The sequence below is a fragment of the Stenella coeruleoalba genome (genome assembly GCF_951394435.1).
Source record: "Stenella coeruleoalba genome assembly, chromosome: 18".
Lineage (NCBI taxonomy): Eukaryota > Metazoa > Chordata > Mammalia > Artiodactyla > Delphinidae > Stenella > Stenella coeruleoalba.
The window spans coordinates 7459785-7560711 of NC_137164.1; the positions used below are offsets into that span (position 1 = coordinate 7459785).

The 100927-nt window shown below is 47.9% G+C and overlaps 1 protein-coding gene across 3 annotated transcripts; it reads left to right on the forward strand.

Annotated features, from left to right (window-relative positions):
• The first annotated feature begins 1116 nt into the window (after positions 1–1116).
• On the forward strand, positions 1117–97387 carry MEDAG (mesenteric estrogen dependent adipogenesis). 3 transcript variants are annotated; one of them, XM_079902996.1, is made up of 6 exons: positions 1117–1566; positions 64857–64944; positions 83480–83589; positions 86329–86441; positions 92734–93019; positions 94887–97387. In XM_079902996.1, exons 3-6 carry the CDS (start codon positions 83544–83546, stop codon positions 95009–95011), a joined length of 570 nt encoding a protein of 189 aa, XP_079759122.1. In that variant the 5' UTR covers positions 1117–1566; positions 64857–64944; positions 83480–83543; the 3' UTR covers positions 95012–97387. The 3 variants fall into 3 exon arrangements, with proteins under 3 accessions (XP_079759122.1, XP_079759123.1, XP_079759121.1); XM_079902997.1 differs by lacking the exons at positions 1117–1566; positions 64857–64944 and adding an exon at positions 71474–71499; XM_079902995.1 differs by lacking the exons at positions 1117–1566; positions 64857–64944 and adding an exon at positions 73203–73792.
• Positions 97388–100927: the final 3540 nt, after the last annotated feature.

Genomic DNA, 100927 nt, shown 5'->3' on the forward strand with positions numbered 1-100927 from the left:
TGTGGGAAAGCGGAGGGGGAGAGGGGAGATCTCTCCCTCAGAGCCAAAGGGAGGAGAAGGGTGGGTTACAGGCTGAGCAGGGTAAAGGTCAGGGCTTGGAAAGCGAGGAGGATGGAGAAGGGGAGCCAGACGCATTCCCGGCAGGGGGGCAGCACGTGCAAAGGCCCTGAGGCTGCGGCTGTACATGCTTGAGCAGCTGAGTAAAGACCACTGTGAGACCAGGTCGGGGTGAGGGAAGGTGGCATGAAATGAGAGACAGAGAGGCTGGATTAAACAGGGCCTGGGCCGTGGTGAGAATTTTGACTTTTATTCTCATTTCAGTCTCTCACTGCTTCCTGGCCTTTCTGTTTCAAAGGGCCCACCTCCTACAAACTATTAGGTAGAAAATAAACTGCAAAGATCTATTGTACAACACGGAGACTACAGCCAGTATTTTATAATAACCATAAATGGAATATAACCTTTAGAAATTGTGAATCATTATTGTACCCCTGTAACTTATATAATATTGTACATCAACCATACTTCAATAAAGAAATAAAGAGATTAAAAAATTAATAAGTAAAAGGGCCCACCTCCACCTTCATCCAGGCACTCTGGAAGTTTTACAGAGAACCTCTTTCCAGCCTCTTCTGAGTGGGTGGCCATCTGCTCCAGACTGAGTTCAGCCCAGCGGGGGCTTCATTTTCTCCACCTCCTCTAACTCTAGCACCAGACACAGGGCATGGCTTCCGGCCACATGAAAGGCAGGACCCGGGCTTGTGGGGACCTGGACCTGGTCATCGCTGCTGGAGGTTTCCATCCTGTCTCTGAGGAGCCAGGTCAGCCTGTTGCTGCCAGGAAGCTTCACACCCTGTGCTTTTGGGATCAGGGGAAACACACACACACACAGCACCACCCTCCCAGGGGCCTGGCCTGAAGCCAGCATCAGAGGGGACTAAGCTACAGAGAAAACCGATCAGGGACCGCCCTGGGTGCACCGAGGGGCGGGGCTGAAACTGCCTGCCCCGCGGCGGGCGTGGTTCCGGTGAGCGGCCCCGCGCGGGGTGATGAGGTCAACGCCGAGGCATGACGGGAGCTTGCCTGACACGCTCTCTGACACCAGCCGCAGTGGCCAAGCTCTGCCTTGAGGACTCCTCACACAGTTTCCAAACCAGCCCTTGTCACACAAGCCACACTGTTTCTGACAGGCAGCTGCAGCGGGGCAGGCGCCGGCCGCGGCGCAGGTGTGGAGCCTCCATGCTCAGGCTCCTTCCACCATCCTCCTTCCCGCCCAGTTAACTCCCCAGAGACCCGGCCTGAGGGCTGATTTGTCATGAGGACGGACAACACAAGGGTCTGTAGAGCATGCTGCCCGGAGCCGAGGCTGGAATCCCAGGCGCTCTTTCCTGGCGGGTCCTCTGCTCAGGTGGCCTGATTTCAGCAGAAATCCACAGCGGGGGCCCAGAGCTGCACCAGCACCTGCACTGCAGAATTCAGAATCACAAGTAATGGGTCTCAATGGGCAGCCTTTCATGAAAGTCCTACCAGCCTTCAAGGGTTCAGCTGCCACGGGTCACGTAAAACGTACGTACCTTTAATATACAGTTTCATTTGCTTGACTAGCAGCCTGGGTGCAAGTCATCAAAGAATGGCTTGGGCTGGACAATTTCCAGCCAGAGCTGCCGAGCCATATATGTGTCAGTGTTGCAATTTCCACCCTGCACTTCAGGTCAAGATTAACTCAGTGAAAAATATTATTTCACAATGCAGTAGACACCTTCTGAGTTGGAGAGCAGGAGGGATCCAGGGGCATAGATAAGGCATGGGGTATGTTTTGCCAAATGGTGAAAGCGGGGAAGTCTTTGAGAGAGGGTTCCAGGGAGAGCAATATTTTTCTTTGCCTCAACTACTCAACTCGCTGTCATAGCAGACGGTACATAAATGATGTCGCTGTGTTCTAGTAGAATTTTATTTGTGGACACTAACATTTGAGTTTCACATGTAATGAAATAATCTTTTCGTCTTTTTCTACCATTTAAAAATGTAAAGGTAACTCTTAGTTCACGAGCAGTGCAAAACTAGTTGGTGGGCTAGATTTGGCCCCCAGACCTTAGTTTTCTGACCCTTGAGATGGTTAAGGGTTCTCTCTACCCATCACTCAGTTTCAGCAAAAATCAGCTTATGGTCCATCTTATTTCATCTCGTCCCCTATTCTTTCCCCTCCCATTGGATTCTTGGAAGCAAACGCTAATCAACAAATTATTTCATTCATATTTTATTTCAGTATTGATCGCCAAAAGAGGCTCTAATTTTAAGTATAAAACTACAACACCATGATCACATCTAAAAATATTAACAATAATGTCTTAATATCATAAAATATCCAATTTGTATTCAGTTTTTCCAACTGTCTCATCAATGTTTATTATTGCATGTTTTGAGGGTTTTTTTCGCCCAGTTTGTTTGTTTGACTCGGGATCTAAAGAAGGTCCCCATATTGTAATTGCTTGATAGGTCGCCGAAGTCTCTTCAATCTATGAGTTCCCTTTCTATCTTTTTTATTTCTCTTTACAAATTATTTGTTAAAGAACTTGTAATTTTGTTCTGCAGTGTTCACAATAGTCTGTGTTTTGCTGGTTGCATCCCTGAGTTGTGGTTGGACATACTGCTTTGTTCTGCATATTTTCTACAATGCGATGGTATTTTCTGCCGATTGGAAGTTAGAGCTAAAGGTTTGATGGGATTCAAGTTTTCTTTTGTTTTCGATTTGCTCTGTGGCACCATTATTCTGTGGGTGGTATTCTGTTCTTCCATCAGGAGGCACATAACCTGCAGTTGTTTTGCTGTTTGTACATTAGCAGCCGTTGATGACTGTTGCCTAGATCAATTCCTTTTTAAAAGAATAAATAGAGTTAATATTTTTAGGAGCAGTTTTAGATTTACAAAGAAATTGAGCAGACATTACAGAGAGTTCCCACAGACTCTCACGCTGCCACCCACAATGTCCCCTATTAGTAACATCCTGCACTAGTGTGTACCTTTGTTACAACTGATGAACCAATATTGATACATTCTTATTTAATCCGTAGTTTGCATTAAGGCTCACTCGTTGTTTTGTACAATTCTATGGTTTTGACAAATGTGTAATGACATGTATCCACCACACACGATCATGCAGAATAGTTTTACTGCCCTAAAAATACGCTGCGCTCCACCCATTCATCCACCCCTGCATCTCTAAGTCCCTGGCAACCAGTGATCCTTGTACGGGCTCCATAGTTTTGCCTTTTCCAGAATTTCAGGTAGTTGGAATCATACAGTCTGTAGCCTTTCAGCTCGGCTTCTTTTACTTAACAACATGCATTTAAGTTTCCTCTATATCTTTTGGTGGTTTGAGAGCTCAGTTCTTTTTATTTCTTTTATTTACGTGCTGCATAGTATTCCACTCTATAGATGTACCACAGTTTGTTGATCCATTCATCTACGAAAGGTTCCAGTTTGGGGCAATTACAGGTAAAACTGCTATAAACGTTCAGGTACAAATTTTTGTGTGGGCATAAGTACTTAACTCGGGCAAATACCAAGGAGCACGATTACTGTAACGTAAGGTAAGAATATGTTTAGCTTTTAAGAAACTGCCCGACTGTCCTCCAAAGTGGCTGCACCATTTTTACCTTCCTACCAGCAGTGAATGGGAGTCCCTGCGGTTCCACATCCTTGCCAGTTTTTGAGATGACCACTTCTTTGGATTTTGGTCATTCTCACAGGTGTGCGTTGGAATCTCGTTTGAATTTGCAGCTCCCCAGTGGCATGATGTGGAGCATCTTTTCAGCTCCTTGTTTGCCATCTGTGTATCTTCTTTGGTGAGGTGTCTTTGCCGATTTATAAATTGTTTTTTTTACTGTTGAGCTTTAAGAGTTCTTTAGACACAAGTCCGTTATCAGCTTTGCGTTTTGCAAACATTTCCTCCAAGTCTATCGTTTGTCTTAATAATGTCTTTCACAGAACAAAAGTTTTTAATTTAATAAAGCCCAGATTTGGATTATTTTCTTTCTTGAGCCATGTTTTTGGTGTTGTATCTAAAAACTCATTACCAAACTCAAGGTCATTTAGATTTTTTTCCTTTGCTACCTTTTGAAATGTTTTATATTGATATTTGGCATTTTACATTTAGGTCTGTCGTCCATTTTGAGCCAGTTTTGTGAAGGGTGTAAGGTCCGTGTCCAGATTCATTTTATGCCATGTGGATGTCCAGTTGTTCCAGCACCATTTGTTGAAAAGACTATATTTTCTCCCTTGTATTGCTTTGCTGCTTTGTCAAAGATGGATTGACTGTATTTGTGAGGGTCTATTTCTGGGCTCTCTATTCTATTGCATGGACCTGTTTGTCTGTTTTCTCACCAATACCACACTGCCTTGATTACTGTAGCTTTATAATAAGTCTTTTTTTTTCTTTTGGCTGTGTTGGGTCTTCGTTGCCGCGCACGGGCTTTCTCTCGTTGCGGCAAGCGGGGGCTACTCTTCGTTGTGGTGCTCAGCCTTCTCATTGTGGTGGCTCCTCTTGTTGTGGAGCACGGGCTCTAGGCACGTGAGCTTCAGTAGTTGCAGCACGTGGGCTCAGTAGGTGTGGCACGCAGGCTTTAGAGCACAGGCGCAGTAGTTGTGGCGCATGGGCTTAGTTGCTTCGCAGCATGTGGGATCTTCCCTGACCAGAGATACAACCTGTGTCCCCTGCATTGGCAGGTGGATTCTTAACCACTGCACCACCAAGGAGGTCCCTATAATAAGTCTTGACATCAGGTAGTATCAGTCCTCGAACTTTGTTCTCCTTCAGTACTTTGTTGGCTGTCCTGGGTCTTTTGCCTTTCCATAAAAACTTGAGAATCAGTTTTTTTGATATCCACAAAATAACTTGCTGGAATTTTGACTGAGATAGCACTGAGTCTACAGATCCAGTTGGGAAGAACTGACTTAATAATATTGTCTTCTTATCCATGAACATGAAATCTCTCTCCTTCTATTTAGATTTTCTTTGATTTCTTTCATCACAATTTTCTAGCTCTCTTCATATGGCTCTTGTGCATATTATTTTGGATTTACTTGAGTATCACATTTTTGGATGTGTAACGTAAATGGTATTGTGTTTTTTTAATCTCAAATTCAAATTTTCATGCTAGTGCAGATCCACTCTTTTTAAGGAGGCACAGAATAGTGACATGCTATCATCCCTTCTTCATTTATTAGCTGACAAACTTCTATATTAAAAAATTCCCCTCATCAACTCTTTGGTTATTCAGAAGAATGGATCCTTTAGGGAAAAAAGTATCTTTATGTGATACTTTCTTTAATTATCATTATGAAAAATATTTTATATATTTTAGTATCCTATTGTATTTAGTTTCCTTATTGGTGCTCAAAGTGTCCCCTTAGCACTGGGGGACCTTTTCAATTGACATCTGACATGCCCCGCGGCTTCTGATAGTTTCTTTCTTTCCTTATGTGACAAGGTGGTCCAGGCTCATCTTATACGTGTCCTTTCTCTGACCTGTAACCAGCCATTTATCCAAGGAGTCCAAGTCCCTTTTAGTAGGAAACGGTGTTTAGAAGCCACTGAAATACACGTGTCTGTCTTTCCAGTGGTCAGAGCTGGGAATTGTACATTTCATTTGTTTAAGATAAAGTATATCATGAATTTATACTGATATACTCAATTTAGAACAGTGAGGTTTTCACTTAGTCCCATTGGTTTTGTAATGTTTTCCTTTCTTCCATCTTGGAATTGCTTTATTCTACAGTACACATACAATAGTCTCAGAATATAATACCACTGTTACCACCAACAATATATTTATGGAAAACAGTTTAGGTTGTTTTTTTCTCTTTTCTAGTCCTTGTGCTTAGGGTATATCGCATTAGAGATATACAACAGAACATGGTGTTTTAAAGTTTTCTGGTGTCGTTCCTGTTTGTGTGGTTATGCCACCAAGAGGTTATAGAGTGAAGTTTGTTTCAATTTGGTTTTGCTTTTTAAAAACTTAGGCATTTAAAAATTGCTACGTGCGTTTGTCTTTTCATATTTCTTTTTCTATTTTTGCCAGTTTATCTTTGGAATGAATTCTTAGAACTGGAATTGCTGCTTCAAAGGGCAAATACATATGTAATTTTGCTAGGTACTGCCAAATTCCCCTCAGCAGGGGTTGTACCATTTTACATTTTACTGGCAAAAAGAACCTGATTCCCCATCTTAAAGGTTCATCCCTTACATTTGTAAAGCGTGTTAGGGCGTGCTAAGTGTTTTCTTACAACATATTTTATTTTATCCTGGCAACAGCCCTAGGACTTAGGTATCATTCTCACGCTAACTTTGTAGATGGAAAAACTGAGGCCCAAGAGAGCTGAAGTGTCCTGAGCACAATAGGACATGAGCTGACCGTAGCCTGGGACCCACACTCAGGATGCCTTGGCACACTTGGGCAAGACAGCATCTGTCTGTTGTGTCCAAGTGGCTCTGCCCGCCAGCCTCCACGTTTTCTTTGAGCTTATGGAAATTTGCCAGGTGTGTTCCACAGCAGATCAGAAGTATGGGCTCGTTAACGTGCCCTGGGGTGTCCTCCAGCCACAGAGAACGGGAGCCCCGCATCCTTCAGAGGCATGGCTCTGAGACCCATTATTCCTCAGGGCGCCTCCAGTGAGATGGAGCCCGTTGTCACAGCCGTAACCTGCTCAATAGCTCACCTTTCACTGGTTTTCCCTTCCTTCCTGACTCCCTCCCTCCTTCTTCCCGGGATCACCTTCCAAATAAACACACCAGACCCAAGTCCCCAGTGTGGCCTTTGTTTCGGGGAAACCTGAACTAGACAAACGGTAACAGCATCTGCTTGGCTCTGAGCTGAGCTGGGCTTCAGGCACCTTGAGGTCCCAGCTGGGTGGACTGTAGCTCCAGCTCCCCAGGGACAAAGCAGCCCGACTCCTACGGGGCCACCTCATAGCTGGTCCCTGGCCCTCTCCCCTATAACCATGGGCACAACACACTTTTGGAACAGATGCGCTGGGAAGTACGGTTCTATCAAGGCTCTCCCTGCAGTGTTTGCCCCTCACCCTCGGTGGCCCCAGACCATTGGTTTGTGCGAGCTTTGCCTGAAGTTGGACCATCACTCGTATAGAGGGAGGGATACAGCTGTGGCCCTGCGCTGGCTTCAGCATTCTTTGGTTTAGAAGACATTTGCTTCCAACACTCTGGTCTTTCCTCGGTGTCTGGAAGGGGGTGATTGGACACAGGGTCTTCTAGATACAAAACCTGGGAAAGGGAAGAAGATGCCAGTGCCTGCTGGCAATGGCAATGCAGTTGCCTAGGTGGCCTTGATGGGCTAGATGTTTCTGCAAAGGTCGTGTGACCCATGAGGTGTGTACTTGGAGTTGTCCAGCAGAACGGAGGTTGCTTGTTTCAGGGAGGGGCCCATTCTTCAAGGTTCAGTCACACACTCATCTTCCGTGGCCTGGCCTGGTGGTTCCTGTTGGGACTGCATACCCCAGGCCCTTCACACTCCTGGGACAACTCCTCATGTGGGCCTCACGGAGAGTTTTTTCATCCTCCCACCCCCATCCCATGTAAACCATTCCTGCAAACCGAAGTGCCCCTCTGGACGGCTCCAAACTCAGCCCCCTCCACCCTCTCGGTAAGAAAAGCAGAGAGGTAGATTAGATGAGGTTCAGGATTTGCAGTCAGGAAACAACTCTTGGTGTTTCCTTGTCTTGTTTTCAGCTGGATTCTCCCCTCCCCCTCAGAGTCTGGAGGGTGAGGGCATGGCCCCAGCAGGGTCCCTTGGCTATTTAATTCCTTCCTTCATTTATTTAAGAAAAGGCACTAGGCAAGAGGCACATACCAGGGAAGGTGAGCGCTCACTCAGAGCTCTCTGTCTGGAGAGGGTACATGTGTGTAAGTCTGCCTCTGCTGTGGAGGAAACCTGGGGAATTGAGGAAACTGCAAAGATTTCCGAAGGACTGTAAATAGTAGCGTGTCTGGTTATAGAATTGCTGGTAGGTTCCTTAGAAGTCCCACAGGAGTGTCCGGCTTACCGGGTTTTGGAAATCCAAGTCTGTGACGTGATCGTGAATATCTCAGGTCCCGCCACCTTCCTGTGCCTGCTGTCACCGCCCCAAAGCTTCCGCCATTAGGCAGAAATGACTGTTTCTCAGGGGTCTTCTCATGTCTCCCCCACCCAGCCTGGTGGGAGCCACTGTGGACCAAAATCTGCTGGTGACTGGTGTACCAGGAAATTCTGAACGCTAGCCTACCAGCGAAAGGCAACATAAAAATATGCAGATTAGACAGCAATTGGATTATAGAAAACTGTGTCTGGGAAGAGAGAGAAAGGAAGAAATGTTTTTCGCGTGTTTACAAGTCTGAATTTGCCTTTGTTTACTAGAACAAAAAGTTGGTTGGTGAGTTAAGGGACTGAGAATTACACTGAACCTTGATCAACATGTTCTTGTGGGGGGGGGCTGATAAATAAAAATAAAGGTCTTTGCCCCAGGATCAAATATATCCTTGACCTGCTTGATAGAGGTTAACAAAAGTAGTGAGATTAATGAGCAGTGATCCTGGGGCAAACTTCCTTGATTTTGTATGGGCGAACCCCCAAAATAAAACTTCGGGGCCCACAGTAGACACTGAACCTGCCCCCAACTCCACTGCATCAACCTGGTCTCTCCAAACCATCCAGGGCACATGTAGGTACATTTGACTGAAACATTGTGATACATGACTTTTTAAACATCGGAAACCCTAAGGTCTCTCCTGTGTAGAGAGAACAGTGATCCTTTAAGCTAGCTGTTAATGGGTTCCCTAGAACAATGAATCAGTGTGGATATGAAATTCAGGAAGTTGGATGTGAAGTTATGTCACTCAGATAATTTCTGCACTTCAGAATCATTTTCCAGAAACCCGAGGTCTGTTCTTTTCTCTCTCGTCTCATTCATGCCCAAGACAGCCATGACCATCTAGACAATGATAAATTAATTCCCAGTTTGTATCTCTAGCCCTTATGTCTTATCTGCATGTCTCCCAATGGCTGCTCGGTTGTTTCACTGCCACCCCATCCTGCAAATCTGTCCAGTTCTGGTGGGTGAGACCACATTCTTCAAGATACGTAAACCGAAAGTGTAGGAATCCTTACTGACACGCCCCTCCCCCTTGTTCCTGGAGATCTGTTTATTCCCAATGCCTATGTATTTTATCTCCTGTATGACACTTGCGTCCATCTCCTTGTTTCCATCTGTCTTCCACCCACTTTCCTAGTCTCAATACCAACCACTCAAGGCTAACTAGCTTCCTAACTAGTCTCCCTGACTTCCTCTGCTTTTGCATCTCTCCAATCCAACTTCTGCATTGCCACCTAAACATTATTTCTCTGTGTGCACCCCTTCTTAAAACCTCTGATAGGTTCCAGTTGCCTTTAGAATGAAGGCCAGTTCTTCTTCCTTGTTTTTTAAAAAATCTTTATTTATTTATTTGGCTGCGCCGGGTCTTAGTTGCTGCACGCGGGGTCTTTAGTTGCGGCATGCGAACTCTTAGTTGCTGTATGTGGGATTCTAGTTCCCTGACCAGGGATCGAATCCGGGCCCGCTGTATTGGGAGCAAGGAGTCTCAGCCACTGGACCACCAGGGAAGTCCCGAAGACCAGGTTCTTGGACTCCTGGCTCCATTGGGTCAGGTCCCGTCTGCACCTCCCCTGGCTCTTGCTGCTCAGGCCACACCTGTGTCCTTCACTGTGCATCACAGGCCGCATCCCTACCCCACCCTCTCCTCAACACGCTGCCCCTGTGGCCTTCCGGACCCCGAGCATCCCTCACGTCTCAGCTCAGACGTCCCTTTCTCGGCCACACCTGCCCTGACCTTCAGCTTAGACCAGGTGTGTGGTCATCTGCTCTCAGAGAGCTGCTCCACCTGTGCTAACATGCAGCCCAGCCTGGGATTATACACTGTACGTGCCCTCACCCCATGTCCTGTGTCTGCCTCGCCAGCCCAGGGCTTCATCAGACCAAGAACCGTGTCTGTTTTTACCATTGGACCCTCAGCTACTTGCACGGTGCCTGGCACAATGTCCCTGCCCAGTCCACGCTCATGGGGGGGTGAATAAAGCAACTGAATCGCCTCCAGGAAGGGCCTTTGATGCCTGTGCCAACTCACCAGAATAATCTAAAATAAGCAGCTCTGGAAAAAAGTACTGTATACATTTGATGCCGCAAAGTAGAATTCTAACAGAAAAGCATGCCCTGAACCTTCTAAGGCACTTATACTGGGGAGATGGGGTCTAGAATGAATAGCTTGTCAGCTTAATAATGAGTTTGATGTTTTCTTTCCTGTAGGATTATGACTAATGTAACATGACTGTAGGTATAATTAGCCCTGGTGTTTGTACCTTACCTTTTGCACCTATCAGTTTTCATGGAAGTAAATCTTGACTCCTAAGCTGTCATTGAAGTGGATGCTGAAATTGCAATGACATCATGGTGATAATGATGTGGAATATTTACGACTGAGCTCTTTGATGTGCGCACTTGTGATGTCCCTTCTGTTCAGCGTTACTGTATCTCCATGATAATTATTAGGCTGATTATTTGTTAAAACAACCCAGCCCCACATTCCAGAAGAGAATTCGGTGCCATTGCGTGACAACCTGCTCTAAGCAGAGAATGATGAAAACATGGAGATTTGCTCCCAGCGATGCAGAACTAATCCTGAATGAATAATAAACTAGGTCATATAGTTAGGTCTGCGGAGAATAAGTACATCCTCTGAGCGATTAAGGCCTCGGAAACCAGTACAGCTTCCAAATGGGAGAAACTAGTTAATTTCCACATACTGTGATGACCTCAGGGGAACCTCAGTCAGATTTTAGAAATGTCACAAATAAATTTAACGCTGGTATCCTGGATTAAGCAAGGGTCAAGAACACAGCGGGATGAGAAGGAACATGTGTGTTATGTGTGTATGTGTGTTGGCCAGGAAATAATTTGCAGGTGTATATATATGTATATTTTTGTTTGTTTGTTTGTTTTGTTTTGTTTTGCGGTACTTGGGCCTCTCACTGCTGCGGCCTCTCCCATTGCGGAGCACAAGCTCCGGACGCGCAGGCTCAGCGGCCATGGCTCACGGGCCCAGCCGCTCCACGGCATGTGGGATCCTCCCGGACCGGGGCACGAACCCGTGTCCCCTGCATCGGCAGGCGGACTCTCAACCACTGCGCCACCAGGGAAGCCCTGCAGGTGTATTTTAAGCCTTCAGTTTGAGCACATAACTCCCATTGACAGTAATAGGAATTGAACATCCAGACAAAGAGAACAAAATGCAAACCAATCCCCAGGGCACAGTGTAAATTAGCTACGTAAAAGAAAATGGAACCAGCGATTCACTATGTGAGTCTAAGAGGAGGAAGACATCTTGAAACCTTAATAAGCATCGCCTGTTAAAAACTGGTCCAAAACCGTCCTCTCAATCCTCTTAATGCTGATGGATGTGGCCTTACTCTCCGAGCAGTGTGTGTGACCAAGGAAATATACTGTTCCTGATTTTTATGCTTGGACCATCTTACACACAAGTGGACATTTTTCAGGAATAGGATGCATGAACTGACATAGCTAAATAAGGAAAGTCAGTACCTTAATCTTGTTTAACTCCAATTCACTGAAAGCTTCAGCTTCCTACTAGTCTAAATAAAAAGAAAATCTCTTATGTTCATTCATCAGGCTGTGCCTATGCCATAAAGGCAAAATTTAATTCATTTTGGCCAAATTTTGACCCATTTAGGAGGTCTGGGAAGTAGAAGGTGTTAGGTTGATTCCTTTCCCCTGTGAGTTCTCCAAGTCTCCTGTTAGAGGGATTTGTAGCCAGAAATCATACCTACTTCCTCAATTATTATATGCCTACCCTTTCATCCTAATTGCAGAAAGGGGATGTCTTTGAAATAAATCTAAGAGAGTAGTTCCCAAACCAATCTGATTAACAGAGTCCCCTGGGGAGCTTTAAAAACATACAGATTCCCGGATCCCATCACAGATCTACTGAATCAGAGACTCTGGTGGTGGGGACAGGAACAGAGGTCCCCAGGAGATTCTGATGCAGTCAGCCTGGGCCAACAATTAGAAGAAGCCCCAGCCTTTATTCCAAGAGAAGAAGGAAGAAAATAATCGCGGGGTGGAGTTTTAGAGGAAGGAAAGTAGCCTTTGTGGCAGCAGCTGAGTTGTAGCTCTGAGTCCAGCTCAGACCCTTCTAAGTCCTTAGAACATTTCCAGGCTCTTTACTTGGGGGTGATTCTGGTCCAGTGTGTACCTGGGCATCCAAGGCCTCAATTTTCCTTGGGTGGCTCTGGGTAGCTGCCTCCTGGAAGGAACATTCTACTCTGTCCACTCTGCACTGCTTTCCCAAATCCAGAGCATCTTCAAGGCCCAGCCGGAGATCCACCTCTTCCATGAAAACGACATTGCATACATTAGCTTCTTCTCCCCCTGGGCTAGTCAGAGGCATATAATTTAACACTTAATTGTTTTCTAATTGCTTCCGATCTGTTCTGTTCCCTCACCCTATTATAAGCAGCTCAAGGGCGGAGTCCGCGGTGGTTTTAACAAGGCTGCTAGCCTGCCTGGCTCACCATCGTGGCCCCAGAGCTCCAGACTGGCTTGGAGCTGGTGCTCTGTGAATATCTGTTGAATTAATGAATTTGGTGATGGAATGCCCATTGGAACATTTAGTCAGAAAACCACAGCCTGGAAACAAATTACCCATAACATGCTCCATTCTGTTCCAGTCAGTCAGCATCTAGTAGATATGAGCCAACCAACAACCTCCTGTGGACCAGGCACTGTCCTAGGTGCTGGGGGTACAGCAGTGAATGTCCCTCATTGTCTACTAAGTGCTAACTCTTGAAGGAGGGTAAATTTGAAGCTTCTGAAATTGCTTCTACAGGTCCTGTAAAATATGAAAAACAGGACAGAGATCAGTTCAATAAGAACCATTATCTCCGAGAAACATAGATGACAATCCAGTGCCTGTAATTGGATTTTGCAGTATTATTGTGCGAAGTAGCCCAGTGACAGCTGGATTTCTTCCCTTTCAAAGCCCTCCCCATCACTTTTCCGGAGTGATAAAGGCCTGTACAAAAAAGGCACCGTTACTCATTTTCGGTTTTTGGTATTTTTTATGTTAAGAGTTTCGCTCTTTGGCAGTATGCGCAGAACAGGGCCGAGTCTCGCCCATTGGCCATTGGTGTCCTCTGATGTCGTCTCTTTGTGTGTGAAGAATTCTAGAGCCGAGATGTCAAGACTTCACTGTGGGCAAGTTGATCTGAAAGCATCCGAGACTTGGGGATTTGGGTCTAAAGGGATAACGGTGTTAGTTTTGCGGAAACAAATTCTCTTTTTCTGTTCGAGGTGATTTTGGTTTTGAAAACGTGGTGAATCTGTGTCTCCTGCTCTGCGTTTCCGCTGTAAGCGTTGTCCTTCTGTGCACACATGGGCGTCAGCAGCCCCAGAATCTCAGCCTGACCCGCTGCCCCTCCCCAGCACGTGGCTCCACTGCTCTGGCTCGTGGTAATTACCGAGTGAACTGATCGGGGGAGAAGCAGCCCACAGAGATTTCTACTGCCAGGCAATTAGGGCCAGAGAAGTTCCATAGACCATTAGTGTCACTTTGGGGAACAGGATTTTACAGACATCGTGGCAGGCACTTGATCCGAAGTCCTGTGTCTTTTCAAGTAGGAATGAATGTCAGAAAAAGAGAGGAAGGGACGGAGACGTGAATGAGAAAACAGAGGGAGAGAAATTCATCCAAATAGGGATGAGGGGGAAAGGTAGAGAGACAGAGAGAGAGGCTTAGGCTGGGGCAGTTTTCTATTTATCAAAGAAGACAGCCAGGGTATTCACGTAAAGGATCAAGGAGTTGTTTTGACCCTGTAGCTGTCTCTGAGCAAGTTGCTATCCAAATGACACCAGCGATGTGTCTCTCCCATTGGCTTCCCTAGATTGGGGGCCATTTGCTCTCAGGCTGCCCCTGAGTCCCTGGCACCTGGTGCTTTATCTCATTTCCTTTGCCAGGAGTCCAAGTCATTCTTCCCAGCAAAGGTAGCTTGGTGAAGTTTTGGTAGTTACTTTGAGGCATTAGTAAAATGGATTTGGTTTCAATAAATGGTCTATCTCATGAGGTAGGAGTGAGGTCAGGCTCAGAGAGGCAGGGAAGTGACTTGTTTTCTCCTATCAAGCTCAAAATACGTTTGAATATATCGGTTTTCTGGTTTCCTTGAATAGAGGTGGCACCACATAGCACCAAGGCAGGAGTCAGACCCGTCCCCGCGCAGTGTCCAGCATGGAGCTCCGATTTGATGTTATTCTGATTTCTGTACACCTGATTTCCTGACTTGATGTCATTGAACATCTTCAGTAAGAGCAATTATTATATGACAAAATAAACAGGACCTCATTTATTTATTTATTTTTGGCTGTGTCGGGTCTTTGTTGCCGCGCGTGGGCTTTCTCTAGTTGCGGCGAGCAGGGGCTACTCTTTGTTGTGGTGTGCGGGCTTCTCATCGCGGTGGCTTCTCTTGTTGCAGAGCATGTGCTCTAGGCATGGGGGCTTCAGTAGTCGTGGCACGAGGGCTCAGTAGTTGTGGCTCGTGGGCTCTAGAGCGCAGGCTCAGTAGTTGTGGCTCACAGGCCCAGCCGCTCCGTGGCATGTGGGGTCTTCCCGGACCAGGGCTCGAAGCCGTGTCCCCTGCATTGGCAGGTGGATTCTTAACCACTGTGCCACCAGGGAAGCCCAAGACTTCGTTTTTAAACCTTTGTAAAACCTGATGATAAAACAAATCAGAAAAGTAAAATGATGGCAGTCTGTGCAGAAAATTTTTATTTTAAAAACTGGGTCACTCTAGGAGACACCAGAAATCTTGGGCTACATACCCCCAACTTGGCTATCTATCTATCTCTATCTAATCTATCAATCACCTATCTATCATGTACCTATATCTATATCTTATCTATCTATCTATCTAGTATTTATCTATCTATTTCTCTAGCACTTGCCTCACAGCAAGCTGTGTCCCTGAGTTCCGGGCAATTCTTCATACTGTCCTCATATCACATCTCAGAGTCTAGCATTCGCCTGGATTCTTAAGGTAATGCCTCCATACTATGGGCTTGTTCCTTGTCTTTAGGCTTCCCGAACACTCTGAAAGCTGAGGGCCCAGCCAATCAACACCTCAGTGGGGACTGTGCGAGAATTGCATCTGCTGGATGTGGTCACTCTAATTTGTCTGAGGAACAACCTGTTAGTCCCCCAGCTTGAAAACAGTTCTGCTTGTGACGTTCTCGCCGACGGGCTGTTCTCTAGCCTGGTGCCGACAGCAGCCAGCAGACGACATCCAGGCCCTGCGCTGCTGACATGCACGCTCTGCGTCCACCTGGGCAGCTCTGCCTGTGTCCAGAGCCCAGCTCTCCCGTCACCTTTCCTATGAAGCCTCCTCCAGCCACTTCCTGATGCTTCCCTGCCTCTCCCCGTGGTGCTCTGGATTTGTGTCTCCAGTTGTACTTGTGTGGCAACTCTGCATCCACATGCCAGGAGCCCCACCAGACAGACCGTGGCCCCCCGGGATGGAAGCTGTGTTAATTCATCCTTGTTTTTTGAAGACAAGTACCGCGCTCAGGTCTGGGCTGCAGGTGCTATGTGGCACGTGGGATCTTAGTTCCCCGACCAGGGATCAAACCCACGCCCCCTGCATTGGAAGCGCAGAGTCTTAACCACTGTACCGCCAGGGAAGTCCCGGGTTTTGTTTGTTTTTAACTGCTCAGTCTAAATATTTATCACTGATTGGCTGGGCCTCTGCTCTGTGTTGCCCTCTTTCTGGGGCCCAAGTGATGGAGAAGCTTCCATCTGCGTTGTTATTGGTCGATGGGACACAGGTGAAAATACTGCAGTGAATCACTCACTGGCTCTTGAGATTTTCTTGCAGAAGTGACACCATCACTGTTCACATTTCATTGTTCAAATCAAGTCACACAGTCGCACATAATTTCAAGGGGGCTAGAAAATGCAATTCAGCTGTGTGACTAGCGGGAGAACCGAAAATGTTTGGCAAAAGGTACTGATGACGACCAAAGCCCAAGAGAGGATATGTGTATGTATGTGTGCATGTGTATGTGGGTGTATGTGCATATATACGTGTGTGATGTGCGTGTGTGCATGGATGTGTACAGAGAGAGGGAGAGAATGAGATTTATGGCCACACCTCTGCTTTGCTGAGCCCATTTTACTAAGCTGGGGGCTTCTTTTCTCCAGGTATACTCCCCCCTTTAATACCTCCTGTTACAAAAGGAACCCCCAAATGAAGGCGACACCTGGGCTTCTCCGTATATTCTGACCCAATATCCAGACCGACCCTGAGAACCGCCTTCCATGACGGCCTTACTCTATCAGTTCCATTTGTCACCCCCACCCCCAGGTCTGGGGTGGTGATGGACGTGGGGACAAGGAAGTGTCAACAGCCTTGTGGGAAGGCAAGCAGGGGGTGCTGCGGCTCCACCAGGCCAGTTAGGACTTGAAGCCTCAGGCTCTCTCCACAAACGCCCTGCTGCTCTGTCCCCTCCGTGAGCCGAAGCCTCAGCCTTCTCCCCTATTTGCCTCTGTCTCCCTGACTGCATCCTCTCCGCGTGGGTCTCCTGTGTTCTGAATCTTATTGTGACCGCGGAGTGGGGAGGGGACCCTGTTCTCCTGGGTGTAGGGCAAGTCCTTCCCTAATGTCCCTCCGCAAAGTAGAAACCAGGTTGGAGCAGAGTCCACAGGGCTTGAGAAGGTCCAGGGATACATGGAAGGGAAGCACGGCACAGAGAATGTGATCCTTACAGATCCAGACCCCAGGCACCTCTAACTGGGCAGGCCTCCTGCTTTCTTCCAAACTTGGCTCCAAGGGCATCATAAACGTCCCTGCATCTCTGTGCCTCGGTGTTAGGGCCACCACGGATGTCTGGCTGCAGGAAAGGACATTTCCTGCACCGCAGCCTCCTTTCTGTCCCAGGTGGGCTGCTCCCAGCATGACAAGCTGTGGGAACGTTAATTCCTTTCTAGGGACAGTCCGCTTCCAGCCTTGGTCAGGTCAGGTCTTCCAAAGAGCAGACAAGGGCACAGGATGAGATGCACTAGAGGCGTGTTGGGGGAAGTGCAGGTGAGACACAAGGGGGAGGGACTATAGGAGAAGGTGCGAAGGGGTGGGGTGGGCTGCAGTCAGGGGGCGGAGCTGTCGCTGCAGAAGGACACCGAGGAAAGCGGGTGCGAAGAGTCTCCGTCTGCTTCAGTTGAGAGGGTCTCCACCAGGCTTTGGGGTTGACCTCGACCAAAGGGTTCCTGTAGCAGGAGGCCGGTGTGTAGCCATTGGCCGGATGCATCCCGGGGGCGGGGAGTGAGCTCAGTGGAGGCCCGGGGGGATCTGGAAGTGCTGGAGGCCGCAGCAGGACCCTCAAAGGGGAGCTGAACACCACACTCCATGGCCGCCACCGTCCACCCTTGCGCCAGACCGATTTGCTCCTGCAAGCAGGTTTGGGGAATACGGTCCCTTGGGCCTTTCTTCCTAAGAGGAGACTTAGGTGAGGGAGGGGGTGGGAAGAACACCTCCCCTGTCACCACAGGTGGTCTTGCGACGCCACAACTGGTATCCGTTGCCTTGTTTCTTGGCTCTGCCTTTTTTTTTTTAATAGTTTATTGAAAACCCAAGAACTTCTTACCTACTAATTTTTCATCACTGTGGATTTTTTTAAATTTATTTATTTATTTATTTTTGGCTGTGTTGGGTCTTCGTTTCTGTGCGAGGGCTTTCTCTAGTGTGGCAAGCGGGGGCCACTCTTCATCGCGGTGCGCGGGCCTCTCACTATCGTGACCTCTCTTGTTGCGGAGCACAGGCTCCAGACGCGCAGGCTCAGTAGTTGTGGCTCACGGGCCCAGTTGCTCCGCGGCATGTGGGATCTTCCTGGACCGGGGCTCGAACCCGTGTCCCCTGCATTGGCAGGCGGACTCTCAACCACTGCGCCACCAGGGAAGCCTTGGCTCTGCCTTTTAAATCCCCCTCTCCCTCGGCTGTCACCTAGGCAGGTCTTGGTGGTGTGGCCCGTACCCTGATTCCTGAGCTTCTGAGCTCTTGGTGATGTGCCCTTCTCAGGCCAGGATGGGTGCTGCACTGTGTTCGTTTACAGTTGTAATAGGGCCAGGAAGGACCAAGAGACACCTACGGGGTCACCTGGATTCCAAACATACTCCCGCCTGAGCAGCCCCATCTTCTCCTGCAGATCAGAATCAACTACCTCTGCCAAGGTGCGAATCCCCCTCCTGCCTACTGGTCAGTGGACACAAGCTGTAACCCCCAAGCTGGGACCCTCCCTGTGGTGTCCCCTGGCGAGAGGGCGTCCCCTTTGGGGACCGGGATCTCTAACCCCGCAGAGCCCAGAATTGTAGGAACTGGAGCACAAAGTTCCGGCTATGGTTTGAATGTTCAAAATTCGTATGTTGAAGTCTGCTAGGGAAAAAAGCCCTACTGTGTGTTGCCTCTACTTTCAACACACTACGTTGATAGTACTGCATATCTGACACCAGATGTGTGGGTTTTCCACACGCCAAGCAGTTCTTTTTTTTCCTTTTTTAATAAATTTATTTTTTATTTATTATTTTTGGCTGCATTGGATCTCGCCCACACCTTGGTAAACAAACCCTTTTTGTTTACCTGAAATGAAAATGCAAGCCTGCTCCCCCCTCCACCCCTCCCCGCCACCCCGAATAAGCCATTCCTTCAGTCTTTGCTCCGCCACCTGGCCGCGCTTGGCAATCGCCAAGCGAGACACAGATCTGTAAGGCACAGGTGCCGGGGCCCAGCCCAGAGGCTCTGTTTAATGGACCAGTGGGGCCCAGGCAGCTGCATGTCTGGATCCTCGTGTGCAGCCAGGGCCTCCTGAGAGCCGTGAGCCTGAAACCTTCATCGGTTGAGTCTGTGTGCCCAGAGCCATCTATGAGCAAAGCTGGTGCCAGGTGCAGGCCGACGGTAGATTGCGGGGGGAAACCGGGGGTCGGGGAGTGGCTAAAGACCTTCATAGTTTTGTCCAGTGCTGGCCATGCTGGGGTAGAGAAGATTCGGGGACCTCCAGCAGGTCTTGTTGTGGTCCAGCTGGCCTGGGACGTGGGCTCAGGAGATGCCCATCTGCTGGGAGGAAGGCAGTTGGGAAACTGTGCATCCGAGGTGCACGTTGTGCCGCCAGGGAGCGAACCAGTCTCTGGAGCGGGACGGTCCAGGGCGAGCTGAGGGAGGACTCGCCCTCAGGTCCCACAGATACAGGCTGCATCTTGTCTTTCGTTCTGTGTTAAGATTCGGTTCATCATGGATGTTTTGCATTAATTTCGGTTTTTTAAATATTGCATTCAAACGTTGTTTATTGTCATTGAGTTTTTGGTGCTCGGTTCCATTTTGCACCGGAAGCCAGTAAGACTCACCTCACCCTCCTCCTGGCCCTGCTCTGGGGAAGGGAAGTGGCATTTACTGCCACCCTCCTGGGTGCAGCTTACAGTTATGGAACAGGCTTTGTGGTGGGATGGACTTACATTTGGATCTCAGCCTCAGCTGTGTGACCTTGGACAGGTCACTAACCTCTCTGAGCCTTAGTTTCATTCACCGTCACCTGGGGATACTAATCCAAGCCCTATTAGGAGGGTTTGCTGTGGCGCAAAGTTAACCAATAGGGTGTAAATGCAGTGGGTAACGCAGGGCCTGGCACAGGGTGCATTTAGTGAAGGACCCTGCACCTGGCAGTGCATTTGGGCATCAGATGGGAAGGGTGAAAGGCAGGGCTGCCCCACAGGGTCCCTGCACTGGGCCTTTTGTTCCCTGTGGGTTTGGGTGCCTTCTCTTTCTAGGTATGAATGATCCTGGGCAGCCTGAGGACCCCTCCACGTGTCCCCCGTCACCCACTGCACCCAGTGGCCAGGGTGGGGCCGCAGGCTTCCCCTGCTCCGGGCGCCACTTCTGGCTCCCCACGTGCTTGTCCCCGCCGCGCACAGGAGGCCCCTTTGTCTGTGCCCACACCTGACTCGCACGGGGAGGTGTGGAGAGCACTGCTGGGCGTGGCCAGGGCACCCTCAGCAGTGACAGCAGTAGTCGTGCCTCTTCCAGAAACTGCCTCGTAAACTGCTTCGGGGTCTGGGTGGCCCTGGGTGGGCGTTTTTCATTTCCTTTCCATGTTGGTTTTTACAGGCAGGCTGCTTTTTTGTGCCAAGCAGAGACTCTGGGTCAGTCTTGGGTCGGCTCCCTGCTGCTCTGGCTGCAGGGGACTGGTCACCACGCTGGCCCCCTGTAGAGCTGTCCAGTGCGAGCTGCCCCCCCCCCCGACACCACACCCAAAGGCTCCAACATGAGTGCAAACCTCTAGGTCCCCTGCCACTTAGGAGGGTCACCTTGAAGTCAGCTCCTTTGTTCCCAGAGCAGGTGCTGCCCCATCACTGGCCCTGGCCCTTCTCCGCAGATGCAAGGCTGCTCAGAACTACTGGTTTTCTTAACCATCCCTAGGCTTCCATCATGGGGGAGACAGGAATCATGTTTGCATTTGGAACGGGGATGACAGTGAGACCTGCTCGCTCAGCATGTCGGGATGTGACAGCCCCGAACTAGATGGGATCCTTCTCAGAAAGCCCTGGGACCCGTCACTGGGGGGCCCTGGCACTAGGGGGCTCCTGGCCTGGGGCTGAGGTGGGACTGGCAGTAAGATTTGAAGCCGGTTGTCAGTACAGCTGAAAATTGGAGTGTGCTGACTGAGGTGTTCTTTCTGGCTGTCCAAGGAGCTTAGTGTTTTTCTCTCCCCATCCCTACCACCCGGGCATATGGTAGGATGACATTTTCTTGTCTTGTTGAACTCGGGCATTTGTGTCCAAGTGGCTGGGTCGCTTCTGAGTGTAAGTTTTAAAAGCCTGTGCTTTGCTTTGCAGCATCCTTTCCCTTTGCAGCATCCTTTCCCTTTGCAGCGTCCTTTCCCTTTGCAGTATCCTTTCCCTTTGCAGCGTCCTTTCCCTTTGCAGCATCCTTTCCCTTTGCAGCGTCCTTTCCCTTTGCAGCGTCCTTTCCCTTTGCAGCGTCCTTTCCCTTTGCAGCGTCCTTTCCCTTTGCAGCGTCCTTTCCCTTTGCCTTGCTAACGGGTGATGTCCTAGATAGTGGTCTCCCCGTCCCACTCTCCTCCCTCCAGCCTGGGTCCTGGCGTGGGGATGTGGGCGGCTGGCGTTGGGGTTTGTGTGCCAGCCCGTGGGGACTGCGGCACTGACCCGCCCCTCCCGCCTCCTTGCTGGCCACCGTGAGAGGCAGGAGGAAACACAGTGCCCACCCCTCCCCTTGCGGACCTGCAGTTTCTCCTTGTGACGCAGAGGGACGTCTCTGCAGGGGTCAGAGGGGCACGTGAAAGTGTGGCAGCCGCGGCTCTCTACGTGCCCACGTCTCCCTCATCTTTGAAAACTTAGATGAAATATTGTTTACTCCCTGAAGTCTTCCAAAAATAGGGTAGACAGGTTTAGCACATAAAAACCCAGGACGCACAGTTACATTTGCATGTCAGACAAACATTGCTAAACAATACATCATGCTTTTAGTATAGGAACGTCTCAAGCAATATCTGTGACATACTAACGAAACGTTCATTGTTTATCTGACATGCAAGTTAACTGGGCATCCAGTGTTTTATCTGGCAACCCTATCTGTGAACCTCTCTTGCCTCTAAACTACATAGCATCGGAGGTCTATCTATCATTTTCTGTCTGGTGCTGTAATAATCGTGACCCCACTTCATCTGCCCCATGGGACTTGCGGCTTCTTGAGGGCACACCCATATCGGATGCAACTTGGTATCTCCCTCGGCACCAAGCGCGGACCTCCCTCACACAGCACAGGTGTTCATTCAATGAAACAGTTGGTTTTGATGTGGCAGAAGGCTCTGAGGGGTACTCAGAGAAAAGCAATCAAAAGTGCAAAGCATTAGACACTTCTGTACTTTTCTGTTTTCCTCCTTCCTTCCAAACGTTAGGAGAATCTAGCATTGTACATCCTGCCGTGACCATGGTTCCAGCAGCTGGTATGAAAGCCTGGCATCTTTTTCAGGTTGTGCTCATCTTTCCCAGCAGACCCTGTGCAGGAAACTGACCCGTTCCTCCAGGGACCTCCAGGGACCTCCAGGGTCCCTACATCACCCCGGGAAGGTGCACAGCAAATGCAGTGTCCCAGGGGCAGGAAGCACACCTCTGAAAAGTGAGCATCTCACGGAGGGCCAGTTTCCCCGGGGGCCTTCCTGTGTGTCTGGCACCTAGGCTGACCCCCGAGGCACCTCTGCTCATGCAGGTTCTGCTAAAGACACTTGAGAATGAAGCGACAGGTGACCGCAGGGTCCTGCCGGCCTCCACTCGGTCAGTGGCACCTTTTCGGGGGGGCACACTACCCCACCTCGAGCCTTGCAGACCATCTCCGAGGTGCTGAGGTCCCTGCAGGCTGGACTTCCACCAGCATCTGCGTTTTGGCCCTCAGAGAATTGCCAGTGGGCAGCTGCCTCTCACCTCTCTTCCGTACTGTGTCTGTTCATCCTCCTATCACAGAAGCTTCACCCAGCACTGAGGCCCCGACTGGCTGGCCATGTCCTCCCCAAGGCTCCTGGGACAGTGGCGGGGCGGAGAAGGAAACTAACCCAATTTTCAGAATCATGAAATTTTAAACTACGACTACTGCTGGTAGTAGCCAATCTGATGCCTCAAACCCAACTCAAAGGGGTAAACTTTCATAGACATTTATGCAGCCAATGCATTTCTCTACATTGCAATATTTCCGCCACATTCATTCCAGTTCAGTTCTCCCCCGTCTCCATAACAACCTATATCCCAGAATAAGCGGAGAGGGAGAGCTGTGACCAACAGAACTGGAAGGGGGTGCTCTGGGTATTTCTTTATGGGGTTTTCTTATCTTCTTGTAGGCCCTTGATATGTGGCTCTTGTATTTAGTCCCCCAAACGGGCCACAACGGATCGAGGGGTCCCCAACATTCTCAGCACTTAGGTCCATGTGAATGGTCCCGCATAGCCAACACCCATACAACGTGTGCGCACAAGGCAGGCACGAGAATACACAGCCTGCATACAGAAAGGGGGCAGGAGCTCTGATTACTCACTAATGCACCAGTTCTCTCCGCTCTCTCACACACACCCCGTACTATCATAAAGCATGAAAGCGTGACAGTGTCATGTTACCTGGTGGAATTAGCACAAAAGAATTCCCAAAGGAATCAAGCACACTGCTCAAAGGACCCAAAAGGGCAAAGGGGAGGTTCCTGCTGCAGTGTAACCGACACCCCGTCCCCACAAAGGCCCAGGGGAGGGGCTTGGGGAGCTCTGCCCTACACAGCAGGGAGACGTGCGAGAGCACAGATGCCCCCAGAACAACCCCCATGAACAAACCCCCATGGAACCCTCAGCCCTTGCACAGGGCCTGGCATGCAACGTATACCTGCTGAATGAATGAGGGAGGGAGGGAAGGGAGGGAGGACGGATGTGCATTTTCCCTCATGCTCCTTTTCTTCCCTGAGCTCACCTGTCCTTGCCGCAGAACAGGACCCATTCAGAAGCTGAGGGCAGGATGTGGATGTGGGGAGGAGATGCCTCAGGATCGGGTGTTCCAGATCTCCTCCGACTCTGGGTCCCATTTCCCTTGGAATTTTCATTCTCCTCTCGGCATCTTGCACATACTCCGTGATCCCTGCCCCAGGGTCAGCCCTAGCACGGGACAGAGCCATCCCCCTCAATTTCCCTGCAGCACTCCCCCCCCCCATTATCAGATAAATGAACAATTTCTACTGGAAATGAGGCTTAAAGGCCAAAAGGCCTATATCTAGCACCACGTAGCAACTAAGTAAAACACGAATACCAGGCCTTCTGTTCTTAAAACCCTCTTGGCCATTGCCACCAGCTCCTGCTCTGGCCTCCCACCGTGTCACCTCCCTGCCCCTGTGTCCTCTCCTCCAATTTTTCCCCACCTTAAACTCCTGCCCACATGAAGCTGTGGCCAGGAGGGGCTCACGGGCAGGGCTTCTGAGATCCTGGCCGTGTTCTCTGTCTTAACTTTGGTGCTGGTTACTTGGGTATTTTCTCTATAATTATTTTTTAAACTGAACATATATGACCTACTCTTCTATAGGGACATCTCACGTACAAAAGAGAAGGAAAGGAAATGCCTGTTCATTTCTTACGTGCTGTGGATCACTGTCTCTTGCTTATTTCCTTCTAACCAGGTCTGAGAGCCCCGTCTTCTATCCCAAGGCAGTTTACCTGGTATTTTTCTAGTATTTTGCTCTGTGTAGGCAGTTCTCCCCTCAAGAGGAATGGCTTTAACAGAAGTTTCTTAGCAGGATGGGCACCACACAGTTTTGAAAACAGCTTGGCTCCAGTATGGCCAGAGAGTTGGGGCAGAGGGGAAAGAGGCAAGAGACCAGGCTGGGAAGGTGAGCGGCACCCAGCCGAGGCCCTACACACCAGGACCCAACATGTACCTTCCTTCTTGGAGTCAGAGGGGCCACGGACCTGAGCACAGTCAGGCTGGGTCAGAGGTCACGATGGGGTGAGTTTAGCGCCTGGGAGGCCAAAGAGGAGGGGATGCAATGAGTTCAGGGACAAGTGGGCTGGAGCTGGGGCGATGGGAGTGGAGAGAAAGGGACACACAGCAGACGTGCTTTGGGGATGGGAAGCACAGGACTAGATGACAGATGAGACATGGCGTGAAAGGGGGAAGAGTCTGAGATACAGTCAGGATTCTAGCTTGACCACCCTGCGGATGGTCCTGCCACTGTGATCTGGAGAAGGTGGAGGGAAGCAGGCTGCCTGCCCTGGGTTGTGCCTCTGCGGTACCCACGCGCAGAATGCAGAGAAACTCCTTCAGAACCCCGAGGTGGATAACGATAACACAGAGGGCTCGCTCTTTTCTTTTGCACCCATCTAGGAGTCAACAATTTCCCTTCTGGCTAGTTAAGACGGCAAGTAGGCAACCCCAGCCCTTGGTCTCCACGGCCTGGGTGAGCAAGCTCCTTAGCTGTGAGCATCACCGTCCTAGGCAGGGACAGCGGAGAAAAGGCTAGGAAGGGAAGTGGAGGAAAGACATGGGGCGGGAGGGTAAAGGCGGAAGGGAGACAGGAGAGGAAGAGGGGGAGGATGGAGGTGGGGATGGGGGGGGCAGACAATAGGTGGCATTTGTTTCATCAGGGTGTTCACTCCTTCATTCAAGCGCTCATTCATTCAAGAAGTATTCCTTGAGTGCAGGCTCTGTGCGCAGGCTCAGTGCAGGTTCCCTGATAAGTCAGACACGGTCCCTACCCAGCTGGAGTTTACGGTCCGGTAGGTGAGGCAAACAAGGAGCAAATAAATACAAATTAAATATATAATTACGAAGTGTGATAAGGGCGTTGAAGGAAGTAAAGGAGGCTGTGAGAGAGTAGCAAGGGGGACTGAATTTAGGCGTGTGTGTGTGTGTAAGCAAAGCCGAGGAAGACTTCTTCATGGAAGGTTGACAGTCTCTCAGCCAGGCTGCTCTGGGCAAAATAGGTGGTAACAAGCAACCCCCAAATCTCTGTGGTGTATCCCATTAAAATGTTACTCTTCACTCGCATTAGATCAGCTGAGGGTCTGGGCAGCTCTAGGACAGCTGCCTTGCACATGGGGCTCAAGGTCCAGGAGGCTTTGATCTGACGGCACCTCCCCATTAACTTGTCTCCCGAGAGCAGCGTGGCAGGGAGCAGAGCGTGCAGGAATGCACTCCCGCTCTTAATGCGTCTACTGGGGGTGACGCGTGTCACTTCCCCGGCACTGCACTGGCCACAGCAAATAGCACAGCCAGGCCTAACTTCAAGGGGACATGAGCCCAGGAGAGAGAACGAGAAATCTTGGTGAATGCTGGTAACGTCCACCCTCTCTGCTCTGGCCAAGAGTGGGGAGAAGGGCATTCCAGAGGGGAAAAGAGCTCAGAAATGGGGGTGAGGATGGGGGTGGGGCGGAGGGAGGGAAGTGGGCAGAGGTAACGTGGTGAGAGTTGATTAAAGTGGTGGTCGGGGCTCAGATCGTGTGCGGGAAGGGTTCTGTGTTCTGTCATATCCTATTCTATGCTGTTCTGTACAATTGAAGGTTTTAAAGCAAGGGCTGTATAATTTATTGTTTAAAAAGGTGGTTTGCATTATTGCATGGAGAAATGGATGAAGAGGCCATTGAAATAGTGCAGGCTAGAAAGGATGGTGGCTTAGAGCAGGATAGTAGAGGTGGAGAGAAACGGTATAATTGAGAGATATCTTGGGGGTAGAATTGATGAAGTTGGGTGATGGATTGGAATGGAGCGAGAAGAAGGGTCAAGGATGACAGCAAATTTTCTGACTTAAGCAACTTAATGGAGATGTCGTGTGTGAAGGCAGGGAGGCTGTGGGAGGAGTAGATTCTGTGTGTGTGTGTGTGTGTGTGTGTGTGTGTGTCTGTGTCGGGGAGAGCTCTACTGAGGTACAGTGCAGGTAGAGATACCTAGGGAACACCCAGCAGGGATGTCGGGGGGCAGCTGCATATGATACCTGGATCTCTGGGGTGTCCATATTAGATGAGCAAAAGCCTCACTGTGGCTCTTACAGGAAGTCGGAGACTGACAGGACAGTGCTGGATTCTCTCTCTTCTCACCCAAAGGCCTTTCCCCAAGTACAAGAGTTACTGCCGGTTTTAAAATGTAGTGTATGAACAGGAAACCTGAGACACAGTAAGACCAATAGATCAGGAGCTGACTGCCATTGAAAGATGGCTAATTACTCACAGTTTCCAAGAGGAGGGGATGCGCCAGCCCCGGCAGGCGGGGCCACATGGGCTGCTCTTCAGGCAGAGGGAGAGGGGGAGCCTCAGGCCAGAGCCTTGGTTGTGGTTTCCTAGGGAAGGAAGGGCTGAGGCAGGGCCAGCAGGCTTAGGCTTGGCTAGCTTGGGTGATTTCAGGGGGCTCTGGGGCATAGGCTCTCCCTAGGTGTCTGGTCCTGGCCCCTGGGCTATTCGGGCAGGTAGAGAATGGCCCAGGGTCTGAGAGCCCGTAATGGAGGTGGTGCAGATGGGGGCTCTGGATTAGTTGGTTTGCGTTTGAAAAGCATGTTGCTCAGTAGCTCTAGGGCTTGATTAACCCTCGGGGGTCAGTCCCTCCAGGGTCAGCAAAGCCCCTCTTGTCAAAGCCTCAGAATATAGAAAATAAAAGGCCTGGTCACGGAACTGCCACCCTGTGTAACAGATTCCCACACTATGCCCCTCAAGGTGACCTAAAGTTCAGCCAGGCTTCGAGGAGGACTGTTTAACGGCATTTTTGAAAGCATTTGTGAGCTATGTTGTTAAGCGATATCCCAGCATGTTCCCCACCCAACACATTTGTTAGCTGTCTTGGCCCAGAGCCCCATATAACCACAGTATATATATATATCCACCCGACTCCCGACCAAACAAATACCTTTCTTGGCCTCCGTGACTCTGTAAACGAAGTCAGCGTAGCCCAAACACATGGAGAAAGATGGAAAAGCCTTGGTTTTATATTTAATTCTAATTTGCTCTTCCGAGAAGTGGTATGTTTTTGTGAGAGAGATGGGTTGCCTGGGAGATACGGTTCTCAGGCCAGAATTTCAGTTGTCTGCAAAGTAGCATGGATGTCATTTAAGATGTTCTCAGACAATGGAAAGATGGAGAAGAGACTTGGAGAGATGGAGGTGCAGAGGCTGCGGCCTGGTGTGACTGCCCCCCACACCCCTGCCGTGTACGCCAGACGGCAGGGCTCATCACGCAGATGCCTAAGTAGGTCAAGGTGCCCACAGCGTCTGCCCTGGAACGGCTCCCTCCCCAGGAGTGGGGGGCGGCTTGCCAGCTGCCGGCTACAAGGCTGTCTGCTCACTGAAAGAGCCCTGGACCCTGGGCTCCCGAGCTGCTGAGTGACAGTATGTGGTTGGTCATGTAGCTCCGTGGACTTGGGGCAGGGGAACCAGGGCAAATGTGTGGACGCTCTGTGGAGTGAGACTCTTGTGAATAATAGTTTTTCATCTCTGATTCCGGCCTCTCGTGTCCGGGAGACGTCTTAGCTTGAAGGTGAGGTGAAATCACAGACCCTCCGCAGGTCTGGACATAAGAAAGCACTGTTGCATCAAGTATAACTGGGTGTGAGTTACAAAGCAGCCGTCAGTCCACTGAACAGGGAGACCTGGGCTGAGGTGAGAGGGACTCCTAAACACAGATGGCTGTTTTAACAAGGAGGCCAGCACCTGGCTCATTAGGATTTAAGGCTGTTGCGCAGAAGATGACATGAACCTACAAGAAAGGATCAAAATGTAGTCAGAACACCTTCTTCTGCATTCCTTATGATTACAGCGTTCCCGGCAAATTAATGATGCTTTGTTTTAAAGATGTGCAGAGACGTGGATGGACCTAGAGACTGTCATACAGAGTGGAGTCAGTCAGAAAGAGAAAAACAAATATCGCATATTATAACACTTATATGTGGAATCTAGAAAAATGATAGAGATGATCTTATTTGCAAAGCAGAAATAGAGACACAGACATAGAGATCAAATGTATGGATGCCAAGGGGAAGGGGGGCTGGGATGAACTGGGAGATTGGGATTGACATATATACACTATTGATACTATGTATAAAATGGATAAGTAATGAGAACCTACTGTATAGCACAGGAAACTCTGCTCAGTGCTCTGTGGTGACCTAAATGGGAAGGAAATCCAAAAAAGAGGGGATATATGTATACATATAGCGGATTCACTTTGCTGTACAGTAGAAACTAACACGACATTGTAAAGCAACTCTACTCCAATAAAAATTAATTAAAAAATAAAGATGAAAACTCCTAGGGCAAGAAGGGGTCACTGGGAAGGAAGAACTTAAGCTTAATAATGATCTGTGGGGTGATTTTCTGGAGAGGAAAGCATGCTTTGTTCAGGTGGCGATCCTCCTGGGGAATTCCATGGAAGCCAGGGAAGACAGCCTCCCCAGTCAGCCCCCCACCCAGGGGTTGTCTCGCACTCGTCCAGGCAGGTGGCTAGAGACAGCACTGGTAATGGGTGGACGGTGGGCTAGCCCAGAGCTGCCCTGCAGCCCCGAGAGGCTGTCCCTCCATCACCGTGGTCCCTGGTCACTGCAGTGGGCAGAACGCACACGACCCCTCCCTTCCTTTCGTCTCCTCCAAGCATGTCTCTGTTGCACCCGTGTTCAATTTTAGCCTCAACATCTGTCCTTCACCACAGGCTCCTCACATCTCTGTGGGAATTTAATGATCAAGAGATGAAGACAGGCCCCATGTGAAGGGATGATTCACACCCTTTCACTTGACAATCTCAGTCTCAAACCTGCCAGGGAGTGATTTGTGATGTAGCTATTTTTTCCCAAGTTCAGAGTGAGGGCAGCCAACGGAGGACCAGGTGGGTATCTTAGTCTGTTCTGGCTGCTATAACAAAAACCACAGACTGAGTGGCTTACAAACAACAGGAACTTATTTCTCACAGTTCTGGGGGCTGCAAGTCCAAGATCAGGGTGCCAGCGTGTCAGGTGAGGGCCCTCTTCTGGGTTGCAGATTTCTGGTTGTGTCCTCACATGGTTACAACAGCCAGGGAGCTGGGAGCTCTCTGAGCATCTTTTATAAGGGCACTAATCCTATCTGTGAGGGCTCCACCCTCATGACCTGAGCACCTCCCAAAGGCTTCATCTCCAAATACCATCATGTTTCAGCGTTAGGATTTCAACATATGAATTTTGGGGGGACACAAACATTTAGGCCATAGCAGTAGGAGACTAAATGTCTCTTGCCTGGTGACGAAGACTTCTAACTGGTTTCCACTCTTGTCCCTTTCAATTTCTTCTCTTCATACCAGCCAGAGTGAACCCGTTGAATTGTAAGTCAGACCAGGATCCTCCAATGTTCAGGAAACTCAATGGCATCCAACCTTATTACTCAAAATAAATAGCAAAGTCCTAGTATGTGTCCTAACGTGCACACGTGAGCCACCGAGAATCTTGTGAAGATGCAGATCCTGACTTGGGCCTGGGGTAGGGCCTGAGATTCTGCATTTCTGTCAAACTCGGTAGTTGTTGGATGTACTAGATGTACTATTAATCTCTCTCATGATGGGCGAGGAATTAGATATACTTTCACTGATCATAGCAGGTGCCCAAATGTTTTTGAATAAATTAAAAGTAAGAACTGAGCGCTCTCTGTGCCAGGGACTGGACTGAGTGTTATACTTACCTTATTTTCATACTTCTGTGATGGTTAGTTTGGTCAACGTAGCCAGGCTATAGTACTCAGTTCTTTAACCAAAGACTAATCTAGGCTTTGCTGCGAAGGCATTTTGTAGATGTGGCTAACATCTCCTGTCAGTTGCTCTTAAGGAAAGGAGATTACCCTCTGTAAGATGGGTGGGCCTCATCCGATCAGTTGAAAGGCCTTATGAGCCAAAACTGAGGTTTCCTAGAGAAGAAGAAATTCTTCAGAGTATCAACTCCTGCCTGAGTTTCCAGCCTGACTCATGGCTTCTGACTTGCCAGCCCCCATAATCCTGTAAGCCAACTCCTTAAAATAAATCTCTTAATATATATGAAGGATATATCTATATATAGAGATGGAGATATTCTGTTTCTCTGGAGAACCCTGATACATCTTCTAACAATTCTATGATTAGCTCCGTTTTGCAGCTGAGGAATCTGAGGCTCAGAGATGTTGAGTTAGGGGATTTCCTCCAAGTCCCAGTTAGTAAGAGGCAGAGCTGGGTGTGTCTGTTTCCAAAATCTGTGGTTTAAGTGCCCCAATCCATGGCCTCACCAGGGCAGCTGAAATAAAAGAAGTCCAGCCAGGGAGGGCTGGAGAAATGAGTGCTGAAGTGTATATGTCAGCTCTGTAGTCATTCCTGAAGGGTTCCCAGGAGTTTGAGTTGAAGATGGACTCCTGATTCTTGGAGAACCAGCTTCTTCACAACCTGGACGTCGCTGACAAACCAATGCTGGCTGCTGCTCAACTCTTTCGGCCGCCGCTCACCCTGTGGGCATCCCGGCCAGCCTGGCCCACCTGCCCCTCCGTCAGCACCCGGACCACACGCGTCCCCAGCACACCTGCTCCCCGCTGCAGGGTAACTGCTGACCGGTCCGTCTCCCCCACGTTTCTGTCTCAAGGGCAGGACCATGTGTTCATCTCTATCACTGGGGAATTCCAGACACGCGGCTCAGTGCTTGGCACGTACTTCTCCCCCGTAAGCCTGTGTTGAAGGAAGTCATGAGTGGCTGCTGTGAATGTTTCCACTTTGCAGGGTGATTTGAACTTGTCTCCATCCTCCATTTCTGGGAAAGTGCTGAAAAGGGGCCAATAGCCCCAAGACTTGCAGTCATTATGGAAGCAGATCTCAGGTTTCAGCTGTTGGATGAGCTGCCCAGTGACTGCACAACAACCTGCTGCTTATTATCAGCGAAGACCTTGCCCGGGGCCTCCAAGGGCCAGGAAGGCACAGCCAGAGACACCAGCCTGCAACTGGGTGGCCTTCACCCAGGAAATCCACGTTCACTGCACCCCCCTTGGAGTGCACTGTCAGAGTCAACAACCTAGGGACGGATTTGCAAAGGCCTGTCATCGAGTATATAACAAGGGCAAACCTTTAGAAAATGCGCATTCCTTTAGACTCAGTAAACATCGGCAGGACGGGCAGAAACCAGCCCTTGGGATAGAGCGAGCTGGGCCAGACAGGGGTAGGGAGTGCTCGGTGTTTGTCGTGTGACTGTTGGGCTGTCGCCCAGAGTCGGCTGGGGAATTCTCAGAGTCGAGTGATCTGGTGTGACGTGTAAAATCATGATATAGTAAAAAGAGCACTGGTTTGGGGGTTTGATGATCAGGGCAGATTCTTAAACCCTCCAGGCCTTAATTTCATTATTAGGGTAATTGGTCATCAGGGGCTTCCCTGGATGTTAAGGCAGGATTGCCTCGAACCTCCACTTGGGCAGCGTGGATGTCCGAAGTCCTCGCTGAGTTTGTGCAAAGCCCTGGGGACCTCCCCCCTCGGTTCCCTTTCCCTCTCACCCGGCAGCAGCTTGGATCCCAAACTCAGTCACAGCAGTTGTTTCCCCATACGCCCCGCTCTTGCTAAGATCTGTCCACCACAAGGTGGTGAGTGTGGGGGGGGTCCACACCGACATCACCTCCACCCCTACTCAGTGCTGCACCCGAGACCCTGGAACTTTGGACGAACCAAGGCTGCCCGGCGCTCTGCTCTAAGACGGGGCAGATCCTCACTGGCACCAGGGGGCCCCACTTGTGTGCTTACGTCTTCCAGAGGGTTTGGCTAAACCACCAGTGCCCTGGGATGCTGGCCTGGGAGACCAAGCTGGTGGCCCGTGCCAGGCCACGTGCTGGAGCAGCCTCCCTCGCTTCCCTCGGACCGCAGAGCCACGTGGGGCCCCTCTGCTTCATCTTCTCCCAGTGTGAGTTCTTTAATGCCTTGGCGAACATGGTCACGGTTGTGGTCCTGTTCTCCCAACATGTGGGATGAATACTGGGGTGGACGCAGCTCAAGTTCAAGGGCCTCCACTGCAGAGGAACAGGCGAATGAATCAGGAAACCTGATTCCAGGGCAAGTTCCGGAATGGACCAGCTGTGTGACTTTAGGCAAGTCTCCGACCTCTCGGAGCCTCAGTTTCCACTTAAGATGGCAAAAGAGCCGTGTTTTCCATTCCTTCCACAGGTTGGGTGAGGCTCAAATGAGCTAACATATGTGAAAGAACACACTTTATTTCACACGCAATCTCAATATACGGTGTTACAAAAACACAAAGCATACGGAGGGAGCTTATCTCTCAGTGTTCACATTTAGGATTCTCCTCCTAGCTCTGCCTGGAATGGAGGTGTGGAGGGGGGTGAGCTCAAACTTTGCCATTTTTTATCCAGAGAAACTTGGAATAAAATCTGACAATTGCTCACATAAGGAGGAAGCTGAAAGCATCAGGATAGTTAATGCTTGGTCAGATGCTCATCTTAGAAACTGTTTGAACGATGTGACTGGGTTTGGGGTGGATTTTTCGAAATGTCCAAAGGATGCACACCCGGGCTTGAGCTTCTGTGGCTCTTGTCACAGTGGTGATGCCCTTCCTTTCCCGGCTCTGGCCGTGCACATCCACTGGCCAGTGTCCGTGCCGGCAGGTGCACCATGAACCCCTCCAACCAATCCGGCTAATCAGGCAGGCTCATCAGCAGGAAGTTTGGCTGAGTTTTCCCCTGAGTTGGGTGCCCACCTGCACTATGGGATAATTATTGTTTTCTGACTTCCACACGTGAGCTGCTTCCTTCTGGGAGATTTCTCAGGCGGATGGGTCACCTGAACTCTCCGTTTCCTCGACTCTCTCTGCCCCAAAGCACCTGTGTTTCTTTATTTTGGTATATTCTATTCTCTCTTCTCTTAGGATAGGAAATTGAGATTTGGGTTAGCAGTGTGAAATCTGAGATGTCCTTTCCACATCCAAATAGAGGAGGAAGTTAGATACGGTATCAGTGATCTAGTGCTGCGTAACAAATGACCCCTAAACTTAGAGCTTTAAAACAAATGGTATCTCACAGTTTCTGGGGCCAGCGTCTGGGTGTGGCCTCGCCGGGTCCTGTGATTCAGGGTCTCTCGGGCTGCAGTGCTGTCCTTCACAGCTTTGGGCTGAGGGTCTCAGGTCCCCACTGGCTGTGGCCAGAGGCCACGCCCAGCTCCTCGCCATGTGGGCCTGTCCTTAGGGCAGTGCGCAGCGGGCAGCTGCCTGCGTGCAGCCAGCAAAAGGAAGGGCAGGAGGGCCAGCGACGGGAGCCTCCGGAGGAAGCAGCCTCCGTCGCTTTGGCTGCATCCGATTTCTTAGAAGCAAGTCATGGATCCAGCCCGCACTCAGGGGAGGTGAACCTCAAGCGGAGGGGACCACAGGGGTCATCCCAGAGGCTGCCCCAGGATGCCAGGCTGGGGTTCCAGGGAGGAGCGGGGAGCTGCCGGGCCGCTTAGAGACAAGCTACCAAGACTGAACGTCTACACCAGAGAAGAACTTGGAGGGCTGAGCCTTGAGGAATCAGAATCTGGGAAGGAACAAACAGGAGGGGACCAGGACCAGGAGGGCCAGTGAGGTCGGATGGGCAGGGTGGGCTGCGAGGGATCAGAGATGCACAGCGAGACGTGGAAGGGGAGGGGCTCCCAGCTCCGTGGACACAGGGGGATGGAGGTGGGAGGTGGGGAGCAGGGAGCGAGCCCCAGCCCCCTGGCCACTCCCGGCGTTCTGCTCTTAAAGAGGTTGTTCACTGAAAAGAGGAGCCCTTCTCTATCCTCAGAGCTCAGCAACCCCTCGTCCCCACACCCAACCGTTTAAATAATGGACAGTAAGCTGGTGGTCAGCCCTCTTAGCTTACGGCTGGCAGGGAGTCCTGGGAAAGGGGCAGGGGGCAGGCATACAATCCAGGAAGCATCTGCATAAGAGGGAGAGGGGGTCGCTGCTTCCCCTGATCCACGCATTTAGGCCTCAGCAGGCAGGACCGCTTGGGCCAGCACAGGAGCTGCGGGAGCAAAGCCGTTGACTTTGCTCCGAGCCCCCCCAGAGCTGAATTCCCAGCCAGGCAGTCAGATGGGAAAAGGTGCAATTAAGCAACAGAAACAAAGAAGGACATAAGGACAGGCAGGCAGGGAACTGGCGGCCGTGTGAGAACGACCGTTTCCTGTCTTCCAGGGCACTCCCCTGACGTAGGATGCCGGGCGTCCATTCATTCGTTCAGGAAATACTTATGGAACGGCTTCTGTGCCTCAAGTCCGGTGTAGATGCCAGGAATCAACAGTAAGCAGAAGTCGACCATGGTCTTGTCCTCGAGGAGCTTAAGTCTGGAAGAGGAGGCAGACACGAATGACGCGGCCACACAGATTCATAAGCATTAGAGTGCTGGCAGCTGACAAGAACTCTCCTCGACCCTGTGGTAGCCGGGCTTCTCAACTGGATGCTGGGCTTGCATGGCGCGTCTTAGCAAGAAGCCTGCTCAGTTAGTATAGTGAGACTCCCCTACCCTTGATTTCTGATCACCTAAGATATGGGATCGAATTCCTCATCCCCCGCCCTTGACACCTGACCATGCTGGCCTGCCTTCAGATAGGCTTTTTAAGTCGGGTTAGCAAAAGGCCCTGCCCTTGACGTCTCCTGTTAGTAATTTCCATCCACTGACCCCCTCACTCTGCTGGTTGGCTATAACCCCACACTTGTCTTTGTGTTGGGAGCTGAGCCTGGTCTCTCTCCTACTGTAAAAGTCTCAACACTATTGCTGATCCAGAATAAGTCTTCCCCACCACTTTAGCAAGTGTCGGAATAAGATTTTCTCTCACCTAGCTGCTGCGAACGGGAGATGCTCGATGCTGTGGAAGCAAGTGAATAGGGGGATCTGAGCTTGTCAGGGAAGTCAAGGAAGGCTTGTCTGAGGAGCGAGGCTTGAGCTGAGACCGAATGGCTTAAGGCAGGATGGAAGCGGGATGTTAAAATTGGTCCAGAACTTGGAAATAAAGCAAGAGGGTGACTGCACGACCTTTCAGGGTCAAATTGGAACATTGTTGAAAAGGCCCATGCTAGAACCATCTGGAGGAACAAAGCTGGTTTGACCTACTCATTACTTGTGATTAGGGCCCAAGCTCTGCCAAGTTAGAAGTTGACTTGTAGACAATCAGTCAGCTGCAGATGATTTGTTTGTCCAGTAGAGATGCACACATTTCCATCCAAGTGAAAAAATACCCTGAGAGGTTACAGTTGTCTTGCCCTGTAGGACATTAACTTGCTTTGTATCTAACTTGGCAAAATTATTTCAACATGCCTTTCCTGAGAGAGCATATAAATGTCTGTTCCACAAATGCTCTTTGGGCCGGTTTTACCATCCTGCTGGTTTCCTCATTAGTGAGAAAAAGAACTCTTTAGGGCTTCCCTGGTGGCGCAGTGGTTGAGAGTCCGCCTGCCGATGCAGGGGACACGGGTTCGTGCCCCGGTCCAGGAAGATCCCACATGCCGCGGAGCGGCTGGACCCCTGAGCCATGGCCTCTGAGCCTGCGCATCCGGAGCCTGTGCTCCGCGATGGGAGAGGCCACAACAGTGAGAGGCCCGTGTACCGCAAAAAAAAAAAAAAAGAACTCTTTAGCAGGTGCTCTGTATATATTTGTATGAGAGTCATGCTTTGAATGATTTAAAAATCATTTAAAAAAAAAACCCACTTGGTCAGAGGTGGGTGGAGGATGTCAGAAAACTGTGGGTGGTACTTATTTACTGAGGACCCAGAACCTGGACTTTGAGAAAAGCTGGCGAAATCTATTGATGTGGTAGTTGTGTTTGTTGAGTTCCTGGACTCATGAGCAAATAAGAACATCACTAGGTTGTCTACTCAGCGAGGTGTCGCACAGCGAGGGCCACACTGTCTCCTAGTCAGCCGTCATCGTTGGGGGCTATTGATGTCCATCACTTGACACTAGTTTATGGATCTGAACAAGCCCCCCACCCCCATCTCTTCCCGTTCCATCTTTGCTGGGGTGTTTTGTCAAGGAGGCATTTTCTCTCCACCTTCCAGGTTCAAAGCCCCGATGTTGCCCTTGAGTGGTCCTTCTCCCTCCCTTTCCTCAGCTAGTCAGTTACTAAGTTCCATCAGTGCTTCCTTCAGCCTCGACTCTGGGAACTGCACCTTCGTCTCTGTCGCCATGGTCACAACCAATTCCAGGTGCTTGAATCCTTGAGGACTTATCCTGGAATCCTCATGATTCTTCCAGTTTTCAGGCTTTTCCATCTCCAATCCATTCCCATATGTTTTTTAAATAAATTTATTTTACTTTTTATTTATTTATTTTTGGCTGCATTGGGTCTTCGTTGCTGCGCACAGACTTTCTCTAGCTGCAGAGAGCGGGGGCTACTCTTCGTAGCGGTGCGCGGGCTTCTCATTGCGGTGGCTTCTCTTGCTGCGGAGCACGGGCTCTAGGCACGCAGGCTTCACTAGTTGTGGCTCACGGGCTGTAGAGCACAGGCTCAGTAGTTGTGTCTTGCGGACTCTAGAGTACAGGCTCAGTAGTTGTGGCGCACGGGCTTAGTTGCTCCGCGGCATGTGGGATCTTCCCAGACCAGGGCTCGAACCTGTGTCCTCTGCATTGGCAGGCGGATCCTTAACCACTGTGCCACCAGGGAAGTCCCCATTCCCATGTGTTGTTGCCAGATTCGTCTTCCTTATAAAAATGCTGCTTTCACTTGTCACCACCCTGTTTAAAATCCTCGGGTGCATCTGCAGTTGTAACTCAGACTTATTTCTGGACTTTCAGAAACTTTGTACAGGAAAAGCCGAGTGAGGTGCTGGCTGGGTGTATTTTCTCCTTCTGGGAATCCTCAGGGTGTCTCTCCCCACCCCTAGGGTGCCCCAGCTAGTGGGATCTGAGCACAGCTTGCCAAGCCGTGAGACCCTCTAGTAAACTGGTAGCCCGTGAGTGGGTACTGGACTCGAGCAGCCAGCACAGTGGCCTGGCATGAAGATCTGCCCGACAGGAGCAGCTGTGCTGGATGGAGGCCACTGGGCGAATCTGATCCTCTCCTGGGAGTCTAGCTCCAGACAGGGCAGCGGAGGAGAGTCAGCAAGGGGCTGAGGATGCGTCACCCAATCTGCGGCACTGGCGTGGCAGCCACAGGGGCGGCAGATGACAGCACTGCTAGAGCCACGCTGGTCCTGAATGATCTCTTGGTGTATTAACCATGCGTGTCTTTAATTTTCTATATTCTGATCCTTTGACGTCTGGGGCTTTGCTGACCTGAAGGGACTGCCTCTCCTAGGGTTAGGCGTGTCTTAGAGCTGGTAAACAAGCCATCCAAACCCAAACCAACCAATCCAGAGCCCACGCCCCACCACCTCTTTATGGCTCTCGCACTCGGGGCCACTAGTCCCCTGCCCTAATCACCCCAGGGCCAGGGACCCAAAAGCTAAGGACAGCTCTGTGCCCCAGGGACTGCTGAAATTACTCAAACCGGCCAATCCTAAATCCACTCCCTCTTCCTCACCCACTCGTGCTGCGTACGTCACAATACAGGCTCCTGCCCCAGCTCTGCCGGCCTCCCCGGCCTCCGGACTGGCCCTGGTGCTGCCCCGTGAGGCCCTGTGTGGTGTGGTGTGCCCCCTCCTCTTGAGAGCTGTGAGTATCAACCTATCCTTTCAGTGGAAATCATCTTCTAACCTGTTGGCCTTACTGTACCTCAACTTTTCTGTGAATATACGGGACCTTGAAGCACTCTGTTCCCACACTCCACTGTCTCTATGGAGCTTGGTGGTGTGGTTGTCCCTGCTGTCCTCAGAGGCAGGACTGTGCTCTTCCTTTCTTATCCCTCACGTCTTAGATTCAACCCCCTTCGCTTAAGGTAAATTAAGTGGTTCTATTCCTTGCATTCCAAAAAAGCCAACTACAGGATTCCAGATCTGACCTGTACCTACTTCTCCCACCCTTTCTCTTACTGTGCTTCTCAGACCTTTCAGCTGCAACCACACAGGGTATCTTTTTATTCTCAACTGTTCCTGGTTTCCACATCTTGTTCATCCAAGATCTCCGTCAGGAATGCCCTCCTCCTTCCCTCTGTTGGCTAAGTCTACTCTTCCTTCAAGGCCCAACTCCAGCCTCACCTTTCCTTTGAGGTTTCCATGACTTCATCACCATAACAACCGTATCCTTCTCTGGACACCTGCATCTCCTGCTGCCTGGGACATTTATAGGACAGTCCGTGCCCCTCACATTGGCATCACTCACCTCTCAATGTTCGGGAAGTATCTTAACCTAAGGATTTTTTTTGTTTTCTTTTTTAAGATTTTTTTGATGTGGACCATTTTTTAAAGACTTTATTGAATTTGTTACTATATTGCTTCTGTTTTATGTTTTGGTTTTTGGGCCATGAGGCATGTGGGATCTTAGCGCCCTGACCAGGGATCGAACCCGCACCCCCTGCATTGGAAGGCGAAGTCTTAGCCACTGGACTGCCAGGGACGTCCCTCTCCCTAAGGTTTTACATTCTCTTAGTTCAGGGACCAAATGCTTGTTTCTGTGCAATGATGGGATGCACTTGATACCAACTATATCCTCCACATCTTCCTTCTCACTGAGCTGGGATATAAAATCCCCAGATGCGAGAACAGTTGTTGCCATGTTGAGCCAGGGCCTGGCCGGGAGGGGAAGCCAGGGAACTAACTATCTGTTCACCTGTCCATCCGGGCCTAACCCGTCTGGGCGGTGGGGCCGCCTGACCCCAGCTTCCCCGAGAGGAGAGCCTGCCTTCTCCTGACACTTCCTGACACTCGGGAAGAGCTTGCTTCCTCTAGTTCCCTCTGGCCTGGGAGGGAAGGTGAAATGTAACTAAAAGAAATGAGAGAGGAACTAGAGGGGGTCCCAGGTCACAAGGGATGCGGGGACTCTTTCTTTGTGGAGGCTTGGGAGTCAAACGGGTCCTTCACAGTTTGGTCTTGGGCTGACTTGTTTATAATAAAAACATTTGGTTTGACTTCCAGAGAATCCAGCCTATGATGTAAATGCTCAAGCGTTCCAGCCCACATTCCCTTTAGTCCCCAGAGAAGTTCTGTTCAGAAAGTGTGAGGGGTGGAAACAAACAGTTCCTGGGACTGTCTCCAGTCTGCGACCTTGCATTTGGAGTCTGAGCTGTGGAAATAATTCAGATACTAAAATTCAAGCCCTGCATACACCTTTTAAATGACATATGAATTATGTGTCCAAGGAGATGGACAGTGTCTCTTTAAATGTTCTTTCCGTTCCCCGGGCATGTTGTAATCAGCAGATGGCCGGCCCTACCTTCCCCACGGCCCCCCTTTCAGCAGACCCTTCTAATAGCTAATATCCTGCAGTGACCAAAGCCATTAGAAGGATTAGGTCGTTACCATCCTGTCCAGCAAACACACAGTGCTCGCGAGGACTGCCTTTTCCGCTTTGGTTGTTGTCTTCATGGATGAATCAGGACCCAATGATTGATTGAAAAATCAGAACGGGGAGGGCAGAGGGTTATGGTCATTCTTTTCGGGGACACCTCCCAAACAGCCTTGGGATTTGAGGTTCCTTTGTAAGAAGGAGGGCAGATATCAGCTTTGTGGCTTAAGCAAGCTCTGAGAGTACACAGGCAGCACGCGGACCTCTGCCCTCGTCACCATAATATCTCCTTCTCGATTTCTCAATTTCTCGAGCACCACGGCGAGCCTCTTTGCTCTGCCTATTCACGCCGCCGTGTCCCTGCCGCCCAAGACAAACCACCAGCCCAGCCCCGAGCCACGTAGCAGGCTGAGGAGTGCTCTGAAACACTGCCACCCAGAGGCGCCTCCGAGGCACAACAGTCCACAGCCAGGGAGCAGGGAACCTGATGTTGGGAGCTGAAGGACCAGGGGCAGGGGTGGGGGGCTGGGTGTGAAAGCTGGTTCAGAACCGCGAGGGCGAGCTGCAGAAAAGCACGCTTCTAGGCACCAAGGCAAGTAACTAGTTTGGAGCTGGCTAAATCGGGTGGGTGATGGAAACATGGAGAGAGGCGGCGGGGATATAAAGAGAATAACGAAGGTAATGACGTGGTACGGCTGAGCCGTATTTTCCTACATGGAAGAAATACACACTTTCCCTAAGTGAGAGCTGGAGAAAGATGCCAGGGAGGTGAATCAATGGAACGCACTCTTTGGAGGCGGCCTCAGTTAGCATGACTCAGTCTCTCACATGTCTGGGTGTTTAAGGATCCTTGGGCTCTACTGACTCGGGGGGACGTCACTAGACCTCGGTTTCTTTACCCAAAGAAGCTGAGCAAGGTCTCTAAATCTCCTTGCAGCCCTAACACTGTGAGATTTTATTATCCGAGCAAACAAGCAACGCAGGAATACAGGCAATGTAAGCCGTGGGCAACCCATAAATCCCTGGTGTCTGACTTCCAAATGCAATACGAGAGAACAGAAAAGATGCCTCCATTTTCACCTCTTGATGGCTCTGTGCTGGGACAAAGCTTGGAAGGTATCCCTGCAGGACGCTGGGAGATTCTCAGAAAGAACCTGCTGGCTCACCTTCCAGCACCAGTGGAGGAGGGCCAGCTCCCCGGGATCTGGAACCTTCCAACAATTTCTGTGTGTAGGGGGAGGGGGCAGAGGGCTCAGAAGGGAAGTTCTACTCCGTTAAAATCGAAGCTAAACCAGAAACGAGTGGGTCAGTCATTTAATAGGTCACTCTTTTCAGTAATATTTTTATTTTTAAAAGGAAACTTCTGTTAGAAGGCAAGTTATTCCAAAGAAGTCAGATTCTGCTGGTTGAAATGTGAGGAATGCAGGCCGGAGGGAGGGGGAAGACATTTCGGTGCCTCTCATCTTATCTGATAGCTCCCATCCAGCCCCAGTCGGCAGTATTTCTTGGGAAACAGCATATGTGATCACAATTTTAAAGACTGTTGGAATCCCTTTCCAGCCAAAGTCTGAAAGAAGATTTGGGTCCAGGCTCTATTTGAAGAAACCCAGGTTGTACTTCTCCCAGCATTCAAGGCTCGGTGGTTTCTGCTTATCTGAAGTGCTCACATTGCAAATATAAGCAGCAGAGCCGGGGATTTAAATTCTGTCTTGATGGGAATTTGAACTGAAATATTCTGCCCACTGCCACTTTATAAGCCGGGAATCATCAAGCCGCTACAAATACCTCCAGGGGGCCTTGCAGTTGCTCAACATAAATCAGCAAAATGACAGGCAATTGACTCTGAAGACAGCTCTCACATGGCTGAGTGGCTGGAGCTGCCTGAAGCAGATGAGGGCATTTTCCCGTAAACACGTCTGTGATCAGCCCCGGAGTAAACAGGGGAGCGAGCTCTATCTGTCGGACTCCAGGCTGCTCTGGATTTTTCATGAGGTAGAAACCAACGTGTGACTCGGTGCAGCAAAGTTGGCAATTCTGAGAAAGAAGTTTGTATTGCAACACCTGGTGAATACTTCTCTGATCTCCCCGGAAGGTAAGCAAGAAGATCACTTGACCTGGCCGTGTTTTTCTGGAGCAATAAAAGAGGAGTGTGGGAACCAGACCGTCCAAGGTAAAAGCAGTCGGCTTGTAGCCCATGATCTGATGCTGCCTAACAAAGTTTGGCACGGCCCGGCCTTTGGCGAAGGGGAAAGGTGCACCTTTGAAGGGCTGACCTTACTAATGCCATCTGAGGTCACCCACTCATAGGCCCGAAGAAGTCAGGAAGGTGACATCTGTAGCTAAGCTGCCTGGGGGGCCGAGGCCACCTGGAGTGTGCAGGCCGCATCCAGGGAGGCAGGCTGATCCTGCTTCAGCTGGGGTTTTGCCGAAGGGGACAGAGAGGCTGGGGTGCGCATACGAACTGAGTTTTCAGAAGAAGCCAGAAATCAGGATTCTCATGAGACACTATGTCTGCCAAAGCAAATATGCGTACAGGCCAACAACAACCTCTGGTGCAAAGGGAACCCTCCTACACTGCTGGTGGGAATGTAAACTGCTGCAGCCACTATGGAAAACAGTATGAAGGGTACGCAAAAAACTAAATAGAGTTGCCATATGGTCCAGCAATCCCATTCCTGGGCATATATCTGGACAAAACTGTAATTCGAAAAGATGCACGCACCCCTACGTTCATAGCAGCACTGTTCACAATAGCCAAGATATGGACGTAACCTAAATGTCCACTGACAGACGAATGGATAAAGAAGATGCAGTATATATATATATATATATATACACACACACACACACACACACACACACACACACACACACATACATACACAGTGGAATACTACTCAGCCATAAAAAAGAATGAAATAATGTCATTTGCAGCAACATGCATGGTTGGACCTAGAGATGATCATACTAAGTGAATTAAGTTAGACAAATACCATATAATACCATTTATATGTGGAATCTAAAATATGACACAAATGAACTTATCTATGAGACAGAAACAGACTCACAGACATAGAGAACAGACTTGTGGTTGCCAAGGGGGAGGAGGGGTGGGAGAGGAATGGATTTGGAGTGTGGGATTAGCAGATGTAAGCTATTATATATAGAATGGATAAACAACAAGGTCGTACTGTATAGCACAGGGAACCATATTCAATATCCTGCAGTAAACTGTAATGGAAAGGAATATGAAAAAGAATATGTATATGTATAACTGAATCACTTTGCTGTACAGCAGAAATTAACACAACATTGTACATCAACCATACTTCAATAAAATAAATTTTTTTAAAAAGTGACATTGGTTCAAGACGGCGGAGTAGAAGGACGTGCTCTCACTCCCTCTTGTGAGAGCACCGGAATCACAACTAACTGCTGAAAAATCATCGACAGGAAGACACTGGAACTCACCAAAAAAGAAACCCCTCATCCAAAGACAAAGGAGAAGCCACAATGAGATGGTGGGGGGGGGGGGCGCAATCACAATAAAATCAAATCCCATAACTGCTGGGTGACTCACAGACTGGAGAACACTTACACCACAGAAGTTCACCCACTGGAGTGAAGGTTCTGAGCCCCACGTCAGGCTTCCCAACCTGGGGGTCCGGCAACAGGAGGAGGAATTCCTAGAGAATCAGACTTTGAAGCCTAGTGGGAATTGATTGCAGGACTTCGACAGGACTGGGGGAAACAGAGACTCCACTCTTGGAGGACACACATAAAGTAGTGTGTGCATCAGGACCCAGGGGAAGGAGCAGTGACCCCACAGGAGACTGAACCAGACCTACCTGCTAGTGTTGGAGGGTCTTCTGCAGAGGCCGGTGGTGGCTGTGGCTCACCGTGGGGACAAGGACACGGGCAGCAGAAGTTCTAGGAAGTACTCCTTGGCGTGAGCCCTCCCAGAGTCTGTCATTAGCCCCACCAAAGAGCCCAGGTAGGCTTCAGTGTTGGGTTGCCTCAGGCCAAACAACCAACAGGGAGGGAACCCAGCCCCACCCATCAGCAGACAGCAGAATAAAGTTTTACTGAGCTGAGCAAAGAAAACAATAGCAAAGATCAATTAAACTAAAAGCTGGTTCTTTGAGAAGACAAACAAAATTGATAAACCATTAGCCAGACTCATCAAGAAAAAGAGGAAGGGGACTCAAATCAATAAAATTAGAAATGAAAAAGGAGAAGTTACAACAGACACCGCAGAAATACAATGCATCCTAAGAGACTACTACAAGCAACTCTATGCCAATAAAATGGACAACCTGGAAGAAATGGACAAATTCTTAGAAAGGTATAGCCTTCCAAGACTGAACCAGGAAGAAATAGAAAATATGAACAGGCCAATCACAGGTAATGAAATTGAAACTGTGATTAAAAATCTACCAACAAACAAAAGCCCAGGACCAGATGGCTTCATAGGTGGATTCTATCAATCATTTAGAGAAGAGCTAACACCCACCCTTCTCAAACTCTTCCAAAAAATTTCAGAGGAAGGAACACTCCCAAACTCATTCTATGAGGCCACCATCACCCTGATACCAAAACCAGACAAGGGTACTACAAAAAAAAGAAAATTACAGACCAATATCACTGATGAACATAGATGCAAAAATCCTCAATAAAATACTAGCAAACAGAATCCAACAACACATTAAAAGGATCATACACCACCATCAAGTGGGATTTATCCCAGGGATGCAAGGATTCTTCAATATACACAAATCAATCAATGTGATACACCAGATTAACAAATTGAAGAATAAAAACCATATGATCATCTCAATAGATGCAGAAAAAGCTTTTCACAAAATTCAACACCAATTTATGTTAAAAACTCTCCAGAAAGTGGGCATAGAGGGAACCTACCTCAACATAATAAAGGCCACATACGACAAACACACAGCAAACATCATTCTCAATGGTGAAAAACTGAAAGCCCTCTAAGATCAGGAACAAGACAAGGATGTCCACTCTCGCCACTATTATTCAACATAGTTTTGGAAGTCCTAGCCACGGCAATCAGAGAAGAAAAAGAAATAAAAGGAATACAAATTGGAAAAGAAGAAGTAAAACTGTCACTGTTTGCAGATGACGATACTATACATAGAGAACCCTAAAAATGCTACCAGAAAAGTACTAGAGCTAATCAATGAATTTGGTAAAGTAGCAGGATACAAAATTAATGTGCAGAAATCTCTTGCATTCCTATACACTAACAACGAAAGATCAGAAAGAGAAATTAAGGAAACACTCCCATTCACCATTGCAACAAAAAGAATAAAATACCTAGGAATAAACCTACCTGAGGAAGTAAAAGACCTGTACTCAGAAAGCTATAAGACACTGATGAAAGAAATCAAAGATGACACAAACAGATGGAGGGATATACCATGTTCTTGGTCTGGAAGAATCAATATTGTGAAAATGACTATACTACCCAAAGCAACCTACAGATTCAATGCAATCCCTATCAAATTACCAGTGGCATTTTTTTATAGAACTAGAACAAAAAAATCTTAAAATTTGTATGGAAACACGAAAGACCCCGAATAGCCAAAGCAGTCTTGAGGAAAAAAAATAGAGCTGGAGGAATCAGACTCCTTGACTTCAGACTATACTACAAAGCTACAGTAATCAAGACAATATGGTACTGGCACAAAAACAGAAATATAGATCAATGGAACAGGATAGAAAGCCCAGAGATAAACACACACACCTATGGTCAACTCATCTATGACAAAGGAGGCAAGGATATACAATGGAGAAAAACAGTCTCTTCAATAAGTGGTGCTGGGAAAAGTGGACAGTTACATGTCAAAGAATGAAATTAGAACACTCCCTAACACCATACACAGAAATAAACTCAAAATGGATTAGAGACCTAAATGTAAGACTGGACACTATAAAATTCTTAGAGGAAAACATAGGAAGAACACTCTTTGACGTAAATCACAGCAAGATTTTTTTTGATCCACCTCCTAGAGTAATGGAAATAAAAACAAAAATAAACAAATGGGACCTAATGAAACTTCAAAGCTTTTGCAAAGCAAAGGAAACTACAAACAAGAAGAAAAGAGAACCCTCAGAATGGGAGACAATATTTGCAAACTAATCAACAGACAAAGGATTAATCTCCAAAATATATAAACAGTTCATGCACCTCAATATTAAAAAAAAAAAAAACCCAATCCAAAAATGGGCAGAAGACCTTAATAGACATTTCTCCAAAGAAGACATAGAGATGGCCAAGAAGCATCTGACAAGCTACTCAACATCACTAATTATTAGAGAAATGCAAATCAAAACTACAACGAGATATCACCTCACAAGAGTTAGAATGGGCATCATCAGAAAATCTACAAACAACAAATGCTGGAGAGGGTGTGGAGAAAGGGAACCCTCTTGCACTGTTGGTGGGAATGTAAATTGCTACAGCCACTATGGAGAACAGTATGGAGGTTCCTTAAAAAACTAAAAATAAAATTACCATATGACCCAGCATTCCCACTACTGGGCATATACCCAGAGAAAACCATAATTCAAAAAGACACATGCACCTCAGTGTTCATTGCAGCTCTATTTACAATAGCCAGGTCATGGAAGCAACCTAAATGCCCATTGACAGAGGAATGGATAAAGAAGATGTGGTACATATATACAATGGAATATTACTCAGCCATAAAAAGGAACGAAATTGGGTCATTTGTAGAGACATGGATGAATCTAGAGACTGTCATACAGAGTGAAGTAAGTCAGGAAGAGAAAAACAAATATCGTGTATTAGCGCGTGTATGTGGAACCTAGAAAAATGGTACAGATGAACCAGTTTGCAGGGCAGAAATAGAGACACAGATGTAGAGAACAAACGTATGGACACCAAGGGGGGAAAGTGGTGGGGTGCGGGGGGTGGTGGTGGGATGAATTGGGAGATTGAGATTGACATATGTACACTAATATGTATAAAATAGATGACTAATACGAACCTCCTGTATAAAAAATAAATACAATAAAATTCAGAAATTCAAAAAAAAAGCAACCTCTCATGTTGAGTGGCAGGACTATTTTCATTTTGGTTTCTCCAAACTCATTCGAGCTATACCATGTCTCTGAGCCATTTAAAAGGATTTCCAGAAGGCGAGAGAGAGGTGGCATAGACCCCCTTGGCAAGAGAATAGAAAGTCTACCAGCTCTCCAGATCTAGAAGATTTTTTTTTTTTAAATTTCAAATTTAGATCTTTCGTACTGCCACTTCAACCCCTTCTTTTTATTCTCAGTCAGTGGAAATTCAGAGCTGCTCATCATCGCCGGAATAATCCTAACTCATAGAATAATTTTAAACTCGATTGGCAGTTAGCAGAAGACAACCCTGTTGATCGCTCTGGATCCTGTTCCCTCACAGGTAGCTTGTGCCGTGGGGGAACAACAAGGCCGTGGCTCTGCTGGGCCTGGGACTGGTCACCGGGTGCTGTGAACCTCCGTTTGCCCTTTATAGAAAGACCCCTCCGCCTCGCCAGGTGGTCTCCTGTGAAGGACAGGTTCTGGCCGAGGGCAGGAAGATGTGTCTGTCTCTTCCGGGTTCAGCTCGTCTGACTACGACTCTCAAAGCCACTACTTGTCACTTGTGTGACTTGGGGCAAATTTCTTCGCCTTTCTAAGTCTTGTTGTTCTCATCTGTAAGATAGGCATTACAGTAGTGTTTGCTCCATAGACTTCTGGTGAGAAGTAAATGAAACAGTCTAAATTAGTGCTCAGCTCTGGTCCTGACATGTGGTGAGTTTGGAAGGAACAGATTAGGTGATGAGCTGGGTGCAGTCGTGGTATAGGGAAGGGGGAGTCTAAGGGGATTCCAGGTTTCTGGGTGACTGGGTGGGTAGTGGAGCCATTAACCAAGACACGTGATACCAGAAAAAGACCAGGTTGGGAGACACGTGATTTGCTTCATTCATGATATACTAGATGGAAGTCACCTCAGAACTTTGAGGTGGAGCAGTCCAGTCGGAAGCTGAGATGTGGGTTTGGATTCTTTTTTTTTAATAGTGATCTTGGGGTCTTCTTATTTTTGTTTTTGGCTGTGTTGGGCCTTCGTTTCTGTGCGAGGGCTTTCTCTAGTTGTGGCGAGCGGGGGCCACTCTTCATCGCGGCGCGCGAGCCTTTCACTATCCCGGCCTCTCTTGTTGCGGAGCACAGGCTCCAGACGCGCAGGCTCAGTAGTTGTGGCTCACGGGCCTAGTTGCTCCGCAGCATGTGGGATCTTCCCAGACCAGAGCTCGAACCCGTGTCCCCTGCATTGGCAGGCAGATTCTCAACCACTGCGCCACCAGGGAAGCCCTGGGTTTGGATTCTTGGTTGGGACCGTCAGTCTCAGCTTGGAGGCAGCAGTGGCGACTGTGTGTGGGTGAGGTTGTCCAACGTGTAGCTTCAGGGAGGAAGGGACCACAAGAGGACTGAGACCCTAAACCAGAGTTTCAATGGCCGGAGAGCCAGGGAGGAGAACAGAGAGGGTGTATGTCAGACAGGTGGAGGGAGGGACCCCCGGAAAAGAGTTTCATGGGAACCAACAGAGAAATGGAGGGTGTGGTTCCACCTTTGAGAGGTTTACAGTCTGATGAAAAAGCCAAAACAAACGCTGACAACAACCAGAGGGCTTCTCAAGATGATGTGTCCAGAGAGGTGGAGGGAAGGACCCCCAGAGCGTATCTCCACTATAGCATAGGAACGACGCTGATAGGTGATCCTTAGGAACGACGCTGATAGGTGATCCTTAGGAACGACGCTGATAGGTGATCCTTAGGGCTGAGCAGTGTCTGAGGGCATGTAGGTGAGGCCCTTTGGAGACAGTGACAGCAGAGGTTTGGGGTAGCCACGTGCCTCAGTGGCCCGTACTGGAGTGCACCGGGGGCCCCAGAAAGCTCTGCAGGGTAGAGTGGGGGGCAGGCCTTGTGCCTCCAGCAAGTGCACCCCAGGGTCGCGCGCGTTTGCTTGCTCTCTGCTGAGCGTTCTGGGGCCTGAATGGGGAACAAAGGCTCCAGGTCGCCATCTCCCAGGAGAGGCAGCAGCCTCTCTCTGCCTGTTTAGGGCTGACAGCAGGTACCACAGTGGGTGGAGTGTGCAGGGGGCCCAAGCGCCGGGAGGAGGGCAGGGCGCTGGCATCGCTGCATGGTGCTCCGTGAGCGTGAGGGGACCACAGAGAGGCGCCGGGAGCAGAGGGATGGTGGAGGCTAAGGGACCCCAGCAGACGGATGGAGGAACACGGAGAGGGATGGAAAATCCCAGAAAATGAAGAGAGATGTTTCAGAGGGGAAACATCATTGCACCAGAGGAAGTAGCCGTTACATTTTGCTGATGGAGACAGGAGCCCACCAGACAGTGCTGGAGGCGGCAGATGGTCACTGAAGGCCAGCCAGCATGGGCCTGCAGCCCTGAGCCTGCCCTGGCCCTTCCGTCTGTGTGGCCGGGACCTCCCTGCCCCCCGGGGGAGGAGCAGCCGGTGGGCACTATGCTTTCGGGAAGATCCGGTTGCCTGTGCGTGGGCGCACTTGACGGAGACACAGGGTCACGTGGCAGGGACCTGCCCGCCAGGGGCAGCCAGATAGCCCAGCGAGGCTGCCACCGGACAGCCCAAGTCCTTCCCAGGCTTCAGGAGGGCCCCTAACTGGCATCTGTTCTGTGTCTCCCTTTGAACTCGAACCCAGCCAAGCCAGAGCCACACTAAAAACGGCAACCAGAGCAGGTGCTGATGCAAGGTGCAGGGTCAGGCCCCCGGCTCTTCCTCCCAGGCCGGCCCGGTACCTCTGGAGCTGTTGCCTTTGTTCTTTTCCCACGTAAAACTGCTCAGGACCCACGTCAGCTCCCAGTTCCGATGTGGAAAATATAGCAGCACACAATATGTTGTTTTGGCAGAAAGCTATGAATTTGAGTATGGAATGTCTGTTACGGGGGCCCATCCAATTAACTCGCTTGTCGAGAAATCAGAATAAATAGTTGAGAGGAGGTGAGTGATGCAGTGCTCAGACCTTTATTTCTTACTTGCTCTCCTGGTTAAGCAAGTGCACTGCCCAGGGCGTCGATTTCGGGTGGAGGAGGAAAGAATACGTGTCTTCCCCTTGGTTCTGCCCTTCGAGGGAAGAAAGGGGGTCATTTCCATGCCTTTTGCACTCTAGAATTCTGGTGAACTTCAGTTTATGAACGAGTTAGAGGGACAATCCTGGCAGACTGCCTGGAGTCTCAGGTTTACTGCTTCTGTTCAGTCTGAGACAAGGCCTGGGCTTGACCCCAGAAGGCTTCCCTCCCTCCTTAGGTTTTCCTCTGAGGCTGACGGGCTTGGCTGCGTCCAGCAAGCGGGGGGACAGTCCAGCCTGACACACGCGCCCGCGGGAGCTGGGATCCCTGGACAAGCCCTGAAGGGAGGGCTCCGGGCTCTGGGGATGAACAGAGGCACTGGCCCCCTGAGTCGGGAGCTGATGTGGCCTCCAGGGTAGGCTTTGCGAGAGGACCCCTACACCAGCGAGGCCCCTGAGAGAGAAGCACCCAGGGCACATGCAGGTCAGGGCCCCGGGCAGGAGCTTTTCCAGCGCCAAAATTGCCCAGGATGATTTTAAAGGGATTCAGCAGATAAAACTCTGCGCAGAGAATGTCTTCCTTCGAGCTTCTTCCCGCGGCTCTCTGTCTCTACATCCTTGCTAAGGTGGAGGTGAAGCCCAAGGCCATTCGGCATGGTGCCTGCATCTCTGAGCTCTGAAGAACTGTGGTGAGTGAGTTTCCTGCAGCTACAGGGGCAGCCGAGGGACTGAGCTTCAGTGGCCCACGAGGGGACGGCCCAGAGCACCTGCACACGTGTGCCCAGCTTGGTGCTTCTGTGAAAGTGCCCTCCCAGCATCCCAGGGCCCCCGTCCTACCCCCAGCCTCCAGCACTGCAGCCTCCCCTTCCCAGCACCCACACACTCGGGGTTTACATCACTATTCCTCCAACAGTGGTGCAAAAGCTCCATCCCAGGCAAAAGCGTTTTTGGATCTTTGCTCTTGGAGGCAAGCGCCCCAAGTAATGAGGACCTGGAAGAAGGAAAGGGCATCCTGTCTGCAGCGCTACAGCCCAGATTCCACATCTTGGGCGTCATCAGGAGTCAAAGCCTCCTTCTTCAAGGGCTGCAGACTAAGTTTGTCTTTGTGCTGTGGTACTGCTTCCATTTCAAAGGCTTCATCAGCGAATCTCGTGAGTCATTCCTGGAACCTTCAGGAGTCTCCATGGTGACGGGGTTGAGTGGGCCCGGGGGGGGGGGGGGGGGGGGGGGGGAGGGGGGGGGAGCCAGCATTCACTCCACTTTCCGACTAGTTCCTCTTCTCTGATTTTTTTTTTTTTCTTTTTCAATAGAGACCACAGCTGAGGATTTAGCTTTTTTGTTTTTTAAGCAAATCATAAAACAGGAACTCCCTAAGCTCCTTTTCTATTTTGTCAAAAAACCTTCTATGTAAATATGTATTCTTGTCTTTACCTGCCTTTTTGAGACCATAAAAAAACAAAACAAAACAAAAACTATGCATTTGTGGGTTTGTTGTTTTGTTGTGTTTTTTTTGTCCAGTGTTTTGAGAAAGGGTCTGATTTTCCTGTTTACCTCAATGGAAAGGTTCTGGGTAAACTCTTGTTGTCTGGAACAAAGACATCAGCCTCATCAGCCCTAGAGGGTTGAACGCCTATCTAGCCCACCAGCCACACAGCAGAGGTCGACCAGAAGTCTGAAAATACCATCCACTCACAGTTGGCAGAGATGTGCCCCCAGTTCTCCTTCTGTGATGCTCAGGGCAAAGCATGGTACTCTGGGCCCATTAGGGAATGAGCGTTGCCATCACTGCCTTGGTCAGAAGAATCTGAGCAAGAATCTAGGGTTTTTTGTTTTTCAAATAGAACTGACTATTAAAAGCTGCCCCCGGGGTTCCCTGGCGACGCAGTGGCTGAGAGCCCGCCTGCCGATGCAGGGGACACGGGTTCGGGCCCCGGTCCGGGAAGATTCCACATGCCACGGAGTGGCTGGGGCCGTGAGCCATGGCCGCTGAGCCTGCGCGTCCGGAGCCTGTGCTCCGCAACGGGAGAGGCCACAGCAGTGAGAGCCCTGCGTACCGCAAAAAAAAAAAAAAAAAAAAAAAAAAAAGCTGTCCCCAACGTAATGAGCATTGGTCAACCTAAATATATTTGTATAATCTTTCTGTGGTACAAATCCTGTGTCGCAGCGGTGTGCCACCTGGATATTCCCATGTCTGCGGGTGGCGGTGCCTTTACAGCACATGGCAACCTGAATTCTGCTGTTTCCATTGTCCCCCCGGCTGCAGCAGGACGCTCAGCCCCCTGAAGCTCTCCCCCATCTCTGGGGTCTCCAGAGCCGTCGTGCGTGTGCTCTGCTCTGTAGGTGCAGCCAGTCTCCATCGGTGGTTACTGAAGGCTCAGTGGCCCAAGCCTTTGCAGGGCCCTTGGAAGGGGGATGGAGAATGGCCTTCTCTGCTGCGTTAGTCCCTGACGGGGCCCCAAAGCAAGGGCACCCGGGCCTCTACATACCAGCCTTCCGGTCATTGCTTTCAGTCTTCTCCCATCGCCTCAGACCCAGCCTTGCCTCTAGGAGTCCTGTCAAGCAGAAGCTGTGTCTTTGGAACTAGAATTTCTCTGACAACTGAAGCTGTTCTCACGGGTCTCACTCAGTAAGTCTTCCTCTGGTTTCTCAGGACACAGTTTCTTAATGTTGGGAGGTCACAGAGGCTTTCAAAAGGGTAATAAAAGCCCCATCTCAGAAAAGTCCATGCACACATGCAGCATTTCACAGACATACTCAGAACTTTACAGACCTGGGAAGCCAACGCCTGGGCCTCCGGGTAAGAATCCTGCCAAAGGAGGAATTTTCTTGCAAGAATTTTCTTAGCACTGCTTTGGTCTCTTGTCCAATCCAACTCACCAGTGTGCCAGACACACCCAGTACAGCTGAATCCCCACCGTGGGTGTACCCAGGCCCAAGCCGAGGATATTCACACGTGCACATGAATTTTCAATTCCCTTATTCCACATATGCTGTCTATAAATAAGCATGTACAAGAAAGTGTTTCCTACTCAAGCCTGCTCTTCAGGGCCTCTCGTAAAGATGAGTCTAGCTCCACTTGGAAAGGCAGATTGCTGAGGTTACGTGCCAAACCCCAGACAGCCCAGGACTCCAGCACTTGGGGTTGATGGATCCAAAATATATGTGCGTGGGTCCTTAGCTAGCTTGAATTTTTAAAAAATCACACATACCATTAAGTTTCCTATTTTTCTGCCTATTGTTTTCTTTCTTGTAAAGAAGCTACTTATAAAGCAAATTTGATCTATCGTTTCCCTGCCCTGCATTTTGTCCCTAAGCTTCTGGATGTTGGGATGGTCCCCTGTATCCATTTCCTAGGGCTGCTGTAACAATTTACCACAAACCTCGTGGCTTAAAACAATAGAAATGTATTCTCTCACAGTTCTGGAAGACAGATGTCCAAAGTTAAAGTGCTGGCAGGGTCACGCTCCCGCTGTAGACTTTAGACCAGGATCCTTCCTTGCTTCTTCCAATGGCCGGTGGCTCCAAATGTTCCTTGACTTCAGTCTCTGTCTCCATCTTCCCATATCTCCTCCTTCTCCCTGTGTGTCTCTTACAAAGACACTTGTCACTGGATTTAGGGACCACCCAGCTAATCCAAAGTGATCTCATCTAAAGATCCCTAACAAAACTTAATTACACCCACAAAGATCCTTCTTTTTTTAATTTTTGTTTTTGCGGTACACGGGCCTCTGCCTGCTGCGGCCTCTCCCGTTGAGGAGCACAGGCTCCGGATGCGCAGGCTCAGCGGCCGTGGCTCACGGGCCCAGCCGCTCTGCGGCATGTGGGATCTTCCCGGACCGGGGCACGAACCCGCGTCCCCTGCATCGGCAGGCGGGCTCTGAACCACTGCGCCACCAGGGAAGTCCAAAGACCCTTCTTCCAAATAAGATCACATTCGCAGGTTCCAGGGATTAGGATGTGGATATACCTTTGGAGCCACCACTCAGCCACTACGGTCTTGCTCGTTTATACCCCCAGGATCTCACGGTGGCTGGCCCACAGTCACAGCCCAGCAGGCAACTGTGTATTTGTGTTGGATGGTTTGGAATCAAACTCTGCACCCGTGGATTCTGTCTGCCCGATTCTGAATAAAGGTGGTTTGTGCTGGGAGGAAGCTAGTGTCTTCAGCATCCCTTGACTATGAAAATAGCTACCAGACTAATTAAAGCATATACTTTCTTGCTTTCCTTGGGGAATTGCTGATAGAGTCTTTGATGCCGTTGTTTCAACTTACCACATTTATGTATGCAGGAATTATCTGGGAATAAAGCAAATATGTTTGAAGGTCTTTTTTCTCCCCTGAAGTGGGGTCTTTTCAGACCCTCAGTGTCTGAAAATAAGTTGAGTTTTATTTCTGAGATAACCTTTTGTGTATATACTTCATAATATTTATTAGGATAAAAGATATGCATTTATAAGAGTACAGCTATAAATTTTCATGTAGGTGGTCTCATTTCTGTCATATAGCGTTTCATTAACATCTGATATTGACTTCATTTAGATGATACACGTACAAAGGAAGTGACATGCCTTTTCTTTCCTTAAAAACACATAATAGAGGGGCTTCCCTGGTGGCGCAGTGGTTAAGAATCCGCCTGCCAATGCAGGGGACACGGGTTGGAGCCCTGGTCCGGGAAGATCCCACATGCTGCGGAGCAACTAAGCCCATGTGCCACAACTACCAAGCCTGCCGTTCTAGAACCCACGAGCCACAACTACTGATCCCACACACCGTGTCTACTGAAGCCCACGCGCTCTAGAGCCCACGCACAGCAATGAAGACCCAACACAGCCAAAAATAATAGATAAATAAAAATAAATTTATAAAAAAAGAAATATTTTAAAAAGTACATAATAGATGCCACCATAGAGCGTAAATGAATATAATCAGCTTTTCCCCTACTCTAGAGTGCAAATTTTAAGCTTTCAGTGTACTGTGAAGTCTCGCCAACCTCCCTATCTGGAGTGGTTTTGTTTGACAGGGTTAAAAGTGGCAGGGCGAAGTCTGGCTTTGCCAGCAGGAGCTTTTGAAAACAACGTCTCCTTGTGAATATAATTCCCACAGTCCATACCTTGCAATTTCATGCGGCTGGTCATATTTTATTTATGAAATGTTTGGAATCTGGAATCCAAAATTAGGGAAGGTCCAAAGTCTTTGTTCCCTATTCCTAGTGTAAATGAGTTCAAGTTGCTTTATTTTCATGGTTTTGGTTCCACATTCTTTTATATATCAGGCTTTAGGGGGAGTTATTAATAATTTTTGTCATCATTTATCCATTTTCTAATGAAGAAACAACAGAAGAATCAGAAGAGAGCCGGAGAAAAAGCGGGTTCCCTGTCTCAGTGGTCACACCACGTGCATTGGGGAATGGCAGAAACACCCAAGCCAGACTGCCACCCCATCAAAGCACACTGCCCAGCACAGTTAAGTTTAAACGAGGGTGTGCGTGGTGAGTCTTGAAGCTGAAGATGCGTTAACATCAAGCGTTTCAACTTCACATAGTAACAAACCCCAGCAACAACACAGCATCGGTCAACTAAACGGGAGTTCGCTAAAAAAGCCTACACGTACCCCCGCGGGATCCCTGCAGACAGATTCCACGTCCGAGTTGAAAAGATGGTTAGAATTGCCTCCTTCGGGCTTCCCTCGTGGCGCAGTGGTTAAGAACCCACCTACCAATGCAGGGGACACGGGCTCGAGCCCTGGTCCGGGAAGATCCCACATGCCGCGGAGCAACTAAGCCCGTGTGCCACAACTCCTGAGCCTGTGCTCTAGAGCCCGTGAGCCACAACTACTGAGCCTGCGTGCCTAGAGCCCCTGCTCTGCAACAAGAGAAGCCACCGCGATGAGAAGCCCGCGCACCGCAACGAAGAGTAACTCTCGCTCGCCGCAACTAGAAAAAGCCCGCGCGCAGCAACGAAGACCCAATGCAGCCAAAAATAAAATAAATAAGAAAATGAATTTATATTAAAAAAAAATTGCCTCCTTCTTGTCCTTCCCTCTGCTCTGTGAACACTTTACAATTTTCTTTCTTTCCTGAAAGTATTCTAGCTCATCTACAAATAGTCTGGCTCCTCTGCAAAAACTAGCTGATTTGTCTGCCACGATTAGTAAGCCTCATTGTTTCAAGTTACTGTGTACTTGATTTTTAAGCTCCCTGACAGCTCTATGTGGTTTTAATTAACTTCTTGGAATACAGTTTTTTTAAGCTCAACAGTGTTCCTGGATAAAAATGATCACACTCAGTTTGTGTCAGTGTGTGTGTTGTAAGCCTGTGGTAAGCTTTTCCTTTGCTCTAACTGGCTGCAGATAGATGGGAGGCTATTTATTTATCAAAGGCTGGCTTTTCCTGCATATCTTTGTGATAGATACCCACTGGGATTATTTTGTATAAAGTTGGGCCCAGACCAGATAAGGTGTAGGGAAGAACAGCTGACTCTGGCTTTCAGAACTATTTGTGGTTGCAGTTACCTACAAGTTCAGTGTCTGAGACCCATCTTGTTTATAACACTTAGCTAGTATTGTGACACAGGCTTTTAAAAACACGATTTCTTGAGCACTTTCAGTACACCTAAGTGTTGGGCCCTACCTGTTGGCTCTTTGAACTTGCCAGATACAGGGTAGCCATATACGTTTTTGTCCCTGAAAGTGGATGGGAGATGGGATGCCATGACAGCAGGTGTAAACCAGGACATCCTGGCAAACAGGTGCATAGGGTCCTCCCCAGACACATGGAACTCTTCTGCCCCCTGGGCCACTACCAAGGGCTTTTTTGTTTTGTTTTGTTTTTTGCGGTACACGGGCCTCTCACTGTTGTGGCCTCTCCCATTGCGGAGCACAGGCTCCAGACGTGCAGGCTCAGCGGCCATGGATAGGAACATGATAGTACCTACCTCATGGGCTTGAAGCAAAGATCAACTGAGTTAATATAAAGCTAATATAAAGTAGTTGTCATGGCATCTAGTGCATACCAGGCACCTGGTGTAGATTGGTTGCTGTTCTCAGCATCTGTCCTGGAACTTGAGGTGATGGTCGTTGGGAGACGTGTGTCGGGTGTCCTGGAGAAGTTGCCCTCATACTTCCTTCAACTGTGGGGAGCCCTGTGTAGCTCCACCAGGGGAAATTCAACAACGAACTGAGAACATAGGGCCCTTCTTTTTATTAGAAGCACTGGTGAGGACAGCACCACCCCCTCTGAGAGCATCCACTGCAGGAAGGCCAACGTCAACTGCTGGAGAACCATCAGGCAGAGACGGATACAAGAGTGACCATTAGCAACACAAGTGGAGACAGATTACGGCCATTAGGTCACAGGCTGGAAACAGGCAAGAAATCTTTATTAATCGCCAAGGAGAGACCCTGCCAGGAGGAAGGAGATCAGAGCGCCCATGGTTCGTCTGGGTGGCAGCTCAAAGCCAGTGGATTGCCACCAGCTGCACCTCTAGTATGACCCAGACTATGGTGGTCTGTAGAACTGGGGGTTACACACAACACAGAATCACAATTCCAGGGAAACAAAACTGTTTCCAGGTGCATCTGTACCTGACTCACACATCTGTCTTGTTCCAAGAATCCTCAAGGAAGGGAATTCCACCAAATTTTCTTGCCACTCTGTGCCAATAATTAGCAGTTTTTCTTTATGTGTATTCTTATTAAGGCCTTTTTTTCCTTCATCTCTGCTCATGGAAAGATAGGTAGCCAAGGGGGTTTGCAGTCTCCCACAGCCAGCACGACGCAGAGAATCCAAATGGCACAGTTGCCGTCAGTTGATTTTCACTTAGATCTTAACCTCTCAGTTTATTTCACGTGGACTCTGGATATTAAAGTAGAAATAATGCTTTGTGACCTTTAAGCAAGGCACCGGCTGCTCCTCCACCCTTTCCCCTGTGGTTTTGTGAGCCACACAGTCCATTGCTGTAATATCCTTATTTCTGGACTTCCAGCCTCTTTCCTAGCAGGGAGGTGACTCATGTTCAAAGCCACACGTTACACCATGGCTTACTACGCACCACACCACACGCTCCGTTTGAGACATCCTTTCAAATGGCAGTATCTGTCCTTGGAATCAAGGTTAAATTGAGTTAAAGAAAGAAGCCCCAACTTTGCCCAGACCCCTCTTCAAGCCTGGTGCCTTTCCCTCCCTAATGATGCAATGAGAAAGATTTCAGAGGGGAGCACACGGGTGGGTCTCAGAAACACCCGGGGGAGTTCCAGCGAGTGCTGTGACTCTGTGATGCTCTGACCATGGAGTGGGCTTGCAGTAAACTCGTCCTTGGCAGGAGCTGTGCACATCATCATTTCTGCTCTGGTAAAGTAGATTTCAAGGGCAGCGTAGGGAGGGGCTGCAGTGGGGGTGAGGAAGCAGTAAGGAAAATTTTTTTTTTTGCGGTACGCGGGCCTCTCGCTGTTGCGGCCTCTCCCGTTGGCGGAGCACAGGCTCCGGACGCGCAGGCTCAGCAGCCATGGCTCTCGGGCCCAGCCGCTCCGCGGCATGTGGGATCCCCCCAGACCGGGGCACGAACCCACGTCCCCTGCATCGGCAGGCGGACTCTCAACCACTGCGCCACCAGGGAAGCCCAGGAAAACTTTCTTTAGTGTTCTCCAGATCTTTCAAACCGAGCTTTCCTCTGTGTTGCCATTCCCCTCCCATCCCCCTACCTCTATCCCCCCGCAGAGGTCTGGGTGGTAGCTCAGGCTCTGAAGTTGTCATGGCTACCAGGTTGATGGGCTGGAGGAGGCCAAGGAATGAAGAGAGGTCAAGGCTGGAGCGATCGCTTGTGCGGGGACAGGGTTCAAGGACTCCACCCACTCACCCACCCAACACTCCTGTCCCAGCCCAGCCCGCGCTTCCCACGCCCACCTCCAAAGAGGAGGAAACCTGGCTGCATAAATACTCTGTCACACTACAGTAGTGAAGACCCGAGGGAGCCGGGTGTGGAGAGAGGGAGAGAAAAGCAGGGCCAGCTGTCTGGACAAGCGTGGGGTGAGAAACCGTGAGGTGGGCTGGAAATACTCAGGGGAGTATGCTGGGGACCGGCCCTGTGGGTCCCCTTTGGTTTTTAGGAGAGTGAGTCAAAGGTTGGAGTTATTTTGAAATTCCATTTGTTTGTAGAACTCTGTTTGTTCTGCTGCCCCCTGAGGGTCCAGGCTGGGCAAAGACCACACGGGGAAGCAGGCAGTGGGCCTGGGGAAGGGTTTCTACCCCCTGGGCCCTGGGGTAGCGTAACCCTTGTGGAAAAGGAGTGAAAGGGAGACGCTGGGGTGTGGGGTGTATGGAACAGGCACCGGTGAGAAGTGGGAATGGTGCTGTAAGTGGAGGTGGCCTTGGTTTATAGGCAAACACCTTGACTGTTGACTTTATATTCTGCCAGGAAGCTGGAATCCCAGCGTCCTGCCTGGTGGGCTGTAGGTGGGGAACTTCCCTTGCTTGTGTCCTCCGTGGTCTCTGTTGTTGGCCACTGGAAACAGGAGGGGACCACGAAGACAATACTAAAGTTTAATGTCCTTTGTACGACCAGCTTTTGCTGGGGCACCTTCCTCTTGGAATAAGACACTGATTCACGACTGAACAACCGCTACACCCAGAGAAAAAAACCTCCTTGGAGTCTCTCGGTTGGTTTCTGTTTACAAGAACGGATGGTTTCCAAAGACTCTTCAGAAAATGGCTGAGAGAAGTCAGAGCAAAAAAGTTAATGTTTTTATTTCTGTCTCTTTCTTTCCACGGAGGAGTCTGAAATTCTTGCTTTGGGCCATATGGAGTGGATATTCTAGAAGGAAATTATATACGGCTCTGTTTCTGCTCAAATGCTTTTCACTTTGTCAAGCGGACCCTTTGAAGCAGCCTTCTCCTTACCTCAGATTCTGACATGAATAATTGTTTAATTGCCTTTCAGTCTACACAAGATAAGGACGCACGTCTCAAAATTGTGTAATTCTCTTAACCAAACAATAGCTGAGCCACCCAGAGCAGTTTTCAAAGAAAGAAAAGAATTCCTTACATATGTTAAGCATTTTATTCCTTGCAAAGTGCTTTGCTCTGGAGTGTTTTGTTAAATTGGGTAATGCGTGTGAAGCGCTGTGTAAATTGTATCATATAACAGAAAAGTAAGATTTTATGACAATTATTGATTTGATTTTCCATATAAGAAACCGAAGCCCAGGGAAGGGAATTACAGCCCAGATCACAGCCGTCAAGCTCAGCTCAGACAGAGGTCTGTCTCCTTCCTCTGTCCCAGTGGAGGCCAAGATCACCCTGGACCCACCAGAGACTTCCTGGGAGGGCTGGGGCCGGAAGCGGATCCACACAGGCATGTTTCCTGATCTGGGTTACCTCCCCCTGACCCACTGTCTCCCCTCACAGGCTTCAGGCAAAGACATGCCTTTTTATCTTGCTCCTTTTCTGCCAGGCATTCTCGGCAGAGCCCTTTCCCTCAGGCTGGGACAGAGGAGTTGTTACTTACATTTAAAAATATATAGGTTGCTTTCTCTTAAAAAAAAAATGTTGTCCCTGAAGTAAGCACAGGCTCCGGACGCGCAGGCTCAGCGGCCATGGCTCACGGGCCCAGCTGCTCTGCGGCATGTGGGATCTTCCCGGACCGGGGCTCGAACCCGTGTCCCCTGCATCGGCAGGCGGACTCTCAACCACTGCACCACCAGGGGAGCCCCATTTTCTGTATTTTTTAAAAGCTGTCAGTAAATTCTCCTGGTAGGATGTCGTCTTTAGCTTCCAGTGTGTTAGGACAAGGCCTGGGGAAGCCCTGCTGGGGGCTGGAGTCACAGGGAATTGGAGCACCCACCAACCCATCCTCCACCTGCCACCAGGACAGAGCCCACCTTGCGAGGCAGCAGGACGCAAGGCCGAGGAAGGTCCCAACGTCCGCTAACATCCCTGTGGGGATGTGCAGGGGAACCTGAAAGAAGGGGCTGGGTGCAGGTGGGGACGGTGTTTCATGTGCCACAGGAGACGGTCCCTGTACAGCAAAGGACACACTCAGAGTGAAAAGGCAACCACGGAGTGAGAGGAAATATTTGCAAATTACATGTCTGATAAGGGATTAATATCCAGCATATATAAAGAACTCACAAGTCAACAGTAACAAGAAAACAACCCAAATAAAAAGTGGGCAAAGGACTTGAATAGACATTTCTCCAAAGAAGATATACAAATGGTCAATAATCATGTGATAAGATGCTCAACTAATCATCAGGGAAATGCAAATCAAAAAGCACAATGAGATTCCACTTCACACCCATTAGGGCCACTATTGTAAAAAACAAAACCCAAAAAGACCCTCAACAAACCAGAAGATAACAAGTGTAGGTGAGGACAGAGAGAAACGCACTCTGTGCACTGCTGGTGGGAATGTAAAATGGTACAGCCACTGTGGAAAACAGTGTGGCAGCGTCTCAAAAAATTAAACTTAGAATTAACACATGATCCAGCCATTTCACTTCTGGATATATACCGGCAATAATTGAAAGCAGGAACTCTAACAAATATTTGTATACCAATGTTCATAGCAGCATTATTCACAATGGCCAGAAGGTGGAAACCACCCAAATGCCCACTGATGATGAGTGGATAAACAAAGTGTGGTACATACGTACAATGGAATACTATCCAGCCTTTAAAAGGAAAGAACTTCTGACACAGGCTATAACATAGATCAACCTTGAAAACATAAGCTGTAGTGAATATAATGGCTGTAAGTTCCACCTGTGGAAGAGGTCCTTTATAATTGTTTTATGTGGAATTCTGAGTGTATAACTCTGGCCTAGGGGTGGCCCAGCCTTATCCAGATAAATTATTCAGAGGTTTTATTTTTTTAAAGAAATGAGAAATCATCATACTTGACTAACTAGTGATTTGAATAAGATATTTAAACAGGAAAAATCTTTTTAAAAATCCTTGAAAGTATCTATCATCAGACAGGCATACCCTTATTTTTTTTTAATAGTTGTATAAATGTCAAAAATTCACCTAAACTATATAGCTATTATTTGGAGTAGAAGAGCGAATTATGTCAATGAATCTGTTAATTATCTTACTTATCAGAGCCCTAATTGTGTTTCTGTAACATTTATATACATCATAGAATGTCTATTCATGCCTCTAGTTTTTCCAAATATTGAGATTTTTTTAAGTTCATCTGGCACTGTAAAGTGGATTTCAGGCAGCAATGCTGGTTGACTCTTGCTTCAAATTCAGCTAATGGTTGCATATTCTTCATCCATTTCCCTTCATCCCCATTCTCTACCCAGGAGCCAACCACTTTCTACTGGGGATCCATGAGGTTCCAGGGAAGCTGATTTCATGTCCGTCTTCTCGGTTGGGGTGTGTAGTCTATGCTAAGCCAATCAGTGCCTTCCATCCCTCTGGACACAGACATTGGTTACAGAGCGGGCGCATGACCGAAGGAGGACCAGTTGGAATGGATCTTAAGATTTTTTTTTTTTTTTTTTGGAAAGGCTGGGTAGGGATGCTCTCTCTTCTCTTCTGGACTAGAAGGAGGAAGTACCATCCCTGAGAGCTGCGGGAAGCTATGGGGGACCTTAATGGGAGTTAAGAATTTAGAATTTGACACCAGAAAGGGCAAAATGAAGAACCTTGATGGTTTAAGCCATTTTAAGAGAAGCTTTCTGTTACTTGCATTGTAACTGATAGAGCTTATCAATGATATATTAGTATACAACTAAACAGTTTACAAATCATCTGATCCTACTTCATTTTCACAACATCTCCATGGGGATATTCAGAACGGCTGTAATTCCTCTCATATTATATGAAGAAAAGAGCCACGAAGGCATTGCTCCAGGTTAACCAGATGGTTAAGTTAAAAAGTTATGTGAGGGGCTTCCCTGGTGGGGCAGGCGTTGAGAGTCCACCTGCCAATGCAGGGGACACGGGTTCGTGCCCCGGTCCGGGAAGATCCCACATGCTGTGGAGCGGCTGGACCCGTGAGCCATGGCCACTGAGCCTGCACGTCCGGAGCCTGTGCTCCACAACGGGAGAGGCCACAACAGTGAGAGGCCCGCGTACCGCAAAAAAAAAACAAACAAAAAAAACGTTATGTGAGGATAGGCAGTATACTGTATTCTCAGCATCTTTTACAGTGCTTGTCAACTGGATAGAATAAATGTTGAAAAAATAAATAAATTGAAGAACAGAACCAACATAGAAAAAAGAGCAACCGGCTTTGTTTTAATTATTCATTCCTTTTTTCAACAAATATTTACCAAATGCCTACTCTGTACCAGGCATGAGACTAAGTGTTCAAATTCAATACTTTCTGTTTCAGCACCTCCCATACAAAACAAAGAGAGAGAGAGAGAAGTGTTGAAGTCTTTAATATTCTTATGCTCTTTTAAAAGTTTCAAACAGTTAAGAGATTATTTAAAGGTCTGCAATGATTTGCTAGAGAGGATCCTTGTGTTTTAAAATCTCTTCTCTTTTCTGTTGCTTGTATCCATGTTTTCTGCCTCATTGAACTCGGGTAGAAAGACGCGTCGGTGGTTGTATGTTGTAAGTTCTCCATGCAGCCCGATACCTTGTAAATACTGAACTACAGTCTCTTCAGTGTCTAAGTCTTTCTCTGACAGTATGTTAGGATGTCTGCTCATTCAAATCTCTGGGGGACCATTAAGATGGACTTTTACTATTTTAGTATGTATCACAGTAGATCAAAAATCCATACTTAACCGGAAAAGGCAATATATAGAATTGAAACTCTGTCAGTTTTTAGAGTAACAAGAAAGTATAAGGAAGATTACCCTGAGGGAATGAGGCACTAACCAACTAGTCAGGAAAATAGCCTGAACTGTAATTTCCCAGGGATGGAATGTGGAACCGAAGAAAGGCACAACCAAGAAAGGTTAAGCCCTTATATCAAATAGAAACCTCAGAGAATTTAAATCCACAGAATCGACGGATGAAAATTGTTTCATGATTTAAAAACTCAGCAAGGTTTTTTCCCCCTTCTCCTGTCCTGCATGAAAACAGAGAAAAGAGCTGCCCCTTAGATGCCTTTTGGAGGTCAAATTTAGGAAAGTCAGCCCTGAGCAGTGAGTGGAAAGAGCAAACTCTTTAGAGGAAGACTGAGCTGGGTTCAAATCCTACCTCTGATAATTCAGGCCGGTTACTTAATCCTTCTGAGATTCCTTTCCTCACCTGGAAAACAGTGATGATAGTTACTTAACAGGGTGCTGTGGCCGTCAGATACGTGCATATCAAGTGCCCGGCGTATACCAGGCCCGTAGGAAATAGCAGCTATTATGTTGTACTTTTTATATAAGTAGGACAAACTTGGATTTATTAAAAAAGGGTTGTCACACTTACTTCTGCTTTTCTGATCAGTAAAAAAGATTTTTCTTCACATAGTGTCCGATGGCACAGAAAGGGAAAAGCAAATGAAGAACACATGGTACTTTGCAGAGCATTGAAATTTCTTACTCAAAATTCAGTCACGGCTGCATAATGAGGGTGGAACACGGCCCTCGTGTACCTCTTACTGCTAAATTTACTACATTCATCTGAGAAAATGAGGGAGGCTTTGTTCACATCCTTGAAAACCACTCGAAGTGCCTCATGTTTCTGACGTTGTCCTTCAGGACCTTGAGCGAACTAACGATAAAAGAGATAGATGACTGAAGATTATTCAGCGGGTTATTGACAGCCTTTCAGAAATGTTACAAACAGTTTTGTAACTGTTTACTCATAAACCTGTGCTGTTTCCCCTTAGGTAATGTCTCTCATCTTTGAAGCTGAGTCCACGTCAGCTGTCAACGGCCCGGTCTGTTCCTGTTAAGGACCAAGGAGGAAGCAGAAGGGTGAGTAGCTGTGGGCCCCCTCCTCGTCCCCTCTGGCGATGGATCCGGAGCACGCCCGGTCCTGGTGCAAGGCTACGCGTGGGTGGAGGCAGCTCTGAGCCGAGCCCTCCGACCTGCTCCTTATCTACACTATTCTGATTAGAGACGATAACCAGGCGAAAGTTTGCAAATATTGTGCTGTAGAAGTGGCAGTCTTGCACAATACTAATAAATTTGCCATGAGGTTTATGGAGAATCAAAGCAATTTAGGAAATGGAAGTTTTTTTGGTTTTTTTTTTTTCCAGCTGAAATACATAATAAGAACCACTTCTAACTTTTCAAGTTATAAAACTTGAATTTTACTTTTTTTTTTGGACAGGATATAAAGTCAACTCTGTGATATTCTAAAGGTATAAAGTGTTGTTGACATGTTGAAACCATACCTTTACGCTATAAAACCCCAAATGCCTCCCTGCTCCCGGCTTTAGTAAGCTTACTGGTCATTCAGAATCAGGGAAACTTAGAGCTGAAAATTCTCACTTCTCCTCAAAGTCTTGGAAGAAATTCTCAAACCTTTCAATTCTGTGTCTCACGCCTTTCACATCCTAAAGTTGAATTTGGTGGTAATTATATACACTGCTATGTCACTTAATACTTTTCAAAATGTGTATATTCACAATATAACAAGCAGGGGAGATTTCATTATTTTCACTTTTTAGAGGAGAACAATGATGTTCAAAAAAATTGACTGAGTTGGATAATGATCAGTTTATAGAATCACTGAGTCTACGGGAGAAACCGTACATATTAGATACAAGTGGCCAAATAAGCTTGATATAAACTCAATTTTTAAATGTAAAAATGAAATTATAAGTATTTTGGAAGAAAATAGAATAATTGTTATAATCTGAAGGGTGATTGTAGAGAAGGATTTTATAACCATGACTTCTAGGACAAAAGTCATAGTGGAAAATATTGCTGGATTTGTGTACTTAAAACTTACACATGCACACAAAAAAACTTCTGAATGGTGAAAAATATACTCTGATATACTTTGGCATTTAACAAAATTTAAAGGCAGATGATAAACTTAAAAATACAAGGAACACCTATAATATATAAAGAGTTCTTACAAACCAATAAGGAAATGATGAATCCATATGTTAACAATGGACATAAATAGCAAATTCCCAGTGGAAAAATTAAAGTAGCCAATAAACATAAACAAAAATGTTTAACCTTGCTGGTATCAAAATAAATAAAAATTAAAACAATAAAACTCCCCAACCTGATGAAAAAATAGAATAGGATGAAAATATCCAGTATTATCAAGAATTTAGGATAAGAGGCACCTTCCTGCTATGCTGCTGGGACGTTAAAGTCCCTTTTGGAGAGCAATTCAGCATTATGTATCAGAATCCTTAAAAAAGAGCACAGCATCTGACCCAGCTTCTAGCCATAAATTCTAAGCAAGTAATTGGAAAAGTTGCCAAAGATCCAAGTGCAGAAATGTAAATGACAGTTTGCTTTTTTTAACAATAGTGAAGAATGAGAAACAACCTAAAATACTGACAATATGAGGTCATATATATCATAATTAACCCACAAAAAAGAAGAGCTACCAGATACCGTGAATAGTTGATGTATTTGTTGAAGAAAAATGCATGTATATATTAATGAATACACACACACACACACACACACACACACACACACACACACACGGAGAACAGTGCTAGTTGCTGTCTCAGTGCTTTACATATAATACTCCATTTAATCCTCACTACAACCCTGTGATGTCGGTGCTATAAAGAACTCTACAGCACAGCTGAGGAAAATGAGGCAGAAAGAAGGCAGCTTTTGCCTGAAGTCACCCAGCTGGCAAGGGCAGAGCCTGGATTCCAGTCCAGGTCCTGCGGCTCCAAGGCGCCTGGTCTTAACTACCAGCCCGGCTCCACTGGGTGAAAAAGTGTGCTTTGCGCACTCACTTTACACAGAGAAAGAAAAGAATGGGGGTCACACACTGCCCAGCCTTCGGTGCTGCCTCTGATGGGGGAAGTTACAGAGGGAAGACTTCTGTTTATTTATTTATTTTTATTTTTTTATTTTTTTAAGACTTCTGTTTATTAATTTAAAATTAGAGCAATGTCTTCTGATTTTTCCGCACTTGACACACATCCCTTGCTGGTAACAAATTACAAGCTTTTCAAAGCTGCAAGGTTGTCGAAAATGGTGAGGAAATAGTCATTCTCCCCCTCATTCTGCTGTTTTGGTAATTTACAGACCAAAATAGGATTAAGGAAGGGCCGACTCAGCTTTCCCAACCCCTGTCTCTGCTAAGCCCTTGATTGTAAAGCCTCACAAGACACAAAATGTGTTGTGTTTTGTTTGTTAAATTTCACTCCTTTCTGAACATTCTGTGCCTGTCCTCTTTTTCTTCTAAAAGGATTACTGCACTAGGGCCCAGCATTCCAAAGGCCTGACGCTGGGACTGGGGATTCGGGCCCCTCTTCCCACTGCTGTCGGCCCGATATTGCCAACATCCTTATTATTTCTGTTCTGTGTTTTCTCAAAAATCCCAGAGGATCTTGGTGAGAGGAAAATTCTTATTTTTTTCCTGACTCAAATCTTGAGATTGTAACAAATACCAAGGGGACTAGAAATAGTACAGTGTTTCCTGGTATAAAAAGAGAGAACACACTCAGGGTTGTTTTCTGTACATCTGTGTCAACTTTATCTGCTCCGAGATGGGGACTGATTGGATTCTTCAGCAGCAGGAGAGATGTCCGTGGTGATGCTGGTATAATTCTCTGGAACTGGTCCTGTGCACCGTTCCCCGTACAAAGGACTTTGCACACACTATTTTCCTTAGCGCTCCACACAAAAGTGAGAGGGGGGTTCGGGGCTCATTAGTTTAGACGCTTCTGTGCAGGCAGAGTTCGCAAGTGGCAGAACCAGGATCTTAACCCAGTTCTGTCCAAGTGCCAAGTCTGTGCCTTGACCATTGAGGTCAGGGTCTAAGACTGGAGATAACTACTGACTCTGCGGGGGCTGAAGGTCCACTCCCCACTCCCTCACCCACCCTAGAGAGCACCAAGGCCAAGGGACTCGACCACTGTTTGTGGAATGAATGAATGGGTGAATGAATGTGTTGACAGGGCTACCGCCAACCTGCCAGAGTGTGAAGGTGGCCATGGAGTCAGGTTACTTTTTTTTTTCTTTGAGAGAGGAGTTTGGGGGATTGAGGGTCTGGGTTTTGGGGGTAGCTTTTGTTCTCCTGTGGTCTGGAGTCTCTTCCATGGTGGGTGTGGTGGGGTACTTTATGCTATGGAGAGATTGCGGGGGCAGAGTGCTGCCTCCAGGACAGGGAGGTGTCCTGGCGAGGGGAACTCACTCCAGACTCCAGTCTGGACCCAGAGCAGGGACCGGCACGTGTTCTCTGTAAAGGGCCAGGCAGTAAATATTTTATTATTTTTTTAAAACTAATTCATCTTTGTTTTTAATTGAGGTAATGCTGGTTTATAACATTACGTAAGGTGCATGTGTACAGCATTGTATTTCTACTTTAGACGTAAATATTTTAGGCTTTGAGAGCCAGGCACGCCCAACCCTCCTGTTATAGCAACAGCAGGCAGATGTCAACAAGAGTGTGGCTGTGTGTCAATAAAACTTTATTTATGGGCACTGAACTTTGAACTTCTTAGAAGTTTTAGGCATCATGAAATATGACTCTTCTTTTGATATTTTCTGACTATTTAAAACACATCCTTAATCACAGGTGTACAGAAACAGGTGACAGGCTGCACTTGGCCTGGGGACCATGTTCTGCCCACCTGTTCTGGAGTCAAGGCCAATGAAAGGAGTGAACCTTTCCATCTAGGCTGTCAGTGCAGCCACCTGGGCTAGGAGGGGGTTTAGGAAAAGTGCTTCTCCATTGTACCACCTCTGCAGCCTCAGGCAAGTTACAGGAGTTCAATGTGCATCTATTTCTCCATCCATACTGTGGGACTATGACTAATCCCTAGCTTGGAGGATGCGAAGGGGTGATCCATTGACGCCACTTAGGACAGGGAAGTCTTCACTAAATATTAGCCATCATTGCTATGATTACTATCGGCTAATGCTGTAACTGGGATGCAAAAAGATGCAAAATCCCAGAGACAGTTTGTCATGCTTCTGTCTTCCAGGGACAGCAGTGATTTTGAGGGTACTGAGGGGGTCCCCGGGTCCATCTCTCCACCCTCCCAATCTGCTCATTTTAGAGTCTTAAGTGTTCAGAGTTGGAACCTCTTATTCCAACAAGATAAGTTGCAGTTGGAATCTTATCTGCAGCCACTATTACAGAGCCACCTCCAACCAGTGAGGTTTCAACTGCATCCAAACGCATTAAAAGTTCTGGAGATGTCCTTGGTTCCCTCCTATATCTAATTAAGGCTTTGCATCCTGACACTCTCCACCATGTATCTGGATGCCTCCATGCCTGCTCCTTTCTTCTCTTTGTCCTTCTCCGTCTCCTCTTCCAACAGTTACCGAATACTCGTACCTGGCTTGGCTTGAGGTCCCTAGAGGCAGGCAACAGATCTTAGGCATCTTTGCATCCCAAGCATTCCAAGCCCACACGAGCATCCAATCAGCATTTGTAAAATTGAATTGGCCGTTTGTTCCCACACTTGGTTCTCGTCAACACAGCACTCTTCTCCAGTCATCTGTGCTTCCTCCAGATGCTCTCCTTGTGCCAGGTGCTTCCGGCTGCTACAACATCCTAACCCACATTTGCCTCCGTGCCCACATCACTCGGTGCCCCACCAGCAATTAAAGAGGTTTAACCAAGGGGGCTTCCCTGGTGGCGCAGTGGTTAAGAATCCGCCTGCCAATGCAGGAGACGTGGGTTCAATCCCTGGTCCGGGAAGATCCCACATGCCGCAGAGCAACTAAGCCTGTGAGCCACAACTACTGAGCCTGCGTGCCACAACAAATGAAGCCCACACACCTAGAGCCCGTGCTCCACAACAAGAGAAGCCACCACAATGAGAAGCCCACGCACTGCCCCCGCTCGCCGCAACTAGAGAAAGCCCATGTGCAGCAACGAAGACCCAACGCTGCCAAAGATAATAAATAAATAAATAAATAAATTTTAAAAAATAAAATAAAATAAAGAGGTTTAACCAAATCTCCAAAGAACGTAACAGGATGAACCAGCTGGCCTGGGTAGGCTTGCATGTGAACTCTGCCACGGAGAGGGAGTGTTTATTTCGGCAGACAGTGAACTCAGAGATGAACACGGCCAGAGCCCGATGAGGTCAACATACAGGAAAGGAAGTAAAATTTTCCATTCCAGTTCAGCCATGACTAAAGTTATCAGGAACCAGTGCAATAACTATGAGTTTGAAGTGCTTTGCATGGGTAAATCTCTCTGCAAATCTGGGCTTTTATTTTCCCATATGTTCTTACTTTAGCTTTCATAAGACTCCAACAGCTACAACGGCAGAAAAAGTGATTCAAAGCATGTTCAGCATAATTTTGTCCGTTTAATGAGCAAACACTCAATAGTACATATTGGGTGTCAGGTACCATTCTAAGAACTTTATGTATGACACAATGCTGCCTTTCATTCATTTATTCATTCATTCAATAAAAATAAATTGGATGTATTCTGTGAAACCACACTGTGCTAGGAATGAAAAAGGCATCGGATACAGTTTTTTTTTCCTCTCTCTCATGGGCTTAGTGGGAGAGACAGACAAAGAAATCAACAGCACAATGTCTGGAATAGGGGCACGGGCAGCAGGTATCATTTGTCCCGAGGCTGAGAAGAAGAGCGTGTAACCTGCCCTGAGTAGGTGATGTTTACACCAACTCTTGAAGGGTGCGCGCGGGGCTGCAACAGGAGGGGCAGGGTCCCGGGAGGAGCCTGTGCACAGGACTGAGGGAGCGGCAAGCGCTACCCCACAAGCCTAGAGCAGAGGGTGTGGATCTGAGCCTGAGGCGGGGTCTCAGCCTGCTCAGGCTGCCATACAAAAAGCCACGGACTGGGGCGGGGCTGAAACAACATTTAGTTTCTCACAGCTCTGAGCCTAAGGTGCAAGATCAAGGTGTCGGCAGTTTAGGTACCGCCTGAGGCCTCTCTTTGGCTTTTAGATGCTGCTGTCTTGCTCTGTCCTCACATGGCCATCCTTCTGGGCAAGACTGTCAGGTGTCTCTTCCTCTACTTATAGGGACACCCATCCTATTGGGTGAGGGCCCCTCCCTAGAGGGACACAATTCGTCTGAATGCCACGAGAAGGAAGAGGGCTGGAGGGGGTGAGGCCGGTACGGCAGCTTCTGAAATAGTCCAGGGGAAGAGTGATGGGAAGCTAAGTGAACAGCAGCATTGGGCGTGGAAAGCAAGCAGGAGAGTCGAGATTTGTATCAGTAGAAGAATCTGCAGACGGAGGCAGCCAGTCGGCTGGGAGGACACAGGTGGAGGGAGGAGGTCAGAGGGTGGGATGACTCGAAAGTTCTGAACCGAAGGATGGCAATGCTTCCTGGCATGAGGAACAGTGTAGGAGGAGAGCATCTGGAGGTGGAAGGAAGATGGTGAGTGAAAAGTGCCAGCAGAAAGCCACAGGGAGAGTTTAGCAGGGAGCTGGGATGTTGGTCTAAGAAGCTGGAAACAGGTCTGGCCTGGAGCTAGAGATGTGGGAACCATCCGCTAGCTTGGGGCCAAAGATTTGCAGCCAAGGATTCGAACAAGGTCACCCGGAGAAAGAGAAGGTGGCCAAGGACAGACCCCTGGGACTCAGGAGAAGGAGTGGCCTGACAAGTGGGAGGAAAACCCGGAGGTGAGAGGGAGCTGGCGCTGACCAAATGTGGGCCTGCCCTGAGCCAGGCACCGTGCGAGGTGCGGTGACAGCGTCTTATGTGACTCTTACAGAAGTGCGCTCTTGTAGGCTAAAGCAGACACTTGAAGAGCACTTCCCGTATGCCAGGCGCTGTTCACAGTAACCTGTGGTGGACCATCGAGTTCCCACCAAGCCTCACCCTCTACACCTGAGGAAACTGCAGCACACAGGGGTGATTGCCCACGATTGCAGAGCTAGACACGGAACTGGGTTCCGGCTGATGAGGCCCCGGAGGCTGAGCTCAGAGCCACATTGCTGTTCTGCCTCCCCCTGCCTCGCACTGATTTTAGGGGTGAGAAAGTCAAGGACCAGAGAGGTGAAGACGACATGGCTAGTCAGTGTCAGAGTCAGGTTTCAAACTGAAATCTTTGATTGGAACAGTTGCTAATCCGGGGGTGGGGGGGGGCAGCCAAGAAACCACCTGAGGCGAGATTAAAGGGACCAGAGGAGCTCAGCAAGATTAGGAGGCGGCCACCTGAGAGGAGTTCAAGGGAGTGCAGGCCCTACTCGCGCCCGAATCCTCTCAGCAGCCCCACCCTTGAACCATTGTTATCAAACCCCTCGTCAGGTCGGGACACGGAGGGCACGAGCCTGCTGTGGCCCCCTCTGCCTGGCGGAGTAATAAAGCTCTTCTGTGCTACTCCACCCGAAGCTCTGTCTCCGAGATGCCACTGGGCACCGGTGTGCAGAGGCTGAGATTTTGGCAGCAAATTCAGGGGAAGGAATGGTGCCGGGAAAGGCTGAGAGGGGGGGAAACGCAGGAAATGATCTGGAAGCGAAAAAGCAGAAACTGAGATTAGGAGACGGTGGTTGGCAACTGACTCCAACTTGGGGGCGGGGCGTGGGAGACGAGGTGAGAGGTCCAGCACTGCCCGGACGAGCCGGGCCCTGGTGGGGAGCGGGGAGAGGGACGCGCGCCTCCCTCTGACCAGTGCGATGAAGTGTGGTGCTTTGGGGGAGGGTGGGAGCTGCACGCCCTCCCTCCCACCGCGGGCCAGACCCGGCACCCCCGGTGGAGTCTCCCGCACCCCCCTCAGCCTCTCCCCACTCCCCCTCCCGGCAGCGTCCCCCCACCTCCGGCAGTGTCCGTCCCCGGCAGTGTCCCCCCGCCCGGCAGTGTCCCCCCCACTCTGGCAGTGTCCCCACCTGCAGCGTGCCCCCCCCGGCAGCGTCCCACCCCCCCCGGCAGTGTCCCCACGCGGCAGTGTTCCCCCCCACTCTGGCAGTGTCCCCACCGGCAGCGTGCCCCCCCCCGGCAGCGTCCCACCCCCCCCGGCAGTGTCCCCTCCCACGGCAGTGTCCCCCGCCGCCCCCCCCGGCAGTGTCCCCCACCGGCAGCGTGTCCCCTCCCAGGCAGTGTCCAGGCAGGGGCGGGACCAGCCCCAGGCGTGGAGCAGCGCACCCCAGGGGGATGAGTAACCCTTGGCTGCGAGCGGGCGCAGCCAGGCGGGAGCGTGCCAAGTCCTGAGATGCCGAAACGCGCCCTGAGCGTCTGGGGTCGTGCCCGAGGGCCGGGAGGGGCGCGGGGCGGATAAAAGGGCCGCGCGGCGCCGGGGCCGCTTTCTCCGCGCGGTGCCTGCAGAGCTTCGCTCCTCGCCGGCGGGCAGGCGGCCCGGCAGCACCTGAGCGGCGACCCGGGCGCGGGGCCGACCGAGTCGGGGCGCCCGGCCCCTGTCGGGGTCCATCGACGGCAGGAGCGCGGGCCGGGCCATGGCGGGTCTGGAAAGCGCGCCGGCGGCCAGGCCGAGCCTGACCTCCATCTCGTCGGGGGAGCTGCGCAGCCTGTGGACGTGCGACTGCGAGCTGGCCCTGCTGCCCCTGGCCCAGCTGCTGCGCCTGCAGCCCGGCGCCTTCCAGCTGCGCGGCGACCAGCTGGTGGTCCCGGGCCCCGCGGAGCCCGCGGCCACGCGCGGGGGCTTTAACGTCTTCAGCGACGGCCTCGTGCGCCTCGACGGACAGCTCTACCGCCTCAGCAGCTACATCAGGAGGTGGGTGGGCCCGCCGCCTGGTCCCCGCCGCCTGGTCCCTGCCGAGGCCTTCACCCCGCTGCCCATCCCAGTCCTCTGGCCTCACTTCCTGAGATCCAGCCTGGATCTCCTCCTTCATCACATTTTCAGATTTTTCTCATTGCTAACGTCACTCGGAGGTGCAAAACTCCCCCCACTCCCCCCCCCCGCCCCGCCCCGCCCCCGGCCCTGGCCTTCTCTGCCCCTGGCACTGACGTTCTGCAGCTGTCCAAGCTGCCCCGGGAGGGCACTGGGCAGGCGCCTGAGGGAGAGCAGGGTGGGGAGTGCGTGAACTGGTGGATGAGTCTTCCTTCTGGCCCCTTAACTGGATCAAATGAGCTCAAATTGGGGGCACACCCTTTGGGGATGTTGCTCAGCAGAGACTCACACCCTGGCTTTAGAATTGGGGGAAGGGAAGGGGAGAGGATGTTCTCTTCCGTGCCCTAGGAGCTTTATCCAGTGAGGAGGCCCGGGGAGAAGCGTGCAGAAGTTTAAAGTTTCCCATCTTTGGCCTCAGTGAGTTTTCAAAAAATAAATCAATTAACGGTGGCTGAGAAGGGACCAGAGACCCGTGAAGTCCAGCCCAGGGCCGTGTGGGCTGTCGAGTGGGCAGTTCAGTTCTGGGAAAACGAGAGGGATGAGTGTGGCTTCCAGGATCCAGGGACAGAGCTTGGGCCAAACCGAATTTGATGGAGGGTCACAGGATGCTTGACTGTGGTGGCCAAAGTGCCTGAAGCCCTTCCTAGCAGACTCGAAGCCAGCAGGGATGTCGTCTATCGGAGGCAGGCTTTGACGGGGTAAAGGAGGAGGGAGCTTCACGCTGCATTCTGCGCCTCTTGCTACCAGAGGTCACCCTGTGCCTCCAGAGGTCGGGGGCTGGGGGGGGCAGGCGGGTGGTGGTGCTTATATTTGTGTTGCAGAGCTGAGTGCTGGGAAGCGGGCAGTGCAGTCTCGAGGTTGGTTCAGAGGTGGGGAAGCTGGCCAGCTATTAAGATAGAAAGCCTTAGCTCCGGGGAAAGACAAGGGCCAGGGTCACCCTGTGGGTGGGACCAAGCCAAGAGGGGGGAAGCAAACAAAATGAGATGTTTAAAATACCTTCTTCAAAGCTGCTGGGGAAAACCTTGCTTTTTCACACAAAGATACTGAGGGCTTTGAGGGCCTGAAAAACCATTCCCCAGCAAGAATTTCTCCCTTTCTTAGTGAATTGAAAATTCCAAGCCATAAGCAGGGGGCGGTGGGAGGAACTGAGTTAGAAATAAGATTTGCAAAGATTTTAAAAGAAGATAACCGTTGTATTAACAGAGTATGAAAAATTTAAATGTCCAGAATTAATTGAAGCTATAGGTTAGGCTTTGACAGAGTCAGCTCTCCCAGTCTCAGCAAACAATGCTGCAAAGCTTACAATGGTTTTGAAGTCTGGTTGTTCAACTCTTGCTTTGAACACCTCCTCCCCGAAGGAACAGCAGTGTTCCCCTGGCAGTTCAGAGTCCAGAATAAACAATGACCAGGTGACACAGACCAGGGTGCAAACAGGAATCAGCAAATACAAGGTTCTCGTTGTCTAAGCAATCGTGTGAAGGCTTTTGTACCCTGGGAGTGCCAAGACGCCCCTGAGAATAATTGGGGAGGTGGAAGGAACAACCTGTCTTCCTCTCAGGGAACGCACTATGCAAGCACAGCAGCCCCTTATACCTGGGTGTACAGTCCTGGAGGACGATAGGGAGGGAACCTGGTCTGAATGGAGAGAGCCTTCTAGAAAGAGGGGGAAGACGGCTGTGGACAGCAGTGAGAGGTTTTGCTCTCATGCATCAGGAGTGGGGTGCATAGTCGAATACAGACGTCTGCAGTGGCCGCGCCTCAAACGGACACAGATTTACCCAGTTGTCTTTGGTTTGGAGACTGCACACAACTTCCTCTCTCAAAAAGCAGTACCTCATTCCTTTCTTTCTCTCTTCCGTCCTTCCTTCCTCTCTCTCTCTGTCCCTCCCTTCCTTCCTTCAATAAGCTCTAGCCAGTTTAGCTGAAGAAGAATTTTACGCGGTTTCCTTTTTACCAGTCAGTTCTGGCGCACTTCTAAAGACCCCAGAAGCACGCGGCTCAGGGACAGCCCCTTGCATACTCTGCAGTATTTCTTTCAGGCTCTGCCCAGTTCAGTGTCGTTGCCCCTGTGGTCCTGGACACCAGTTTTGGCCGACGTGGCATATTTCCTCGAGGTCAGGCAGTTCTTGGCGAGGATGGCCAGTTTTGCTTTGCCTTCCTAGTGTATCATCTTCAGAGTCACCTTGCACCCCACCATGCACTTTCCACTTTTTATAACACCCTGGGGCCTAGAGTTGATGGACTCCAGTGGCGTTTTTGTCTTCTTTGTGGCCCATATTCCTGCCTTAGGTGTGGGATGGTCCCCAACCAAGAGCAGCTGCTGAGATGGCTGGAGAGTAAGAAACACAGGGTGATGATTCTTAATCGTTTTGGACCATCAAGCTTTTGAGAATCGTAGGTAGACCTTCTTCCCAGAAAGGTCGAGATACACCTAATGTTGCTGACCATGCAGGTAGTTTAGGAGATGCTTGGATCCAGGTTAAGAATCCTTCCTCTTTATTTAGTTCTTTTGGTTTTCTTTGAATCATTCAACAAATATTTTGGTGTGGGATAAGCCCACAGCGTAAGCAGGATTTCTTTTCGTGGCCTCAGAAGTGTGTGCTGTGACTTTCACAAGGTCCTTTCCCAGAGAACCCCAAGAGGCTAAGAGCTCCTGACGCTGACATTCATACGATTCACGTGCTCAGAGAGTAAGAGGAGATTTCAGTGGTTCTACGCGCTCTGGTTTGTTTCGTAATACTGGAACATTTTCCTAAATATGTACCTGCTAAATAAGCCTCAGGAAAACTAGGGTGGTGGGAAGGCCTAGTGGTGGCACCCAGTCCTGAGAGCCTGCTTGAAATTTCCTTGTCCTCCTGTCGGGGATTTATGGCAAGATCTTTATTGCTATTTTTTTCTTTCAAGCTCAGGATTCCCACCCATGTTACAAACGAAACTTGCTTAGGGTCCCAGGTGCAAATTACCATTAACTACCACACACACACACACACACACACACACACACACACACACACACACACACACACACACACACACCCTCCCTTACCCCTTTTTCCTACAACGCAGCCTTTTAGTGGGATGGAATGGCAAACATTTGACAAAGAGGAGCTCTAATTCCCTGTTTTCAGTGGTCCTCTAGCATGAAAGAGGCTGCTTGGGTAATAAAAATAAGAACAATAATAGTGGTGGCCACCAGTGCTTACTTGAGTACCAGCAAGGGGTGCAAAGTATTCCACAGCTATCTCACAAGAGCTGACAAAGTCGGCACCATTGTCTGTTTCCCTTTTTGACAGATGAGAAAATTAGGACTCAGAGAGATTAAATAATTTCCCTGGGTGAGATGCTGGTGAGCTGCGGGACCGGGGCCTCTCCACAGCATTTAGCTAACCATGCAGCCCACCCTGTCAGCAAACTGCCTCGAACCTGGAATAATTCTGGCTTCCTGTAGACCACAGCGGCTTTCTTATAGATTTCCGGAACCTCAAATTAATAACTGGAATGACGTCAGCCAGTACACATCTTATATAATCAGCCTAAAAGAGAAAGTAAGTCCAGTGGTTTGAAGGAAGCCACTAAAAGCAGTGCTGTGACCTGCTTCTGCCCAGATCTGACCAGCTGTTAGCTGGGTGACAGTCACACCTACCTCGAGATCAGCTGCCTGGGGCAGGGGACACAGGGGAGGAGAGTCAGGGTTGGATCATACTTAGATTTTCACTGGGGGGAGGTGCTTGGGCTCGGTCTGTGGCCCAGGCCACCTCTCAGAAACATCCCTGTATGCAGCCCGGCCACCCTTGCTGTTGCCCTCAGCAAGCCCCCGACCTGTCCTCTGCTTTGGTCCGCATGTCTGAGTCTTGGATTTGATGACCTGCCCAGGACAGCAGCCCCTAAACAGGACTCATAGTGATATTGATGAATTATAATCTCTCACGTGTTGAGCTATGATTTTTACGGGATTCACTTCGGAGTAAGTGTGGACAGGCATGAACGCCAGGACCAGGCTGCCTTGGTTTGAGTCCTAGTTCTGCTGCTTACTAGCTGAGTGACTTGGGAAAGTTACTTAATCTCTGTGACTCAGTCTTCTCAGCTGTAAAATGGGAATAATATTGCCAACAACCTTATAGGGTTGTTGTTCACAATTAAAATGTATAAAGTTCTCAAAACAGTCATTGGTACCTGTTCATCATGGGACAAACGTCAGCTTATGTACCTACCAAGCAACCCCAAGGCCAAGTGCTTCACACACACTATTTCGTCTTTCAGCCACCTCATGGGGTACCTCTTATCAGCCAGATTTTACAGGTGAGGAAATGCATCTCAACAAGGTTAAGAAACTTGCTGAACTCACAGAGACAGGAATCAAACCCAAATCGGTGATTCAAAACAAAGGGCACTAGCCTTTGCTACCTTCTTCCTCCGGAGACTTGCTTTGCCCTTTCAGCTACACTCCGGTCCTTGCACATGCCTGTCTGTGGGCCTGGATGCCTCCACGTGCAGTCCACAAGGCTCAGCTAAACCAAGACTCCCCGCGGGGTCCCCGTCTCCCTCCTGCTTCTGCCCTCCCATTGGCAGTCTGTTCGGCCCAACGGAACAATCCGTCCTCTGTTCCTGTCCCAGCTCAGCAAGTGGCTCTAGCTCCAAGCCCCTTGGCTTTGCTCCTTCTTAGTTACGTTACTAGGACATGGCCCTGTGGATGCCTGAGTGCAGAGAACTGTGCGTTCTTCTGGCATGTGTGTGTTTGAATGATTAACTCGTTTGTAAGCCTCTGAAAAACAGGGACCGTGGCTTAGACCAGTGCTTCTTAAACTTTAAATAAGTTTTTGCAGGTCTCCTTAGGCTCTTGTGAAAATACAGATTTTCGAGCAAATACATTTGGAGAGGGACCCAGGATTCTGCAGGTTTGCAAGCTCCCCCGTGATGCCAGTACTGTTGGTCCAATGATCAGACTTCAAGCAACAAGGCCTTAGATGTGTATCATTTCATATTGAGATGATACATTTTCTTAGCTGTCTCCCCAATAGACTATATGCTTCTGGAAAGTGGGACTGTTTCCTTCTTCGTTTTGTGTCCCCGGTGCCCAGCACATAGTAGGTGCTCAGTAAATGTTTCTTGCACGAATGAATGAATGAATGAACACGTGTATCGTTGATTAGAGTTACAGATGTTAGAGTGATAAATCTGAAATTTTTGCTTATTTAACTAGAGTTGGGGCAGAAGAAGGAGGTGAGGGAGTGAACAGAAGGAATTGTTTAAGTGTGTAGGGAAGGCTTTGCATAAAACTAACAAGTTAACACTGGAAAGAATGTCCCTGTAAGCTTTTGCTTAGTCACAGCAAAGGACTGTGGAAGCTGTTAGCAATTTCTGGCCCTTTTACACAAGGACTATTCCAATGTATTTCTCTTTTTATCTGCTCCTTCCTCCATACTTTAAAAAATGAACGCGCACACACACACACACACACACACACACACACACGAGATGGGAGCCGTGTGTTTGAATTCCTGTTTGTCTCTGAGCATTCAATCATCAGGGGCCAGGGAAATTTGGAGCAGCTTTTCAAGTCATGCTAAAGATGATGTAAAATTTGAAGAAAACTCTGGAGAAGGGTTGGCATCTTAGAGGGTAGGTGATCTTTCAGCTACTCCTGATTTGCTAGAAGCAAAAATTCAATGTTCTGTCTTGGTCCCATCTTTCAGGTGTTGCCTTCGTTAAACTGCTCCCTCTAGCCTTCCAAACTGAAAAGACGAGGAAAGAAATTGGAGCAAGGAAAGAGAAACCCTTCCTTATTTTTTAGATATTCATATAGTCCTCCTTTCCTGGTCACTCACATGAACACAGCCCTGGTTGTGTGTCAGAAGCTTACAGAACTTCACGCTAAGGCCAGCGGAGTTGGCCAGAATTAAAGATACTAATAATGTTTGTTGAGCATCTACTATGGGCCCAAGTACATATGTCTGTGTTACTGGCACTGCATTACATCATCAAATGGAAGGCAATACCGTTATATCCCTTTTACAGATGAGGGGATGGGTTCAGTGGGTTAAGTAACTCCCTGAAGGTCATAATGAGTTGTGGCTCTGGGACTGAGTTCACACAGCCAGTCAATTAGAACGTGAATTAAATCTTCTTATTTCGAACACTATGCTTTCTATCACATTGTTCTGCCTTTCGATCTTTGGATTAAAGCCAGGTGTAGAAAGTTCCAGCCTAGCAGCATTTTGGGGCCAGGATAAAAGCAATGAAGAAATGAGCGTTTAAAGGAACTATCTTAAACTGTTTGCTTCTCATCCCTAATGAAAACGTCAGCGAATAGAATAAATATCTAGGACACAGAAGCAATATTTGCATGAGTAATTCATAAATATGCATGATTGAAGATGAGATAACTGGTCCCTAAGGTCGTCTAGTCAGGCTCATCTTGAAACAAAACTGGTGGTTGAATGTCAGGTACTTGAAGACCTGTGAGATTTAGCAACTAGGTCCTCAATCTTTGTATTTTAGTGACTTACATATCCAAATTTCATACCAGTGAATTCCAAAGGGATGCTCACATGTATTTATTCCACTGCAATTTTGAGGTGTTTAACAATTGGACAGTCACTGGGAGGCTGGGGATGGATGAATTAAGGAAGTGGTTCTTATTTGTGACCTGGTTTAAACAGAGAGTTAAGTAGGGATCTTGCCACAATCTCTTGTCTGTACATTGTGTTATCAGAGCTCTCGAGTGAGCAGCCTTTTCCCACATCTGTGGTACAGTGATAACTGGCGATGCTCTGTGATGATGTTTACAGCCCTGTTAAGATCCGAAAAGTGCCTCTGAATCATCAAAGGAAGATTAAGTCATGTTGAGCATAGTCTTATGATTCAGGATATCTTATTAAATTCAGACTCCAAAAGAGGTGACTCATGGATAGGTTATGCATTAAACTCAATATGTAACTCCAGAAGATGCCCCCTTTCCCCTCCCCCACCCAGTCTCCCTTCTTTGATCAGGCCGAATAACAGCTCTCTGGGCCCTACAGCAGTCAAAAAAGTCTTCCAGAGAATTTGGTGGAAAACCGATGATTTTTCCAACCAGGGATCATTTCCAAGTTGAGATTTTTATCTTCTTCCTGCCAATGATGCCTCCAATGAGATGTCAGTCGACTTTGTAGGCAGAGGCAAGTACTGCACTGCCATTTGGGTCATCAGAATAGTATGCAAACCTGCAGATTTTCTGGGTGTCCTATACACACACACGCACCATGTCCATGCCCTAGAGAGTGACAGTCAGACCGTGGATATTGAGAGAGCAGAGCAATCACTTTGAGGGAAATATTAAGTGCTTAAATGACTATAAATGAACTCCATGATACACAAGGTGGGAGAATGTGAAAATTGCTCTGGATGGCTCACAGGTGGTACCCGACTTCCAGCCAGCATCGTGCATCTGTCTCTTTGATGTTTAGTCCAATCAGCCTTGCCCTTCTTTTGCTAAAGGCTCTTCTTCCTGCTTTCTCCCCCTGCCCCTCCCCACACCCCCCTGCAACCACAGGCCTCACGGGCCGGCCTCTCCTCTACCGCTGCCCAGGTCTCTCTGCCCACCTGGGCCAGGTCCTTGGGAGCTGAATAGATGGATGGTGGAAGGGTGGGGCGCACAAGGGGCCCCTGTACTGCCGCCCTGCTACCCCATCCCCACTTCCTGGACCCTGAGCGCCTCAGATGTGCAAGGCACGTGTCAGCACACCATCCGGTGCTTAGTGAATGCTGCTGAATGAGAGTGAGTGAACCCAGCAAATCGTGGTTCCCTTTCTCCTTCCTTCTCCTTCGCTTCCTTTCTCCAGTACCTTTTGGCAGTTGGTCAGTTGGGACAAAGAACAGGAAAATTCTCCCTCTGCTGATGTGGGACACAGTGCCGCTCCCGCCAGGTGCCCCTTTACCCCATCCTCACTGTGCACTGCTCTGCCCAGAGGAGGATGGGGGTAGGGGAGGCACGGAGGGAGAACCCTAGGAAATCCCTGGTCTGTGTCTGCATTATCATACCCAGTCCATGCCACTGCTAACCCCCTTCTCCATTCCCACCCTCCTCTCCCCTCGCGCCCACACCCCTGAACAGCGACACCTGCACCCACTCTCCTTCCCCGGGTGCACCAGCCTGTGTGCCCCTCCCCACTGCAGGACCAGCCCCCTAACTACCCACGTGCCCCGGGTTGGGAGATGGACGCTACATTAAAAGCCTGCTGAAATAGAAGGCAGGAAGCATTTTAGATGCTCCATCGGGGGTCAGGTTTTAAAAGCCCTCAAAATCAGATCTGACAATCCAAGAAAAAAGGATAATGACACAGATTTCTAAGAAACCAAGCTGGAGGCAGACAGTGGAAGCTGTTTTTTCCCGACTCGGGGGGTGGATATTCTCCCACTGCTTTTGACCCAGGCCTGGGTCCCCGTCTCGTGCTCCGGCCCCTCTAAGTGGGCTGTGGGGAGAGGACAATGGGGAAGGAGGCTGAGGGGACTTTGCGGCCAGAGCTCTCTGCTGCGGGTGCTCCCCAGGGCTGGTATTTTCATGTCAGGCTCTGGAAGGACAAGAAGCTGGAAAGAAACGGGGGAGCCGTCTCTGCAGGGGACTAGATGTCAGAAGCCAACATGCGGCCCTTTAGCAAAAGCAGCCCATTCAGTCCATGCAGACCTTGCAGTAGTGCCAGTCAGTGGGGAAGCCGCTGTATCTTGAAGAGGGACTGGGGTATCCACATCCCCCAGCATGCTGGATGCCACTCAGCCTGCCCGTGTCCATGCCGCTTCTGAGCTTGGGTTTGGTTAGAAAATTAGCGTTCTTTTTGAAGGAAGCCAATTTGCACTTGCATCTGTCTTTTTTAAAATCAACAGTGCAGGTAGAGACACAGAAAGGCTGCTTGGACAATGTGCAGAGTAGGGAGACAAAGCTGACATATTGGAGGACAGAGTCGAAAAGCACAAAGATCTTCCTGGGCTGGAATAATGAACTAACACCAAGGAGGCTAAATGTAATAGGGCCCTGGGCAGAAATCCAACATTAGTTTTGTTTTTTGGTTTTTTTTAATTGCACAAGCTCACGATCAGGGAGATGTGAATTGGTTCATATGAGTATTGGTTGATTGTCTAATCAATGGAGCCGTCTGGGTTTATCCTGGGATTAGAGAAGGAAAGGAAAATTTCAGACCCACCAGTTAGGATGACTACACTGGAGAAGACCCAGAAAATTCCACTTATTGAGTATAATTCATTCTCAACCCAGAGAGACATAGGGCTCCGGTAGCTTCAAATGAACGCTTACAGCCCAAAGGTAGACGGTGCTAGTCATCATCTGGTCCAGGCTGCCCTTGAGAGCCAGGTATTGGTGCCAGGCACCCCCAGGACCAGGGCCACCTTTAGTTTGCATGCTGATCAGGGGAGGGGATTTATTTATTTGGTACAAGATATGGTTGCCTCCCGAAGGACGTTTCAGGGGACTTCCCTCAGAGGGTCTGAGGACGTAGTAGGCACCTGTCCAGTACGTCCCCTTCCTGACCTCGATGGGAAGGTACATCGCACTTGTAATCATCTCTTCTTTTTTCATAGATACGTGGAACTGACCAACTACTGCGATTATAAAGACTACCGGGAAACTATATTGAGCAAACCAATGCTATTCTTTATTAATGTACAGACCAAAAAGGACTCCTCGAAAGGTAGGTTTGTAAATGTTTGGGTTTGGTTCTGCCTTGCTGGACTGTGGACTGTAGCCTGCCGATGAGGCAGAAGTTGGGCGTGGAGAAAGCAGCTTGTGCAAGGCTGGAAGCCTGGTGTGTGAGGCCATCAGCACAGCACAAGCCTGCAGAGCAGACCTCTAAGTGATCCTACGGCAGAAGCCATCTGTCTCTGAGTCTTGTTTCATACTTCCTGTCTAAGCAGGAAGTGATCTCTGAGCCTGCAGGGGTTGCAAAAATGACCAGAGTGATGAAGATGATGATATATAATATTGCCTACCATGTATCAAGCACTTCTGTGAGGCATGTGCTAATGTGAATAATTGGTCAACAGCCCAGTAGGGCATATCATGCAAAGGAGAACATTTTTGAGCATGAAAGCAGGAACTGTAATAAGTATGCTGGGATAAAGGTATAAACTAGAACTGACTCAGGCGTAACCAGGATGCCTGGCCGTCCTGCCTATGCGGTACTTATCCCATCCCCATTTTATAGATGAGAAAACTAAGGTAAAGAAAATAAACGCTTACGTAGATGCTTTTATGTTTCACGCTCTGGCCTTCGAATTTCAATTTTAGAGATCTCTCTGTATTGTTTCTTCAGAAATCAGACTGATAACAACTATATTAACTCAAATTCCAATACGAAAATATCTCAGTTTTCCCTTCTCCCTCCCGCTCAGTGATACATGGGGAAAGTCATGGGCATAAGTGCTGTAATAGCAGTAGCGTTTCTTACACTTACTTCTAAATAACGTTCTTCAAATGAGACCAAGAGATTAAGAATTGATCTACAAATTCCAAATAGACTTCCTCAGACATGCCCTTCCTCATTCAGATTCGTTGGACCTGATTCTCTGCTCGTCTCATTCAGAGTCATTCAGATTCCCTTCTCATTTCATACTTCAAAGTCACAATGTCCTTCTTGGCAGGAGGGGCCGGGAACAGATCACACTGTAACAAGCAATGCTCGGTAGAGCATCTGAGCCCCTGATGCTATTTGGCTTGCTGGTGACCAGAAAGCTGAGAATTCTCTAAGAATGTAAAGCACAGATGTATACAGTATACCTCCCGCATCGATCTCTCAGGAGGGTTCTTAAGAAAGAATAAGAGACCTCTCCATTTTAACATTGTAATGAACATACAGGGAGTGGTAAAAGGAAATATTTGTGGGTGGCCTTGAAAAGATTCGCAGTTATATAATGCTTGTGGAAGGAGGTAGAGAAACCCAGTCCTCCTTGGCTGTGAGGAAAGCCATGCAATGAGGAGATTCTGTGACACAAAGCTTAAGATGCTCAAGTTTAAATTATGAAAATTGTGATTAGGGCAACACGTCCAGCCCTGCTGCTATCCTAAACTTGTACTTTTGTGCAAATTTAGAAGAAGCCACCATTAACTCAAGACAATTTACTAATCCTTCCCAGAAGTTTGTCATAATAAATGTACAAGTAGACAATGTGGAAGCGATTGGCATCCTCTAGAATTGTGCAGTGCACAGCCTGCCCAACCTGCACAACGATGGATGGAGGGTGGCGGCCTTAAGTATCTAATGAGCCCAAAGGTCTTGGTTTAGTTTATGTGAAAGTTAATTCAAGGTATCAAATAGCTGGCTTGCTTTACTTGCTTATTTATATATTTTCTCAAAGAGGAAATAAGGTAGTTTCTATCTAAAGTGCCCCAAAAAATAATTTGGGAGAAAGGAAAACAGGGGAAGGAAAAAGAAGATGGATAAGGTTAGTGCAAAGGTTAGTTCAAAATGTATTCCCCAAGGACGTAACACTTGCTATTGGTGGACCACAGGTTTGATGCTCATCCGTGTAGGATGTTCAGTTCCCCAAATCACATGATGGCTGGTGCATGGCCTTTAAACAAAGGGTGGCATTCTATGTTATGGGTCTTCCTAGAAAAAGTGCTTGAGTAATGAAGGACATGGAGCTTGATTCCGGGGGCTGGAAAAGTTAAGAGGTTGTTGGTTCGCAGTATTTAAAATTTCCTAGGGAGTAAACAACACCCCTTTGCTTAGATTAGATAGAACTGGACAGAATTGGATTTAAACCAAACCAAACCGATCAAATAAAGAACAAAAAACAACTGCCAGGACACAGACGTGGCATTATTTAAACAATGGGAGGGACATTTCTGCTGGGCTTGTCCTGGGCTGGGACGTGGAGGAGAACCAATCTCAGATTACCTTGGTCCTTAGAACTCTAGACTAGCCCTTTGCAGACTGAAAGCCAGGTCTCTGGGGGAGGACAGGGAATGAGGGAGGGGGAAGCGTCCTTCCCTGGATGGATTTTCTGCTTTGTAAGTGAGGAAATGTGGGTGAAAGCCAAGTTGCTGTTTATCCAGCAAGGCAGTGACACGAAAACCAGCCATCTCCAGTTTTCACTTTGGCTCCCATGCTGGCTGCACACAGAGGAGACTCAGTGCTTATCTGTGATAATTATGGACTGGAACTTTCGATTTCTGAGGCACGAGTGACAAAGTGCAGCCTGGGGGGAGCTGATTTTCTAACCTGCGTTGACAGTATCCTGGAGCTTCCTCACGCCTGCAAATTTCTTGGAAACATTTCTAGAAACCTGGTTAGGCTTTGCAGTGAGGGAGCAGTGAGGGAGGTTATAAATTAATAAAATCTCCAAATATGGTGGGAATCACTGCTTTGTCAGATACTAAGAAGTACACATGCACCCTTGTTTTTTGTCTTCTACTTCCTAATTTCTAGAAAGAACATATGCGTTTCTTGTGAACACCAGGCACCCCAAGATAAGAAGACAGATAGAGCAGGGGATGGACATGGTCATTTCCTCGGTGATTGGAGAAAGCTACTGGCTTCAGGTGAGGTTGGCTTGTGTGAATCCAGGGCTGCCAACACACAGAAGAGGGTCTGGGCATTTCAGGCCAGGACTGAGTCCCTAGAGCTTAACTCTAACTTAAATGAATCCAGACACAGACCTTTTCGATGGCTTCATTATCACTACCAATAAAATGAACTTAGTTTCTAGCAGCTTCTTAGAAATAGGGTAAGAATAAATATAAACTTGACCAAGCAGTTCAAGGTCTTTACATGGATTTTGATGCAAATGCAAAGATTTGTTTTAAAAAAATAAAGGCAACTGACTGAGGGCAGACACCAAAACCAATAGGAACTATGAACCTGCAGCCCGCGAAAAGGAGACCCCAAACACAGTAAGTTAAGCAAAATGAGAAGACAGAGAAACACACAGCAGATGAAGCAGCAAGGAAGGAGCAACACACCAGACCAAACAAATGAAGAGGAAATAGGCAGTCTACCTGAAAAAGAATTCAGAGTAATGACAGTAAAGATGATCCAAAATCTTGGAAATAGAATGGAGGAAATACAAGAAACGTTTAACAAGGACCTAGAAGAACTAAAGAGCAAACAATGATGAACAACACAATAAATGAAATTAAAAATTCTCTAGAAGGGATCAATAGCAGAATAACTGAGGCAGAAGAACGGATAAGTGACCAGGAAGATAAATAGTGGAAATAACTACTGCAGAGCAGAATAAAGAAAAAAGAATGAAAAGAATTGAGGACAGTCTCAGAGACCTCTGGGACAACATTAAATGCACTAACATTCGGATTATAGGGGTCCCAGAAGAAGAAGAGAAAAAGAAAGGGACTGAGAAAATATTTGAAGAGATTATAGTTGAAAACTTCCCTAATATGGGAAAGGAAATAGTCAAGTCCAGGAAGTGCAGAGAGTCCCATACAGGATAAATCCAAGGAGAAACACTCCAAGACACATATTAATCAAACTATCAAAAATTAAATACAAAGAAAACATATTAAAAGCAGCAAGGGAAAAACAACAAATAACTTACAAGGGAATCCCCATAAGGTTAATAGTTGATCTTTCAGCAGAAACTCTGCAAGTCAGAAGGGACTGGCAGGAGATATTTAAAATGATGAAAGTGAAAAACGTAAAACCAAGATTCCTCTACCCAGCAAGTATCTCATTCAGATTTGACGGAGAAATTAAAACCTTTACAGACAAGCAAAAACTACTAGAATTCAGCAACACCAAACCAGCTTTACAACAAATGCTACAGGAACTTCTCTAGGCAGGAAACACAAGAGAAGGAAAAGACCTACAATAACAAACCCAAAACAATTAAGAAAATGGTAATAGGAACATACGTATTGATTACTACCTTAAATGTAAATGGATTAAATGCTCCAACCAAAAGACATAGACTGGCTGAATGGATACAAAAACAAGACCCGTATATACGCTGTCTACAAGAGACCCACTTCAGACCTAGGGACACATACAGACTGAAAGTGAGGGGATGGAAAAAGATATTCCATGCAAATGGAAATCAAAAGAAAGCTGGAGTAGCAATTCTCATATCAGACAAAATAGACTTTAAAATAAAGACTATTACAAGAGACAAAGAAGGACACTACATAATGAACAAGGGATCAATCCAAGAAGATGATATAACAATTCTAAATATTTATGCACCCAACATAGGAACACCTCAATACACAAGGCAAATGCTAACAGCCGTAAAATTGACAGTAACACAATCCTAGTAGGGGACTTTAACACTCCACTTTCACCAATGGACAGATCATCCAAGATGAAAATAAATAAGGAAACACAAGCTTTAAATGCTACATTATACAAGATGGACTTAATTGATATTTATGGGACATTCCATCCAAAAACAACAGAATACACTGTCTTCTCAAGTGCTCAAGGAACATTCTCCAGGATAGATCATGTCTTGGGTCACAAATCAAGCCTTGGTAAATTTAAGAAAATTGAAATCATATCAAGTATCTTTTCTGACCACAACACTATGAGACTAGGCATCAATTACAGGAAAACAATCTGTAAAAAATGCAAACACATGGAGGGAAACAATACACTACTAAATAACCAAGAGATCACTGAAGAAATCAAAGAGGAAATCAAAAAATACCTAGAGACAAATGACAATGAAAACACGATGACCCCAAACCTATGGGATGCAGCAAAAGCAGTTCTAAGAGGGAAGTTTATAGCAATAGAATCCTACCTCAAGGAACAAGAAACATCTCAAATAAACAACCTAACCTTACACCTAAAGCAATTAGAGAAAGAAGAACAAATAAAACCCAGAGTTAGCAGAAGGAAAGAAATCTGAAAAATCAGATCAGAAATAAATGAAAAAGAAATGACGGAAACAGTAGCAAAGATCAATAAAACTAAAAGCTGGTTCTTTGAGAAGATAAACAAAATTGATAAACCATTAGCCACACTCATAAAGAAAAAAAGGGAGAAGACTCAAATCAATAGAATTAGAAATGAAAAAGGAGAAGTAACAACTGACACTGCAGAAATACAAAGAATCATGAGAGATTACTACAAGCAAGTATAGGCCAATAAAATGGACAACCTGGAAGAAATGGACAAATTCTTAGAAAGGTATAACCTTCTGAGACTGAACCAGGAAGAAATCGAAAAAATAAACAGACCAACCACAAGCACTGAAATTGAGACTGTGATGAAAAATCTTCCAACAAACAAAAGCCCAGGACCAGATGGCTTCCCAGGTGAATTCTGTCAAACATTTAGAGAAGAGCTAACACCTATCCTTCTCAAACTCTTCCAAAATATAGCAGAGGGAGGAACACTCCTAAACTCATTCTAGGAGGCCACCATCACCCTGATACCAAAACCAGACAAAGACGTCACAAAGAAAGAAAACTACAGACCAATATCCCTGAGGAACATAGATGCAAAAATCCTCAACAAAATATGAGCAAACAGAATCCAACAGCACATTAAAAGGATAATACACCATGATCAAGTGGGGTTTATCCCAGAAATGCAAGGATTCTTCAACATACGCAAATCAATCAATGTGATAAACCATATTAACAAATTGAAGGAAAAAACAATATGATCATCTCAATAGATGCAGAAAAAGCTTTCAACAAAATTCAACACCTGTTTATGATAAAAACCCTCCAGAAAGTAATCACAGAGGGAAGCTACCTCAACATAATAAAGGCCATGTATGACAAACCCACAGCCAACATCATTTGCAGTGGTGAAAAACTGAACCCATTTTCTCTAAGATCAGGAATAAGACAAGGTTGCCCACTCTCACCACTATTATTCAACATAGTTTTGAAAGTTTGAGCCAGAGCAATGAGAGAAGAAAAAGAAATAAAAGGAACACAAATTGGAAAAGAAGAAGTAAAGCTGTTACTGTTGGCAGATGACATGATACTATACATAGAGAATCCTAAAGAAGCTACCAGAAAACTACTACAGCTAATCAATGAATTTGGTAAAGTAGCAGTATACAGAATTAATGCACAGAAATCTCTTGCATTCCTAAACACTAATGATGAAAACTCTGAAAGAGAAATTAAGGAAACAGTCCCATTTACCATTGCAACAAAAAGAATAAAATACTTAGGAATAAGCCTACCTAAGGAGACAAAAGACCTGTATGCAGAAAACTATAAGACACTGATGAAAGAAATTAAAGGTGATATAAACAGATGGAGAGAAATACCATGTTCTTTTTTTTTTTTTTTTTTTTGGTACGCGGGCCTCTCACTGTTGTGGCCTCTCCCGTTGCGGAGCACAGGCTCCGGACGTGCAGGCTCAGCGGCCATGGCTCACGGGCCCAGCCGCTCCGCGGCATGTGGGATCTTCCCGGACCGGGGCACGAACCCGTGTCCCCTGCATCGGCGGGTGGACTCTCAACCACTGCACCACTACCATGTTCTTGGATTGGAAGAATCAACACTGTGAAAATGACTATACTACCCAAAGCAATCTACAGATTCAATACAATCTGTATCAAACTACCAATGGCAGTTTTCACAGAACTACAACAAAAAATTTCACAATGTGTATGGAAACATAAAAGACCCCCCCCCCAAAAAAAGACCACGAATAGCCAGAGCAATCTTGAGAAAGAAAAACGGAGCTGAAGGAATCAGGCTCCCTGACTTCAGACTATACTACAAAGCTACAGTAATCAAGACAGTATAGTACTGGCACAAACACAGAAATATAGGTCAATGGAACAGGATAGAAAGCCCAGAGATAAACCCATGCACATATGGTCACCTTATTTATTTTTTATAGCCCTGTTGCTCGCACATGCGAAAGCAACTTCATTGACTGGACTTTTTTTTTTTTTTTGCGGTACGCGGGCCTCTCTCTGTTGTGGCCTCTCCCGCTGTGGAGCACAGGCTCCGGATGCACAGGCTCAGTGGCCATGGCTCACGGGCCCAGCCGCTCTGCGGCATGTGGGATCTTCCTGGACCGGGGCACGATCCCGTGTCCGCTGCATCGGCAGGCGGACTCTCAACCACTGCACCACCAGGGAAGCGCCCTGGTCACCTTATTTTTGATAAAGGAGGCAAGAATATACAATGGAGAAAAGACAGCCTCTTCAATAAGTGGTGCTGAGAAAACTGGACAGGTACATGTAAAAGAATGAAATTAGAACACTCCCTAACACCATACACAAAAATAAACTCCAAATGGATTAAAGACCTAAATGTAAGGCCAGACACTATAAAACTCTAAGGGGAAAACATAAGCAGAACACTCTATGACATAAATCACAGCAAGATCCTTTTTGACCCAGCTCCTTGAGAAATGGAAATAAAAACAAAAATAAACAAATGGGACCTAATGAAACTTCAAAGCTTTTGCACAGCAAAGGAAACCATAAACAAGACGAAAATACAACCCTCAGAATGGGAGAAAATATTTGCAAATGAAGCAACTGACAAAGGATTAATCCCCAAAATTTACAAGCAGCTCATGCAGCTCAGTATCAAAAAAACAACCCAATCCAAAAATGGGCAGAAGACCTAAATAGACATTTCTCCAAAGAAGATATACAGATTGCCAACAAACACATGGAAGGATGCTCAACATCACTAATCATTAGAGAAATGCAAATCAAAACCACAATGAGGCATCACCTCACACCAGTCAGAATGGCCATCATCAAAAAATCTACAAACAATAAATGCTGGAGAGGGTGTGGAGAAAAGGGAACCCTCCTGCACTGTTGGTGAGAATGTAAATTGATACAGTCACTATGGAGAACAGTATGGAGTTTCCTTAAAAAACTAAAAATAGAACTACCATACAACCCAGCAATCCCACTACTGGGCATATACCCTGAGAAAACCATAATTCAAAAAGAGTCATGTACCAAAATGTTCATTGCAGCTCTATTTACAATAGCCAGGACATGGAAGCAACGTAAGTGTCCATCGACAGATGAATGGATAAAGAAGATGTGGCACATATATGCAATGGAATATTACTCAGCCATAGAAAGAAACGAAATTGAGTTATTTGTAGTGAGGTGGATGGCCCTAGAGTCTGTCATACAGAGTGAAGTAAGTCAGAAAGAGAAAAACAAATACAGTATGCTAACACATATATATGGAATCTAAAAAAACACAAAAGTTTCTGCAGAACCTAGGGACAGGATAGGAATAAAGACGCAGACGTAGAGAACGGACTTGAGGACACGGGGAGGGGGAAGGGTAAACTGGGATGAAGTGAGAGAGTGGCATGGACTTATATAAACACTACCAAACGTAAAATAGCTAGCTAGTGGGAAGCAGCCGCATAGCCACAGGGAGATCAGCTCGGTACTTTGTGACCACCTAAGGGGTGGGATAGGGAGGGTGGGAGGGAGGGAGACACAAGACGGAGGAGATATGGGGATGTATGTATATGTATAGCTGATTCACTTTGTTATAAAGCAGAAACTAACACACCATTGTAAAGCAATTATACTCCAATAAAGATGTCAAATAAATCAATAAAAGATAAAGGCAACTGTTTAAAAATATGTCAGAAAATGTGTACATATAGCTGACTCAGTTCGTTGTGCAGCAGAAACTAACACAACATTGTAAAGCAACTATACCCCAATTAAAAAAAATCTATACCTTCTTGTTTGGAAAAAAAGTATGTCAGAAAGGAAGAGAAATAAGAGGTGTGATATTTTGGACATTTGGACAGTTGTTAATTCTATAATATAATTCTATGATATAAGTCTGTAATACAACATTATCATTATATCACTGAAATTAATTAAATGCTTCTCTCTTTCAGTTTGATTTTCAAGAGGCAGTAAAGAATTTTCTCCCTCCAGGAAACAAGGTGGTTAATGGAGAAAATTTGAGCTTTGCGTATGAATTCAAAGCTGACGCATTATTTGATTTCTTCTATTGGTTTGGGCTCAGCAATTCCACTGTAAAAGTGAATGGAAAAGTTCTGAATTTGTCAAGTACAAGTCCAGAAAAGAAGGAGACCATTAAATTATTTCTGGAAAAGATGAGTGAACCTTTAATCCGAAGGAGCAGTTTCTCTGACCGAAAATTCAGTGTAACTTCCAGAGGTATGTTAAAAATTCTCAACTACCCGAGGAACGTAGTTAAATTAAAGGGTAGCATAATATCATGGGGGAGGAGAATCAATTAATGGAAAAGGTAAGGCTTCTTGGTAAAGGGGAAATATAATATCACATATTTCAGAAACTAGGAAGTGAGAAACATTTACTACCAAAAAGAAATATAGTAAACTAACACAACATTGTAAACCAATTACACGTCAATAAAAATTAAAAAAAAGAAAAGAAATATAGTGACTTTTCCTTTTAGGCTCCTTTAAGTTTTCTGACATAGCAGTTTTACAGTGCAGCATACCCAGAAAATAATTTTAAAATATATTATTAATATAAATACACGTTAATACTCATTGAAATATTATTAACAATAATTTAACTATAGAAGAATGATGCTTTCCTCATGTGCATATTCAGGGCAACAGAATGTTAAGGAAAAGTGTTGGCTGAGGGGGGAAGACACATGGTTGAGATATCCATCTTTATAAATATTTGGAAGGATCCTCCAGAGTTTCTAAGACCACAAAAGAATATCTCTTGAGACTGCTTCACTTAACAGACCACAGGTCACATCTGGTGCGTTCTAGATGTTACATCCAGGGCCTCCTTCCCAGGACTTGGGGAGACTTTTCAGTCCGATGTGGCTAAGGCAGTGATATCGGTCAAGTCACCTGGATCGGTCTTCTGCTGAGCCTGCTGTCTGTCCCAGGCTAGTCTGTGCTGGACGGCAACTTCCCTGAACCAGGACTTTGCTGCTCATTGCAAACAAATAAACAAAGAAAAACAAGCAAAAGACAACAACAAAACACCAGTCTCTACGAACTTGTCGTTTTCAAAAAGTTAAAAAAAAAACAAAAAACAGAGGCTTCATTAGTTGCGTTTAATGACAGTTGCTTTCTTCCAATGTTTCTAGCGAAAATGCTTACTCCTAGCTATTTCTTATCCTGGAAAGCAGCTTCCCTCTGTCTCTGTCTGTCTCTGTCTCTGCCTGCTTCCCTCCCTCCCTCCTGCCTTTCCCCCTCCTCCTTCTCTCTCCCTCTTTGTTGCTTTGCTTTCTCTGTCTGGGTGCTTCTCACAAAGATGCCTTTGTTCTCTGCTCCATTGCCGCCATGGGGGGGGGGAGGGGAAGTTATGTGCGTGGTGGGGGGGAGGGGAAGTTATGTGCGCATCCTTTTGGGGGAAGATTACCTTGCCTGGTTGTGGCCATCCCAGATGCCAGGTCCTTCCTGGGACACCCCCCAGCCCACCCACTGGCCACAGCAGCCTGAGCAGGGTTTTTCTGTTTCTCCATCGCTCACCCACTGTCCTTTATGCTGCCCGGGTGTTCACTGGCATCCTGGGGAGACTGAGGGGCATGTGAAGTTGGGCAGTGCTTCCTTGCAAGTTTACTCCGAGCCGGCCCTGGGGCCATTTCTACTTCAGAGCAGTGGGGAAGGATTCTTCAAGGCCCACCTGAGTCGTCGTCATGCACTGCAGGTGACCCAGCCACCATGCATCAGCCACTCGGCAGGCAGCTCCGCTGGCTCAGCCCTGGTGATCACTTAGCCTGGCTTCATCTCCTTCTCGAGAACAGACCTTTGTCCTAGGCATCTTTTCCCCCACCTGTGGGCCTTTTGTCATCAAGTGAGAAAGGGTACCTGTAACTCCAGCCCATGGAGAAGCAAGTGACAGTCCACATCCTCCTGGTGAACAGAAAGCAACACGTTTCTGTCAGCGTTTTGAGTTTTTCTGAGGAAGCCAGGATTCCCTATTCGTTATTGAAATGGTTACGTTGGATGCTGCATGGGCCTTAGGTACTGTTGGATTTGGGTTGTAGTTTTCCAGAGATGGTAATAATGCAAGCCCTGTTTACTTTTCTCAGGTTCACTAGATGAAGTTTTTAACTGCAGTCTGTCACCCAGATCATCTCTGATGGAGCCTCTTTTGGCAGAATTGCCATTTCCGTGTGTTCTGGAATCTGAGGAGACACCCAACCCATTTATCTGATTGGATTGGACATTCTGCAGCTCCTCCTACACCCCAGGCCTGTGCCAGAACCCAAGGCTGAGGGGATCCAAGAGAGATGGGAGGCGGGTACCTCTGCCCTCTGCTCCTACAGAGACCCCTCCTTTCCATTTTTTTTTTTTCTTTTTTTTTTGCTGTACGTGGGCCTCTCACTGCTGTGGCCTCTCCCGTTGCGGAGCACAGGCTCCAGACGTGCAGGCTCAGCGGCCATGGCTCACGGGCCCAGCCGCTCCGCGGCATGTGGGATCTTCCCGGACCGGGGCACGAACCCGTGTCCCCTGCATCGGCAGGCGGACTCTCAACCACTGCGCCACCAGGGAAGCCGCTCTCCTTTCCATTTTTGTGGGCGATGCTTTGGCAGGGCTGATGCAGCTGTCTTCAGGATGGGAAGGCTTTGGCCCCATGGCCTGGGCGGTTCCTCTCCTTTTAACACTTCTCCGAAGAGGCAGAGGGAGTGGCAGAGTCCTGCCACTCTGAATATTTCGCTTATGCCCTGGCGTCCTGGGAGCTCCCTGGGCAGCCTTTGTGGGAGCCACCTGACCTGGGTTTTGCCCTGTGACGCTTCATAAATCTGGGTTTAGCCCTCTGCTTGTCTGAACCCAAACCCAGCAAGCATGGGGTTAGCAGTGCCATTCTCTTGCAAACCTTGCTGAGCAAAAAGCCCAGGACATCCTTCATCAGAAGGCAAGTATGTTTTTCATCCTGCCCATAGGATGAAACCTTAGGAGAAACATTCACGGTGAGGCTCGCGGGAGGATTGGCCAGGTTGATAAGGCGGTAACCCTGCCACCCGCTGCCTGAAATTTGAACTCCCTTGACCTCCCTCTTAACAAAGTGGCCCGTGTAGAAAGAGGCCAGGTGATGTGATACCAAACATGACAGGAGAAGGATAATGTATGCGGCATTGTCCCCTCTGTTAAAAGCACATTATGTCAGTTGGGTATTTCATAAGCTTTTAGCAATCCTAACACTAAAAGCAGAATAGAAGATAGCTATACCATTACCATAATACATTGTTACAGCAATACATTTTTCATCTCATAGCTACAGTGGAGTTCTTCCAAAAGACACAAAACATCATCCTATTTACATCCTAAAAACCTGCATGAATGAGTTGCTACACAGGCTTATAATGAGAAAGATTTCTGGGTCCCGAGTATAATTTTTCTGTCCTTTTAAAAAATATTCTTGTATTATACATTATGATAGCACTACTGATTGTCCTTTCATTTATATTTGAAATGGTATGTACTATATTTGTGCAATTAAATTTTTCCTTAACATTCAGCATCGAATTGAGTAAATTTGTGACCAAGTATGTGTGATCTTTCTGTCACACCCTGCAGGTGGTATGTTGGCCTTGTAACTTATTACAGTGAGAATTGTGGTTTTACAGCTACTTTATCAAGAGCCTTCTTTGAAGAATAGGTCTGCGAAGTATTTGGAGAAAAAAAATTGATACTGATGTTTCAGAAAAGGGGAATGTTCCTTAATAACAGAAGATGATAAACATTTGTTATTCACTCGGTGCAAAATGAAGAGTATTAACAAAAAAAATAAGTTATACACCAGAACAAACAAACCTTAGGTGAATATCAAATAGTATATGCTTCCCAAAGGAAACAGAAAGTCTATTCACAAAAATTGACAAAGTCCATTTTTTGAAAATAGTTGAATTCAGGAAAACCTTTGGTAATCGCTCCAGAAATGGACTAAAGATCTGGAAGTTTTCTTTTTTAAATTTATTATTTTATTTATTTATTGTTTTTGGCTGCGTTGGGTCTTCGTTGCTGCCCGCGGGCTTTCTCTAGTTGCTGCGAGCGGGGTCTACTGTTCGTTGCTGTGCGCGGGCTTCTCATTGCAGTGGCTTCTCTTGTTGCGGAGCACAGGCTCTAGGCACGCGGGCTTCAGTAGTTGTGGCTCGTGAGCTTCAGTAGTTGCGGCTCATGGGCTCTAGAGCGCAGGCTCAATAGTTGTGGCGCACGGGCTTAGTTGCTCCGCGGCATGTGGGATCTTCCTGGACCAGGGCTGAAACCCGTGTCCGCCCCTGGAATGTTTCTTTTATCATTAAAAATTGTTTTCAGTCAACTCAGAGCCAAATGCATTTACTTAATTCGATATTCACTTACCAAAGTTTTATGACTGCCTCCAAGGAAATATACACTGTGCTAATGTATATTTCATTAGCAAATGTCACAAAGAATTGATACTGGGAAATTTATAAAATTGGTGAAAAGTCTATTGGGACAGATCTTCCTGGGTCAAAGTGACCTCAGTCTGGATGTATATTTGCCCTAATTCAGACATCTTAAACAGTTTAAGATCAGTAGAAATGTATAGGACAAGAATGGCCTGAGCAATCATTCATTCCATTCATTCATTCATTTATCACATATGATTGAGTGCCTACTGTGTGCAGTGCACTGGAGCTGGTATATAAAGGTGCCTGAAACATGGCCCTTGCTCTCAAGGAACATCCAGTCTTGTAAAAGACAGGTGTACAGCTAGTAAGAACAATAAAATCAGTGCTACGGGAGAGATTCAAAAAGGAAAGCGTCTAAAACGCTTATGATCCAGTTTTGGAGATAAAATTACTGACGTGTAACTGTAAAATTTAGTTTTAAAAGAAACATGTAAGGATCAGTTTATCCAAGCAACTGATTTACTGAAGTTCTCAGTGAAAGAGTCACCTTGGAAGCTATTAATCTTTTCCAACAAGAATGCAATCCGGACATTATCTACACAATAAGGGAGTTTTTCTCTTATTACCTCATGGTTAGAGTTTGATTTTTGGCCAAAGGAAAACATTGTCCAACTTGATTGCCTACCTTAATTATCAGCTCGAATGTCTTCTTACTGTTTCAAATACCCGTCTATCTTCAAAGAGCCAAGTTATACCCCAATTTAAGAAATTCAAAAGAATGTGCATCAGTGTTTGAAGGGAGTTTCTAAAGAATTTCAAAGATGCTTTAAGCAATGGCAGTGTCATTATAATAAATGATTACTTTGAAGAAGAGAACATTCATTTGGATGGCTAACTGCTGGTCTAACATTTAAAATGAGTGTTCACACTTGATACTCACGGCTTGAATAAACTTGAGAGACCCAATAATGCAAGGCATTAGTAATTGTTCTTAAGGGTTCAGAGAAGAGAAAAACACAAGAATCAGAGACAGCAGAGATGGCCCAGGAAGGAGGTGACATTTATATACGATTGATGATGAGGTTTTGATAGAATCGAACGTCTGAACTTGCTGTTACGGCTTTAATTGGATAAAATGTGAGTTTGGTGAGTGGCAGGTTAGAAGAAGAGCTTAGAATTTACCCTGTTAAACTGGACTGTCCTAATAAAATAGAGACCATTATAAAATTGTCTTTTCTGGATTTTTCAATAAAAACAGAGCAATCATTCTTGGACGGCTTAAACACAACCCCTCTTAGTGGCAGATATGAACCAGGTGACCTCAGGAAGACCTGGATCTCTGATGGTAATTTTAAGTGTCAGTTTGGCTGGGCCACGGTGTCCAGATGTGTCGACAAACATTATTCTTGATGTTTCTATGAGGGTGTTTTGGATGAGGCTAACATTTAAATCAGTGGACTTTAAGTAAAGCAGATTGCCCTCCACAATGTGAATGGACCTCTCCCATCAGCTGAAGGCCTGAATAGAACAAAAGTCTGACCTCCCCTAAGCAAGACAAAATTTTGCACAGATGACCTTCAGACTTGAACTGCAATGTAGGATCTGCCCTGGGCTGCCCTGGGCCTCTGGCCTGCTGGCCTACTTTGCAGATTTAGGACTTGCCAGTCCCCACAATTGTGTGATCCAGTTCCTTAAACTAAGTTTCTTTCTCTCTCTCCACACACACACACTATTGGTTCTGTTTCTCTAGAGAACCCTTAATAATACAGAGTCCATCACAGAAATGGAGAAAATGTTTTACGAGTTAATCCATCAGCTAAAACAAAGAGAAAAGACAGTATTTTTTTTTTTACATGAAGACACTTGAATAAAAGCATTGCATACCACATAATAACAGGAAGTCTTGCCAAAATACAGCAAGCAAGCCAGAAAAACTTCACTCAGTACATTCATATCCAAAGCACTTGGCATTGCTGAAGAACGTCCGTGACCTCTTCTGGGCTTTTGGAAACAGTCACCGGCCAAGTCTCCCATCAACTCTTTCACATTCTTCCTCTCGTTCCGGAGACAACCTTTCCTCTCATGTTACCCGGAGCAGAGGTCCTCAAACTTGAATGTGCCCTGGAATCTCTTGGAGGTTTAGCTGCAGATCCTGACTCAGGAGCTCGGTGGGGGAGGGAGGGAGAGCTGTGTTTCTGCGTTTCTAACCAGTTCCCAGGTGATGCCGAGGCCGCTGGTCCTGGGACAAGGCTCTAGACCTGTCCATCTCAAGCGTTACGAATCACCTGGGGATCTTGTTAGAAAAGCAGAATCTTGCTTCCCCCCGACTTACTGACTCAGAACTCGTGTTCTCGTCAAATGCCCAGGTGGTGTGGACACGCTCAGTTTGGGGATAGCTTGCTTTCTCCTGGCTGGGACCCTGTCTACTCTCTCCTGGAGCATCAAGTTCTCTCTCTCTCCCTGCTTCTTACCCTTGGCCTATGAACTTGGTTATTCTTCTCTCCTTTCAAGTCTCCATGTGATCCACACCCTCTTCCCCCGCTAGACCCTCTTCTCCTTCACAGGCAAAAGTTGAGTGTTCGGGCTTCCCTGGTGGCGCAGCGGTTGAGAGTCCGCCTGCCAATGCAGGGGACGCGGGTTCGTGCCCCGGTCTGGGAAGATCCCACATGCCGCGGAGCGGCTGGGCCCGTGAGCCATGGTCGCTGAGCCTGCGCGTCCGGAGCCTGTGCTCCGCAACGGGAGAGGCCACAGCAGTGAGAGGCCCACGTACCGCAAAAAAGGAAGAAAGAAAAAAAAAATTTGAGTGTTCCTTCGTTGCTGTCTCTTCCCTCCACCACCCAGCCCCATCTTGACTTCTTCATATCGCGCTCCCTCTGTACGTGTGTGTGGCAGAAAGAAATTTCTTGTAATAATGTGAATTGGGAACCAGTTCCCATTTAATTCATTTGATGCAGCTGCTCTCAACTGGTTTTGGTCAATTCAAAACTGTCACAGGAGCGTTGGCAACCTCAAGGTCTTAGTGTCTGTGTGATGGATCTCCTCTGGCAGGTGAATGGAACCTTGCTTCTCTTACTCCTGGAAAAGAGGATTTACTTAAACTACTGACCTGAGCCCTCACGCTGTTGCCTGACCCACTCAGTGCACACTCCTCATGTTCAGGTGGAGCTCCTCAGCGGGGCTGTGGGGCTGCTGGGCTGTCCCCCTCCCCCTTCACAGTATGGCAAGACCAAGCTCACAGGGCCTCTGGAGGACACAGGCTGTTTCCCCCTCCTGGGTCCTTCCTGGGCCTTGGGGCACCTCTCCCTCTTCATCTGGTCGCCTCCCGGGCATCTTGGAAAACTCAGCTCAGGCAATTCCTCTCCCCCTCCCCCAAGGTCCCATAATACTCTGGGCACTGCCCTTAATGTCATCATCCAGCTCACTTCAGGTGCTCAGTATTTGTTGAGGGAAAGAAGAAAGGAAAAATATTCTGCTTAATCCTTAAACGGAGTTGCCTCAAGGAACCCAAATTCAAAGGCAGGAAGAGTGCTGTACTGCTCATAATGAAATGGGCCTGTATCAACCATCCGTCTGCAGAAGCAGAAGCAGAAATGAAAGGCTATAAAAAAGAATGAAGGACTTCCCTGGTGGCGCAGTGGTTAAGAATCCACCTGCCAATGCAGGGGACACGGGTTCAAGCCCTGGTCTGGGGAGATCCCACATGCCGCAGAGCACCTAAGCTCGTGAGCCACAACCACCGAGCCTGCTCTCTAGAG

Coding starts and splice junctions, on each gene's coding strand:
- MEDAG (XM_079902995.1), top strand. CDS start 73,515: ATGGCGGGTCTGGAAAGCGCGCCGGCGGCCAGGCCGAGCCTGACCTCC. Junction 73,793..83,479: donor CTCAGCAGCTACATCAGGAG/GTGGGTGGGCCC, acceptor CTTTTTTCATAG/ATACGTGGAACTGACCAACT. Junction 83,590..86,328: donor CAAAAAGGACTCCTCGAAAG/GTAGGTTTGTAA, acceptor CCTAATTTCTAG/AAAGAACATATGCGTTTCTT.